The 121037-nt window shown below is 50.7% G+C and overlaps 6 protein-coding genes across 20 annotated transcripts; 3 read left to right on the top strand and 3 right to left on the bottom strand.

Annotated features, from left to right (window-relative positions):
- Positions 1-11254: 11254 nt before the first annotated feature.
- Positions 11255-14827, top strand: NPPB (natriuretic peptide B; the record flags this gene model as incomplete). Its single annotated transcript, XM_081058074.1, has 3 exons — positions 11255-11380; positions 11618-11846; positions 14736-14827. 3 exons carry the CDS (start codon positions 11255-11257, stop codon positions 14825-14827), a joined length of 447 nt encoding a protein of 148 aa, XP_080914200.1.
- A 6908-nt stretch (positions 14828-21735) lies between these two features.
- NPPA (natriuretic peptide A) lies at positions 21736-23279 on the top strand. The gene is made up of 3 exons (XM_081056082.1): positions 21736-22049; positions 22149-22475; positions 22993-23279. Exons 1-3 carry the CDS (start codon positions 21927-21929, stop codon positions 23002-23004), a joined length of 462 nt encoding a protein of 153 aa, XP_080912208.1. The 5' UTR covers positions 21736-21926; the 3' UTR covers positions 23005-23279.
- A 2378-nt stretch (positions 23280-25657) lies between these two features.
- On the bottom strand, positions 25658-57289 carry CLCN6 (chloride voltage-gated channel 6). Of its 2 annotated transcripts, none has more exons than XM_081057792.1 (23): positions 57079-57289; positions 56262-56321; positions 51726-51791; positions 51319-51384; positions 48924-48990; positions 45409-45515; positions 44720-44846; positions 43997-44064; positions 42725-42783; positions 41787-41919; positions 41116-41229; positions 40656-40822; positions 39974-40100; positions 37403-37529; positions 36972-37125; positions 36671-36830; positions 36475-36581; positions 35279-35465; positions 34230-34387; positions 33885-34041; positions 31836-31943; positions 31592-31717; positions 25658-29140 (listed from the first exon to the last, which is right to left on the bottom strand). In XM_081057792.1, exons 1-23 carry the CDS (start codon positions 57163-57165, stop codon positions 29060-29062), a joined length of 2613 nt encoding a protein of 870 aa, XP_080913918.1. In that variant the 5' UTR covers positions 57166-57289; the 3' UTR covers positions 25658-29059. The 2 variants fall into 2 exon arrangements, 1 of the variants encoding a protein (XP_080913918.1); XR_013993885.1 differs by having other exon boundaries at positions 25661-29140; positions 33885-34007.
- Positions 57290-57397: 108 nt separating this feature from the next.
- MTHFR (methylenetetrahydrofolate reductase) lies at positions 57398-70352 on the top strand. Of its 5 annotated transcripts, none has more exons than XM_081057794.1 (12): positions 57398-57565; positions 59961-60206; positions 61320-61558; positions 62394-62504; positions 64874-65067; positions 65794-66044; positions 66322-66456; positions 66580-66760; positions 67050-67232; positions 67958-68059; positions 68872-68991; positions 69353-70352. In XM_081057794.1, exons 2-12 carry the CDS (start codon positions 59974-59976, stop codon positions 69569-69571), a joined length of 1968 nt encoding a protein of 655 aa, XP_080913920.1. In that variant the 5' UTR covers positions 57398-57565; positions 59961-59973; the 3' UTR covers positions 69572-70352. The 5 variants fall into 5 exon arrangements, with proteins under 5 accessions (XP_080913920.1, XP_080913919.1, XP_080913921.1 ...); XM_081057793.1 differs by lacking the exon at positions 57398-57565 and adding an exon at positions 59500-59679; XM_081057797.1 differs by lacking the exon at positions 57398-57565 and adding an exon at positions 59552-59679 and having other exon boundaries at positions 61379-61558.
- A 522-nt stretch (positions 70353-70874) lies between these two features.
- On the bottom strand, positions 70875-86569 carry LOC308501559 (uncharacterized protein C1orf167; the record flags this gene model as incomplete). The annotated part of the gene is given in 20 exon segments (XM_081058075.1): positions 70875-71012; positions 71550-71623; positions 71707-71812; positions 71816-71850; positions 71853-71866; positions 72037-72172; positions 72544-72650; positions 72867-73280; positions 74199-74355; positions 75212-75420; positions 76183-76337; positions 76444-76600; positions 78391-78571; positions 79076-79251; positions 81392-81578; positions 82018-82172; positions 82550-82686; positions 83299-83763; positions 84523-85466; positions 86488-86569. Coding segments are annotated over 20 exon segments (4029 nt in total).
- A 9735-nt stretch (positions 86570-96304) lies between these two features.
- On the bottom strand, positions 96305-110200 carry AGTRAP (angiotensin II receptor associated protein). Of its 10 annotated transcripts, none has more exons than XM_081056658.1 (6): positions 110070-110173; positions 108989-109230; positions 101729-101898; positions 99435-99540; positions 98386-98581; positions 96305-96923 (listed from the first exon to the last, which is right to left on the bottom strand). In XM_081056658.1, the coding sequence occupies exons 3-6, from the start codon at positions 101761-101763 to the stop codon at positions 96808-96810; spliced, it is 453 nt and encodes a 150-aa protein (XP_080912784.1). In that variant the 5' UTR covers positions 101764-101898; positions 108989-109230; positions 110070-110173; the 3' UTR covers positions 96305-96807. The 10 variants fall into 10 exon arrangements, with proteins under 10 accessions (XP_080912784.1, XP_080912786.1, XP_080912783.1 ...); XM_081056656.1 differs by having other exon boundaries at positions 96307-96923; positions 101729-101763; positions 110070-110126; XM_081056663.1 differs by having other exon boundaries at positions 96307-96923; positions 101364-101763; positions 110070-110126.
- Between the last annotated feature and the right edge of the window lie 10837 nt (positions 110201-121037).

The raw sequence follows: 121037 nt of genomic DNA on the forward strand, positions 1-121037 counted from the left end.
CAGATAAGGTCACCTTTGGATGTGTTGAGGGTGAGGACTTTAATGTATAAATTTTGAGGGGACGAGATTCAATCCTCACTATCCACTGGGAGGTGGAATCCATTTCTCTGCCCCCTTATATCTGGGTGGGTCTATGACTGTCGTAACCAATAGAAAATTGGTTATGTAAAGATAATGAGGATGATGGACATTCTGTGCCAACTCTAGGCGGCCTAGCCTAGCAGAGGACTGGCAGCTTCCACTTTCAGACCACTTGCTGTGGGGAAAGTCACTGCCACTGAGGGAGCTCAAGCTGGCCACACGAGGAGAGAGATGTCATCAGCTAGCTTCCATTGTCCTTGCCATTCCAGCCCAGATAACAGAGAGTGAAAGAAGTCTTCAGCCAACTCCAATCTCAGCCATCACCTGACGACAACCATCTGAGGTGCCCCGAGTGACAGCGAGACAGCTGAGCCTCATCACCCCCTAGGACCATGAAACACAATAGAATGATTGTTATTTTAAGGCCCTACGTTCTGGGGTAGTTTATTATGCAGCAAAAGATAACGAAACAATAGGGAAGAAGGGATGCTCTTGGAGATGTGGCAGTGAATAGAAAGAAGGAATGAAGGGGGTGCTCAGGGTTGAATTGTGTCCCCCCAAATTCATATTTTGAAGTCCCACCTCCTCCCCTCCAGTGCCTCAGAATGTGACTGTATTTGAAGATAGGGTCTTTAAAGAGGTAATTAAATTAAAATGAGGTCACTAGGGTGGGACTTAATCCAAAATGAGCGGTGTCCTTATACGAAGAGGAAATTACACACATAGAGGGCAGAGGGACGACCATGTAAGCACACAGAGTGTAGACAGCCATCTACAGTCAAAGAGAGAGAGGCTTTAGAAAGAACCGACTCTGCTGCCACCTTGATCTCAGACTTCCAGCCTCCAGAACTGTGAGAAAATTAATTTCCGTTGTTGGAGCCACTCCGTCTGTGGTACTTTGCAATGGCAGCCCTAGCAAACTAGTACAGGGTGGGGGAAATGAAGAATCCTGAAGAAACTATAGAACAAAATACGCCCACCCCAGCCTTCCCCCTCCCCACCCCACTAACATCAGCCATTTTAAAACTCCACTACACTGACAGAAAAGGCTGTTCTTGAACCATATAATACCCAGGGATATGAAAAACCAAACCTGCTTTATACCATTTGTTTAAAAGCCTAGAAGCAGAAAATTTGAAACTAAGAAGAAAAATGGACACAAAACAGGAAGAAATGCAGTGAAAGTTGCTTGAATTCAGAAAAGAAATTTTATGACTATAAAGACAAAATTATATTAGAAATGAAGAATAAATTACGAGGTGCCCAGGAGCAAATAGATTCAAATGACTATTTTGAAAGCACATCGAAGAAAGGAGAGATAGAGACAGAGAGAATGAAACAAGGACATAAAAAGGAAAAAGGTTGTTGAAATAAAGACAGGCAAAGAAAGTCCAACATGGAGATAATTGTCATTCCTGAAGAATAAAAATGAAACAATGGAATATGATTAATATTTAAAACCATAACACAAGAAAAGCATTCTGAAAGAAGAGAAAAATAAATTCCCAGAAAACTGAGAAATTCAGCTGAAACTATCAACTCCAGGACATACACTGATAAAATTATCAGAAAAAAATTTACCAAGTCACCCTGGCTAAAAATAAAAAGTCAAGTCATTTATAAGGATAATAAATTAGGCTATGATTAAACATCTGGAGAGCAACATACAAAGGAAGGTGACAGCAGGCAGCAATGTTTTAAACAGAGTCAAGGAAATAAAGTGTGAGTGAAAAACTCTAGTTAAGCTGTCCTTCAAATACCAAGAGTATTAAAGAACAGGTTTGAACTCAAGGAATACTGTTCCCAGGTGCTTTTTGGGAGAAATCTACTGGAAGATGAGCTTGACCCAATGACGAGGTAATTGGGAACATGTAGGTTAAGGGACTGATGGTGAACATTTAATATATTTATATGCAGAGCAAAAACTAGAACAAAGCTGAGGGTATGGGTAGAATAATAGTACCTATGGATAGAGAGGAAGTTTAAAATGTCAAAAGATACTACTTTGTACATGTCTATGCTCATTAATGTGAAAATCTACAATAGATCATATAGGGAAATTATTAGCAAAATATGGTTCACCAACAAGAACTGCCACTGAGCCATTGTGAAACTTAAACAGACTAATTTCCATAGAAGAGGCAGAAAACGTTTTCCACAAACTACCCCTGCAAAAATAAAACAAAAACAAAAAAACACAAAAACCAATCCCAAATGATTTTATGGGGAAATCCTACCACAACTTGAGTGTCAAGAAAATTAAGGAGTGTTCTTCAGTTTTTTATTGGTATACTTCATATCCCATATTTTAACTATACTTGTAGTATAGTCACAAGATTGTGCAACTATCATGACTAAATCCAGAACAATTTCATCACCCCGAAAAGAAACTCTGTACCCATTAGCAACCATTCCCCATCCCTCCTTTCCTTTCAGCCCCTGGCAAACACTAATCTATTATCTGTCTCTATGGATCTGTTTATTCTGAACATTTCATATAAATAGAATCACATAATACATGGTCTTCTGTGTCTGCTTCTTTCACTTTGCATAATGTTTTCAGGGTTCAAGTGTCATCCATGAAGTAGCCTGTATCAGTACTTTATATCCTTTTTATGACTAAATAATATTCCCTTATATGAATGTGCCATATTTTGTTTATCTATTCATCAGTTGATGGACATGTGAATTGTTTCCACTTTATAGCTATGATAATGTTGCTATGAACATTTGTGTACAAGTTTTTATGTAGACATCCATTTTCATCTTTCTTGGGTATACACTAAGGAGTAGATTTACTGGGTCAGATGGTAACTCTATGTTAAATTTTCTGTTTTCCAAAGTAGCTGTGCCATTTTGTATCCCCACCAGTAATGAACGAAGGTGCCAATTTCTCCACATCCCATCAACACTGTTTTTTATTATAGCCATCTTAGTGTATAAATGGGTATCTCACTGTAGTTTTGATTTGCCTTTACCTAACAACTAACAATGTTGAACATCTTTTCATGTGTTTATCGGCCATTTGTGCCACGTCCAGTGCAGACAGGAGGGCGAGGCCTGAGGGGGAAGGGTGGGGGATTAAGAAAAACACACAGACAGGGAAGTTGGGATTAGGAGGTCCACTGTCCACGGGTGGCAGAGCAGTGGCACAGTTTTTATTTTTCACACGGCTTTTATACTGTCTAGAACAATTGTCTATTTAAGCAAGTATTAGTAGAATTTTCTGTTACGTGTATTTGCAAGCTTGTATGTCTGCGGCTATGATTGTGCTATCTTGTTCTTTCTGGGGGAGGATCCCTTGGAATGACCTCGCAGGCTGCAAGGTCATTAGCTTACAATCCTGCTCTCCACAATTTGTATATCTCCTTTAAAGAAATGTCTATTCAAATCCTTTGCCCATTTTAAAAATTGAATTGTGTTTTTATTGTTTGTTCTTTATATATTCTGGACTGTTATCAGATATATGATTTGCGAATATTTTCAAATATGGATTGCTTTTTCATTTTCTTTTCTTTTTTTTAACTTTTTAAATTTATTTTAAGTATTTTTCCAGGACCCATCAGCTCCAAGTCAAGTAGTTGTTTCAATCTAGTTATGGAAGGCGCAGCTCACAGTGGCCCATGTGGGAATCAAACCAGCAACCTTGTTGATAAGAGTACCGCACTCTAACCAACTGAGCTAAGCGGCCGCCCCACTTTTCATTTTCTGATAGTGAAACCGGAGGACTCCTGCTGCCTGCACACTCGCTTCCGTCGTACATATACTAAAATAGGATAAGCGTTTATTGTCAGAGCACTGCCGAGAAGGTGAACACCTTCAAAAATTGCCTGTAACTTTTTCAGACTGGCTTAGGGTATTTAAGGGAAAATCTAGGCATTCCTCCAGAGGCTACAAGACAGGGTCAACATGGAGCCTTCCCTCTGGCAACCTGGCTCTCAGGTGGCATCAGCAACCCCAGGAACAATGATGGAAGTAGCCTGGAAAGAATGCTAGACCGTAGAGATTGTGATCAATAAGCCTAAGGGTATTAATCTTAAATTTCAGGATAATTTTCTAAAACAGGGAACTAGATGGGACAGGAGACCTTCCGTGTTCAAGCTGCAGGGGGGATGACCTATTGTTAAGCTAAAGATCAAGCAGAAGGTGAGGCCTGGGATGATGCGAGGCTTCTACTATGGGGGTCCCAACCAGGCCCAGCTTCAACTGTTTCCTCTGAGGCACAAGCTTTCAATTTTCATGAAGTCTAACTTATCTATTTTTAATTCAGTTGTCTGCGCTTTAGGTGTCGTATTTTGACTAATCCAGCAGAAAACAAATGTGGCAAAATATTTTTAAATGGTTTTATCCAAGTAAGGGGTATGTGACTTATTCTTGCAACTTCTCCATAAATTGGGAAATAGTTCAAAATAAACGGCAGCTGACCCCTAGAAAGCTTTTGGTACGCTGGAAATGTGGGGGTGTTACCTTGTGTGATGAGTCCTTTGTATGCACTGGTGTTCAGCTCCTCCAGCCACCCTGCAAGGCAGACACTGACCTTTCGCTTATCTCACAATCAACTGAAATACTGCTTTCCTGTATGACCCTGGGTAGGGAACTTTATCTCTCCTGGCCTCTGTTTTCCCATCTGTAAAATAGGGAGAGGGACCAGAAGTCCTGTTTTCCAGGATGAAAGCTGAGATGCCCTGGGGTGAGGGAGAGACGGAAGAGAACTGAGGGGGGCGGGGGAGGGTCAGGCTAGTCTAACTAGAGTAGCTGGGACTTCTCTCTCTTACCTATAGAGCTTCTGTGTTGGATTTTGTTTATGTACAAGATTCTGCTGCTAAAACAAAGCAAAACAAGCATAGGGTGAAACTCTGTGCCTCTAAGTGATACAGGAGTTAGCATGTCTCTAGGTAGACAGGGAGGTCCCTGGTGGAATAAACAAAAGACAGCCATATCCTAAAACTTCAGGTTTTGAAATCACTCCTTTGCTCCAGGACATAATGTAACAAGGCCCTAAGATTAATCATAAAATTCCTTTTGGCCCAACAAATGGAACAGATCTGATAGATAAAGAGTAGGTTATTTTGCTAATTCCTTTAGGATGGGCAAGCAGAACAAACCTGGTAGACAAATTTCATTAGAAGGAGCCAGTTCCCTTTTTCAAACCAGTTCCCTTCTCCAAACAGCTCCCCTTCCCCCAAACAGGCAAGGGAAGGTATAAAAATAGGAGCTTTGACCTCAGTCACGGGCATCCCCATTCGGGACCCTGTCCGGCTCAGGAGCTGCAACCTCTTCTCCTGCCTTTAATAAACTATCCTCTTTTTAAAACTTTTTGCCTCTCCCTGGTCCATGTTTCCCTTCTTCGGCTTCATGAGACATGATCCCAGCCCGCTCTTGAAACTGCCGGCAGAACCAACATCACCTACATCATAAGGGCTCTTTCATCCTTCCTAAAATCCTGTTCTGTGGGGTTGACCTGATCTGGGATCAATTTTAAGGAAGGGAAGAGCTTAGACTTCATCCTGCTCTTTATTCAGCTCTTAATCCATGATGTTTCCTCTGCCCAGTGGGCCTGGAACCATGTCCCAGGCAAGAAGGAGACTGCAGAATGACGCTTTACCTTCCAAAAGTTGACAGTCTGTGGGAAAAGCAACCTGCAGCCTGACCTGATGTGGGAACAGAAAGGGTGCCAATTACCGAGTAGAAATTAAGCCGCTTGACTACAAAACTTTTAGAGGATGGCCACGTTCAGAAGGGGCTACCCAGGGACAAGGGCCAAAGATACGCTGCACGAGTTCGTTTAATACGTGTCTGATGGTGAAGAAGTCAGGTCCTAACGTGAAGGCTGTCCTGGGAAAGGGTCCATACACTTTCCCAAAAGGAGAAGTTGGAGGCTCCAAGTACCATCAGTCAAAAATCTGCTGCTGAATCACAGGGGGGGAGCTAAGAGGAAACGCCAAAAGAGCCTGCAAGATTTCTCTGAGAACTCGGTTCCTGCCAGGTCATGTCCCAACTGCTGTATGCAAGTTAATTCCTTTAATCCTCACGAAGACCACATTATTTTCATTTTACAAATAGAAAAAGAGCGGCACAGGCCGGCGGTTCAGTGACTTGCCCCAGAAAGCACAGCTGGGAGCTGGGAGCTCTTAGCACCCAGGGAGGGTTGGTGCTGGAAACCTCACCCTTTCCTTAGCCCCACCTAGGGATTGGCTGGGGAGACTGGGGGCGCAGGGGGTGCACTTGCACAGAGCTGGAAGCTCAGTGATGGAGGCCTGGCTGGGATGGGGAGTTCGGCAGAGCCTGTGCTCTTTTCCCTGATACTGAAACTGGAGGGCAACCTGCATGCTCAGCCAATAGACACAGAAGTTGGGCAATAGGATTACCGTTTATTGTCAGAGCACTGATGATGTGAGAAGGCAGCAGGTGAACACCATTGAACACCATTAAAAACTGCCCGTAACTGTTTCAGACCAGCTTAGGGTATTTAAGGGAAAATCTAGGCGCTCCTCCAGAGGCTACAAGACAGGGTCAACATGGAGCCTTCCCTCTGGCAACCTGGCTCTCAGGTGGCGTCAGCAACCCCAGGAACAATGATGGAAGTAGCCTGGAAAGAATGCTAGACCGTGGAGATTGGGATCAATGAGCCTAAAGATATTAATCAGAAGTTTCAGGGTAATTTTCTAAAACAGGGAACTGGGACTGGGGACATGCTGAGCTGAAGCCGCAGGGGAGATGACCTATTGTTAAACTCTAGATCAAGGAAAAGGTGAGGTGGGGAACGTTGGGAGGCCTCTACTATGGGGGGGCGGGGTCCCAAATGGGCCCCGCTTCGATAGGAAAGGAGGGACTGGGGTGGGGGGCAGACGTGGGTGGGGGGAGCCTGAGGAGCAATGAGTATGATGAGTGTGGGCACGCACCCAGCCAGCGTGGCTGCAGCGGTTGCGTTCCCATGATTAGCCACGCAGGGTGGGGGTCGTCGTTGCCAGGTTCGACCCTCTGTGCCAAGGGCTGCACTGCTCCTTCTTGGGTGGCCACTGCCGGGCTTCGGTGCCCTTGAAGGCAGGCGGCCCAGGAGTGGGGGTGGGGGTCAGGGACCTGCACAGCAAAGGCGCTGCTGTTATCAGTGGTCTTGTCATGGGGGGACGGGGCATGTGATTGCGTCTGGTTTCCTTCCTACACTGTATGTTCCTCAAAGGCGCGATTTGCCTCTCCCAGTGTGTATCCCAACAGAAAGCTTAGTTTTACTTGCACAGGCCCATTTCATCTTCACAGTAGCCCTGTTTGGTCGACAGGAAGAAACATCAGGTGAGACAAATCAACTGCCGGAGGTCACAGAAGTAGCAGAAGATTGAGGTGGCATTGGATCCAGAGTCTGAGCTCCAGATCATTGGGACCCCAGGCCTTCAATGAAGTCTTGTTGCATGAATTAAGGGTCTCCTCAATTTCTCAGTAGCCAGCACCTAGCACCCAGCACCCAGGGTTTGACGTTAGTGAGAACCACCATCCCACTAGAGCCACGTTTACTGTGGACTTACTAGTGCCAGGTACTGTACCAGCGTTTACATATACTGCGTGAGTTTTGTATTGCTGCTAAAACAAATGACCACAAACCTAGTGGCTTAACGATAACACACATTTAGGGGCTGCCGGATGGCTCAGTTGGTTAGGGTTCCTGCTCTTAACAACAAGGTTGCGGGTTGGATTCCCTCATGGGATGGTGGGCCGTGCCCCCTGCAACTAGATTGAAAACGGTGACTGGCCTTGTAGCTGAGCTGCGCCCTCTACAACTAGACTGAAGGACAACTTGGAGCTGATGGGCCCTGGAGAAACACACTGTTACCCAATAAAAAAAACCAAAAAACAAAAAATGATAACACACATTTGTTTTCTTATAGTCCTGGAGATCAGAAGTCTGAAATATGTCTCATTGGGCTGAAATCAAGGTGTCAGCAGGCAGGCCTGTGTTCCTTCTGGAGGCTCTAGGGAAGAATCCATTTCTTTGTCTTTTTCCAGCTTCTAGGGGCCAACTACATTCCTAGCGTGTGGCCCTTTCCTCCATCCTCAAAACCATCCTCAAAAATGCCAGCAGTGTAGTATCTTCTCTCCTTTCTGACCTGTTTCCATCCTTCCATTTTCTCTCTCTTACCCTGACCCTCCTGTTTCCCTCTTATAAGGACTCCTGTGATTACGTTAGGTCCTCCTGGATAATCTTCCCAATTAAGAGCAGACTCTTAATTTAATCACACATGCAAAGCCCCTTTTGCCATGTTAAGTAACACATTCACAGGTTCTGGGGATTAAGACACAGACATCTTCGGGGTGCTATTATGCAGCCTTCCACATATACCATCTCATTTAATCCTTAGGTGGCAATACCGTGACATACATGGTATAATTAACTCCATCTAATAGAAGTGGAAAGTGCATGGCATAAGTAGACACTCAATAAATGTTTGTGGGGCATGATCTGGTGTGAATGCTGATTGATAATATATCATCTTCCCCTATGCATTCAGTCTTGTTTCTTCTCTAAAGTCTCCCATATCCTATCCACTGGGGGCAGGTAGCAACTGTCAGAGTACCTAGCACTTAGTTGTTTCCTTTTGGGTGACTGTTTCCCCAGGGAGATCACAATACAAGGACAAACTCTCACACTCCTTCTGAATTCTTTTTCCACACTGCCTTGGGCTTTCGCAGACATCATTTTCTCCCTTTGAGTGCCTACAAGGAGGGAGCATATGTCCATTTTGCAGAAGAGCAAAGCAAGGCTCAGCTTAGATGCAGTCAGTTCTTGATAGGGGCTGGTTGAATGACTCTTGTCTTGCCCCAAACCCTTGACCTTATGCCACCCAGCATGAGGGACTCTACACCCTTGGCAGCCCCCAACCCTTTGACTCAGTTCTGCACTTGGCTGGATTTTGTTCTCTCTCACTGCCTCTAAGTCTTTGGATATTCTTTGTGTAGTATGTATGTGTATGTACACACACACACACACTGCCCCAGACCCCAGAATCTTCCCAGAATTGGCATCTTTACATGCCCTTCCCATATCTTCATCTGCAAAATGCTCAACTTTACCACATGCATGCACAGCCACCAGACTTACATATCCCTCACAGCACAGCTCCCTGTAACTTGAGAGATGACAACTCATTAATCTAATTTTCCTCCTAGTAGAAACATCTTGCAATCTCCCTGTTAGTGATTAAGAGCTTCAGGTCTGAAACCAGACTGCCTGGGTTGAAATCTAGGCTTCACCACTTGTCAATTGTGTGACCCCAAGAAAGTAAATTTATTCCTCTGAGCTCAGTTTCCTAATCTGAAAAATGAGGAAATATAACAGTATTTTTCTCACTCCATACCTGGCAGATGCTGATTTTTTTTTTTTAAAGATTTTTATTGGGGAAGCGGAACAGGACTTTATTGGGGAACAGTGTGTACTTGCAGGACTTTTTCCAAGTCAAGTTGTTGTCCTTTCGATCTTAGTTGTGGAGGGTGCCATTCAGCTTCAAGTTGTTGTCCTTTCAGTCTTAGTTGTGGAGGGCGCAGCTCAGCTCCAGGTCCAGTTGCTGTTGCTAGTTGCAGGGGGTGCAGCCCACCATCCCTTGCGGAAGTTGAACCGGGAACTTTGTGGTTGAGAGGACGCGCTCCAACCAACTGAGCCATTGGGGAGGCAACTCAGCTTGAGGTGCCCTGTTCAATCTTAGTTGCAGGGGGCGGAGCCCACCATCCCTTGCGGGACTCAAGGAGTTGAACCGGCAACCTTGTGGTTGAGAGCCCACTGGCCCATGTGGGAATCGAACCGGCAGCCTTCGGAGCTAGGAGCATGGAGCTCTAACCGTCTGAGCGACCAGGCCGACCCCTGATTTTTTTTTTTTAAGGCAAGATTTGCTTAGAGGTCCTAGCTTCTGCTCCTTATTGTCCCTTCCTCCACTTCTGTCATGGCCAATCTCTCTTCCTGAACAACACTGCTCCCTCATCCTGCTGCTTGTTATCTGGAAGGGGTGGTGACATCGGTCATGCATACTTTCAGGGGATTTAATCTGTGTCTCTTCCCAGGGCCATTGTTTTTTTTTTGGAGCCTCATTTGTAATCACAGATGGGAGGTCCAGACCATCTGCTAATGGGAATTAGATCATGGATGAGCAGATGAAGAAGGCCTGGGGGAGGGCACTCCTCACACCTCTAGGGCCCCACCAAATAGATAACCATCTTCCAGTCATCCTTGCTTTTCCCGTCATATGTTGGCTTGGTGATGGAGAGGAGGTGTTGGCACCTGGAGGAGATTTGATAGAAGGCATTCCTGGATGACTTCATCTCTGGGCCTTGCCTCTCAAAATTCCAGCCAAATCAGCTCTACCCTTTAAGGGATGAAAGCCGGCTCAGCATTCCAGAAAGTCCTTGTCATATCCAGGCTTTTAATCAGGTGACATTGGAGAATTAGCACCCTAGTGCAGGGGTTGTGGGAGGGTGGGGTGGGGTCTTGCTCCTGCCCCACACTTGTCTTTCTGGCTAGACCTGTGTTGAAGGGAGCAAGACCTTTTGCGTTGAGTTTACTCAGGGAGATCAGAACCACGGACAGCGGTCAGGGCACAGGGGAGACCCGCCGCCCGGCAGGGTGCAAAGAGCCAGGAGTACGGAGTTTACAGGCTGGTGAGAGAATTTGCGAAGGGAGGGAAGACGCGCTGCGGTGGTGGGAGCTGGCTGAGGCTGTTCTCCCTCTGAGTCACGCCACCCGCCCCGCACTTGCATTGAGCCTCCATAAGCTGGAATTTTCCTGTCCCTCTCTAAAAATGGTTCGGGGTGGGGAGGAAAAAGAAAGCGTTGCTCTAAGGCCCTTGGGATTTTTGCAGGAAAGGAGGAAGCAGGAGACGAGGGACTCGTTGGCGTTTCCCGCGCGCTCCCACCTCCTGCCAGCCCCATTTCTACACAAGGCCTGCTCTTCCCAGGCTCTATCCCAAGGAGTACAGGTCGCAGGCACTGAAGGGTGTATTCCCCCGGCCTGACCTTAGCCCGAGCAAATGTGGGAGATAAATCTAGATAACCCTGGAGGGCAGGGCCAGCCAGGATCCCCGGCCCAGGATAAAAGGCTGTGGGCACCCGAAGATCCAGAAAAGCACCCGTGGGCTGCGGGGAGGTGAGACGGGAACCCAGACTCAGCAGCAGCAACCTCCGCCCCTCCAGCCACATGGACCCCCAGATGGCGCTACCCCGGGCGCTCCTGCTTCTCCTGCTCTTGCACCTCTCACTGCTAGGAGGTTGTTCCCACCCTATGGGTGGTCCAGGCCCTGCCATGCAACTGTCCAAAGTACAGGTGAGACTGCTAGACTGCATAAACCCCTCGGGCCTGCAGGGCCAGGCAGCAGCAGTGAACGGGTCTCCGTCTACTGTCACAAGTGGTCTTCACCCTCCCTTGGGAATCAGAAAGTGGTGAGACTGGGAGCCAGGCGGTTGGTTCACTAGGGAGCCATCAAGAGTGGTTGGGCTCAGGTTTGGGTTCCCAAAGCTCAGGCATCCCCACCCACCGCAAAAACTATTGGACCTTCTGCAGGTCAAGGTTTCAGAGCAGCAGGAGGAGCAGATGGCCCCAAAGCCCCACCAGCAGGACAGTGGTTCTGTAAAAGACTGGGAGGCCAAACGGGCAGATTCCACTGGCAGCCCTGGGCCCAGTGACTTCCAGGCCCAGCAGGGACGACAGGTCACCACGATGAGGCCTCGCTCCAGCTGCTTTGGCCGGAAGATGGATCGCATCAACGCCGTCAGTCGCCTGGGCTGCAATGGTGAGCTCCCTCCCTGCCACCTTGGCCACAGCCACCCTCATTTCTGGGGGTTCCACCCTGAGAGTCCCTTCTGGGTTTGTTGTCTCTGGGACCACACTCTGAGAAAGGGACACCTGGACATTACTCCCTCTTGCTGACAGTTCTCAGGGCCAAGGAGTGCCTTTCTGGAAATATTCAATGTTACCTGTTACCAAGGCCATGAGACCCACCCACGTTCAATCCTCCTCCTGTACCTGTTATCAAAAGGTACAAATTGCTTTAGGGTGCCATCCAGCATGTCTGGCACGTCCTCCTGGAAGCAGAAAGAGCCCTAGACATTTTCCTTCTTCTTCTTCTTTTTTTTTTTTTAAGATTTTATTGGTGAAGGGGAACAGTGTGTACTTCCAGGACTTTTTTCCAAGTCAAGTTGTTGTTCTTTGTGGAGGGTGCCGTTCAGCTTCAAGGTGTTGTCCTTTCAGTCTTAGTTGTGGAGGGCGCAGCTCAGCTCCAGGTCGAGTTGCCGCTGTTAGTTGCAGGGGGTGCAGCCCACCATCCCTGGGATGGGAGTCGAAGCGGCAACCTTGTGGTTGAGAACCAACCAACTGAGCCATCCGGCCACCCGGGAGCTGAGCGGCCTCTCATTGACTTCATTCTAGTTGCGGAGAGCGCAGCTCACTGGCTCATGTAGGAATCAAACTGGCAGCCCCGTTGCCCAGAGCTCACGCTCTAACCAACTGAACCACCCATCTGCCCCCACATTTCCCTTCTGGTTTCCCATTAACTGTCTATGGCTGCAAAGGCAGAGGGCAGAATCATCAAGGTGGCCATAATCCTATTAACAGATGAGGAAACTGAGGCACTGAGAGATGAATTATTGCAAATTTTCAAATATCTAGATCAGCCGAGGTTGGGGGGCTGTGGCAGGGGTGGCACGCAATGAGGGGAAGCTCAGAGCCTGCCTCACTCCCCCACCCTGACACCATCAACACCCTCTCCGACCCCCACAGTGTTGGAGGATTAAGAGGAAATCCTGGCAGCAGACATTTGCCCTTGATTCGTCATCAACTCTGGTCTCCTTTGAAGCAACTACTATTTACTTTTTTTTTTTTAATATTTATTTGATTGTTTTATGTCATCCAGTTGTCACCTTTGAGCACAAATTTTCCATGGTGAGATGAAGTCAACATTAAAGCTTTTTCTTTTGAAACAATTTTGTCTTAGTGCATTCAAAATAATGCATCATTTCAAAAAAGAAACCCCAAACCCTGTGTTTTTTTGGAGGTCCCAAAAGGGTCTTAACGACGGGGGTAGGGACATGGTCTCAAGGGCTGGTCAAACAAGGGTGGAGTGGGGAGGGGCTTTCTTTTTTTTTTTTTTTTTAAGGGTTTTTCATGTTCCAGATGTCTAGAAATAGCTCAATGTCTAGAAATACCTGAAGCATTTAAGACACTTCCCAGAAACTGCTTTTCAAAGCCTGGCAGTTTCTCCCTGGGAGAGGGATGGTCCCTGATGTATCTGTTCAACGTGAGAGCGTGTGTCAGTGTTTGCCCGACTCCTCTTTCCTCTGCCTGCAATTCCATTAGAATTCTATACTCTCCCTGGTGTTTGTTGTTTCCAGAAGGTCTAACCCAAAATCTCAGAGACTGGGGGCAGTGTGTGTGTGCGCGCGTGAGTGTTCACACACACACAAACACACGTGCAAACACCACTAGTTCATTTGCATTCCTGAAGGGGGGCAGGGAGTGAGCCCCTTATCCTGCCCCAAACGTCAGCTTCAAGCCTTCGATCCCTGATGTCATCCTGAAAGGAGCTTTCGAAACCTGAGTTTGATAGTGTTTTCATTTCTCAAGCCCATAAGATGAGAAGTGTCTGACAAGAGGCCCAGCAGTTGAGGGTGCCCCTCCCCTGGGGCCCTGCGGCATCACTTTCTCCCTGCCCCGAGAGAAAAGGCCCTCATTCTAAGGCAGAAAAGGAGACAAGCACCAGAATCCTACTGTGTTGCTGGAATCAGCAGGGAGTCCTGGTAGGGATGCCTGCCCTGTCCTCTGTGGGCCACTCACCCTGAGCCTGGCCCTGCTTTTCAGGGGCCCAGGCCTCTGCTCCCTTTGTCATGCCTTTTATGGTCCAACTCAGTTAAAGGAGACAGGATTATTCTTGTCCCCGTTTTATGGATGTGAGAACCCAGAGACCCAGAAAAAAATGAAGCGTCCTACCTGAGACCATGCGGCCACTCAATGCCATCGCTGGGATTTGAGTGTAGATCCGAGAGACTCTGAAGCCTTTGCCGTCTCCCTGAGCTCCTGGCGTTCAACTGCACTGTCACAGCCTTTCTGCTCTTCTCAGCAATGTTTCTTGGAGGGAGGGAGGGGGATCCCGAAGCTGTGGGTTTTGTGCTGTTTCTCATTTGAACCCAGTGTGCATCAGAGGTTATGGATACCTAATGAGATCAACAAGGATTTAAAAATGAGGTTTTAGGAGCAACTTATTTTCCAACAAAATGGTGCGCCATCTTCGCCTAATGTTTCTGACTCAGGGAGGGCAATGAGCAATTAGAATAGTGAATGTTTGGAGAGGCTTCATTAAGTTCCAGGTACAGTTTATTAACTTACACAGTCCTCACAAGAACTCTACGAAGTAAGAATTCTTATTGGCTCCCATTTCACAGATGGGAAAAACTGAGGCACAGAGAGGCCATGTAACTTGCTCAGGATCAGGAAGTTGGGAAGTGGCAGAGACAAGATTCAAGCCCACCCAGGTTGGCCCCAGCACCCAGGCCCCTAACCACTGCACCACCTGCCTCTCCCAAGTCAGTGAATTAGGCTTGCTGGTGGGATGGAAGTTCCCCTCTGAATGGTATCACTCTGTTCAACATTTGGTGCCACTGCCTGGCAACCTTTCCTCTCTGCTCAGGTGACGAAGAAGACCCCTCCCAGAACATCCACTCCCCAAACCCAGCCAGCACTTCAGAATTCTTCCGGGAGAGCCTGCTCTTCCATAAATAGGGCTCAGACGTATATATGATACAGATACATCCTGTTATTGGGCTTTTCCTGGGAAAGAGGCCCCGAAAGCAAATGCAAAGGAGCCAAATGGGACTGCTGGAGGATGGGGGGGGGGTGGCCCGCTGTACCCAATGGAGTGACGTCTCATTGAGTTGTCCCTGTGTTTGGTGTTTGTGGGCAGCAGGGCAGCACATACACTGTCTTTGGATGCCCCTTAAAACCAGCCTCCATAACCTGTGACCCTGGCCCCTTCAAACGCCCCTCGTAACCCCCCCACATAGCTTATGGCCATGGCCTTCGCATCCCTGACCTCCCTCTTACCAGCCTCGTCCTGCAGAGAAGCTGCCAGATGATATATCTTCATAGATGTTTGTCACTTTAATCTTCCCAGAAAGATGTGCTGGTGAAAACAGACCCAAGGAGGTCTAGCCTGAGGCTTCAGAGCCGGAAGGAGTTTCAGTAGAGGGTAGACCAGCTTTGCTGGGAGCAGTGTTGAAGTTACGGGACAGTGTTGGGCCTGAATGCTTCATCTCATTGCTGACCTTGCACCTGTGACATTCTCAAAAAATGCTGAGCCCCTCTCCATCCCTCCTGTGACAGCTTGGACTCTTCTGAGAGTGATTGGAGGCAATGGGGGAAAAAAGCATTTCTCTTCCTGCAGAGCCAGGTCTAAAAAATGTCGTGAACTTGGCCGTTTGTCTTTGTTCTCAGCTTTCTATCTGTGTCATGCAGGGTCTCTGGTCCCGCTCCCCGCACAAAAACGCAGGATACGGTGAGGCCAAAAAGAAACACCCATGGAGCCATGGATGGGGGTTTCATACCACTATGGTCTCGCTGGCAGCTGGGTTGGAAATACGGGAAGCAGGCTCCACACAATGCGCAATCCGCCGTCTGCTTCTCTGCCAACCAACCCACCCCACTTGCCAGCTGCAATCCACGTTTGCTAGCATAGCCACAGCAGTTATATTAGTGGCCAATGGCTCACTGGTTACAGCTGACGGCCAACTAGCCACAGCTGACAGCCATCTACTACCTGAGCCAGCACCTTTCCACGTGAGGCCGAGAGCCTGGAAACTGCTCTCTGGGACTCTGTCCCCACACTCTGTCTCTAGGATTTTTCATGCACGGCCTTAGCTTTCATGATCAGTCCAATTCCACCAAGTGACCTCTTCTTCTCGTGGGGTTGGAATCCAGCCCCACAGAGCTGATGTCCTGGAGTATTTCTGAAACCAAGCTCCTTACCTGCCCTGGGACGCGGACCCCACTCTTGTGCCCGGAGCTCTCTTGTCTTGGCCGCACTCAGCAGCTGCCCTTGCCACTTCCGCTTCCGGGCACATCAGCCCTACTTCCACCCAGCAGCACTGCACCGTCCTGCCCGAGGACTTTCTCTGGCAGCCGGAGCCCACTTGGCTCCCTCTGGGACAGGAAGGAAGTGCTGGGAAGTTGTCAAAGAACCAGGAGCAGCAGTCAACCCACATTTGGCAGGAGTGGGCGTTCAAAAACGCCAGCACCCTAGAGTCACAAGTGACATCCATCTCACCCTGGTTCCCACAGTCCTTTGCAGGGAGGGGGGGATGAAACTGGAGCCTATGGTGGTCATTGATTCCTTCTTAACCTGGTCACGTCCCCTCTCTCCGATGTTTCCTGGGGTTGTCTCCAAAACAAACTCGTTTGCTTGTATCTTTGTCTCGGGTTCAGGAGAACCCAAACGAAGAAACTGCTCTCAAATGCTTAAACCTTCTCCCAGGGCCCCGCCCTCAATGATGAGAGCCCTGGGAATCCTCCTTGGCTCTGTTCTCCCTCTGAATCACCCAGGCACACACCCAGGTCCACTCCTCTTTCCTTCAGGCACCTCCTACGCACCATCCTCACTTCCGTTCCTGGTTTAGACCCTCGCCACTCATGCAGACACTGGTGCACCGGCTTCCTAACTGGCCTCTTCACACCAGACTCCCTGATCTGGCTCTTCCTGCACTGGGGAGAGAGCAGAACCTCCAGCTTCAGCATGAGGGTGACTCCCCCTCCCTTGAGGTCCCCAGGGAGGGCAAGGTGCAGCGTTGGATATTGAAGTGTGTCCTTTGTGTGTGTGTGGTAGGGAGAGGTAGAGGAGAGGCACTGAAGGCAAACTCATTGATTCAATCTTTCACATTCAATCATTGATTCAATCATTCTAAAGACTCAGTATGTGCCAGCCCCGTGTGAAGTGCTGGCGTACAGTGGGGTCCTGTAGCTGATTCATGACCTGCCTCCTACCTGCTCAGCCTCTGGCTTCCTGGCTAAGGCAGCCTTAGCAGTCGCTGACCTGGTTCTCGTGCTGCTATCTGACACCCCCTCCACTTCCAATATCACCAAACAGGATAAACTGGCAAGGAGAGATTGCCAAGCCAGTCCATCAGCGGGCTGGACCAGGGAGTCTCTCTTTTCCCTGGCCACTGCCTGAAGGAACTGGGTAACACAGAAGTGCAGGGGACTTAATGCCCTGGGGCAGGGGTGGGGTAAGAGTGGTGGTGGCTTTTTGGCCAGAGAGAGACAGGAGATGGAAAGGAGCCCACAGATAAAGTGCTTGTGAGGGGTTGAATTAGGTCCCCCTGAAAGGTTTGTTGAGGTCCTAAAGCCCCAGAACCTCAGAATGGGACCTTATTTGGAAATAAGGTCACCGTGGATGTAATTAGTTACGATGAGGTCATACTGGAGTAGGGTGGGCTCCTTCTCCAATATGGCTGGTGGCCTTATTAAGAAGAGACAGACAGACAGATGGGGAAGATGGCCACGTGATGATGCAGGCAGAGACTGGAGAGATGTATCTGCAAGCCCAGGAACTGAGGATGTCCACAGCTACCAGAAGCCGGAAGAGACAAGGAAGGATCCTCCCACACAGCTTGCAGAGGGAGCCCTCCTGACACCGGGATTTCAGACTGCTAGCCTCCAGAACTGTGAAGCATTTCGGGGGTTTTAAGCCACCCAGTTTGTGGTGCTTTGTGACAGCACCCTACGGATCTACTCTAGGGCCCTCACCCTTTTCTCTCCTCGCAGACTGGTCCACGGTGCCAGGCTCCAAGAAGCTCTCTGGAGATGTTCAGCATGACCAATCAGCCACTGAGGTGTGTTTGCAAAACTGTGGCCAGCGTGGTAGCTTATCATCTTATATTTGCTCTCTCTCTCTTTCCCTACCTGAGATGGCCCCCAGGAATGATCACCTCCCAGCATCCATGCCCTTTGTAATTTCCTCCCTTTTAGTGTGGCCTGGACCTAGTGACTCACTTCTAATGAACACAGTACTGCAAAAATGATGGGACACCACTTCCCAGATTAGGCTACAGAGAGACTGTAATTTACATAATTTCTCTCTCTCTCTCTCCCTAAAGAAAGTCAGTTGCATCTCTATGGAGAGGCCCTTGTGGCAAGGAACCGACACCTCAGCCAACAGTCAGTGAGGACCCGAGGCCTGCCAACAGATACAGAAGGGAGCTTAGAAGCATATTCCCCAGCCAAGCCTTGAGATGACCACAGCCCCGGCCAACATCTTAACTGCAGCCTGTGAGAGCTCTGAGCAAGGGGCACCCAGGAAGCAGCACACATTCCTGACCCATGGAGACTCTTCGATGATAGATGTGTGTTGTCTTAAGTTGCTAAGGTTTGGGGTATCCTGTTACACAGCAGTAGCTAACTAACACACGACCTCACTTTTCTTTTGTTCTGTGCTCTTGCTTTCTTTGAACTGGATTCCCCCATAAAGCTTAAACAAATGAATTTTCCTTTGGGCTTTGTTTTCTGGAGAACCTGCTCCCATTTCCAGTCCCAGTGACCTCCATATTGTACCAAAGAAACAGACCCTCGTTTTCAAAGTCAGAAGTAACCACCCCTCAATATGCAACAGGGTCCTACCCATTTTTCCCAACTGGGGCTTCTGCTTTGGATGATTTCTGTGATAGCCTTTAGTGGCTCATCACTTGCACGTCTCAGAAAAGGGCATGGAAGGCATTAAGTGATGGGTTTTTCATACCACTCCTGCACATATGTGACCTTGCTGGACCTTCTGGCTCCCTGAAGCAGCCCACAGCATCCCCATGGATGGTTGTGAAGCCAAACACAGGGCTAGAAACGGGAGATACCCCCATTCTGGATTCTCCCACCCATTTGCAACGTTCATTTCTTTTATGAGTAAAGATGACTTCTTTCCAGTGATAAGGAAATAAAGGCTTTTGACTTTTCAGCTAGTGAGAGAGGAGGGGGTAAGTGTATGGCTCTGGTTTTCTGTGCCTTTTGCTTTTCTTCTCTTTCACTCTTATAGGCTGGCTTCTTAACACTCCAGTAAATATCTACTCCTCCCCACACACACCCAACGTTGAGCAGGGGCATGGAAATGAAGAGAAACTACATCAAATCATTTTTTTGTTTCAGGCTCAAGTTAAAGGCTTTAATGGGATTTGGGGTAGTAAGTGTATTTGGGAATTGTCTGTTTTCACTGGGACCAGTTAGTGCAGGAGGTGGCATTGGTTGTATACAAAGTCTTCAGAGCGACGAAACTGACTATTCTTTTTCTTGTCAGCCCCATTCCACCAACAAACAACAGACAAACAACCCTGGCAAACAGAATAAACTCAACAAATGACACTCATACCCCACCCCAGTTTCACTCTGGAGGAAGAAAATTGACTTTAATAAAAGAAGGTGGGCAAATTCTGAAATTCTCCTTCTGGAACGTTGGATGGGACTTCCGCCTCTCTCGGGCCACCTACAGACTTCAGAAGTGGCTGAGGACAGAGGCCACCCGCCATGCCATGCTGCCCTTCTGGAAGTCTTCGTCCACATGAAAGACCTATCTTAAAGGGCATCACCGGGGACTCGCTATATGACGCATGCAATTCCCTCCTGCGTGGCTGCTCACTGCATCCTCTTTGCTAATAATAACCCTGCTAACCAGGCAATTAGGCTCTGAGCACATTCCAGGGACTCACCAGGATATGACGGTTCTTTGCCTCCAGAGCTCCTACTCAGAACTGCACCCATTTCGGATTTCAAGTTGAGTTTGGCTGGCCCAAATCGGTTACTACAGAAGGCTCCTTTCTCCTTCTGCCTTAGAATAAAATCACCCTGGATACCTCTCGTGCTCTCTGGCCATGCACTGCCCTGATTTCCTGCCCTCTTGAAGTAAAACAGCGTTTCTGCTTGATCAACCAAGAATAGCTGGGGAGGGGTCTGGTCAGGATGGAGCGGGTCGTCGACAGGCATTTCCTGGGCTTCCATGGAGTAGATCAAAACGTGTGAAGTATGTCAATGGGTTATGGAGGTTGGATGTAGTGCTTTCCTTGAGACAGTTCATACACACACACACACACACACTCACACACACACACACACACACACACGGTCACAGACTTGCCAAGCACACAAAGCTACAGCTCCCCAGGCAGGGGGCAGGTGACATGCTATTGTTCAGAGGCAGCCTGAGAGATTGGGAAGAGGGGTGTATTTCATCAGAGACTGTACCTGAAGGGCTTGTAAGAAGCAGCGGTATCCGTGAAATGGGTTAAGAACATGGGCCATGGTGTCAGACCTGGAGGTCCAGTCCTAGTTCTGCTGCTTATGAGCCGGGTGACATCGGGCCAGTGACATAAGCTCGGCCTCAGTTCTGTCCCTCTGTCAATGGGAACACTACTATCCACCTCATGGGCATGGTGATGCAAATTACATAATCCACATAAATAAAGCTCCCCGCACATTACAACTGACAATACAGGCAAGGATTATCAGCATTTTGCAATTATATAACACTTTCCACTTCAAAGTGAGTTCACACTTTATTAGCTGACTTGAGCCTCATGAGAACGCTGAGGGGTGAATGGGGCAAGTTTTTACCGATAAGGAACTGGTTTGTTTGGGGCGACAATGCAGGTCTCTCAACACGGCAAATGTAGTGCTTTCCTTCCAGTGTACGTTGCGTCGAATCACATGCTAACGCTGAATTCAGTGCTTAGTGAATGGAGGCCACTCAGTAAGTGTGGGCAGCCTCGCTGCCTGTTATTTCTCTTTGGGGGCCAGGAAAACTGTGGCTCCAGTGGCTCATCACTTGCCTGGCCATCGGAGGACATTCAGGAAAACTGCATGTGCCACATTCCCTTCCCACCTCACTCTATCAGCCAGCTCGTCATGGGAGCTCTCCTGGGAAGGATGGGGGCATTCCAAGCTTCACGCTCAAAGAATCTGAGCTTCTATGAGCAGGGAAATGAAAAGGTCGGCCTTCCTTTCAGCACCTATCTCCCTCAACACCTTGGAGGGGGCAGTGGGGATGAAGGAGGGGAAGATTTGCAGAGGGCTGATTGTGCTCCCAAAACTTTTCTTGGTGTTCCTATTTGGGAGCTGAATTCTTGGGACATTCATCACATTTGGTTCCCAGCTGACTTCGTACTCCCGGGAAAACTCTTCACCTGACCAGAGAGAGTGACCGGCAGGAGTAAGGGCAGCCCTGTTGGAGGGAGGGGTTCTGCCCTCATGGTTGATGAGTCAGGTGTGAGGCCAGCTGGAGCATCTGGACTAATTTGTCCCGAGCAGCCAGCTGTCTGCCATTTCCTCCTCTCCCACCCTTATTTGGAGGCCCTGACAACTGAGCTGCAAACCAAGCAGGCGAGCTGGGCACTGGCCAACTGTCACTCTCTGCTTCCCCGCATGGGTTCCATTGCCTTGCAGGAGAAAGAAGCCTGAGGCATCGCTGTGAGATAACCAAGGACTCTTTTTTGCTCTTCTCACACCTTTGAAGTGGGAACCTCTTGAGGCAAATCAACAAGAATGTGGCTCTTGCTGCTGAGGTCCCCGGGGGGTTGTTGGGGCTGCTCAAGGCGGAGGGGCTGTGACAAGCTCTGTTGGACAGATAACTTTAAAAGGGCATCTTCTGCTGGCTCCTCACTCAGCTGCTTTATCGCTGCAAGTGACAGAATGGGGAGGGTTCCATCCCTCTTGCTCTCTCAGAGAGCCGGGTGGCTATAAAAAGAGGAGGCGCAGGGCAGCTGGAAGACAGAGACGGACGAAGGCCAGTAGTGGAAAACCAGAGAGGAGAGAGGAGAGGCAGCAGGCAGCAGACCACTCCTTGACTGACGCCAGCATGGGCTCCTTCTCCACCATCGCCATCAGCTTCCTCCTCTTTCTGGCGTTCCAGTTCCCAGGGCAAACCAGAGCTAACCCCCTGTACAGCTCCATGTCCAATGCTGACCTGATGGATTTTAAGGTAGGATTAGGAAGGGGGCACGGTCTGGGGCCAGGGGGCTTTGTGACATCTGCCAGTCAGTAAGACCTCTTCCTTTCCCTGTGTTTTCCCTCTGTAAAGAATTTGCTGGACCATTTGGAGGACAAGATGCCTTCAGAAGACGAGGTCATGCCCCCACAAGCACTAAGTGAGCAGAATGAGGAAGCTGGGGCAGCTCTCAGCCCCCTCCCTGAGGTGCCTCCCTGGACCGGGGAGGTCAACCCAGCCCAGAGAGAAGGGGTTGCCCTTGGGCGGGGCCCCTGGGACTCCTTCGATAGATCTGCCCTCCTGAAAAACAAGCTGAGGGCACTGATTGCTGCCCCTCGGAGCCTGCGGAGGTCCAGCTGCTTCGGGGGCAGGATGGACAGAATTGGAGCCCAGAGTGGACTTGGCTGCAACAGCTTCCGGGTAAGAAAAACGGGATGGAAAAGGGATGGGGAGGAAGGAAACTGTGTTTTCATCGAGACTCACACCTTGTCAAAGAATACCACCAGGGGCCAGCTTCAGTAGGACAGGGACCAGCATAGAAGCTTACTCCCTTGGAAATTTCTGTCCCAACTTGGTGGGTGCCCCATGGATCTTGGGACAATGACATCACTCTTAGCTACAGCCTGCTTAGAAAATGCTGAGGGGAAAAAAGTTACTGCCATGAGAACAGGACACTTCCAACCTTCATGGTGCCAAGTCACCTTCATACTTCTGATTGGCAGTTCATGTTCCTCTGGTACTGTCAGACCCAAGGTAAATTGAAATAGACCAGGGTTGACCTTCTAAGCTTCTAATGAGCAACTTGTTTACCAGTTCATGAAATTCAGTGGGTCGGCAGGCTGAAGAGGGGGCTGGAGGGAAGTGAGCAGTCATATGAAGCTGACGTTTCCAGGAGAGCCAGGTCACTGAACCAAACATGTCTGTGTTCTCTTTGTAGTACCGAAGATAATGGCCAGACTCCGGCAGATTGCAAGAAACCCTCTTCTCCTGGGGACTCTCAATCAACTTGGTCCCATCTCAATGATACCAACTTGTGACAAGCACCCTATTCAAGCTGCAGCCTCCTATCAACATTTCTCACATTTTATGCTAAATGTAGATAAAGTGGCTTAACGGTGGCTTCCCCCTCTCTCTCACCCCATGCATTAAATTTTAGGGTAAACCCTCACCTGTTACTGAAAGAGATGTGAAAATGAATAAACTTCAGCACCACGGACAGAAGCCAAAAGCTTGTGTTGGCGTGATTTCTTTCTGTTTCCTGGGTAAAACAATTCAGCCTGATAATCCTTTTCAATTTTACCTTTTCTCGGAGAGAAGAAGCTCAGTGTCTTTCTTCCTCCCTTTAAAAAATAATTAACAAACTTTATTGTTTAGAGCAGTTTTAGGTTCACAGCAAAATTAAACAGAAAGTAGATTGCCTTATAGACACCCTGCCCCCACATGCTCAGACTCCCCATGTAACATCCCCCACCAGATGGTACGTTTGTTAGTTGATGAACCTGCATTGACACGTCATTATCTCCCAAAGTCCATAGTTTACAGAGTTCACATTCTGTGGGTATGGACAAATTCTTTCCTCTTTTCCTCCTCCCTCTCCTTGTTTTTTCTTTTTTCCTTTGAGGCGGGCGGGGGTGGGGGGGACTCAACTGCAGTTCTCAAGCTGCTCTTTCACTCCAGCCTCATCATAGATCTTGAAAAAGCCCTGGGAGACGGAAAGGGCATTTATTTTTCAGATTTCCTCACATTCAGAGCACATATTTATTAAAAGCAAAACAAAACTTACAAACATCTGAGCTTTTGTTCTGGTTACATCTAACATAGCTTGTACATAATAGGTGGTTTTTGCACACTGAGTACTTTTTGGTGACAGCTTTTTTTTAAAGACATTTATAAAATGAGGGCACTAAATTTTCTGGTACATTTGGAAAGTTAGCTGCTGCAGCTGAGTAAATTGCACTTTTAATTTTAAGAAGAGTAGGCAGAAAACTTGGGTTTAAAAGCCAAGTGAAAAACATTTTTAAAAAGCTAAGTGAAGAAATGTTTGCTATGCTCACAAATTGCAAGTTTATGTGCTTTGGGGGGTACTAACACGTGTTTGAAAAATAGCCACTATTTTTTCCCCAATTCAGGTCCAAGGTGCCTGGACTTGTAGATTTTACTGAGGTGGGAGCCATTGGAGAAGACGCTATTCCTTTGTATCTGCTTCTGAAAAGGTGTCCTAAGCAGAAACAACCAAGCTCTAAGTTCATCTACAACAGGCAGTAAGTAGTTCTCTATCTCCCCACCGTTACCCATACACCTCACTTTACATATCTGCTCCTATGACCTTCCTCCAAAACCCCTACACGTATACTGTCACTTCTCCACGACCTTATTTATGCTGTTCCTTCCACCTGGAATGTCCCTTATCCAGGGCTCCTGAGAACACCTACATCTTCTTCCTCAAGGCTCATTGTGAATGCCACTTCTTCCTTGAAGCCTTCCCTGACTATTCCGACAGTTTGTCTTGGTACACAGTTGTGTGTGTCCCTGCATTGCAAGCTCCTTGAGGGTAAATGCCTCATCAGCGCCCCCGGCACACACGGCACAGTCTATACTCTATACATGTCCATGAAATTGTCTTGATCTTGCACAGAAATTGGGAAAAGAGGTAATAAAGTGGCAATTCGCTCCTTGTAGAGGGAATGGGGGGGCAGAAGTGAATTGATGGTTAGGGAGTGGAGGTGGGTAAACAACTCTGACCTAACCACTTCGATAAAAATATTCCTTATGTGGACTTCAAACACAGAAGGGCAGAAAAACAAGATCAGAGAAGGACAAGGGTAGAGACTGGAAGAAGCGTCTGTCCACCCCTGGCTCCTGAGGTCTGGTACTGGGGGCATGGGAGTTGCTAGGAGGCGAGGGTGGTGAGATGGGCACTCCCAAGGCGTCACCGTGACACGGTGGGTTCTCACTGAATGGAATCCACTGAAAGTGCCAAACACACAGATAATGTCCCTGGAACTTGGGAAACTTGGGGATAGATAGAAGGGCCTGAACTGACTGAGACCATTTCTACTGCTGATGGAATGAAGCAGATCAACTAGAGACAAAGAAAGTCACAGAGCTGGCCAAACCAGAAGTGAACAAAAAGCAATGACAGATGGCACCGACAGAAGCTAGCCACGAGGCTGAAACACCTAGACAGCATCAATTTCATTCCTTCTGGTTGGCTATCAGGCATCTGTTGGTGGGACAAATTCCTAAACGCGCACTGGCACGAATACAAATGGATTCTCCACCGATTGCTTTGGGAAGCAGCAGCTGGAAGGAACAGGCAGGTTTTTATAGGAGAAAAGGATCAGCAAACAAGATCAGTGTTAATGGGAAGGGAAACAGAAGAGAGGTAACTTTCTGGTTTCTGCCAAGATCCAAAGGCCTCAATTGATTCTTATTAAGGTAGGAAGTGGACTCCTGTGATGAAGTCTTGCTGGGAAAACTGTATCAGGAGAGTTCTGAGACAAGAAAACTACATTCTAGCTTTGCAATTTTTACATATTAGAAAGAGAGTAAAATAAAAACCAAGTACCACTCTAAAGAAAGAACACCGTGGAGACAAAAGTCTAAAGGAGACAAATGAAGATGTTTTATTCTTTTCCCCCCCTTTTTCTACCTCTCCCACCCCCACTCCGGTTCAAGCCGTTGTTTCTCAGTCTAGTTGTGTAGGACACGGCAACCTGGCCCATGCTGGTGTTATGAGCCTTGGGCTCCCCCCGGGCTGAGGCAGTCAGTCACTGGTCGTCGGTCGGCCACTCACAGCAGCTCAGGGCAGCTCTCGCCGGCTGTTGGCCGCTCAAGCTGGCCACTGGCTGTCGGTAGTCCACCGCAGCACTCAGCAGCCCGCAGCAACTCATTGCAGCCCAGCTCCAGGGAGAGCTGTTGTTCACAATCTTAGCTATGGAGGGCGCAGCTCACTGCTCATGTGGGAATCGAACCAGCGACCTCAGTGTTGAGCACAGCGCTCCAACCAGCTGAGCCAGCCTCCGGCCCCAAGATGTTTTATTCTGACATGTTAAGGTTACAAGAATTCCAAGTTCCAAAAGTTCAAATAAAAATAGAATTTTACAAATTAAAAAAAATACAATTTATATACACAGTGGAATTAGTTAACATTATCACACAAACAAACAGTGCCAACAGAGAAAAGGAAGCTGCTCTCAAAGTGACCAAGGTCCACGGGAGCTGTGGGGCAATACTGTCTGCACATCCATACTGCGGGCCCAGGAGGGCACTTCCGGCCTGTCCTGAGGCTTTCTTGTCACCAAGGGCTCTGTCAGGGTGCAATTTTGCATCAGAAACATCACATGCTTGGTTGGGTCAAACAAGCATCCATTCCAGTCAGGAACCGTTCATTAAACAAGGTCAGAGCAAATCATCCCCTAAGGTGCAAGGGTCCCACAGCCAGGAGGGACTCCTGACCCCCACTCCCTCACCCCCTTGGCCAGGGAACCACAAAACACCAAGCTGGAGACCAAACACAATCACCATTTGCCAAACCCAGAGCCTGTGTGGATTTTATCTCCGAAGGAGCCAGATCACGGGGAGGTCATGGGGCAGGTAACAGTGAGATGCTGAAATGCAGGTTTCTAACAGAAATCAAAGGAGCGCGGCTTCCAGTTACTTTGTCACAAGTGGAGCAGTGGGTGTCTTTGGGCTTATCTGGAAAGGACAGACGTCAACAGAGGAGAGAAAACAACGTTCCTTTCCAAAGGGGCCTGGGTTTGGGTCCTTGTTGGCAGCCATCCAGTCAGCTCAGGGCGAGGAAGGCATTTGCATTCTGCCGTTTATCTCTGGACTACACCGATGGGAACAAAACATCTGGTGACTTAAGAGCCACACTATGTGCATGAGGGGTAAACTTCTACGACATTCACCCAGGCAGCCTCGAGGCCAGTAGCTGGTGACCCAGACCCCTGGAGGCCAGAGGTCCTCCTGCAGGACTTTAGCTCTGCCAATTTCAGTGAGGCCTGGGAAGAGGAGATTTCAGTTTCTGGGATGGGCAGTCCCAACGTTGTCCTGACTTGTAAAATTGGTTTCCTTCTTCATAAAAGGAAGAAGCAACATGGCCACGCTCTGAACGCTGCTCGAAAATAAAGTAGCAGCTAGTTGAACACATCACATTTAGAAGGGCTGGCCTTTTTGGTCCTTGTGAGTTCCCGAACAATTTACTGGGAGTTTCATCCACATTTCACACATCCAGGGCTGAAACACTTAGACGTCCAAGTCCTTTTGGTCTACGAGATAAGAAAATGGGAAGAACGGAAGGGGCCACAGTCCCTTGGAAAAGATCCTGAAGCAGATGCCTCCATTAAGTGGGATTATTATTCCCTCATGTGTGTTGAGCACAAGACCTGAGCCAGCAAAGTGGGACCGACACCCACCCCCAGATGAAAGGGGCTGGCATCTGAAGTCAACATGGAGGCTGAGGGCGAGGAAACGGTGCTGCCAGGGCCAGGTACCGATGCCCTCAGGCAACCTCCAGGATTTAAGCCAACAAAAAACGAAACCTAAATGCAAATGAATGCCATCTTAAACCCCAAAGCACATCTGCCACAGGGTTGCCTGACGGGCCTAGGCTGCTGACACACATGGAGAGAGCGAAGAGGAAGAGGAAAGTGCAAATGCCTGACACCCAAATGTTCACGCTGGTACCTGTGCAGAGGGAGGGCCAGTCAGCCTGGAGACAAACTAAGTCGCTGAAAGACAAAGGGCGGCTGCCTATGTTTGATGCTAAAAGCTTGGGGCACATGCTGGCAGGAAGCCTCTCCCCCCCTCCCTACCACAGCCAGCCGGCAGCAGGGCAGACCCTCCTGAAGTTTCCATTTCTGAGCCCCTCTGAAGGCTGGGGAGGCAGGCAGGGAAAGAAGACGGGTTTGTGAAGGGCAGACACCCTTCTCCTTGAATAAACCATCTGTTTTTATCATAACACTCAGGCGTTGCAAGCCACATCACGTACCTTGTAGTGGTCACTGGCTCAGAGCTCACTCTTTGCCATCTTAGAAATAGCTGTACCATTCCCCAGAGTCAGGCAGTTTTATCTAGGGGTGCTAGGCTTTTAGTTAACTTGGGGTGGGGGTGGGGGGTAACGCTAAAATCCTCTAGACTGTAGCTGCTTTACCAGGAAGACGCAGGTAAAAACTTAAGTGTAGTAATTCAGTGGAGGTGAAAAGGAGCAGGGACAAATCAGGGTAAAAACGTGTCATTAGGAGACCATGTAATTTGGGAAATGGAGAGAAAGTTATTAAATGTTAAAAGCCAGGGCAGACAGAAACCTGATTCTATTGTCAGACTTATCGTTCAGAGTATCAGTGGGATTTGAATGCTTTGTGGTTCTGGAAGGTGGTGGTTCTAAGGAGACTGAAACCCTGGGGGCCAGACCAGAGCACCAGACTCACAGCCCAGAAGCAGAACGTTTCCCATAAAATGAAATGTTGCAGATGTTAAGCTGAGTCTCAGCGAAGGAAGGCCTCCCTGAAACATGGATCCTTTTCTCAGTGCCCAATTCCTGAATTTAGTACCTCACTTAATTTTGCACCTGGCACTCCCCCAGTGTTTGTCCTGCCACAGTCTCCCCATCGTACTGTAAGGCAACAGCTGGGGTCCCCAGGAGAGCCGCACAGAGGGGGCTGGGACACGGCCGTGGGGACACTCCAGCGGGTGTGAGGCCTAACTTCCCTCTTGGGCTCTGGCACTAGCAGGCGGAGGGGCCTGCGCCTGCGCCAACACTGGATGGTAGGAACTCGGGGAGCAGGAAACAGGAAGATACTTGCTGAGAAAGTCAGACAAGTCCCAACTCTGATGGCTCAATACCATCCCGGCATCTCTGACCAGCAAAGCATTCGATGACTGTAGGCTTTCCGAGCGAGTGGGTGACTGGGAGCCTTCCGCACCCCGGGCCAGCCCCAGCTAGCCATGGTGGCAGAGCACGCGCGAGCCGCCTTCCCGAGCCGCTCCAGGACTGGCCCTCAGATGGTTTGGTAGTGCTGCCGCAGACGGGCCTGCAGAAACTCATACGTCAGGTTGTGCCGAGTAATGATCCCAACGATCTAGGAAAGGGAAAAACGACGCAAGTCACCTGCACAATAAAACTCACGAGGGCAACAACGTGAGTGAACAGAGATCGCCTGGCCTGCCACGAGGAACAGAGGAGACAGAAGCTGGTCCCGTGCGGTATGAACAGACATGACAACATGGTCGAGACACTCACTTCAAAGACTATCTAATTTCTAGATGGAACGAGATAAACAGATAACTAGAGTTCATAAACTGTAGGCCAATGGGACATATTTAGCTCCAAAACAGCTGTAGTTGGGCCAGCTAAAATCTGAATCTGTGTCTTTTTAAACAAAGCACACTTTCTAGCTTTCTCAGTTCCCACCACACCCAGCCAGCTTCATGTATGTGTGCACACAGCACTCAGCAGTCTTCTGAGGCCGGGAGCCCTGCTACAGCTCATTTTTAGAGCTACCTGAGTCACTGTGATATTGATTTCTAATACCGTGTTTCCTCGAAAATAAGACGTAGGCGGACGTCTTATTAATATAAGACCCTATATTAATTTTTGCTCCAAAAGGCTCATTAGAGCTGATAGTCCGGCTACGTCTTATTTTCGGGGAAACACGGTATATTTGGTCTGTGTCCTAATTCCGGGCAAAAAGCTCTCAAACCCTTAGACTTTCCTAAGGGATAAGAGTAATAGGGTGTCTTTTATTATTCATAACAAAGCCCTTTCAACCATACCTAAGTTTATGTTAACGATGAAACTTTTATAAAGCCCCTAAGGATGGGGAGGGGCTGCCAGGGGAACCAACCACACCTTTAGCGGACTAGAACTTTCGCCCCACCCCCTACCTGTGGGGGGGAGGGGCTAGAAGGTGACTAGTCACCAATGGCCAACAATATAATCAATCATTACTATGTACTGAAGCGTCCCTTAAAATCCCTGCCTACAGGATTTGAACAGCTTCTAGACTGGTGAACACGTTAGGTACCAGGAGGGTGGCGTGCTGAAGGGGGCAGTGAAGCTCCATGTCCCTTCCCACATACTTTGCCCTGTGCATCTCTCCCATCCAGTTGTTCCTGAGCTACATACATCCTTTCACAATAAAGCAGTAACCTAGTAGGGAAACTGTTTTCCTGCGTTCCGTGATTGGAACTGGAAATCAGGAAACTGATTTCTAGCCAGCTGGTCTGCAGCACAGGTGACAACCCGGACTTTGACATCTGAAGTGGGAGGAGGGGGACCGTCTTGTGGGACTGAGCCCTTCACGTGTGGGATCTGCTATCTCCAGGTAGACAGTGAGTTAAATTGTAGGTGTCCAGTGCAATGGGTGTCCAGAGAATCAGAGAATTGCCTGATGTGGGGAAATCCCCGCGCATCTGGTGACAGAAGTAGGGTATAAGAGTTTAGAGAAACAGTTTTTCCTAAACGGTCCTTTTCCACAGTTGCTGCACTGCCTGACATCTGTCCCTGGTGTGGGTACCCCACCCTATAAACTGTGTTGGGACTGTCAGTGCAGTTGTGTTCCAAGGAACACTATTTGATCCACTGCAATAAATCCGCGTCAGAAGCAGCTGTGTGTGCCAGCGTTCCGCTGTCCGACACTTGCTCTAGAGAGGCGTCACTTGCTGCAGGGCAACCTGACAACATGTATGGAAAGCCTCAAAAGGGTGACGACTGCCGTGAAATTGAAGTAGACATCCCACAATACAGAGCTACTCAATAAGTTACTGGATGGCCATATAACGGAGTGCTATCGAGCCACCGAAATATCTCAAGTGAAAGTTTTCTGCTGTTGAAAGTAATTGTTTTATAGATTAAGTGAAAAATTAGGGTATTAAACAGTATAAGTAGTGGTAACATTTTCCCTGCAACTTGATATATAAAATCTCTACTTCGAGATGCAGAGAAAAAAGACACAGGCTATACCTTGGAAAATTAACACGACTACCTCTGTAGGATCTGGTCTGGTATTTCGTTTGCTTATCTATGTTTTCTTTTTCTACAAACAATATTGTGTAAGAAAAAAATGGAGTTCTAAAAAGAAAAACTGGAAAAGTCTCCATCTTTTAAAACCCCCCAAGTATTTTGCTCGAAGTTCTCTCATTTAATGTTACAAATGCCCGTAATAGGTGGGGAACTGACCCTGACCAGCTAGCAGGTCAAGGGTGAAGAAGAAAGCCGGTCCTAAGTGGGCCTCTGGTGACATCTGCTGGCCATGCAGGACACAGCGTATAAGAGACACAAGAGGGACTGGTTTTGAAGCTCCAGGAGGTTCCACCTGCCCACTCTGTCCCCTCACCCTTACTGCTCCGGAGAGCTGCAAAGGTCTGAATCTGAGAAACCTCCCTGTGGGAATCTGCTGTGTGCTCTGGGCTGAGAAGCCTGACTCACGCAGCACTGTGGCTACAGGTCCTTTCTAGAAGGTGGGAGATGGCCAGCAGGCCGGCGCAGCTGCAGGCCCGCGGACTTGCCTTCCTCCACTGAACCGACTCACCTCTCCCACTGCATTCACCACCGGTAAGTGCCGGAGGCCCATCGTTCTGAACAGGTTGAAAACTTGGGAGACGTGGGTGTTAGGTGACACAGTGAAGGGAGAAGGGTTCATGTACGGGGTGACATCCTGCAGAGGAAAGACAACACAAGTTACCTGGGGCGGGTTTTGCCCTGAGCAGGAGACGCAGACAGACGAGCGGCGGGCCTTTCCCGTGGCCCCGTCCCACTGGGACAGCCCCTCTCACCACGATCATCCGTGGGTTCAGCAGTGTCAGGTCCAGGTCGTGGATGTCAGGGTACCGTGGGTAATCCTCGGCCATCTCGGCGTAGGAAAGACGCGGCTGGCTGGCGCTCTGCAATCCCAACCGAGACAGTGTGCTTGCACCGAGCACAGCAACGGGCAGGGTCACAACGACAGCCCCTCCCCCTTTCTGCCTGTGTCGGCTCAGCTGAGAGTGAGGCGGTGCAGACCAGGGCCAAAACGAGTGCTCTGAAGGGACACGTGGTGATCCAAAGCCAGTTCCTAGCTGTGTCCCCCGGGCAAATCTAACCTCTCTGAACCAGCCTTTTTTCATCTGTAAAGTGGGCCTGGGTTATTCTGAAGTTTAAACGAGCAAAGTGCTAACAAATAGAGAGCTGTGTGGGTTGACTGTGTTCTCCCCCAAAGAAATGTCCAATTCTTAACCCCTGGTACCTGTGACTGCGACCTATTGGAAATAGGGTCATAAGGTCTTAAGATGAGGTCATACAGGATCAGGGAGGGCCCTAAATCCAATGACTGGTATCCTTATAAAAAGAGGGGACACACAGGGACAAGGCCATGTGACAAGGAGGCAGAGGTCGTGTCTACAGTAGGAACGCCAAGGATACCTGGCAACCACTACAGACTAGAAAGGAAGGAAAAAAGGGGCCTCCCCTAGAGCCCCCAGAGAGAGCACAGCCCTGCGGACACTGGGTTTTGTACCCCGGTCTTGGGAACTATGAAAGAATACATTTCTATTGCCTGAAGCCAGCCGGTCTGTGGCAGCTACATACAGCAGTCATAGGAAACACACACTGTAGCTTGTTACTGTTCCTCCATTCTGAGTCTCCTGGATTTTCCGTCAGCTCTCACTGCTGCCGACTGTCACTGGGCTCCTGGGCCACCGCCACAGTGACCACAGTGGCCACAAGTGCTGGTCACTGCTCTGCCCCACTTCCCTCCCCTTAACTCTGCTCTGCATACGGCTTTTTCCATCACCACCCAACTCTCCGAGCTGTATCAGGCCAGCTCTGGCTGCTTTCTGCGTGCCGACAAGGCTCTATAACCTGGCCCATTTCACTCTCCTTGTCCCCTGCTCCACACGGCACCTCTGCTCCACTTCCATGCAGGCTGGTCCTCCCCACAGACCACACCCTTAAGACCCGGCCATTCCACAGTGGCCCTTTCTGTCCTGCCCAATGTTAGCTGTTCTTCCATAGGCCAGCTGAACCACGAGTGACCTCAGGGTGGCCTCCCAGGGGCCAGACCCAAACCAGGAGAGTCAGTTTGGAAAAGCTAGGTCTCAGAGCAACTTGTTTTCCAGTCCCCTTTTTCAGGCTCCATCTAGAGCAGGGGTGTCCAAACTGCGGCCCGCGGGCCAACTATGGCCCATGATCCATTGTTAATTGGCCCGTAGCAAATTCCAAACATTTAGTTTACTTACATAAACCAAGTGAGGCAATACGTACTTCACCTCGAGTGAGTGGTCTGGCTGTTTGTGTATTTTACCGCATATGGCCCTTGGTGAAAAACGCTGAAAAAAGTTTGGACACCCCTGCTCTAGAGGGATGAAGTGTGTGAGGGTGAGCAGGTCTCAGATCACTGTAGGACCACTTTGAACAACACACCCCGCCCACCCCTGCTTCTCTACAAAAATCAAGTGAAAGAGAAAGAAGAAACTGCAGGGGAATTCATGGGAAGAATGGAATTTCTTTTGATAACAAATATAAGAAAGTTCATTCGTACCAGAAACTGAAAAGCAGAAACCATATTAAAAGCCTGCAGGCTGGCAGAATGTCGCCTGACAACTGGTGCAGTGACCAAGTGGAGAATGATTGGGGGAAACTCCCCCCCGCCCCCCCCCCCCCCCCGCTTAATGTCACACAGAGATATGCTGACTGCAACGCAGGGAACCGGGGGCTACGCGTGCCCCTCAACAGCAGCCTGCTGGCCACGGACTCCCAGTGTGCACCTCTCCTCCCTGAAGTACAGGGCGGTGTGCCTACCACCCTCGTGCCTTCCAAACTCCTGGTTCGGACAAGAAGAGACGTACCGACTGACTTTCAGAATAACAAACTCCTCGGACGAGCAGGGTGACCAGTTGAGACCGAAGGATCAGGCCGTGGAAGGTCAGAGGGCGGAAGCGTTCCTCCAAGGTCCAGTCTTCACTTGGGGACTGGTCAGGGTATAGGTTGGGGTAGGGAGTGTATCTGTTACATAAAAACCAGACGCTGCCTAGTATACCCTCAACAGGATTGCTTCTCTTCCACATCCTCAACCCACTCCCCAAATTCCCCCCAAACTCAGGAGCTACCTGTCACTGCCCGAGCAAAGGGCTGACCCTTCCTGGATCCTGCAGGCTGGTGGTGCCTGCTGGTGGGGGGCGCTGTGCTCTCACCTCCGCTCCAGCATCTGCTGCAGGAGGTCCTCCTTCTCGGCTGGCTCCTCGGAGGTTACGTGCTCGTCACACATATTCCGCAGCTCACTCGATGGGTAGGACTTCATGGACTGGCTGCGTCTGCGCTGCTCGCCGGCTCGGGTGAGGATGCTGGATTTCTGTGGATGGGGACGTGACAAAGGCAGGTTTCTACTCGGGAGCCCGTGGCCTGCCGCACGTGGGCACACCAACACAGCATCTACGTGGCTTGAGGATTTGGGTGACAGTAAGGGTCAAAAGCACATGCTGACACAGGAACTGCGAGAAATCTTCGCAGTGGCTCAGGGGCTGTGAGTCACAGTACCTCTTGGAGCCACAGGGCTCGTCGCAGACCCCAAGGTGTCTGCCAGCCCATCGTCATCTCTGCTCCTTTGATTTGGGACCAGCGCCTCAATTCTCCAGTGGGGAGAAAGCCCTCTGCCATGTCACGTCTTGGTGGGACTGTCAATCTCTGTGCTCCCCAACCCCCAAAGTCAAGGGGTGGGCACACGACCCAAGTGAGGCAACGGGACTGTCTCGCTGCCTAGATTTTAAATTGAGAGCAACCTAAGGACGGAAGAGCTGACGATGAGGCCTCCTGGGGTCCTAATGGACCTAATGGGTGTCCTTTGCCCACGCACGCCCGAGCACACAGTTTCGGGTTCTTTCACTTTCCGGTCAGTCCTGTCAATTACTTTCTTTTTCCCCTTTAAGTAGGCCAGAGTGCCTTTCTGTTGTTGAAAACTCCAGAACCCTCCCTGTTACATGTTGCACAGTCAGTAATGAATCATGAAGACAACTGATTAAAAACAAACAATTCTGTCCATGTGCTGACTGGGAAAATGGACCCAGGTCCTGTTCCGAGGGCCTGACAAAGTCCACACTCGCTGTCACAGGGAATGAAGAGTGCGGCTTTTCCCGAAGAATAACCAGGGCCACCCAGCTGCGGGGTGTGCTTAGCACGAGCTCGGTGAGCATCAAGGAACCACCTGCCAGTGCTCACCCGTTTCCTCGCGGGCTGTTTCCTTTACCTTGAACTTGATGTTGTTACTGATGAGTTGGTTGCCCTTCATGAACTCCTTCTCATTGCCCCGGTTCTCGGTCACCACCGGGAAGGCATGGTGGACGGTGGTGCGCAGGATGCTGACCAGAGACTGGATGCGGGTGTGCGGGTACACGTAGGTCAGGTTGGGCTCCATGATGTCACTGGCTCTCAGCCTGGGAGGGAAGGAAGCCATGAGCTGCATAACAGAACCCACAGCACTTGATGGAGCTGCACTGGCTCTTCAGCACCACCTGCAGGTCGTCTTCGGAACTTCTCTAGCATTTCCTTCCACACAGGTGTTCCTTCGTACTTCCACCCCCTTTGCAGCTATCAAACCCGTGGGCCTCTATTCATCCCTCCCTAAACATGAAAACCCCTGCACCTTGAGCCCATCCACTTGCCCAGGGGACCGGTCATCCCCTTCCTAGCGCTCTAGGGTACATTACCCATGGAATTGCTAATTACGACTAGAATAAAAAATAAAAAATAAAAGGTTTGGGTGCCCTTTAGACCAGGGATGGCACTTGAGGTCCACAGGTCAAATCCCCTAGCTGGCTCATTTACTTATTGCCCATGGCTGCTTCTGCATTACAAAGGCAGAGCTGGAAGAGTTGTGACAGAGACCTCAGGTCTGTAAAGCTGAAAATATTTCCTCCCTGCCCCTTTACAGAAGTTTGCCGACTGCTACAGTAGACCATAAGGGCCATGTGCGACACCCAGACACAGGAAGCTCAAACTATTTGTGGGCTGATGGATAATTTGGTGATTATGCCCAGAAGAATCATTGCTGATCGTATGCCATTCCCTTAGGCACACATGATGCAATCTAGTTGTCACAGGGCTCTGTAGACCCTTAAACATTCAATCCTAACACAGATTTTATGCAGAGGCCTTACTTCTATTTAACCAGAATGCCACAGGAGCCAAACAAAACCATGGAGTGGCCGTGCCCACCTCAGACCCCACCCTGCTCCTTTGTCCCCAGCCCCACCCTCGCTCCCAGCCATACTGTAACTGTTCAAAGTTCCCAAACACATGTCTGCTGTCTTAAGGACCTTCCCGTTATTTACTGTTTCACTTAATTCCCACCCAAGAATTTAAATCACCATTTCCTACCCTAATACATTCTTTGGGCCCTAGAGTTTATAAATTCTGAGATATGCAGAGAAATCATGGCCTCACTTGTCCATCTCCACTTCTGTCTCCCATTCCAGAAGCGGCACTCCTCGCAGGCCCACATGGATGTCGTAAATCCCTTTATTGAAAAAGTCCCCTGTCCATTTGGCCACCTGAAACAGAAAGCCAAGACGTGGAAAGAGGCTGATGTGGGGTGAACTTGGCCCTGAACCTGAAAGACGCCTGGAAGGGGAGTGCTCACCATCAGAGTGACCATGATGGGGAGCCCATAAGTGATCTCATTGGTAGATTCAATCAGGATGACCGTGAGACTGATGGTCATTCGGACGACCCCACCCAAGAAAGCCGCGGCACCAATCAGGGCAAAGGTCCCTGAATAGATATGGCCCAATCCAATGTAGCTGGTGAAGAAAGAAACCGAAAACATGGCTTAGAATCATACTGAGGCTATAAACACTCGGGCATGTGTACACACGTGCATGCTTAGACACACACACACACTTACACACACACACACACACACACACACACACACACGGTACCTTTTGAGGACATTGGCAACTAAACGTCCAAAAGCAGCTCCACACAGCAGAGAAGGCACAAAAAGGCCGCTTGGAACAGAAATGCCGTAAGTCCAACATGCAAGCAAGAAATAGAGGATGGAGAACAAGGCCAAAGTGACAGGGCTAAAGGTACCTGCAAGGCAAGGACGGCCGTGAGTCCCATTACCAGATGCCTGCCTCGGCTCCTCCCAGATCCTTCTGTACCCCCACCAGTGCACCTCCAACACTGAGGTAGAAACTCTAGTCTTGTCTGGATTGGTATTACAGAGGGAAAGTCCTGCTCTTGCTCAGAACGAAGGGCAAGCCTGGCTGGGTTTGAGGGCTAATGGAGGGTCAGAGGAATAATAACCGTTTGTTCTCCGCAGACAAAAACCGAGCACCTGGGAGTGGGTAGGTGCACAGACACTCACCATCCTGGTGGAAGAGTTGAAGGATGGCAGACTCCTGGGGATTGAAGAAGAGCGTGGCCATGTCATTGTAGGTCTCATTGGGACAAAAAAAGGTCTTGATACTTGAATTCACGTCTTCTGATGTGACCTAAGAAACGCGAATCCAAGTCAGTACAAGGTCAGTCAGTACACCTGACCGTGGCACTTGAGCCCTCAAGGGGGAGGTCCCCAGCTAGGTCACCAGTCTGGCTTGCCAGCTTTTCCCAGGAAGTCAACAGGCAGCAAAAAATAGATCTATGCCCAAGAGTAAGTAGCCAACTGATATTGTAGTCCTTGCATTCTGAGAATGAATGAATCAGGCTGAGGGCCCTTATTCATTTACTTTCATAGTGAAAATGTCACTACAGTTATGATTCACCGCGGATTTGACCCTGCCTCCTCTCCTAGTGCTAATTTTGTAAGCGATGCTGCTGGAAGCCTGGCCCCAGAACCCCACGGACTGGGGGAAGATGAGACAGGGGACAGACAAGTGGCTGGGAGCTGACAGGTTTGTGGAGGAGCTTCCAAGGTACTGCTTGACTTAATGCCCCAACTTTGGTTCCAAATGGAAAACATCTCCACTCTGCAGAAGCCTGATGCAGACACCGTGCTCCTGGCTGCCTCTCCCCGAGCTCCACCTGGCTGAACAAAATCCCAACTGGAAAAAGAGAATTTCTCCACATTTCAGACGTCTCATTCTCTCCATCTTTTGTGTGGGAAGATGCGTTCCTGGTACTGCCTGACTCGTCAGAGGACAAGGGTATCTGGAGTATGACAGTTCCTGCTTTCTAGTTGATGGTGTACGACAGTATGGGGGTGTATTTCTCGCCTATCACTGGGCATACAAATACAGTGTGATTACAAAGCTCATTAAGAATATGGATTTTTCTTGGATTCAATTCTACTGATGCTGTAGAGGTGCGCTGATGTGGGACATTGTAACAATACCAGGTGGGTGATGGGTCTGTGCAATCCTTGTACCAGGCGAACCTGGCTGGGCAATACAGATGGATGAGGGCTGCCCCAGGAAACAGGACAGCGCCCCCTGCTGGTGGAACCTGACAGAGGAGAACCGTGTCTGCATACGTTTCACACAACAGTGTCCTGTGCACAAGCTGAGACCATAGGGCCATAAGCAACACATGCAGTGTTTCCCAAACTAGTCTGGAGGCACAGCAGGTCTGAAGGCTCCCTGGAAAGAATTCTGTGGTCAAACGCATTGAGAAGCATCAGAACGCTTGTTGGAAATCAGAGCAGCCTCTAAAAGCAGAGCAGAAGCTCCATAATCAGAGGGATTTGACACTCTCCAGTGACCTTGGGGAAGGTATTTCATTTTGTGACGCTGCAGCTTCCTAGTCAATAAAATGGGAATAATACCTACTTCATGCCAGAAATTATTTGGTCGAGATTTCACTTTGCCTGCATTTTCTTATCTGTAAAATGGGGATAATACTGTTACACAACACGGTAGTGGTAAGAATTACATGAGATGACGCATGTAAAGTGCTCAGTGGACCACCTGGCAGAAAATAAACATTTCAAACACTCATAGCTCTTATTGGAATTCTAAGGGTCCTAGGAAATCTTGCATTAAAGAAACATTTGATTCTGCTTAACCCATTTGACTACAGAATCCTTTTCCATTTGTTTTGGAATCCTATAAATCAACATTCCTTAGAACACATTTTGGGAAATCCTGGTCTGGTAAGGACATGGCCTTGGGAATAACTAGTAACAGGGTCAGTAATTTTTTTCCTGTAAAGGCCCAGATAGTGAATATTTCAGACTTTGCAGGCCACATATAGTCTCTATTGCATATTCTTTTCCAAATCTTTAAAAATGTAAAAACCATTCTTAGCTTGGGGGCTACCCAAAAACAAGCAGTTGCCAAGGGCCAGATTTGGCCTGTGGGCTGTAGTTTGCAGACCCTGATCTGATACATTCTAGCTGTTCACAGACTAGTCCTGGGGGCACGGAAGAAGCAACCATCTAACACAAAGGCCTCCAAGGGGTGTGGAGTGACTTGAGGAGCTACTTCTAAGCACCAAGAAGACAGGTGCTTAGAGAGCTCTCCCGAGGCTCCACCCTAGAGGCCAGAACCACATAGCTGCTGACCACAGTCCAGCTCTCAGACCCACTGGATTGGACCCAAAAAGCCCAGGGTAGAGTAAGCTGGTGGCACCTTTCAGGTGTGGAGATCTAGAAGGGTAAACCGAAGCTTGGAGAAGAAGCAATAGGTCCATTTCCCCAGCTTCTGTTCCCAAGGAGGGAGGGAGGGAGGGAGGGAGGGAGGGAGGGGGGGGAGAGAGGGAGAGAGGGAGAGAGAGAGAGAGAGAGAGAGAAAGAGAGAGAGAGAGAGAGAGAGAGAGAGAGAGAATCCCCCTCGATGATAACCAGGATTGTTCACAGAAGTGAAAAAGACAGAGGGTACACATCCTCTCTTAGGTCTAAAGGATAGTACACATCCATTAGTTTGAAACAGAGACACATCATACATTTCTGGATTCTTCTTCTTGTGGGTGTAGGACAAAGGTAGCAGGTACACTGGGTTACCTGGAGCAGGAACGAGTCATTACCGATTTGACTCGAAGATGACATCTGGCGACATTCTCCTAACACCATCGAGGCCACAAACACCACCACGGTGGTTACCAGAGATACCAACAGGCTCTCGAAGACTCTAGAAGGCAAAGCACAGCTGTTACTAGGTGATCAAAAGACACCCGTTCTTGGGAACGCAAACTCACACCCCACCTACCCCCAACCCTCATCTCCCCAAATAGCATGCACAGTAGCCACTCGTCAGTCAACACGTGCAGAATCTGCCAGCGATTTGCTGCGTTCCAGCAATTTCTGTGCCAAAAGTGGGTAGCCAGGGACGTGGGCTGCTGCCCTACATCAATTCTCTCTGAGGAACAAAATGGCCTTTCATTTTAGGTCCCGGGGGCGAGAGTCTCACTGACCCTTCTGACTTTGTCACGTGTCCTAGTGGCAAGTCAGGAGAGGTGAAGAGTCAACCAGCAACTCTGATAAAAATTAAGCTCAGGGTCAGCTTCTTGGCCTGGCTGACAAGTACAGGAGATTTATGAGCCTGGCTACATTCTCAGTCTTAGATGGGAAGTCAGAGCCGGTGTGGCAAGCAGGGTCTGTTCCCGTGGTCGCCTCCCGCGGGGGAGACGGCCCACACAAAGCGCAGGCAGCCACGGCAGGCTGAGGGAGGCGACTGCACAGGTACCTGACGAGCTTAGGTTTCGGGTGCACGTTTCGCATACGGTACTTTGCAAGCCTCTTGTTCAGACAGTTGAATGTGGCTCCCAGGAGGCCCCCAATGACCCCCATCACGACGAAGAAACCCAAATCCATAGCTGTCCAGAGATGACATTTTTTATCAGAGTCAGAGCACTGAGAGAAGGGGCAAAGGGAAAGAGAGAGAAAAACCAGAGTACCCATGAGAACGGGAAGGTACAGAAGTGGAGCAGACAGATGAAAGGGGCAAGGCTGTCTTCTCTCTACGAGAGCCACCGGCAGGGCTGGAATCCTGCCTGCACCGAGCGGGGGCACGCACAGGAGCTCAAAGGGGCAGACGCCCCACTGGAAGCTGTACCTACCCTTCCGATCACTTGTCTCTGGTACTTTACTTAAGAGCAATTGTCATGGGTCAACTAAGAAATTCTGGGGGGAAGGACAAAACGTACCTTAAACTCGCCGAAATTCAGCAATCCAGGGAGCTGGAAGGAGCCCCAACTTCCAAACTGAATCCCAGAACGAAAGAAGTTGAGGGTGAAGGTGGCAGACATGGAACAAAAGAGCTAGGGGACAGGTGACAAAATCAAGAACACTCAATAGTGACAAGTCCTACTTTCTCCCTGACACTTCCTCATAGAAGCTACTGCTCCCCAGGGAAAACTGCCAACTCCAGGACTGCTATGGGGTCCCGGCAACCACTGCACTGCATACAACCCCAGTGTGACGTGCCCCTTCCAGCAGCCTGTTTTGAGAGCCTATTCACTTACAGCCAGTTATGGACCAGTAAACACAGGAGAAGAACACGCTACTCTGAGGGAGGAGATAGGGGTTCAAGTCTGGGCTGCGCTGCCTGCCTGACGACCACAGCCCATTCCGTTTGCATGTCAGATGGTTCATCAATAGAGGATAAGCGCAGTCTAATGTGGGGATGCGGAGGGCAAGAATACGGAAAGTCCATAGTGCGGCAGTTAAAGGTGTCTAGAGCTAAGGAATTTCTAATATAATCAACCATCCTGGTCTCATCAAAACTACAGGCAAATGTATCAAGTAGGATATACCCAGTTCAAATCTGGGATGTGGTTAAGCTTAGGAGAAGGTTAGCACCAAAGGTCCTCCTCACCACTTTCCACGTGAGCCCTTGATTCCAGAAGGACGAGCCTTCCTCCAGACTGAACAAGGTCCCCCCAATGGGAGCCCCAAAAGCTGCAGCAACGCCGGCAGCCGCCCCTGCTGATACAAAGTCCCGCTTGTCTCTGAGGAGAGAAGACAGTTCATCTCAGACGGTTCACCCGAGGAAGAGCCCCTGGGCCACAGAAGGCAGGTTTTCACTTCCCTTACCCTCCAACGTTTTATCTCGGGACCCATGAAGTCGGGGCTTATGAGGGCAGGTCTCTGGTGAGGCCTACTCGGCAGCAAATACGGTTCACCTGAGAGGCAGACACCCTCGCCAGCCTGAGCCCCTCCAGGTGGAGGGCCCCCTGATGTCAGTCTACTCTGAACATGGAATCGCAGCCCCAGCTCAGTCACTGTGGAGTCATTCTCACCAGATCGTCCCTCCACAAAGCCACAGCATCAGGGAAAAAGTCAAACTGCAGGTTACGTCTTACAGTAGCAGGTAACAATGACTTGCAGGGACTACCAAGGTGAGAAGGCGGATAGCTCTGACAGTGAGCCAGGACAGTGTAACACGCACAGATACCACCGGGTGGGAGTACCGAGAAGAGCACCTTCTAACCCAGAAATGGGGCAGACCAAGTACATCGCTTTGGCATATGATATACATTTTTGATGAAATGCCTGTGTTTTTAATCTCCATGGCCTGAGATGCTTCCAGAACTTGTGGCATGACAGAATAGAAGCCATGATGCCAGCCTGGCCCTTGTGCTTCTTATTTTCAGAAGAATAACTCAAAGTCCACCTTCTTTCTGACACCGGGTCACGAGCAGCCTGCCCAGGAGGGCAGAGACCCTGAGCCAGCTAGAGCGAGTACTGGGTCGGAGGGGCAGTACACAAACAGGTGGTTTTTCAAAAATAACCCAATGCCTAACCTTTCCGTACCTGTCACTTCGGAAGTAGGGGAAGTTAATCTGGATTTTCCGTAAGGAGATGCTCTGAAACTAAAACAAGAGAAAACGATGTCAGAAGGGGGCCCACAGGGACCAAAGCTGCAGGAACCCAGAGCAGTGGGCAGCCCCCTTTGCCTGAGTATACCTAGACAGATGTGCTACGAGAAAGAAACGTCCAGAACAGCCTCCCGGGAAAAAAGAAGTTACCTTGGGGAGGAACTTCCTTTCCTGCCCCCAAATCTAGAACCTTCGAAAATTGCATTTTGTTCATAGTCAACAAGTCAGAAAGAAAAAGGGGGAGGAAACAGCTGAGCAAATTGTTGGGAGCCACGAAAAGCGGCTACAGAAGATAAAGTCGCTCCTGCTCCGGGGATGGCGGTAAGGAAGCGGCCCCACGGGCCATCTTTCAGTCTGTCCAACAAATGCTCACGTTACCGCCCAGCCCCAGCTTGGGCTCCTTCCACCTCTCAGCTCACTGCTAGGAGGCCAGGTGCTTGACACGAAGGAAAAGAGGCAGCAGCAAGAGAGAGATCAAAACATGGGCTCCTGAGCAGAGCCGTCTCTCCTTTGCTTCGACCACTATGACAGTCACTGTGTCCCCTCAGAATGGGCGTGGTACACGTCCACAAGTGATAGATCACGAGGAACTGAGACTTCTCAAGCCTGCAGCCGGAACCTGAACTACTCCAGAAGGATGGGCGCTTCGGAGTCCTGAGCTAGCTCCTCAGCCTCTCTAAGGCTCAGTTTCCTATTCTAAGAAGGACGAGGACAACTAAACCCTTGAGGTAGCGTTAGAGAAAAAGGAGTCGGCACACGGAGAGTCTGGCCCGGACAGCACCGAGCTGTTATTATTCCCGTGCTACTTCAGACCTGTGCCCAGAACCACCTCAGTTGTGCTTCCAGCCCCTTGGGATTAGGCAGCACAGAGCTGACCCACTCGGCCCCCTTAGGTAATGAAGCTGGGCAATGGCCATGGGAGCACCAGGTGACTTTCATTTGGACAGACCTTTTCCATGTCCCATTTCTGCTCCTAGGACTCACCCGGGCTTTGTTAAAAACCTCACAGTACCAGTTACTGGCTCCCCCGGGAGACGAGCCACGTAGTTTACACATCAACTCAACTGACATCAGATTCCAAAGCCACGTTAGGGTGCTCCCAATGGACTTTTCCCAACTCAATCGCAGACATGACCCTAGGACATGCCTCTGCCCGGGAAACCAGAGGGGACGCACCTTCCCAACCCATCAACCCATCAACCCTTACCTGAGGGAGGCCAGCTCCCACCACTGCTCCACTGTGGATCATGGGCCCTTCCTTCCCCACAAAGAGCCCTGGGAACAGGTGAAGAAGGAGAGGCCATCAGTCAGCACAGAACAATCTCTAGGTCAGGAGACCTCTGCTACGTAAACAGTTAATTCTCTTGACAACTAAAAATCGGAGATGATCATGTGCTTTATAAGAGAGTGAGTCAAATTCCCATCAAATAAGAGGAAATACTTTTTAAACTCTAAATTGGGCACCAACAAACTACAGCTCATGGGCCAACACAGGCTCGCTGCCTCTTTGGACAGTCAGATAGCTGAGAATGGTTTCTATATTCTTACATGGATACATTTTAGATGGTTATGTAAGTTTAAGTACCTATAAAATATCTTCCATTTTGCCTCTTGACCCACAAAGCCTAAAATACTGACTGTCTGGCTATTGACACAAAAATCTCGCCAACTTTGCTAAAAGCTAACACCAGAAACCAACTAGCTGGTCGTTCTATTTCAAAACTGAATGGTGAGTTTGTCAGAGGTCTCTGAATGGTAACTTACTCTAACGGTGTCTGCATTTAAAAGGAAAACAAAACCTATCAACAAAAAGTGCACCTGTTTGAGGGTGGGCCCTCCAAGCCTACCCAACTTCATTTACACACTTCTTGCTTCTCCTCGTCTTGTCCCTTGAACACCTGAAAGTCAGAGTCTGAAAGGCGCTCCTTACCTCCGGCCACACTGAACAGCACTCCGAACACTTTGCAGAGCAGGGTCCGAAGACGGACGATTCCGGGCACCTTCACGCCATTCAGATAGCATTTGATCTCAGGTATTCCAGAACCTGCGGCCACTGGCTGGCAGGGAAAATGGGCACACTGTATGCTCAGATCTGGTGGCTCTATGGCCTACCCTCAACAAGCTCCCTACAGAGGGCGAAGTGACTTCCTCATTAGCACCAGCACCCCCTGGCCACACCCAGGGTTTCTGACTCAGTGGGTCTGAGCGGGGAATGGGGGAGCACGTGCATTTCTTACGAGTCCCCAGTGATTCAGTATCACCTGGGGAGCCATTCCACAATCGATGCAGGCACCCCACTTCCGCAGATTGATCTCATTCATTCCAGCTGGGGCCCAGGTATTCAAGTTCATTTCGAAAGGTCCCCAGGGGATTTCAATGTGCTCCCAAGGTGGAGAACCACCCTCCTAACCTAGATTTTTCCTCTTGAATCTCACCAGAGGCCTGAAACCTTTACTTTCAGAAACGTCTCTAAGTGGATGGGAGGCCACTTTCTGCAGGAATCTATACGCGTATTCCAAGTCTAATTCAGTTCTCTGACATTCCAGAAACGGAGTTGAGGAGAAAGAAAGCAGGATCCCAAACCTTGTAAGCTAAAAGGCAGCACCCACACCACCTCACCTCAATTAGGACAAGAAGGCTCCCCAAGAAGACAAAGGTCAAGTTGAAACCCAAGAGTTCAAGGAGGGACAGGGCCAGGCAACCTTTCAGGCTGCATTCCTCCACCGCTACAGAAACTGGGTTAAGGAAGAACTGCTCGCCAGGTAGCCGGGGGAGTTCCTGCAACCACTTGAGCCAGTGTGGCTTCTCCTCTTCTAAAACATGCCGGCTGCTTACTGCACACCTTCCTGTTCTCCACATACAAACTTAGTAAAAACTGCCTGAGATGGTGTTTTACATTAGGAACCATTTTTAACTATGAAATGCTTCAAACATTACAAAAGGTAACCAAAACCCATACCTCACAGCCCTAGCTTTTAACAAATCTCAACGTGATGTCATATTGAGGCAGGTTAGTTAGCATGTTGTTAGGTAGACAGGGAGGTCCCTGGTGGAATAAACCAGACAGATATATTCTGCAACTTCAGGTTGTGAAATCACTCCTTTGCTCCAGAACAAAATGTAACAGCGCCTTGAGGTTAATCATAAAATTCCTTTTGGACCCCAAAATGGAGTAGATCTGATAGGTAAGAGTGGGTTATTTTGCTAATTCCTTCAGGATGAGCTAACAGAACAAATCTGGTAGACAAATTCCATTAAAAAGCGCCAGCCCCCTTCCCCAAACAGGCAAGAGAAGGTATAAAAGAACTTTTGACTCAATCACTGGGCACCCCCATTCGGGACCCCCTCCTGCTTGGGAGCCTGACCCTTTGCTTTCAATAAACTATCCTCTTTTTAAAAAGTTCTCGCCTCTCCTTCGTCCGTGTTTCCATTCTTCGGTCTCACGAGACACAATCCCATCACTCACTCACACAAAAATCCCCTACATCATTTGGGGACTCACAGAGACATGTTCCTAAGTCAATATTTGCTCCAGGTATTTTTAAAAAACTAAAACATGAAGTACCATTAAAAAAAAACACAAAAACCTTTATGTTTCTGTCCCTGTCTCCCCTGGGAGAAACCACTAACCTGAAATTATTGTGCATCTTTCCCCCTGAAAAATATGTGGACGGAAAAGGGGCCACAGATCCAGGAGACTGAAAATAACCATGTAAGACAGTCTGAACAGAAACATTCCTAACTGAAAGTGAGTCGTGGCCGGTAGTCTCATCGTTGGCCTGTAGCTTCCTTTACAAAGGTCAACCTTTACCTCAAGTGAGCCTGTCTGTTGTCTTTTTGCACCTAAGACAACATACCCTTGGAATGTCACAGAGTAATTGCTTTTTCCGGACCCTCCAGGGGGCACAACCCACCACACCAGAGCAGGAAACTACAAAATCCCTCAGTTATCTTGTACTATCTCTCTGTGCTGTAAAATGCTATTACCTATCCTGTACCCACCAATGTAAAAGAAGTGTGTGTCTCTCCATTTTACTTTTTATCCAATCCCAGAGATTTCCCCGTTTTGCTTTCTCCCGTTGCCTTAATCTACAACCATGAATTTCATGTCACCCTCCTCCTTTGATTCTAATGTATAAAATAAGTTGCAAAATGGCCATTTTCTGGAGCATTTTTCTCAATCCGTTGAGACTTTGCTTCTCGGATATTATCATCAGTTTGGCTCAAATAAACTCCTATCAGCTCTATCTCAGGCTTGATGATTTTCCTTCACAAATAATACAAATGAAGCCACTTTAAAATGGAGTCAGAGCAGCTACTTAGAGGACTGTCTCCCGTCTTACTCCTTAAACATCTGGAATGTTAAAACTGGGCAAATTAACCTTTCAACGGGGCCTAAAAGCACTGCATTCCAGACAATTGTTTGCAAAAATAACAAGAAAGCTGACATGACTACCAGACTTTAACTGTTCTGTAGAATTAGCATTACTATGTCGGCTTATCTGCACCTTATGGATATTCCTTCCTTAGCGTACTAACACCCAAAGAAATTTCTTCCTTCTAGTCATGTAATTGTTCACCTTCCCTTTATCATAAATACCTCTTGCCTTTGCCTCCTAATCCGAACACTGTTGGGTTTCTGCCTGAATCAGTGTTTCCCAAATAGCTCTTCTTTTGTTGCCCCTCACTTTGGCTTTTTATTTTTAGGATAACACTTGTATATTTTCCTATGTATCCATACTGTTCTATGTTTCTAAAATTAAAATAATAGTATTGTATTTTAGGCACATATGACAACTTCCCTTTTTCTCTCCGTCAACATTAAGTTTTTGAGAATTAGCCATGTCGATCGATACACACAGTTCTGGTGCATTCATTTGAACTGCTGCATAAAATTAGACCACAATTTTCCCATGTTCCTACTTGGTGTGAATCCAACTTTCTGCAACCACAAAGCTGCAATGGACATCTTTGTAGATGTCTAAGGTCCACAGCTGGGAGAGGAATTCCTAAGCCATAGGTAGGTACACCTTCCTAGTTATTCAATTTTCATTTCCCTGATCAGTGGTGAGGTGAGCACTTCCCCACAGGTTTACTTATGGGCCACTCAATTTTCCTCTTCTGAGAACAGCCTGTTCTCATCCTTTGCTAAATTTCCTAGTGGGCTGTTTGGGCTTTTTTTCTTAGAGCTGCCATTCTTTCTAGTATATTCTGGATATGAATTATCTGTCTCTTAAATGCATAGCGAATAACCTCACCGAGGCTGGGGATTTGTTTTCCACCTTTGTTTACGGTGTTTTATTTCTGTTGTTTGGGGGGTTTTGTTTGTATGGACAGAACACTTACTTTGATGTGGTCAACTTTACTGATCGTGCACTTTGCGCCTTCTGGAGTTTTAAGAAATGATTCCCTACTCTTGACATCATACAGCCTCCTCAAGTGTTGTTTTGCCTACTTACAGCTTCAATCCATCTGGAATTAATTTATAGCACAAAGTAGGAATCTAATTTTATATTTTTCCAGCTGGATGACCAATGCCCCAGCGTCTTTCATTAAGCAATGCATTTATTCCTCACTGATTTATAACACTAACTCTGTTATAAATTTACTGTTTACATTTACTGCACTTCTGTTATAAATTTACTCTGTTTACATTTACTGCACTCTGTACAGGTACAGGCCAGTTCCTGCCTCCCTATTCTTATCCATTGTCTAATTGGGTGTTCCTGCACTAATGTGATACCATTTCAATTACTGTATCTTAAATTATATATATAGTCAAGTTCCCCTGCTTGTTGTACAAGACTATCTCAACTACTTTTGGCCCTTTACTCTTCCAAACAAATGTAGGAAGAGAATGTTTTGAGTTCCACAAATATTCTATTAGAATTTTCACTGAAACTACATTGAATTTACAGACTGATTGGGAAAAGTAGGCATCTTGGCTGTTTGTGTCTTACCAACCATGAATGTAAGTCTCTCTGTTTATTAAAGTGTCCCTTTTGTGTCCTTCAGTGATAACTGAAAATCTTAAAGCCAAATGGCTAATAAATACTACTGTTTCGTTTCCAGACAAGAAAGCCAAGTCAGGGACTGCTGACATCCGGGAATACCAAGAACGGTGAAAAGGATACATGTCTGTACCACTCCAAACTTGAGCTGGGTGAAGAGGCGCACAAAAAAGTCCACGAAGAGACCCACCTGTGAAAAGCAAGCGAGCCGTCACACAGCTTTCCCCCGCTGGGTTACAGGCACTCCCCCTAAGAGCACTGATTGCCCACTGCATTTACGGCGGCTGGTCACACGCACCTGCGTTGCTAACCAGCACTGGGTGAAGGGGCTTTCGTTAGTCACCCTGGTTCTCCAGGAGACCCCGCTCCAGCCTGGCCCCACCACCCGCCGAAGAACAAAAGCTAGGTTGAGAGGAGGAGAGTAAGATAAAGAGGGAAGGGATGCAGAAAAAGATGTGACCAAGGGAGACCATCCATGATTAGAGAGTAATAATTCAGAGCTGTGTGAGAAACTACTCAGCTGTTTTCAAAGGCAGTTTCAAAAGAAAAATTCCAAAATGTCTTTAGTGATGCTTCGTTGGCTAAGCACACAGCTTAGGGTATTACTTTGCATAACGAGATTCACTTAGGTGTATATGGGTTTTGCATGTTTGTTGTTACTATTTTATGTAGTAAGTCACTATTTTGACTTATGTCTTATATAGTCAATGGTTCCCCTGGTAAATAAGAGAAAATCACTTATGTTCCACTACTCCACTCTCGAAAGTCCCTACTCTGGGCTTAAAGGAGAACTGGAAAGACCTCTGATTTTGTAGATTCAGGATCAAAGGTTTCATGCCTTTAACTCTGGATTTCCCTCAGGCCAATGCCCAGAGGCTTTTAAGTATTGAAGCAATGAAGTGGTGACAGATCAAAGGGTAGAAGAGCCAAGAGCAGGAGAAACAGGTTGCTCCATTAAAAAGGCGGATATTTATATAGACTACACAGTGTTCATCACTGTGAGTCGTTACTGTCCAAAATAATTAAATCACCCAGGTTCCCCCTCCACAATGGTATCCATCAGAACGTTACCAAAGATGCAGCTACATGCCATTAGTCTTAACTAGCAAGATATTCCTTGACCTCTGAATTTACTACAGTAAAAATTTGACAGGTGCCATGAAAATAAAAAGGGCGGTAGATCCTTGTGGCTATATTATATTAAATGTGTTTAAATTTCACAGGTATATCATGCAGAGTTAAGTATGAGACTTGTGGTCACTCCTAGAGAAAGGAGATAAATAAAGCTGCTGTTTAGGAATACATATAACCCCCGTCATGACTGAATATTTGTGTCCCTCCCCCTAAAATTCATACGTTGGAATTCTAACCCTCCCACATGATGGTATCTGGAGGTGGGCCCTCTGGGAGGTCATTAGGTCATGAGGGTGGAGTCCTCATGAATGGGATTAGTGCCCTTATGAAAGAGACCCCAAAAGGGAAGGAGACTGGGGGAGGGCAAAACAGGTGAAGGGGATCAATTGTACGGTGATGGACAGTAACTAGACTTATAGTGATGAAACTATGTAGTATGTACAAATATTGAATGATAATGTTGTATACCTTAAATATATATAACCTTGTATACCAATCTTACTATGATAAAAACAAAACAGAGAGATTCCAGAGACCTTTCTTGTCCCCTTCTACAATGTGAGAACGCAGCAAAAAGATGGCCATCTATGAACCAGGAAGGAGGCCCTCACCAGACACAAATCTGTTGGCACCTGGATCTTGGACTTCCCAGTCTCCAGAACTAGGAGAAATAAATGTCTGTTGTTAAAGCCACCCAGTCTACGGCATTTTTGCTATAGCAGCCCAAATGAACAACCCCCTATTCTAATCTAACACTGTAGTGACAGAAAATCAGATTTGACATGTATTAATATCATTCTGATTGTCTGCTAACTTTCCCAGCTTGCCTTCGGTAAATCAGCAGTTATGGTTCCAGACTTTGTGCTTCTCTAACTGCAGGCAATGTTTCATCATCTTTTCTTGTCGGTGACTCAACTGTAATGGTGGACCCCATGCCTCTGCCCCCCAGCAACGTGCAGGAAGAAGCCCAGGGCAGCACCATCAATTCACGGAGATCTACGTGTCCCATTTACTGGCACTTCGTGCTAAAGAAAGGGCGTAATGTTCAGTTCTGCTCCCACCACTTTGCTTTTTTCCTACAGAGTGACCTCAAGGTCCACTAAGTACTCTCCCTCCTATGGTATCTACCTGATAGGACCACACCTAGAGACAGGACTGGACCACACCTTTGAGTGCTTTATAGGCTCACTTTCACTTCATAAAGTGAAAGCAAAAGAGAAGTATGAAAAACAGTGCAGGCTATTAATTTTAAAAAAAAAAAGAAGGGAAAAAGATAAGGCAGTCTCTGTTATAACGACCAACAACTTATTCACCAGGCTGGAGCTTACACTCTGATCCCTTCCACCCTTCTAGCCCACCATCTTCCCGTGTTCCGCCTGCTCACCAGCCCAGTGCAGACTCCGATGGCAAACACCACCATCCACTTCACCGCCTCGTACCTGCGACCTTTCTGTTTATAGGAAAAAAATGACTCGGTTACAGGGTTATGTTGGCAGCATGGAAGGAACACATTCTTGGTCAACCATTTTGAGTCAATTTCATATGGGCATCAAAAATGGCAAAAGTGATGTCTGATACGGAGAGTGTTTCACAATGAAAAAATAATGAACTCGAAGGGGCTTGGCCAGTGGGTACTCTGGTTGGCAGGACAAAGGTCCAAGGAATAAATGCCAGTATCTCACGAAAGGGGTTAAAAGGCCAAGAGACAAGGGTATTTACAGGAGCATTTATAACTGAAAAAGAAACTGTTATAAGACCTACTCAGTCCCAGGAGAGCAATAAGGGACTCACCTTATTATCCATGGTCTCCAAAACTTCCAGGTAAGGGTCATTGATACAGCGATCATAATCCAAACTCTGAAAGAGGGACATGTGGGTAACAAAGTCATAATCCCATTTTGAGGAAACAAAATTAAGATGATTTGTGTGTCAGCATACATAAAGCAAAAACGTCTGGGAAAACGGTTAACAGTGGTTACCTCTGAGGTGGTATTTTAGGAGGTGTTCCCATCTGGGTATTGTTTGAAATTTTCATAGGAAACATGGTGTACTTTTTACATTTGACAAAAAAATGTTTTTTCCTGATTACAAAACAAAAAACCACAATCAGTAAAAAATAATTCTGCTGGGAAACTAGACTCACCCATGAGTGATTAGTTATATATATATATATATATATTTTTTTTTTTTAATAAAGTGAGTGACATCACATCCTAGGAACAAACAGGGAAAGAAATCAAAATGTTGAAAAATATGAATAGCCTTTATACCAAATATTTATAGAAATTACTGGCCAATTATTTGCTTGATGGTTTTGTCTAATAATGCTATAACTTCACAAATACTTAAAAGGTTTTTGGATGTCCAGAACAGGCAATTCTATAGAGACACTAAGTAGATTCATAGTTTCCTAGGATCAGGGGCAAGAGGAATGGGCAGGGACGCTAACGGGTGCAGGGTTTCTTTCTGAGGTAATGAAAATGTTCTAAAATTGATTTGGCAATAGTTGTACAACTCTGTGACTACAATGAAAAATGCCATTCGATTGTACACTTTAAATGGATAGATTGTACAGCTCAATAAAATTTTTTAAAGGAACATTTAGAAACAACTGCAATGCCAGAACATCAATCTTTTTTTAAAAAAAATAAATCAGTTGAGAGCCTGACACTTTGTAAACATGTACCAAAGGGTATATAATGCTATTAAAATCAGACATTCTGACTTCTCCTTTGCCACAACTAACTTCCTTCCTTTTATTTCTGCTGTGTATGTTGCTCTTTGCTTTGGGAGACTAGCAAATTAAAAAAAAAAAAAAATTTTACAGATGCCCTGTTGGGCTGCCTGTGGTTATGAGCAAAATGGCGCCTGGCAAAGGAAGCAGGTGGGGACTGAAATGTAGCCCAAATTCAACCAGGAGGGACTCCTAGTACGCATACGGAAAACACCTTCGGGCAGCCCAGAGGAGGAGCCTTTTTTATCTAAGTCCTCTGCTCTGAGGGGTGCCTTTTCCTATCTCAAAAAAGCAATACAGGCTCTGTGACCTGCATGAAAACATTACTGTTTGTTAATGTTTCACAGATAGGGAGTTATTATACTTCAATGAGAATGGATGGATTATACATCTATGAGAATGGATGTCAGAAAGGGGAGTCTAGCATCTTGAAAGATCCCCAACTAATCAAAGAAAGAGCACACTTTAGAAAGATTTTCAACAGAAAGGGTTTTCTAGCTGAATAAATACAATCTGAGCAGTCTTTTCTGATTAAGTGCCTAGCTAAATTTGGTCTTACACAAAGCAAATGTTCTCAAGAAGCTCCAACTCAGAAGATGGCTAATTAAGAAATATTAATTACTAGTCAATGGAATTGTAACAGCTACATACGATGTCTGAGGGGTAAAAGATTGGGGGTGGTTCAATGAGGTGACAGCACAATATGGAGTGTCTTACACTAATTCTTGCAAATGTTTCAACTACGTACAGGAAACATATTTTAAAAATATGAGGAAATACATCAGTGGATACCATGCTTTCTAATTCATTAAAAGAAGTCCCATCAGAGTAGAGTAGCACATTAAACTACACCATGGTGGTACAAGTGGCAAATTCCAGAGTCCTAAAATTATTTTGTCAAGTAAATTTCAAAAAATAAATAAATAAAAATGATAAAGGAAACACCTACAGATAGAAGAAAAGAAATTTAAAAGATATAACAAGAAATGCAATGTGAGGACCTTATTTGGAACCTAACTTAAACAAACTAATAAAAAATACATATGACATTTATAAGACAACTGGAAATTTGAACACTGGATATTTGATATCAAGGAATTATTGTTAATTTCTCAGGTGTGAAAATGGTATGGTGGTACATTAAAAAAAAGTTCTTATCCTCTAGAGCAGCATGTTGAATTATTTATGGATAAAATGATGTGATGTTTAGAATTTCCTTCAAAATAATATGGAAGGGAGATGAAGAAAGAGTGAAGAAACAAAATGGACTCATCATAGCCAAGCTAATAAAATTACTTAAATCAGAATGGGCTGAGATTTTATTTTACTTAAATGAGTCCGAGGACTTAAACTTTTGAATTTTTCAGTTGTAGTTCAATGACTATAGACATATATATACACACATATCCATATATGAAAAAGGAGCCACGTTAAACCTGAAAAGCTCAAGAGACTAAAAACAACTACATACGATAGCGTGAACATAAAATTTCCTAACTGAAAGTGAGTCGTGGTCGGTAATCACATCCTTGGCCTATAGCTTCCTTGACAAAGGTCAATCTTTACCTTAAGTGAGCCTATCCGTTGTCTTTTTACATCTAAGATAACATAACATGCCCTTGTAATGTCAGTAATCCCTTTTTCCGGATACCCCAGGGAACACACATCAGAGCAGGAAACTACAAAATCCCTCACTGTTATCTTGTTCCCCAAATACCATCTCTATGTGCTGTAAAATGCTATTAACTATCCTGTACCCACCAATGTGAAAGTGTGTATCTCTTCATTTTACTTTTTATCCAATCCCAGAGATTCCCCCCTTTGCTTTCTCCCATCCCCTTAACCTACAACCAATGGATTTCATGTCACCCTCCTCTTTTGATTCTAGGGTATAAAATAAGGTGCAAACCTGCCATTTTCCGGAGCATTTTCTCAATCTGTTGAGACTTTGCTTCCTGGCAATTGTTGTCAGTTTGCTCAAATAAACTCATAAGCTTTCTCTTAGGCTGGACGAGTTTTCGTAGATATATATATATATATATCCTCTAGATAATCCTCTGAAGAACGTAGGAAAGAATGTTCAAGTATCCAGACTGCCTGACATCTGGAAGATTACCATCTCAGAACAATCCAGAAGCTAAGAATGAAGGACCAATTTTTTTCTCAAGAATGTACTTTTTGCTTGTAAGAACTCTCAACTTTTCTCTTTTCTTTGGAACACTCTATGTTACCTAGTAGTGTTTCCGATTTGCAAATCTTAAGACTCTTGAATAAAACTTTGTCATTTAATTCAGTGAAGCCTCCTGATTCATTTACTCTTGGTGTACAGGGACGAGGACGGGAGCATAGATGAAACAAGGTCCAGCATGAGCTGAATGTTGAAGCTTTGTGATGAGTATGGGGGTTTCAATATATTATCATGTCCATTTTTATGTATGCTTTAAATTCTCTGTAATAAAAGTTTTTTAACAAGAAAATTCAGGCTCCATGACAACCATAACAGTTAAGTTAAATTCTGCAGCTAAAGATGAAATATTAAGAAAATTAGTCTGAGTATGTTATTGCCCTAGGTTACTGAATTTTTTAAGTCTACATGATATTTTTAAAAAAGCGTCAATCATATACATGATTATTCCACTTTTTGGAATTAATCCTAAGGACATAATTAAGGATGAACAAGAAAGGATGGTCACAACCATGCAGTTCATCAAATAGAAAAGTCAGATTAAAGAAATGGTGGCACAAATACTACTCCTCATTTAAAGATATTGTAGAAAAGTATCTAGTAACATAAAAAATTATTATCAAGTGGGGAGAAAAACAGATTAAAATATTTAGTAGCATCTCGCTTTCCTTACTTAAAAAAAAGCACATACGTAAGCATAAGAAAGGGTATTTAATAAGGTGGTAATAGTCATCTTTTAATGAGTGGTGTTATGGGTTTCTCTCTAGCTTCTTGTTGTAAATAATTTAAGAATTCTCTATCACAATCATGGCTTATTTCTGTCATTTCAAAAGTCATAGCAAAGTTATCGTGAAATGATTACATGATTAAAAAGTCATGTGTGTTAAGTTTCACTCCTGCAGTGTTGGCCTTACTAAACACACACACACACACACACACACACACACACACCGGCTAAGAGTCCCTTGAAATAGGGAACTGAAATCAAGAACATTCCAGAGAGAAGCTGCGTGAGCAGGAAACAATCTTCTGAAAACTAAGTTTTCTCAGAAGAGAAGCAAGGTCTACTGGCCCAAGACCTGTTATGAGCATACACTGTCACTGGCTTTGTCTCTGGGTCTCTACGCGTTGCAAATCAAAGAGTTTAATGGCACACACATACTTTATCCAGGTTAAGCTGCCATAAATCTATGAAAGCACAGAGACAGCCAGACCTTGTTTTGCAGTTGAGGTGAAAAGAGGGCTTGTTAAACAGCCCCTTTCCCAGAGGGAAGTCACCTCTCAACCGACTCACTCCCTAGGAGAGAAGGTCAAAGAGCACCTCTTGTTAGAATTCTAATGCTTTGGTCTGAAGTGACCAGGTCATTCGCTACTTTTTTTTACCCAAGGCATCATCCAAGAATCTCACCTCGTAGTCTTTCCTTGGAAGAATCTCATCCTCCTCTTCCTGAGTTTCTCCAAGGATGGTCTAGGGAAACAGATTCACAGTAGGAACACGCTTTTAATGGTTAAAAGTGGAACAATGCAGAAGTTTTTACTGAAATCAGTTGCTAGTTTCTAACTCACCTGGAGCCATTATCATCAATGGGAACAAGACCTCAAATGAAAACCTTTTGGGATGGGGGTGAATGTGGGCGGGGGTTCCAGCTCTTCATTTCTACTGATAACATTCTCCAAATAACCACTCTTGTCTTCAGGACACCTCAAAGATGTACACTGCTAGCTTAAGGGGGGGGGAAAGTTCAGATTCCGTCTGACAATGTGCGAATCTGAAATCAATCAGAAGGGGCCTGTCAACTGGGGACCTAGCAACTCAAGTTTTCCCAGGGTGCTTTGCAGAGGGAAGCTCAATTGTCAGTGACCCAGAAAGGGTGAGGGACAGAGTGAGAAAGAGCTGGAGAAACTAAGCCAGGGGCATGATAAGCACGAAATCCAGGGAAGAGCCTCACTCAAAACTCCTTTCAGATAGAAATAAAAGAAAATATATATGGGATTAACTGGAGCTGGCCTGGATTGCTCCTCAGATTCCAGGGAGGAGTTAGGAAAAAAGACTCCAGACTTGGGCACGAGAAGCTGGAGAGATGCTTCGAGAGACCCAGCTACGGTCCCCAGGCCCTACTCGCTACCACCTGCGGGCCAGGCTCGGCCCAGCCCCACCTCCGGCAACGCCTCTCGCCGTCCCTTAGCATCCTCCCCTCCTCAGCCCCGCTCCGCCGGAGCCTTACCAGCTCCTCCGGGGTGCGCGTTTCACGCTCACCGCAGCAGCAGCACCACCTGCAGCAGCAGCACAGGGACCCCCTGCACCCCGCCATCGTCCTCTTTTACTGCCACTCCGGACCCCAGTGCCAACCCCCTCCCACTCGGGGTCCACGCCTCACGTGACTGGCCCTGGGAGGGTCACGTGGCCCTCTCGAGCTCGGAGACCGAGACTCCGAGTGGCTGCAGACGGGTGGGGCGAGGACCCTCATCACATGACGATGGTAGGACGGCTTCCAACAAGGCCGCTGGGCGCGGCCATGTTGGGGGCGGAGCTTCCGGTCACCTGCTTAGGTGGTTTCGGCTCTCCCGTCCCGCCTCCCTTAGCAACAGACTCCGGCGCCGCTGCCCTCCCCCGCGTGCCCCGCCCCCTTCGCACCCCCCCCCCACCCCGCCCTCAATAGCAGCCAAGCACCTGCAGCGGACGAGCGCACTGTGAGTCACCGGCGAAAGCAGGTGAGTGACGTTGTGGCCTGGAATCGCCGGGCGCAGAGGCTCGGCATCCGGAGACCACCACCCGGGGCGGGGACTTGCGCCCGGGCCGGGAGCGATGGGGGCCGGCCTTTCCGCTCTAGGTGGGGGGCTCCTGCGCCCTCTGCGAGCTCCATCCGCGGGACTAGTGTAACCCGCAATGACTGCGACCCCCAGCCGTGAAGCGAAGACTCACTTTCGGCCCCCAGCTTGGATGGAGGTCTGGGGAGGAGGCGGCCCGGAGACGGTGGTGGTGAGCCAGCCTTCCGGGACGGGGCCTCGGCGTGCATTCCCGTCCCCCAGTGACCCGGTGACTCGATGCGCATCCCTCCAGCCTCCTGGGCGTCGGAGGCGTTTTTTTTCCGGCTCCAACCGTTTAAACCTGTCTCTCCGCCTTGCACCTGGGGAAGAGCCGTGGGCCGCTGACACTGCTGTCCCCGGTCCCCACTGCGTCGGGCTGCGCACAGGGAGTGGTGAGCTCCGAATAATCTCTTTGCTCAGTGCTTGGCACCGATTAAATAAGTGCTCAGTAAATGGCAGAGAGTTATTTTGAGAACGGAGTGACAGCGCCTGGCCCGTTGGACCTCACTGCTGGCTTTAGTGCCTTGTACCAGTCACTGGTATCACCAGCATTCCAGTCACAGGCAGGATACCACCCTGGTCTCATGGAACTGGGGCGAGGAGGTGAGACTAACCTGTGAACCCACAACATTACAACCCAGGGTGCTATGGGAGCCCAGCCTAAAATGGATAAGTAGTGGCACAAGAAAGAAGGGTGAGAAGGGGGGCGTGCCTAGCACACACTGGGAATGCAGTAAGTCTTTATTGAACAAACAAAGGAGCAGATATTTGTAGGTGGTTTCCATCTCCTCCCTCTTGGTTTTGTTCCAGCGGACAATTCATACTCGTGTGAATTCCTGAGACAGGCCCGCTAGGCTGATCTTGACACTCACCCTTTTTTCAATTCCAGTGGCCATCCTCACCTAGAAGCTGGAGTTTTAGGTCAGAAGCGAAATGGGCATCTCGGGGGAGAAAGCGTTGGCAGAAATGTTCTTCGTGTGGTCTCGACTCCTTGACTTTGGACATGTCCGTGTGTATTATGTGCATTTGTGTGTTTTGGGGGAGAGGAACAGCGCATTTCATCAGTTTCTCAAGACTCTAGGATCCCAAACTGGTTAAGAACACCGGCTTAGCAGTGGACTTTCCCTGAAAGGAATGAACTTGGTCTGTTTGTTCCCCCAATTTTCATGTCACCACACACCAGGTTTTTAGTACTGTGTGTTTGCACATTGCTGGGCAAGAGTAGTGTTTTGTTTTCTTTTTAAGCATTTGTCTTATTTTTCCCACCAAACTGTCCAGTGGCACCGTGCCCTCTGTTGGCCTGCCCGTGGTTGTTATGATTCAGGGTTTCGGATGTGGTGGCTGTGGTGGCTGTGCGGTCACTATAATTACTTTAAGTGACTTCGTGATGTGCCTGGAAGGCAGCCTTTGTTCCGAGTTGGACATCAATTCATGCCCTTACTGAACTTGGGTCTGGCTACTTTTGAAACCCAGCCAGTGTCCAAGTTCTATCCCAGGACACGGTCTTTTTGGGGTAGCATGAACTCAGGAGAAATCTGGTTGCTTGTCAAGCCCTCACCCCTTCCATCCTGCACACCAACTGTTCCAAGTAACAGGAGATGTTACAGGCAGGGCCAGACCGAGCTATTCCTTTGGAAAGTGATCCAGTGACCCTGAACGTCTGCTGGCCTCATCTCCACCAACCTCTGCAGTCTCCGGCCGGCGGCCCCTCCTTCCATCTCCCTTCTGCCGCTACCGCCTCAGCCCTCCCTCTGGTCTGGAGGCTTTGCCCCCGCCCACCTCTCCCTTGCGTAAGCCCCAGCTCCAGCTTTAAGCTTTTACTTTGTCACAGCTCCGCCCACTCAAGACACCCGCTGGGGAAGTTTCCTCTGTTTCTTCTCAGCCGGTTCTGCGTCAGAGCCGGCAGAGATGGACTAGCCAAAACCCAAGGTCCTCCCAGCCGGGCACCACTGCCCCTCCCTGGGAATGTGGGCATTGGAGGCGGGCAGCGTGAGGTTCTCTGTGCCACCCTCCATCAGGTAGCTGTTACTGAAGATTCCCTGGACTGAAGGAGCATTTCTCTTCTGTGCCGGGTGGGGGCTGTTATACACGGAGCCAGGCAGCAGAGGAGGGAAAAGCTTTGACTGAGGCAGTGCAGACAGTGGTAGCTGTGGTGTGTTGAGCCAGGGAGTGGGAGCCTTGTCTTCCTTACCTTCTGCGGCCTTCTTCCTACATGGATATGCAGCAACTCTCACTTGACCCTGCCACTCTGGGGCTTGGCTTCTGGCCGTCTGACACCTCCTGCCTCCACCCTGTGCAGCAGGAACTCAGCCATGGTGAACGAACCTGGAGGGCATGGCGGCCCCAACCCCTGCCTGGAGGGCAGCAGCATTGGTCGTGAGAGCTCCAAGGTTAGTTCGAGATGTTCCACACGGGGTCTGAAGCCTGAGCGGCATGAAAAACTGAAGGAGAAGATGAGGAGGAGGATGGAATCTGGTGACAAGTGGTTCTCCCTAGAATTCTTCCCTCCTCGGCTTGCGGAGGGAGCTGCCGATCTCATCTCAGGGTGAGTTGCTGTGAGGTTGAGTAGGGCCAGATTAGGGGGTGGGGGCGGGAGAAGGTGAACTGTCAGCGCTTTGGCAGTGTCACTTTGACCCAGCGGAAAGAGTAAAGGCACGGTTGGTCTTTTGAGCTGCTGCTTCTCAGCTGTCTGTAAAAGGCCCCCCAAGCATGTGGTTTTTAGACACACTCTAATGGGTTAAAAATGTTGGTTCTCTCAGACTGCATTCTTTGGCCAAAATTGGAGCTGGATCCTAAGTACGGTTTAGGAAGTCACAAAGCAGCGGTTTGGAGAACATTTTTAGCAAGTTAGGAATTTGGATCATGCCTCTTGAAATACAGAAATGCTAACTGAATTATGTTAGCACTTTTGGAATCACAGTTCCTTTTTTAAAGTTTATGCTTTTTACCATTTGCACTTGTCATGTTTCGCTCCCAAGGTTTGAAATTTAAGGCACAGGAATATTTCAGTACTCCATGTTATAGCTTGTAACACAATGTGCGTGTGCACACCCGGGCGTCTTGAGTCTAATTCTTGGACTGTGGCTTTGCTCTACAGGACTGTTGGTTGCGGCATTAGGACTGGGGGGAGGGGACAGCATGAAAGACACTTGTGTCATCTTTTTTCCTATTCCTAGAATGAGGTCCTGCTTGCCACTCTGAGGGTTCCCCAAACTTTGACCACTGACGTGTCTTAAATCCCCAAAGACAATAAACATGCAAGCACTGTGAAAAGTCTAAAGTGCTTTTGTCACACAAAATGATTGCATTGTTGTTATATAGTATCTCCTCAGAAAGAGTAACCACAACAATAGCAGCTCACTGTGTACCAGGCACTGTCGTAAGAGCTGTGGGACCATCTGGCATAATATTCTCATGGTATTATTATGAAGTAGTTGCTGTTCTCTGCCACATTGTAGCAATGAAGAAACTGAGGCTCAGAGAGGTTAAGTGATTTTCCCAAGCTCACACATCTAGTAAGTAGTAAAGCCAGGATATGAATACAGGTCAATCTGAGTCTAACCTGCTGTGATGCTTCTCTAACTCCCCGACCCCATGGGAATGTGGCGAAGGGTGGTGTGCCCCCAAGAGCCTCTCTTCAGAAAGAAATTCCCTACAGATTTGACCAGATGGGGGCAGGCGGCCCGCTCTTCATAGATGTGACCTGGCACCCCGCAGGAGACCCTGGCTCAGATAAGGAGACCTCCTCCATGACAATTGCCAGCATTGCTGTGAACTACTGTGGCCTGGAGACCGTCCTGCACATGACCTGCTGCTGTCAGAGTCAGGAAAAGATTACATGCCATCTGCGCAAGGCGAAGCGTCTGGGCCTGAAGAACATCTTGGCATTGAGGGGAGGTGTGGAGCCAACACTCTACTCTCTGGGCTCTTGCTTTCCCGAAAGCTTTTTCTGTCCCTGAAATGGTCCTGTGCTTTTCTCCAGATCCCACACTGGGCACGCTCAGGGGCCCATCCCTGCCGGTAGCATCCATAGGTATTGTGGGTAGTGAGAAACATGGGCAGTACACAGACGGCGCCACCTCTTAACTCCGAGTTCAGTCAGGACTTCAGTCAGGAGTGCAGCCGGTGTCTGATAACCTTCTGCCCTGGCTACACACAGCTTCATCGATCGCTGGTGGCACCCATCTCTTGGCCCGAAGAGTGCATTTCTGGCATTTGTCCCCGGAGTGACAAAATAGCTGCGTATACCTTTGGCACCTGCTGTCCTCAGGCCACAAGTGTGGGAAGAGGGAGCAGGATGGGTGGGATCTTGTGGCCTTGTGCTCCCTACCACAAGAATACTTCTCATTTGAGATGAGAAAATTCTCCCGGAGGCAGAGCGCTCCAAGAGAGGGGGACAGTGAGCAGTGGGGTTGGGTGAGGGTGCCTGAACACACCCAGGTGTGAGTGGAGGGTGGTCTCAGATACTCCAAGCTAAAGAAGAGTAGCAACTGTCCCCTATTGTTCCCTGTTCACTGCCGCCAGCACGGTGCCCCCAGAATCGCCGCTCAGTAAATATCTGACAGGCTGGGTGCTGGCTTCCCTCCCACTACTTACCAAGAAGAGACACCAACTTGAATAATAGAAGGCTCTGCCTTTGAAGGGCTCATGGTCCTGGGTGGAAGAGGAGGGAGAAGGAACAGAAAGGAGATTAGGCGAGCCCCAGTGACTGTGACCTCCACCTACCACGCAGACCCCGTAGGTGACCAGTGGAAAGAGGAGGAAGGAGGCTTCTGCCACGCTCTAGACTTGGTGAAGCATATCCGAAGCGAGTTTGGTGACTACTTTGACATCGGTGTGGCAGGTGAGTGACTGGAGTGTCCCAGTGGGTGGGGACTGAGAGGGAAAAGGAGGAGACACCCAGAGAGGCACAGAGAATGCACCCGTGTTCCGTTCAGGATCTGGTAACCAAGCGTTCCCCAGGCCTAAGCCAGTGCTGGACGAGGGTGGTACACAGATGAGTGAATGTCGTGACTCACACTGTCATCCGCTGCTTGCCCAGTCTGCGACCACCCCTTCAGTTTTTTTCCCTCTCCCATTTCATGCTCGTGGCCTGCTTCCCAGCCTGTTCTTCTTTAAAGCAAGAAGAATATTTATTAAGATTCCAGAGGACAGGGAGTATCAGAATCCAAGATCAGGAAATGGCACCAGACCTCACCAGGTGCTGGAACCAGGATGCAGTCAGAAACCAACGTCCTCCCTTATTCTCTCTGGGGCCCCAGACTCCCCCCATCTCTGCCTCCTGCTCTTGAGTGCACACGGTCAGTGCCCAGACTGATTGACAGGCTTCACTGTCAATTCCAAATTCTCAGGAGAATCAGATCAGCTCCACTCTTAATTCCATTGGCTACAGCCAGGAGGCAAGGTTTACCTGCTAGAAATGAATGGGGTGGCCTGCCTTCCTCCCCTCACTCATAGGGATTGGGCCTTCAGCTTCTCAAACTGGGGGCTTGGGTATGGTGAGCTGTGTGTCTGGGGGCACAAGAAGTTCGGGGATTCATTGGCACATTTTCTTGGCGTGACAATTTTCCTCAAATATTTTGGGGGAAATCATATCTTTTTATACTAAAATAAACATGGCTACATTATGGAGTAGTGTATCAAAGTGATTTGAATTTTAAAAAAATAAGCCATATGGCTTCAAGGAGATGACTTGTGGGTGATTTTGGGCTTAGTCCCAGGACCCGGCTACATTTCCACTTCTCTCAGTCAACGGGTTGTGTAGGTGGAGTCAGGGTCACAAGTGAGAACCAGCAGAGCTGTGAGCATACAGTTGCTGTGTGGTTTGGTGCTTTGCTCATTATAAAATAGGAAAGAGACAACTAGATTGAAGGACAATGACTTGACTTGGAGATGATGGGCCCTGGAAAACACACTATTCCCCAATATTTCCCCAATAAAAAAATTAAAGAAAAAAAATGGGAAAGAGGATAAGTGGATTGGCAAGTACCAAGCTGGTCGAGACAGAAAAAGAATATAGTGAACCCAGCAAAATCCAAACAGCAGCAAAGGCTAGATTTGCTTGGTGACACTGAGCTTTTATAGCCACAGAGTTTCAGCTATTAAAACCTCTTTGTTTCTGGAATTCTGCTGGAAAGATAACCTTGTTATTGAAGATGTAAAATTCTGGTGCTTAATCCTCCCACCCCTCCACCCCTTCAAACAATAGGTTTTATATCCATTTTTTGAGGACTTGGGGTTTCTTAAGAACAACGCTGCCTTATCACAGCAAAACAGCTTGGCTTCCCAACGGCCTGGGTCTCAGGTCTGCCCCCTTCCCGGGGTCCCGCCCTGCACTCCGGCTGAGGAAGCCAGCGTGCTGCCTGCAGTTTCACTCAGGCTTGCAGTCTTCCTGTGCGGGCCTGGCCGCTAGTGAATTCAGCTGTTTAGGGAAGCGGGCCTAATTCCTGGAGCTAGTGAGGAGCCCAGGGACAGCCGTGTCCACCTCCCAGGCAGTCGCAGAATCCATCTTGGTGTTCCTGGGACGTGGGCATCCCGGCTGCCCCAAAGTTTTCACGTCCCAGGAGCTCGTTATTTGGTGGAAACTGATCCTGGTCCTGCCATCAGAAGCATCACAGCACTTGCCTAATAAGGAACTCGACTAAAGTGAATCCTTTTTCCTTGTGATGGACCTTTGGCCATTTAGGAATAGTTACTATATTCTCTTTGTACTTTTCTTCAAGCAAAACATCTCCACTTTCTAGTATAATATGGTGTCTAACTTTTCACTATCTTGGACCTCCGAGTTCTTTTAATGATAAAAGCGCTGCTGTAATCTAGTGCCTAGAGTCAAGCCCAATACCCCAAATGCTGCCTGACCAGTGCTTAACGTAACATTGTTTCTTTTTTGTGGCCACAAAGCGTAGGCCTTGTTTGTCTGGCTGGTTGCAAGGGACACCGGGTAGGACAGTGTGGGGAGTTTGGAGCAATCCACCCCCACTCCTGAAAGGGTGGCTCTAAGCCATCTCTCACTGAAGGTCATCTCCAAGGTGAGGGAGCACATCCATTGTGAGCCCAGCCACTCACCGTTTCACTGTCTGTGCTATGGTGTTGAAAGGTATGAGTCCGGAACCCCAGAGGCAGAGAACTCTCAGTTCCCAGCTCTCTGGTTTCTTCTTTACTCACCTTGAGCAGGTGGAGCCAGCCTCTCCCTACTGTCATCCCTATTGGCAGGTTACCCCAAAGGCCACCCTGACGCAGGGAGCTTTGAGTCTGACCTGAAGTTCTTGAAGGAGAAGGTATCTGCAGGAGCCGACTTCATCATCACGCAGCTTTTCTTTGAGGCTGACACATTCTGCCACTTTGTTAAGGCTTGCTCCGAGATAGGCATTACCTGCCCCATCCTCCCCGGAATCTTTCTTATTCAGGTGAGGACCCCAGGAAGGCTAGTGGACTCCTCCCAGCCCCCCTCCTCGCACAGGCCAGAGCCCTGGGGTGAGGTGATGAGTTCATGGTCGAGTTCTTTGACGCTCATTGGATTTCCCGTTAGATACTCCTTGCAAAATGATGTCTCGCCACCCCATTTTGATTACCTCTAATTTCCCCCCAAAAGACAGCAATAGTACCTGTTGGAGGGGTTTGTTGTACTTTAGCTTACCGACAAGTGCCTCTAAAAGGGATTATAACTCTCATTATAAACTGTGGTTAAATCAGTGTTTCCCAAGCTTGGCTGTCAGAATCCTTTGATGAGCTTTTCAAAAGATGGATTTCCAGATCCCATGCCTAGAAGTTCTGATGTCGTAGGCCTGAGGTGGGCCTGAGAATTTGTACTTCCTAAGTTTTGCAGGTGATTCTGCTGGTCTCTGAGGCTTGGAAATCACTGAGTTAGATGGTCACCATGTTATCAGTAAATGCATCTAGGGGCTAAAGGGCTGGATCAGACCAATGGCAGGAATGTTCTGGGCAGCTGCTGTCCTCTGCAGAGAGGAAAAGGCAGGACCAGGCCCGGGTCCTCATACAGTATGGTCTGACTTGCTGGGTCACTCTGTGTCACCCTAGAGTTGGCCAGGAGACCTGGTGGAGGGCAAAAGAAGGATAAGTAGGGTGAGAAACAGGCTGGGCGATGGCCCCAGAGCCCTCTCGTGTCTTGGCAGAACTACCACTCCCTCCAGCAGCTTGTGAAGCTGTCCAAGCTGGAGGTGCCACAGCAGATCAAGGACAAGATCGAGCCCATCAAGGATAACGACGCTGCCATCTGCAACTATGGCATCGACCAGGCTGTGAGCCTGTGCCAGACGCTGCTGGCAAGTGGCTTGGTGCCAGGCCTCCACTTCTACACCCTCAACCGCACCGTGGCCACCATGCAAGTGCTGAAGCGCCTGGGCATGTGGACCGAAGACCCCAGGTGAGGCCGGTGACCCCGAATTCAGGCCCAGGAGCCCCAGGCAGGGAAGTCAGAAGTCACAGAAAGAATGCCCCTAGCGATGCGGGGCTCCACTCGGGTGCAGGGGGATGTGTGCGTGGCTAGTGGCACAGCGGGGGTCCCCATCTCAGTGAGAAGTCCGTGTGCACCTGCACGTTTATGAGTCAGCTTGAAGACCCCAGGCTCAGCGGTGCCCCTTCCCCCCATCCCTGCTCCCTCTAGCCGGTCCCTTACCCTTTCTGTCCCCATTCTCATCCAGGCGTTTCCTGCCCTGGGCTGTCAGTGCCCACCCCAAACGCTGGGAGGAGGATGTGCGCCCCATCTTCTGGGCCTCCAGACCCAAGAGTTACATCTACCGCACCCAGGAGTGGGATGAGTTCCCCAAGGGCCGCTGGTGAGGCCTGTAGACAGTCATTTGCAAATGAGTCCTGGCCCCCTGGACAGGGGGACAAGTGTCCTTCTGTCAGGAGCCCAAGGTCAGGAGTATGCCTTGACTTCTGGGCACCTCCTCCCCCAGGGGCAATTCTTCCTCTCTACCCTTTGGGGAGCTGAAGGACTACTACCTCTTCTACCTGAAGAGCACGTCCCCAAAGGAGGAGCTGCTGAAGATGTGGGGGGAGGAGCTGAACAGCGAAGAAAGTGTCTTTGAAGTCTTTATGTACTACCTCTCGGGAGAGCCAAACCGGAATGGCTGTCAAGTGAGTGGTGCCGGGGTGGGAGTCCTGGTTACATGCCCCCGCCTCATCTCCCTGGGGCCAGACCACGGGGCTGGGACTTCCCACCTTGAGCCTCATCGCTCTGTCTGGACGTGATACTTCAGCAAAGGGAGAAGGGTGAGTTAGGCCTCACCCTTCTGGGGGGCCTCACCCCTGGGGGGCCCTCAAGGGGCTATGGAGGCAGAGACAGTCTGCGTCTCTGATGAGGCCCAAGAAAGGGAGGGACCCAGGCTGCTAGATCCCATCGTTGGCCCCGCCCGCTCACCCTCAGGTCACTTGCCTGCCCTGGAATGACAAACCCTTGGCAACCGACACCAGCCTGATGAAGGACAAGCTGCTGCGCATGAACCGGCGGGGCGTTCTCACCATCAACTCCCAGCCCAACATCAACGGGCAGCCATCCTCCCACCCGGTCTTGGGCTGGGGCCCCAGCGGGGGCTATGTCTTCCAGAAGGTGTGGCAGAGATGCACAGGGCTACCCCACCTTGACTGGCACCCAGGAGGCCCAGAGATGGGGACAGAGGAGCCTTCCTCTCCGGGGGCTCTTCATTCCAAGTGGCAATGGATCAGGGTGGATGGGAGCTGTCGCTTTGAGGCAGATAATCCTGGGTAGCAGGCCCCTTGACTACTCTGAGCCTCAGCTTTCTCTTCTGTAAAGCGGGGCTATATCACGTCACCTTCTGGGGAGGAAACGTGACAAAGCACAGAAAGCTTAGCACTGGGAAGAACACAGGGAGCATTCTCTAACTGGGCGAAGCCCTCAATGCAATTGTTACCATCGAGTGAGTGGGGAGCATGAAACGTGGCAGGCCCCGACGAGCCTTAGCTTGCCCAACTGCACCTCCTATGAGCTTCTGAAGTGGCTTCTCCACGGAGCTTTCCCTGACTGATGGGTAGAGGGGGTGGCAAAGGTCCCTCAGACCTATCCAGGCAGAACCTCACGTACCTACTCTCCTCCCCTGTCCTCGTGTATTTGCCAGTTCCACAGTTCATGACTCGTGGCCCCTCCTAGTCCCGATGCCTTAAGTGTCCTGTCACACGTGTGTGCGTGGGTCCCTCCTGGGGATGGTCAGGGGGCAGGCATCTGATGTCCCTGAGTGTAGACAGCATGCTCCTCGGCACACACAAGGCATCCGGCAGGGACCTGGGCCGTGTGACCGGAGCCTGTCTTCCCTGCAGGCCTACTTGGAGTTCTTCACTTCCCCCCAGATAGTGAAAGCGCTTCTGCAGGTTCTGAAGAAGTACGAGTCCCGGGTTAACTACCATATCGTGAATGTGAAGGTAGGCCCACTCGGGGGGCAGATGGCGCTCAGCGGGGCTGGCTTGCCAGTGCTGAGGGCACCCATGTTTACTCCCCGGCTGAGCGCTCACCAAGCATCTGGTCTCAGCCAGGCCCCAACTCAGAGCTCCCAGCCTAGTGAGGGAGGCCCGTCAGTGGATAATGAGGACAGTGCAGTTCAGTACAGAATACTGGGGACCCAGGGGAGGGATCGCTAACCTGGGAGGTCACAGAGGCTTCTTGGAGGCTCCTGTGTGGCCTGAATCTTTAAGCACAAGGAGGAAAAGGGCATTCCCGGGAAAGGGAAGATGGTGTGCAAAGGTATCGGCTGCAGGCCTGTGGGGACACTGTCTGGGCTCAGAGTGAGGCCGTAGTACTAAGCAGGGGCCAGGTCCTCAGGGGTCTCCGTGGTCCTGTGGAATTTGGGTTTTCCCCTGAAGGCAGGAGGTAGCTTTTCTCAGCTGTGGAATGCCTTGGCTCCGTGTTTTGTTTTAGGCAGGTCACAGTGAACAGCTGATGGCTAATGGGCCCAGGGAAGACTAGTCAGAGCCCCTCCAGTAGCAAAGAGAGGCCTGGCTGAGCTAGACATGAGGGGACAGATTGGAAAGGAAGCAAGTGGAACAACTGGGTGTGGAGCTAACAAGTGTGGAGAGGAGGAGGAAATGGCCAGGATCTAGGTGTCGGGCTCACAGAGCTGCAGAGCTGGAGGCAGGGGCAGGTGGAGGGTGTGGAGCAGAGCACTCCCTGGGAAATCAGAACACTGCAGTTGTCTGGCCTGCCTGCTCTGATGTGGCCTCTTCCCTCCACCCCCCAGGGTGAAAACATCACCAATGCCCCTGAGCTGCAGCCCAACGCTGTCACTTGGGGCATCTTCCCTGGGCGGGAGATCCTCCAGCCCACAGTGGTCGATCCTGTCAGCTTCATGTTCTGGAAGGTAAGGGAGCCAGCAGCAGGCCAACCCTGCCCACCTCCAGGCAGTACTGCTGGGCCCCAGTGTGTGGCTGGAGGCCACATCCCCCAGGACTGGCGGACTAGGCTGTACCCTGACTCTGAGTCACAGTGTTTATTTCTGGGCCGGGGGTGGAGGGTGGCACTGGCAGTGGGCCTTCTTCTATTCCTGGAAATGACCTGTTAGGCAGTGGCTGAGGCTCTCATGCATGACACCTGACCCAAGGACAGCCCTGTTAACCTTGCCTGTGTGTGTGTCTGTGTGTGCTTGTCTGTGCACGTCTATCTGTGCCTCTGTGTGCTGGTGCCTGTGTGTGCGTCTGTGCCGTGTGTGCGTGCACATGTAGGACGAAGCCTTTGCCCTGTGGATCAAGCAGTGGGGCAAGCTGTACGACGAGGAGTCCCCATCCCAGGAAATCATCCAGCATATCCACGACAACTACTTCCTGGTCAACCTGGTGGACAATGATTTTCCCCTGGACAACTGTCTGTGGCAGGTGATAGAAGACACATTTGAGCTTCTCGACCGCCCACCTCAGACTGACAGAGAGATGGAGGCTACGTGACCCCGCATCCTGCCATCCTTAGAGGCCAGGTGCGTCCTGCCTTCCTCCTCTCCAGTCCTGGTTCTCCTGGAGGCCCCTGTCCTCCTTCGTTTCTCCCGAGCCCTGGCCTCTGCTGCCCTGCATGATGATGCCAGCTAGACTGGTGTGAGGCTTCCAGGCTCTGGCTGGACCTGAGTCAGCCCCACACCGGGGCCTGGTGTTTCCTGCTCAGCCGGGAGGTTTTACTCTCTTGCGAGGAGCGCCTCCATCCTGCAGAGGACCTGAGAAGGGGAGGAGACTGGTTAGTGCTGACTGAGGCAGCCACTAGCAGCCGGCCTGGAGCCGCCGGTGACCTCACACTTGGGACCTACGGAGGACGGGCAAAGCAAACATGGGCAGCAGGCACTTGTGGCACTGCAGAAGAGCTGTGGCAAAGCGAGGTGCTGCCCCTTTCCGCCTCCAAGATGTTGGCAGCTGGGCATTTCCTACGTGTGACTACAATGGCAGACACTGTCCTGCCCTGGCACCAGGCCCCTGGATGGGTCTAGGGCTGGAACTTAATACAAACATTTCTTACCTCCTTCCGCTTCAGAGCTCAGCTGGATTTTCATCTTTTCTACAATGGTGCTTTTTCAAACAGCTGTCTCTGTATTCTCCTGGCTTAACAAAGTATCTCTTAGGAGTTCAAGGTGTCTAAACCCTTGTGATTGGTGAAGCCCTCGGCCTTCCCTTGCTCCCCCTGGCCACGGAGGGACACCCTGCGCGTTACCATCGAGGGCAAAGATGAGGCTGCTAAAGCAGGACTTATTTCTTCCTGGCTTACTTTTTGGGTGGGACCTCCTCCTGCCAACTGCTCCGCCCTCTGTGCACCCTACCCCAGAATTTAGCTGCTTGGCACTGCTCCCCAGGAATCAGTCCTCATGCCCCGCTGCCTGGGGTGGACTGGCAGATGCACACAGGCGGGCTCAGCGGAAGGAGGGTCGGGGTGGGCATCCAAAGACAGTCTGATGGCAGCCGAGCTGGGTGCAGTCATCCGTACATGCTTGTCACTTCCTTCCAGGCTGGCTGGCTGGGGCAGAGGGACAGCCTTTAGGAGCGATGGAGCGAGCGGCTAGGACTAAGGAAGCCATTTTATTGTCCTTCAGACCTCCCAGAGCTGTTCCCTCTGTCACTAGGCTGCAGGGGAGAGCCCTGGGGCCTGACAGCGTGCACTCCCTGGGCAGTGGGTCACACTTCCTTCCCAAGGAAGGCTGGGCTTGGTTCCATTTTTCTTTCCATGGGAAAACGTCACAGCTGAAGCTGTGCCCCCTGCTCCTCGAGTCCATCACATGCAGGGGCTCAGGCAACTTCCAGCCTGCCCCCAGGGCTCCTGGTGCCCTCCTTGCTCAGGCGGTCTTGGGCTGCTGGTGGCTCCCCTTCTCTGGTCCCTGGCTGCCAGGCTCTGGTGCCACTTCTCAAAGGCCTGGAATCAGGAAGTGGAAAGGAAAGGTTATTCGGCTCCCTCCTGAGTCTGCGCTGTATGGGCTAGACTTAAGGCAGGTACCCAGCTCCTTCTGTCCCTTGAAGGAACAGGCGGTGCCTCCCTCCACCCCAGGCAGCCAGACAGCCAGCTCCACCCCCGGCCAAACGCATGGGCTCAGAATAGATCTAACTTGTGATCTGGGAAGCTGTGCTCGGAGCAGAGGAGGGATACTCAGGGCCCCGTCGCCTACAGGAGCCCGTGTGAGCAGCTCAGTCTGAGTGACGGGTACGACTGCACTGGCCTGGGCTGAGCACATGGCTACCAGCTAAGTCAAGGGCTCCAGAATCCAAGCGGTTTTCTCTGACCAAGCTGACCCCTCCCCTGAAAATGAAGGGGTCCTGGGGATGGCAAGCAGGGAGGGTCCACAGCTCAGAAATGTCCAGGTGCGGCACTAGGGTTGGAAGGGCCTGCTGGGGGGTGGGTGGGGGCTGCCCTACCAGTACCTGAGAAAGGACCCAGCCACCTTGTTGCTGTAACCGCCGAGCAACCCTCAGCCTCACAACCCGCTGCCGCCACGTTCGCCAGGCCCGTCTCAGGTGCCACTGCCTGAGCTGTGTGGACAGGTGGTGAGAAGGCCCCAAACTGGGCCCACTGCCGCCTCGGGCAGCTGCGCTCCCCAGCAGTCCCCACTCACCAGTGTGCGCCCCAGCTCCTCTGTCCCCACAGCGTCTACCCAGCGCTGCCATGTCACTGCCAGGCGCCTGGCCTGCTGGGAGCCCTGCAGCCGGCAAAGCAGTGCCTCAAGGGGCCAGCGCCGCAGGTGTTTCCTCCTGGTGGCAAGAGCATCATGACCCCTTCACGGCCAGGAAAAGGCAGAGCCGTAGGCCTGGGCCTGCGCCTCCAGGGTCCTGCAGTGCGGAGCACTGGCCAGAGAGGCCCAGCTCCGGCCATGCCTCAGGCAAGCCCCTCGGCCCTGGCCCCCCAAACCCCACCCTCTCCACGCAGCTGCTCTTCCCCCGGCCACCTTGTCTCCACCTGCCCTTTGCCCTTGACGGCGCTGGTCTCAGATCTGCCGTCCGCCCCTGGTCCTGTACGGGGCCAGCCCTGGGCCCAGTGGGTGCATGCAGGCCACTGCAGGCCGAGGGGAGGCACCCTGTTACCTGGAAACGGGAATAGAAGCAAAAGGTTAACACATTCGTTCAGGAGGGCAAATTCTCCTTTAGTCCACTCCTAGAAGTTGAGACAACGAAGCGGGGTGAACAACAAATGGGGTTCAGCACTGTGCCTCCCACCTCCACCACACCTGCCCAAGCCTCCAGCGGTCCTGGGCTGCTGCCCACAGAGAAAAAATGGGTAGGGCAGGAGAAAATGTAATTATTCTCTCAAAATGGTTGACATAGTCCAGAAGAGGAAATGGGTGGGGAAATACAGATAGATACATATGATGGGAGGTGGATTCCAGGCCCCTGAGGGCTGGTGACTGTCTCCATCTACACTGCAGATGTTTATCCCCACGGATAGGTCTCCTTACTCTGAGCCCAGGACGTTTCTTTCCACTTCCTCTGTCGACCGAGGCTGCGGTGCTGTGTTGGGCTGGGCAGCATGGACCCCCGTGGCCTGTGGCCTGCAGCTGCGGGTCTAAAGGAACAGCCAGAAAGGAAAACCTGAACCCAACGGGCCTGGCCTTCCCGGGGCCCAGGTGGCCCGGTGGGATTCCTTTCCCGCCCTGCCCCTGACAGGTAGCAGGGCCTCCTACTTGTGTGTGCACACGTGGGGCAGTTCATATGGCCTCATGTGAGCCCATGAGCTGAAAAGCACAGTGTGGGGGGCTGCCCTGGGGCCATGGGTACCCACCTGGTGCTCAGCTTCCGGGCAGCGTAGGCTCGGCTGAGCCGGTGTAGGCGGAACTCACGCACCCACAATGTCCAGCACAGGGCTACCTGGGCCCGGGCCTGAACTCTTTTTTCTGCCTGCTGGTGGGCCTCCCAGCGCTGGCCCAGGGCCACTCGCCACACTACGAAGGCCTGCTGGACCAGGGTCCTCCTTCGCTGCCTGTCAGCCCAGCACCCCTGCATAAGGCTTCGCCAGTGGGCAATGGAGACCCGGTCCAGGCGCTGCTCCCAAGCCCAGGCTGTGGCCACTCGGCCTTCCTGCCACATGTCGAATGCAGCCCCTAGTGCCCCTCGCCTCAGGCCATCCTGGGAGGGTGGAGGCTGGGCCCAGAGCATCTCTGCGTCTCTCACAGCTTCACACTGGGCCTGGAAGTGGCTGCAAAACACAAGCAGAGGAGGAGCCCAGCCGCTGTCACCGTCAAAAGTCACATTTATTCAAAATTACACTGCACCCCTCCTCCCCCTCAAAGTCTTCTAGGTCCTGCAGTTCTGCATACACAACCCTGTGCCTTAGAAACGTAGGGACTGATGTACAATGGGGAACGCGTTGGCTTTCATTTGCGGCCTTGGCCCACACACATTCCAGCTGGAGAAGGTGGGGTGGCAGGAATGTGCTGCCAAGGAACATGTGGGAACCTGGCAGCTGTGGGTGCAAGCCCCTGCTCCACTGGGGTGATAGCCACCCCAGCCTCCCCTCACAAGCCTGCTCTGGGGCAGGACGCCAGTTAGGGGAACATCGTCCCCATTCCCTGAGGGACCAAAAACATGTCTACGCTCTTCATCTGTGAAATCACAGAAATCAGTCACTCTGCGGTTCATTGGCCTTGGGGGACACTCTGAACCTTTGCCAATTTGTAATTGCACAGTGGGAGGAAGCATCATCTGTGCCCTCTGCTTTTAAATGTGCATTAATGAACTACATGCGTGTTTTACGAGAGCGTCTCTGTTTAAGAAGATCTCAATTCTCCTCTCTGAGCTCCTGTGTACCGTAGAATTCCCCACGCCGACTCCTCAAACGGCACACCGTGTTGGAACACATGTTATGGTGGACGTCTGAGGAGTTGATTTCCCCATCTGAATTGTATCCTCTGAAACCAAAGGACTGACCTGGCCAAAAGCAGGGAGGCCTGGAGCTTGTCAGGGCATCAGGTGGGATGAGGGGCTTGCCATCCCCCACCTCCCTCACAAAGCAGATAATGGACGTTGGTGGTCATGGCTCTACAGCTCATGGCCCCCTGGGCTCTCTCCCTGCTTTTCCCAGGGTGCAGATGACCCTCCCCCTTGCTCCCACTACCTGCCCACCCGCCTCTGCAGTAGAAGCTGCTCTGACCTGGCCATCAGGTGTCTCTGACGAGCTGCCGCCTGCTGCCAGCCCCAGAACGCGGCCCTTCGCAGGCCCTGGAGATGCGCCTGCACCCACCTCTGGTACTGTCCATGCAGGAACTGCTGCCCTGTGGGCAGAGAGACGCTAAAGTGCCACTCGGTGCTAGTCCCAGCCTCAGCGCTGGGCCCCACGTGACCATGGGCTCCTGCTCTGCCAGCCCTTTGCCCTCTACCCAAGTCTGAACAGAGGAAGCCACCCTAACTGCTTGGGTTAAAATCTTTTGGTTATAGGTGGCATACTGGTGACCAAGCCAACCCAACTGACCGAGTTTTAGTGTTTTGTTTTTAAATTTTCATGATAATGTTTAGGAATCCTGAGAATTTCGTAAAAATCTAGATCTCCAGCTTTTCTCTAAAAACTAGAGGGTCTGGCAATACCGGGCCAGCATTCCTGGGCAACTGGACAGCAACTGGGCTGGAGAAACACCTGTCTACTGTGGCTAGGACCTGAGCTTTCTAGAACAACCAAGCCCATCAATACGAGGTATCGGTGTAGTGGGAAGTCTCTAAAATCCCCCTGTGATCCCTGCCTCCTGTGCCTGAGTGACTCCTGAGAGCCAGGCCAGGCTGACGAGGATGCGGATGAAGAGGAGCCCTAGTGGGAGCTGGGGTCTGAGCCAAGCACATTGGTGGTGCCTCATAGGATGCTGACAGTACCCCCACGAGGTGGTACTACTGGTGTCCTTGTTTTATAGGTAAGCTGAGACTCAGGTTGAGTAACTTGTTCAATATCCACACAGCCAGAGAATGGAAGAGCGGGGACGTGAACCTGAGGACCAGCGTCCGTGCCCCCGGGTCCTGCTCTGCCACCCCAGTCCTGGGCATGCCCTGTGGGAAGTCCCATCATTGATGCAGAATCCTGGGTATCCCTGATAGACCCAGGTCCTCTCTCAACCCTGGGGCCCTGACCAGTCCCCGACTCACTCTGCCAACAGGAGTGCCAGTGGCGCAGGGCATCACGCACCAGTCTCCGGCCTCGCTCCCTGGCCCACTGCTCCGCCTCCTGCCACTGCTCCAGCCGCTGCCGCCAGAGGCCTAGGGTGGCCCTGCAGCTGTGGTCCCAGGCCCAGCGGGCAGCCAGTTCTCTCAGGGACCCTTGGGCTGTTGCCCAGTGGCTCCAGCCGAGGAGGATGCTGGGAAAGGGAGTGTCCACTCGGAGGATGGTCACTGCCATTGGGGGCCAGACCAGCTCTCCCCTCCCTCAGCGGCAGGGATGGGTTTGGGATAATTCTTCTCCCTGTTTCCATCATGGGGGAGTGTGGGTGGTTGGGGGCTGGAGGGCTGAAATGCTACTCCGAGGTCACAAGGACAGGTGGTGAAGATGAGACCCCAGAGCTCCAACGCTAGGTTCTGTACTCAGCATCTAGTAATAAACATTGCTGTGAACTGAGTGCTTGCTATGTGCCAGGCACTGGGCTAGGGGGAGTATGCGCCCCTATCTCATTGATTTCCATCCGAGTGAGTACTATTATTACTCCCATACAAATGGAGCGCTGGAGGCACAGAGAGGTTAAGCAACTTGCCCAAATCACACAGCCAGTGAGGGGCAAAACTGGGATTAGAACCCAGGCAAACTGACTCTTAAGCACTGTGCTATGAATGAGCCACAGCTGTGAAGTCTCTGAGAGAAATGTTCACCCTAAGTGCCTATCCTCCTTCCACATACACACGCACACCTCTCAGCAGGTCAGGGTTGTGGGGCAGGAGGAGGTGAGAGGATCTGAGTCTGGGAGCCAACTGACTAGGGTGTGAGAGGGGAGCCCTCTGGGATACAGACCCCAAGGGAATGCTGTTGTGAAGGTCAAGGATTGGTGGGAAAGGGACCTCAGGGAAACAGTAAATGCACAGAGTAGTGGCTGGCATGGCTCACTCGTCCTGGAGAGAGGGGTCCCTACCGCCTCTGAAGAGTGCGCTGGTGCCACTTTGCTGCACCCCGGGATTGCTGGGCCCGCGCCTGCCAGAGCAGAAGGCACTGCCCTTGCTGCTGCCGCCCAGCTGCCCACAGAAAGTTCAGCCGAAGAGTCTCCAGGAGGGCGGGAGCCCCGGGTGCCTGGAGAAGGCATGTAGAGTCCTGAGTACCCAGCCCTGCTCCGTCTCCTCCCCCTCGTCCCACCTGGTCCCTGTCTACCCTGGCCCATCCCACCCCTGCCCCTCACCTTCCCCAGTGAGCTGTGGGGTGCGCTGCAGCCCAGGGAGGCCTCCTCTCCCAGGATCCCGGTGTTGCCTGACAGGTGGCCAGTACCCCACACCTTTAGGTGCCACGCCCTCAGGATGCACCTTAGCACTTGCCGCTGTGTGCCCTGAAAATAGGAGCTACAGGGAGGGGCGAATGAGTCGCGGGGCCCCAGTCTCACCCCATCTGGGTGGCTGCCAAGCAGGGGCCACCCCCAGCTGAGCGGGAAGGGTGCCGCCAAACACTTGGCTACAGCTCTGCACCGCCACCTCCGAAACCAGCCGTCCGCTGCACCACCGGGTCCCACCCCCAGGGACTCTGACTCAATGGCCAGGCTGTGGCCTGGGCTTCCTGACTTTCCCACAGCTCGTGAGCAGTGACAGCTTGACCACCACTCCACCTGTGCTGATCACCTGGCTGATCCTCTCCGTGCTCCCAGGGTGGGTGGGGGCTGTGATGATGAGGGGAGGAGCCGGCCCGAGGCCCAGGGACCCGACTCAACAGGCCACGTGCATAACCACACCCGTGCTTCTGCCTCAGCTCTGTTATGATGATAGGGAAACTGAGGCCTGGGTGAAGGCATCGCCCTAGTCTCCAAGCAGCAGCAAACCTGGGATCCAAACACTCATCCCAGATCACCAGTCAGCCCAGTTATGCCACAGGGAGATGTCGACTGTGCCCTGATGCCCAAAGGCCTGAGTGAGGATGGACTGGGCCAGGAGGGTTACATTACAAAGGATCATGGTTAACTGGGTTTTCCCTGGAGTTCCAGCGGTGCATTGAAAGAGACTGAGAGTCCAAGTGGACCAAGTGGGTGTGAGGCCGATGGATGCCAGGCTTTCTTTCTTCTGTTGTTTTTTAAAAATAATTTCCCCCCCTTTTTTCTGCCTCCCCCCCCACACACACACTCAGGTTCAAGCAGTTGTTTCTCAGTCTAGTTGTGTAGGACACAGCTCCCTGACGCATGCTGGTATGATGAACCTTGCGTGAGCCGCCCCACCCCCCCCACCCCCACCCTGGCTGAGCATAGGCTGTTCACAGCAGCTCATGGCAGCTCTCGTGGGCTGCCGGCCACTCACGCTGACCTCAGGCTGCTCATGGCAGCCCAGCTCCAGGGAGAGCCATTGTTAACAACCTTAGCTGTAGAGGGCACAGCTCACTGGCCCATGTGGGAATCGAACCTGGTGTTAGGAGCACAGCGCTCCAACCACCTGTACCATGGGCCAGCCCTGTGCACGGCTTTCAAGGACAGACTTATTAACCCTGTAATTGCTTGCTTAAGTTCCTCCCGACAGCCTGTCGGGAAGCTGACCCCTCCTGACCCCACCACCCTCCTCACACAAAACCTTCAGCTTGGGCTCTGAATCCCACCTTCTTGTTCCTGAAACACAGTGTGATTTAGAGCAAGCTCCCTGACCCCTCTGCGCCTCAGTTTCTCTAGCTGTATAATGGGGGCAGGGGGATAAAGTGGATCCTTCACTTATTTATTTACAGTATCTACTCCATGCCTGTGACAGGCCAGGCACCTACAAGGTGCTGGGAGACAGTGGCGAGGAGACAGACATGATTCCTGCCACCAGCTGGGAGATGGGTGAGAGATGGTTCCAGATTCCGGGGAGGGAGACAGAATTAAACCAACCTCCCCATCACGTTCCCCCCAACTTGGTAGCACTCCATTTCTGTGCGCCCAGGTGCCCCATGGTCCCCACAGCTCTCTGTTCAATCACTGTCTCAGTGTCCCTGCCACCTCCCCTGGCTCCACATCCACTGGGACACATAGTGTGCCAGACCCCACGCTCAAGCCATGGTGAGGAGCAGGATGTGGCCTATTCCCTATGGGACACTCCTCCCAGGGCTGACTGAGCACTGCTCCCCTGACCACCCTGTGACCCCAGGCCCCACCCCAGGTCACAAGCTCGTGGACACCTACTCTGCCTGCTGGTGCTGGGAGAGCGGCTTCCTCCCGAGCAGCAGCACCTGGTGGAGGGCCAATCTCCGGCAGGCCTTTTGCAGGGAGCCCCGGCCTTGCTCCGGGGGCAGCCCCTGGGGGCAATGGCCTAGGCCATGGGCTGTGGCCCCTCCAGAGGCTGAGCTGTGGAGGACCATGTTCCCTGAAAAGCAGACAAGAGACAAATTAGCCGTGTCTCCAGTGACCTCCCTCTGTCCAAAGCCATTGGTGGCTGCTGCCTCAGGTCCTCCTTAGGACCTCTCCCCTCATGGGCACTTCCCCCTCCCACCGCCTCCACACCCTCCCCTCCAGGACCCTCAAAGATCCCATCTTCTCCTGTCAGGTTTTGGTGGGGTGAAGAAGCTGTGTCCCACTCAGACCAGGAGCTTTCCAAGAGCAAGGACCTTCCTGGTGGAAGATGGAACAAATTCTCTTGCTTAAAGAAGCTCGTGATGTGCACGAGGAGGGGCCAGCCAAGGCCAGCCTGTTCCAGGGACCCCTCCTGGACCCTCCCAAGCCCACCAGGCTGCACCCCCAAGAAAGGTCCCAATTCCATCACCTCTTATTATAAGAATACATAATTCAACTGGGCCCACTGCAAAAGGAACTTAAGTGACACTGTTTGCTGGGGAGGGAGGGAAGTGAAACTCCTTGGCCCAACACTCACCCGCCTTCTGCTGGCAGAGGGTCAGCTGGGTCACCTTCACCCCATCCGAGGCCTGGAGTTGCTTCATCCACACCCACTGTTGCAGGCACATGCTCAGTGTCCCCACCTGGCAGTTGGCCAGGTGGTGCCGGTATCGGGTCTCTCTTTTCACCAACTGCTGCCAGGCCCCAAAGCATCTGGGAGAGTCAAGAGAAAGTGCAGGTGCTGATAATAAAGACTGCAGCTACAGCCACCTGCCACATGCCAGACATATGACTTGGGCAAGCCACTTCACCTCTCTGGGCCTCAGTTGTCTCATCCGTAAAATGGGGCTGCTATAAGGACTTGACACCATCACCTCTGGGTGCTTGGATGGCCTCAGCAGCCTGCTACCTGGCCACCTGCATCCACTCAAGTCAGTGTTTCTACTCAATAACCAGAGTGATTTTTTTCAAATCTCAAATCAAATTATTGTACTCCCCTGCTAAAATCCTCCAGTGGCAGCTTGTATGATAAAATTTCGAAGCCTGCAAAGCCACCAGCACACCTTTCCAACGTCATCTCAAATCATCCCAAGCCCTCCGCCCCATACTAACAGGGCTCCAACTTGACTACAGTTGCTGTCACAGGCCTTTGCACATACTGTTCCCTCTGACTGGCACTCTCTCGTCTGTTCCCCCTCCATTCATCCTTCACATTCCTGCTGAACCCTGGTTGAACTCAGCTCCCTTTGTTAAAACTTCTCATAGGGCCGGCCTGGTGGCTCAGGCTGTTAGAGCTCCGTGCTCCTAATTCCGAAGGCTGCCGGTTCGATTCCCATATGAGCCAGTGGGCTCTCAACCACAAGGTTGCCTGTTCAACTCCTCGAGTACCGCAAGGGATGGTGGGCTCCGCCCCATGCAACTGAGATTGAACACGGCACCTTGAGCTGAGCTGCCTCCCGGATGGCTCAGTTGGTTGGAGCGCGGCCTCTCAGCCACAAGGTTGCCGGTTCACTCCCGCAAGGGATGGTGGGTTGCGCCCCCTGCAACTAGCAACGGAACTGGGACCTGGAGCTGAGCTGCGCCCTCCACAACTAAGACTGAAAGGACAACAACTTGACTTGGAAAAAAGTCCTGGAAGTACACACTGTTCCCCAATAAAGTCCTGTTCCCCTTTCCCAATAAAAATCTTTAAAAACAAACAAACAAAAAAAACTTCTCATAGAAAACTATGTCAGGGGGATGCAATCTACTGGACAAGCAACCTGGTTTCTTCAACAGATAAATTGCAAGGGAAAAAGAAAAAGAAATGCAGGGGAGCCCATAACTTAGAAAGACTCTAACAACTTCTCAACCAATTACATGTGGACCTTATTTAGATCCTGGTTCAAACAAACTATATGCTTGTAAAATATATGCTTGTAAAACAGTAGGAAATTTGAAGGCTGACCAGATATTTGCTGGTATTAATGTTCATTTTTTAGGTGTAAGCATGGCATTGTGGTTGGGTTGTTTAAAAGTGCCCTTATTCTTTTAGAGATGCCAAGGAAATGTTTATGGATGAAATGGGATGATGGCTGGGATTTGCCTTGACATCATGTAGAGGGGGAAGTAATAGGGGTACAGATGAAACAAGTTTTCTCAGGAGGTGCTTTTCTTGAGGCTGGGCAATGGGCACATGGGTTTATTATCCCATTTTCTCTACTTCTGTGTAAGATAAAAATGTCTCATAATAAAAAAGTTGACAAGGGGCGTGGGGCAGCCGGATGGCTCAGTTGGTTAGAGCACAAGCTCTCAACAAGGTTGCAGGTTCAATTCCCACATGGGATGGTGGGCTGCGCCCCCTGCAACTAAAGATTGAAAACGGCGACTGGACTTGGAGCTGAGCTGCGCCCTCCACAACTGCATTGAAGGACAATGACTTGGAGCTGGAAAAACACACTATTCCCCAATAAAATTTTTTAAAAAAATTGGCCACCTTTAATAAACAAACACGTGAACAAGGAAAAAAAATCAAACTCTTACAGGTCCGTGTTCCTTCCCTTCACAACAACATTCAGGTGGTATTCACACACATGCTTTGTGACTGTCCCCCCACTTGGCCATGGGTTCCATCACCGCAGGTGGCGGCCAGCACTAAACTTTGCTTGTAACTAAAGCCCAGCTCCTGGGTGGTGTCTCGCAGTGTCTAGCAGGTCTTAGGCTCTCAGGAAATGGCTGCTGTTTTCAGTTCTTATTCTCACCTGCGTCTCTCAATACTAGGAGTCGAGAAATGACTTGACCGGCATCTCCCAGATGTGTCTCACCCCCCCTCTGCCTCAGGAAGGGGCTCCCCACTCCACACCCTTTCACCCACCTGCAAAGCCAATCTCTCTGGTGTTGGGGATCCAGTGGGGCTATGAAGGTTGTGTGTGCAGCAGGAGAGCACTGGGCTTGGGGGGGCCTCTCCATCTTCTGAGTCCTCAACGTGGCCCGGGAGGCTTTTCCCTGGACCACCCTCTCCTGCCTGGCCCATTCCTTCTGATGGTACCACAGGAGGAAGACTGTACAGGGAGGGAAGAGGCAGAGAGAAGACAGTGAGTAGAGGGAGAATGAGGGCCGGGGGGGGCACGACACCAGGCTGTACCCGCATCGCGGGGGCTTCCGTTTTCCCACGAGTGAGTGATGTCTACGGGACTTCCAGGTCTAACACTCAAGCTTCTGCTGGACTTCTACCAGTGTCTACGACTTCCAAACGCAGGCTGTGCACCTCTCACTGTATGTCCTCCAGCTGGAAACTTTCTTTCCTGTGCCTCAGTTCCCCATCAGACACAATGTCTCGCCGAGGTCACCGTGAAGCTCGAATGAGATCATGTCTGGAAAGTTGCTACAGTAGATGCTCAATAAACACTCATTCACTCAGGACGCCCTGCCCTGGCCCGTGTTGGGGATCAGCTCTGCCCAGCTCCACCTCCCCTGCTTTCCTGGGGCCCCACATCTCACCAGCCAGTTGTTGCAGGGCCTGTAGGCTCTGGACTCTCCCATCTCCTCCATCTGGTCTTGGCGCAGTACTTGATGGGATCGGCTGGGCTCTTGCCTCCTCCCTCAGACTCCCTAGACTGAAAGTAAAGTTGCCCAGAGAGAAAGCGATGCCCAGGCTGTGGGAAGTCACACGGCCCAACCTGTCCGCCCCAGCCGGACGCAGTGGAGGGGAGGGGAGGCAGAAGATGGCGCGGGGTGGGGGGGTGGGAGGGGGAGAAAAGAAAAACAAGGGGGAAAAAGAGTGGGGAGAAATTTTTTAAGTCTTCATGAATATCATGTTGAATGGTTGCCAAATAGTCATCACATGGTTAAACCACAATTTTCTCACTCACTGGGCATTTAAGCTGTTTCAAAGTGTTTACAAAGATAAGTAACGCTGTGATGGACATCTTTGTCAACATCTGCTAGTTTTGTCCTCATTCTCTTGTAGGGGAGGGGAAAGGAGGGAAAGCTAGCCGCATTGCCCCGGCCACACTCGGGGGTCCCAGACTACCTGCTTCTCTGGGCAGGGTCCACCACTGGCTTCCTTCCTGAGGAGCCTTGGCCCTGGCCTCCCCCAGAAGGTGGAGGTCCGGGCCCAGCCTGGATGTGGGGCTTTCCTTGTTTCTGCTGCTGAGTCAGTTTTTTCCACTGAATCAAGAGAGAAGAGGAAGAGGGACGTTGGCTGCAGCCTCAAATGTGCCCTGAGAGGGAGCACCAGGAAGGGGCAGGGACAGGAGTCAAACATTTTGGTCAGACGCCAAAGCCTACGGTCTTAACCATTAGACTACCCCACCTCTTTGGGAATGCATGACTGACCAGAGAGATGGAGCCCAAGAGGCAGGGCTTTCCTTGGGAGACCAAACTCGGAACTGCGTCCTCCCAGAGCACCCTTTCCTGAGGAAGGAAGTGCCCTCCCAGTCCTGTCCCACAAACCACTGGTGAAAGACAGCACCCATTTATACGGCAGAGTGCTTGCTTTGTGCCAGGCATGGCTCTGAGTCCCTTATATTTATTGAACTTCATAACAACCCCGAGACGTATGTGCTATTCTTATTATCCCATTTTAGAGATATAAGACTAAGGCACAGAGGTTAAGTAACTTGCCTGAGGCCACACAGCCAGAAAATAGGAAAGCAAGGACTCGGGCCGAATGGTTCAGGTGGGCTGACAACCACTTGCTCTACTGCTCTACTGCTCTACTGCTGCTCACTCCTCCCCAGTCGTGTCCCCTCCCCGTGGCCCGCCATGAAGGCCCCTGACCTTGTGGAAGCTCCGGCCCAGCAGGGCCCGAGTGTGTCGCCCCCACGCCACCTCCAGCTGGGCCTCCCGCAGCCACAGCGCCCACCGTAGTGCCTGCAGGCCCCTGCGTAACAGCTGCCGACGGCTCAGGGCCACTGCCACCGCCTGCTGCCTCCACACCAGCTGCCACCAGGCTCTGAAACATCTGGACAGCAGCTGCCGGCTGGGGATCGACCAGGGCTGCTCAGGGTGTGGGCCTGGCCCCTCAGCCCCAGGGAGCAGCTGAAGGCTCAGCGCCACCCCCTGACCTCCCCAGCCCTGCCCGGGTGACAGGGCGATGCCCACGCTGCAGTAGGAAGGACTTCCCTCTAGGTATCGATGGCTAGCCTTGGACATCTCAGACAAGAACTCCCCTGGAGACAGGAGAATGCCTCGGCAGTTTACAATGCCCAGGTGCAGCGCACGGTTGGTCCCACGTTCTTGTCCCTGGGGCCCAGAGGCCCCTGTCACCCCAGCAGGGACAGTGTGAAGGAAGTCCCCTCCCCCTTAAGTCCTGCGCGGATCAGCCATCAGGGCCTAATCTCCATCAGGCCCGAGTGTCCGTTCGCTCAGGCAAATGGGAGAGGAGCAGCCCTGACCCACCCCACAGCCATGGCCTCACCAGGTCATCTCAGATTCCAGGCTCACAATGTTTCTGGCTTTGTTCTTGGAAAACAAAATGACAAGACACCTCTCAGGTCAAGAAACAAGCAAGACAAGGCACTCCTGCCAAGCCTGCCTGCCCAAGGCCTCTAAGGGAAGGGGGTGTGACAGGGTAGTGACAGCCAGCTGGGAGCGAGAATTCCTGGGAGAGGCAGTGGGGACCCCCAGAGCCCCCCAACTCCCACTCCCAGACTCCTCTGTCCTCTACCTGCAGGGCACCTCTGTGTCTGGCTGACGGGAAGCCGTTCTCCCTTCCTCTCTGCTGCCCTTCTCCCATAGGGCCTTCCCCCCCCCCCTCCCCGCCCAGGAAGGCCTTCCCCCAGGCTGCTCTGGAGAAGGCAAAGAAGCAGAGTCTGGCATCCCTGCTACACGCCCCTAGAAGGAGCAAGGGGTCCCTCCCTGCCCCCTGCTGTATGTAGGCTCCAGGAATCTGTTCTCTCCTCCCCTTGCAGGGTGGGCAGAAAGGACCCCCTGCTCAGGGTCAAGGAAATCTCCAGTCAGTATCTCCAAAGTGGCCTCCAGTGGCGTGGGCTTGCTGCTTGCCTGAGAATCCAAGAGATCAGCCCGGACCCCTGGTGTGTCTGGGAAATCCTCAGTTCCTCTGAGACTTCGGGGATGTCGCTTCCTCTCATCCCAGGCAGCAAAAACAGGCTGGCTGGGTGGGGGGTGAGCAGAGAGGGCCTGGCCTTCACTGGTCCAGGGCTCCTGCTGAGGAGGGCCAGGGGTTTCCTGGGATGCCCAGCACCTGAGGCGGGCTGCCTGATGTTCCAGGCGTCGCACAGAGGCCAGCAACTGGGAGATGGCAGCCGGGGATGGGGCCCGACCTTGGGTCTGGGTAGGGACAGCCAGGTCTTCCAGGGTGAGGGGTTCCCCCATGAGCCTGGAGGTCCAGCTCCCCAGGCCACACCAGGATCTGGGGCCTGGCCGTGTGTGCCCATCAAAAGGGGCATAGCCCGTAACAGGACTGAAGTCCCGGCAGGGGGTGTCTGTGGCCAGCAGGCGGGACTGCCTCAGGCTGGAGGGTGGGCGAGCCAGTGGCCCTCGGGTTAGGGGGCTTCCCTGGGGCATCATGTGGGGCCAGAAGCTTTCCTGAGGATCTGACCAGAAGTGGGGGCTGGTGTGACTTCCACACTCAGCTGAGCTGGTCTCTCTCATGCTCAGGTTGCTCTGCTGAATGGCACACTCTCGGGCTCTCCCCTGGGGGAGGACTCCCAAGGGCCGCAGGTTGCTCTGCTGCCAGAAGCTTGAGTTCATCCGCTGGCCATTCTTGTCCTTCAGGGTGCGGCCCAGGCGGGGGCTAGGGCTGGCCAGGTTGGTCTGGACTCGGCAGGGCTCCTGGTGAAGCACTGCCCCTGGGGCGGGGGTGGTGGCAGGCCCTCCCCTCTCAGCCTGGCCCATGGGCACCCACCGGACCTGTCCACTGCCCAGGCTGACATCCATGCTCTTCAGGAGTCTCTGTTGCTCTAAATGGTAGAGACAATCATGCCCTGCGGGAGGACCCAATAGGTGGTCAGGGCTCAGATGGGACAGGTGGGGCTAGGGAGGGACAGGGTCCCAGGCAGGAGCGAGGCCAAAATGCAGGGATCTGTGTCAGCTCTGGAGACTGAGGGGCAGTGCTTTGGGATCTTGAGCAAGAGCAGTGACTTGGAAGAGGGCAGAGGGAGGCAGGGAGACAGGAGGCTGTGGAAGGGTTTCAGGCAAGACGATAGGGCTGGAATCGGGGGTGGCAGGAAGGGTGGAGAGAGGAGACAGGTTAGATCTGCTACGGAGGTGGAGACTTAGAATATGGGCAAAGGAAAGAGAACAGTCAAGAAATGAGTCCCTGATTTCCAACTTGAGCAAAGAGGTAATTGGGAGGAGGCAGCAGCTCGGCATGAAAGCAACACCCAGCATATAAGACAGCTGAAAATGAGCTGCTGTGGGGACGATGGGGTGAGGCTTAGAGTCTCTGCCTCCCACCTCCCTCTCTGCTTCCCCCCACCCCACCCCCAAGGCCATTCCACAGGAAACAAGGCCTCCTGCGGGCTGGTAAGATGCCTGGGAGGGCCTGGCAGGTAGAGTGGGCCATAAAAGTTTGTAGATAGGAACTAAAGCTCAGAGAGGTTAAGCAACTTGCCCACGGTCACACAACTGGAGAAACTGGCATGTGAATCGGAATCTGAATTTGTTCTTGGGCTGTTTTCACCTGTGACCTTCTTGAAGCCCCAGGCCCATGAGCACATATGTTCCCCAGCCCACCACCCCTGGCACAGACCAAACTTTGGGGGCCCCTTCTCAGCCAGGGGGCCCCAGTCTGGTGCACTCCTTGTCCCCCTCTTCCTGACCTCACTTCCTGACTTCCTGACCCTCCCTTGGGCCCTAGGCTGGGAAGACTTTGTCCTGGCCCAGATGGCCCTGTACAGGTAACCTCTGGAATTAGCTAGGCCCTGGGCTAGCCTGTTTGGGGAAGGGGTTCCGGGCCAATACCTAGAGGGGACGCTGTTCCTGCCATCTCCGACCCAGACCCACTAAGCCTCTTGCCTGGCCTCATGGGGGTCGCGGGCCTGGGGGGCACATTCTCCTTGTGGCTGGTGCCAGGTCTCAGCTCCATGGGCTGCAGGGCAAAGCCAGGGCGGCAGCGTCCTACCACAGCCAGCAAGCCTGTTTGAATAGACAGAATCTGAGGGTCACGGACAAGGAGCCCCGGCTCCCACCTGGGCAAGCCCTGGTCTCCACCCCACCCTTCACCCCTGGCTGCCCTCAGGGCTCAGACCCAGCTGTCCTGGTCAGATCCCCCTTGTCCTCTCCCCACCCCCTTTCCATTGTCATTTTCTTGTGTTTTCCAGCACCCCTGCCTGGCCGGAAGTGAGATGAGGCTCTCTCTGCTTCCTGTCACCACTTCTGGACTATTCTCCCTCCCTCCTCTCTAAAACACTCAGGTTCTAAGCTCCAGGCTGGCAATGAAGGAAATCCTGGTCATGCCCCCCTCATTCCTTGAAGATTTCAACTCCGGCTCACAGGTACTTTCTCCAACACACACCTGTCTAAACTCTTAGTGATTTCACCATCCACATGGATAATCCCTCCAACTCTTGGCCTGTGGGGTCCTTGACCTTCTCCCTTCCCACCATCTTGCTGTTCACCCGACCTCAGCCAGTTGCTCCCGGTCCCCCAGACTTTGTCATACTAAGTAACCCCTCCAGAATTTCCATATCAGAGCCCAACCCCATCTTTCCAGCCTACTCCCTTGAGAGCCCCAGCCCCAACAATCTTTCCCTTCACGTGACTCTCCCACGCCCCCACCCTTGGTTCCTCGCCCACTGGTGTCTCTCTCCCCTCCTTCTGAGGTTTAACCGTCCAGGATTATAATCACCCCCTTTGCACACCTGCTGCTCCCTCTCTGCCACACTCACTCAGCAAAATCACAACACTAGTTAAAACGGCCAAAGAACTCTACAACTGCACTGATGGCCTCCTTCCAAAATTAGGACCTTTAGTCTTAAGGCAGCCCTCCAGGCTGCTGGAGAATCAGACTAGTCCTGTCTCCTCCTCCCCACCTTCTTTGATACTAATTCACACTTTCTCCTGTGTCCTCAAACCTCTGCCCTGTTCCTCCCACAACCCCTACAGCAGACCTGTTTCCTGTTGTACACATGAAACAGAGCCATCAGAAGAGATACGCCACCAGCTCCCCCACCAGCTTCATGCCCATAGCCTCTCCTGCCCCTCCCCCACCCCGTGGTCCGCCCCCAGCCTGACCCTCCCCTAAGCTCTGGGTGCCATCCTGTCTCCCCCATCCAAGGGCAGCACCCAGGACCACCACGACCTCCCAGATGCCATTCTATCAATCAGGAAAAAGACCCACAAGCCCAAGCCCCACAGTTGACTCCGCCACACACCAGGGCACAGAGCTTGGGGGCGGGACACAGGCTACGTGTCAGGGCCCTGTCCCTGCTCCTGAAGTCCCCACCACTCCCATCATCCACACGTCCCCCTTCTGTACTGAGTCATTCCTACCAGCACTTAAACAGGTGGTTATTTTTTTCCATCTTTAAAAAGCAAAAGCAAAAATACCAACACCCCCCACCCTTGAACCTCCAGATCCCAGACCATTTCTCCCCTTCTCATCACACCCAAATCCCAATTCCTCTCCCACCACCAGACCTCACTGCAGTTGGGCTCCCCTCCACCCCAAAACTGCTTTCCTCCAGGTGACTCCGAGATACCAGGTCCCTGGCCAGTCCTCAGCACTTGGCTTTCCAGTGGTGGCAACACGACGATGGTCACTTGTCCTCCTTGGAGTCCTTGCTTCCCTGACTCCAGGACGCCACCTCTTGGCTTCCCTCTCTCCTGCGGGCTGTCTCCTTCCCAGTCTTTGCTGGTTCTTCCTCTTCTCGGCCCCTTAGTGATGGAGGAGGCACCAGGGTTCAGCCCTCTGCTTCCTCCCTTCCCTGGTGCACCCACACCCCAGGTGATCTCAGCTTCAAACAGTTCTAAGGCAGACTCCTGTCCTCCCCACCCTTTTCTGAGAATGGTGGCTCCAGCCTCCGACTGTCTCAGGGAACAATCCTGGAGCCATTCTGGCTCCTTGCTTCCTTACATAGCTAATCCCATCAACTCTACCTTTTAAAAATACGCAGACTATGACCCTGCTCACCACCTACATCCCCATCTCCCTAGGTCAAGAGACCACATCTCTTGCCTCCTACCTGGTCTCCCACTCTACCCCCATCCTCACACCTGGCAGTCAACTCCCCACAATGGCCAGCGTGATCCTGGGAACATTTAGATCCTGACTCAACTCAAAAGCCCCCATGGCTCTGTCTTCGGTGAAGGCCTGCAAGACCCTACATCAGGGAGCCTGTTACGTACGTAAAGTGATACTGGAATGCAGCCTCATCTGTTTATGGCTTGTCCCTGGCTGCTTTCTCACTACATGGCAGCGTAGTTTAAACCTTATGGTCCCACAAAGCCTAAAACATTTACTCTCTGACTTTCAGGAAAGTTTGCTGACCCCTGCCCCAGTTACCTGGTTCCCAGTTACCTCTCCAACCTCATCCCTACTCCTGTCCCCGTGCTCTCTCTGCTCCAAACACACCAGCCTCCTTGCTGTTCTTCTAAGATGCCCTGCATGTTCTGACCTCAGGGCCTTTGCACTTGCTTTCTCTCTGCCTAGAACTCTCTCTCTCTCTCTCTCTCTCTCTCCTTCAATTCCTGTCTCACACAGCACAGTCCTTCCCTGACCACCCTCTGACCACAGCACCCTCCCCACTCCCTCCTGTTTTTACCCTGTGTGATTTTTCTCCGTGACTTACCACCACCTAACTGGCTGAAAGGGATGCTTTTTAATGGTTGCTTTTCTCCCTCCAGTGGATTATGAGCCACTCTCTTTTATCCGGCTGCATTCACAGCACATAGAATAGTACTTGGCACATAACAGGGTTCATACACTGTTAAATCAATGAACAATGCCAAGCACCACGCAGCCTTTAGGATTTATCCTGTCACTCAATCTGCACCGCAGCCCTAAGAATGAGGCTCTTTGTTTTAGAGAAGAGGAAATTGGAGCTTAAGGGGCCACCTGCTCAGCCCAAGGCCCTACAGCTGGTCAGCAGCTGCAGAGGGCCCTCCTGGGGCTGACTCTACAGCCATGCTTCCTAACCAGGACCACGCAGCCCCCACTTCTTTCCAAAGGAGACTTGAGACCGTTTAATCCACTTATCCCTTTCTACCCTCAATTCCGTCCTCTCCCCACCGCATGCCTGGGCTCTCTATCTGCACCTCCTCCCCCACACTATCTGCTCACTCCCATGCCACTCCACCCGCATCCCTGTATGATTAAGGACATCAGAGCCTTCCTCCTCTTCCCACCCAAAAAACTCGCAGTCAGTTATCCTGCTCTTCTGAACCTGCCCTCCCGTGCGTCTGTTTTCCTCGGGTCCTGTATCACCCCCTTGGGTTTGAACCTGGAAGGGACCTCAGGCAGGACGGCCAACGACCCAGGTAGGTGGGGTTGGGGGCAACGTCAGAGAGCGCCGCCCAGTGTCCGGCAGCTGCCTCGAGGGTGCACGGGGCTCGAACGTGGCGGCCTCTGCGCGCGCGTGGGCCCGTGGGCGCCGGAGGAGGACGTCAGCGGGAGTGCGCGGTCCTCCGCAAGAGGCTTCGGCCCCCTGCGCCGAGCATCGGATGGCAAAGGAGCGTGCAAACTTTCTGCACATGCAAGACAGGTAAGACTGCCGGCCTTCGGGTTCCTTGGAAACTGGCTGAAATGAATCCACTCTTACCCACTCCTCTGCGCTGTGTGCTTGGCCTAATCACACTTCCCGCTGGGCATTTTCCGCCTGTTGTTCCAGGCTATTCCCCAAAGCGTTCTGCCCTGCCCTTTCCTCTGTTCAGATTGTTTTCCTTCTCCTTTTTAAAAGAGGAAATAGCTCTGGGCCAGGAGTCAGGAGACACGTGATCAAGATCGTTCTGCTGCTGTGTGACTTTAGACAAGTCCTTAACTTCTCTGAACCTCAGGCTCCTTATGTGTAAAAGAGGAGTGGTAACACCTACTCTACTACCTCTCTGGTTTGATATGAGAGTCAGATGTTTGACAAATAAATGCCAAAGAGCCTTTTAAATTCCAAAGCAATTCTTGAAGGACGGGGTGATCATTACTTCCTTCTTAAGTCTATGCACCTAATATCTCCTCTTAAACCTGGTGGATTGAACCTGTGGGTATTTAGGTCTTGTCCCTCTTATAGCTCTAGTAATACTTTTGCCTTAAAGTCAAGTTGGTCTGATACTAATTCAGCTCCATCGGCTATAATTTGGTTATTTGCCTGGTTTAATTTTTTATCCTTTTACCTTTCAGCCTTGCTGTGTCCACAGGTTTCAGGTGTGTCTCTTATAAACACAATTTGACTAGAATTTCTTTTTATAATAAAAAAATCATTTACAACTGTGTGATTGGGACATAATTATACAAACTATCTTATTTTTGCGCTTACTAATAGTCAAACTTCATGGGTTTTTTATTTTCTTCTCCTTTCTTGCCTTTTTAAGAATTGATCAAGGTTTTCTTTTTCATATCCCTCCCCCCCACACACACACACGCACAACTGGCTTGAAAATTACATTCTATTTCTATTCATTCAGTGGTTATCCAAGGCATTTTAATATGTACATTTAATTTGACAAAGTCTAAAGGCAATGCATTATTTATCCCTCTGCCAGATAAAAAAAGACTTTATAATACGTTTGTTTGGGCAGCTCCTCCTGAAATATATTATTATTGTCACGTTTACTATTTCCTTTGTGTATGTCAGATCTTTATGGAAACATTTCCTTCTTCCACACAAAGATTTTTAGACATTTCTGTATTTAGAAGGTCTGTTGATGATAAACTCTATTGTCATTTCTCTGAATACATCTTCATTTCACCCTCATCCTTGAAAGATAACTCGCTAGTGCGCAGTTTTAGGTTGCCGGTTATTTTTCTCACCACTTTGAAGATATCATTCCTATCTTCCGGTTTCTGTTGTCACTGTTAAGCTATTAGCTGCTGGTGTAATTGTCATTCCTTTTAGGATGATAGATATCTTTTCTACACGCTGCTTTGGGGATATTAATGTTTGTGTGTGGTGTTCCACAGGTTTTGTTCATCCATTCATTCCCCACCTTTTATAAAACACTTACTGGGTGTCGGCACTGTTCCAGGTGCCGGCACCTTTCCAGGTGCTGAAAGCAGCATATGAACAAAGTTCCGCCATGATGACGATAAACATGGATTTTTTTTTTTCTTATTCTGTTTAGTGATTACTTGGCTTCCAGAATCTGAGGTTTGGTGTCTTTTTATTTTGAAAAATTATCTGCCATTGTCCTTCGAATGTTGTCTCTCGCCCTTTGTCCCCTGCAGGAACTCTGAGTGTAGTTATGTGAGACCTTCTCATTTCTCATAGTCTCTTTCTTTTGGCTGCATTCCAAATAAGTCCTTCAAATCTATCTTCAAAGCTACTGATTCTCTCTCTTTTCCCCCCTTTCTTCTGCCTCCCCTCCAACTCCAGTTCAAAGCGTTGTTTCTCGGTCTAGTTGTGTAGGACACAGCTCCCTGGCCCATGTTGGCATTATGAGCCTTGCGCTCCTCCCGACTGCTGGTCGCCGGTCTCCAGTCTGTGGATAACACCTCCAGGGAGAGCTGTTGTTCACAATCTTAGCTGTAGAGGGCGCAGCTCACTGGCCTATGTGGGAATAGAACTGGTGACCTCAGTCATTAGGAGCACGGGGCTCCAACTGCCTGAGCCACCGGGCGGGCCCCATTCTCTCTTCCAGTGTATCTAGTCTAGGAATTAACCTATCTATTGAGTTTCTAATTCATTTTTTTTTCATTTGTAGAAGTTCTGTTTATTTCCTTTAACTCTACTTGGCATCCCAGTCTCCACACTGCCACATTCTGGCTCTAAAATCAAGAAATCTCCATGTGCCCTTGTCTGAGTCTCCTCTTTCTGGGTCTATGTTCTCAGCTGTGGAATAAGGAGGCCCTAGGGGATCAGTTTTCATCAGTTTGTGCTTTGGGGGTCACACATTAGGGTGGTGGTGATGATGGTGGCGCTGAGCTCTGTCAGACTAGCTCTGTTTAATATACTGGGTAAGATTAATTTTGAACAAAGCGTTTGAAAGAAAATAGAATTTTCAAATCACTGGATTAGGGAGGCTCTCAGCTCCCTTCAAATTCAAATCTGTGATTCTGTGTTTAGCTCTCCGAGATGATAATATTTTAGAGCAACCCATTGACTCTGCTGATGGTCTCTGGGCTGACCATTAGGTGTGCACACAAGCCCCCAGCCACTTGGAGAGCTGGCTCCGCAGAGTTCTACGGTTGCCAGATGAAGATCTCTGTTTTACTTCCTGACGATTTTTTCAGTCTTTTGAAAATTTGTAGAAAGCTCTCAGTGAATGTTTATAGAATTAATAACAAATGAATGGATGGTCAGATAGACTGGTGATGGGGTTCTGGTGATTTGGGACATGCTACCCCAAAATATGGCACTGTGGCATATTAAATATCTTAAACTGAAGTTGTTTGAGAAAATGGCAGAAGCAGGAAGGTTACTCTGACCTACCCCCTACCTCGCCCTCTTCTCAGGTCATACATCTCCTCTGTGAAAGGTTCCCTTCTCCTAGCAGGAGGAAAGACATTCTTCTCACGAGAGATAGGGAATTTATGGCTGAGACATTGTACAAAGAAGCCGTGTTAAACTCACCCTTATCCTCCTAGTTACTTTTCACCATTTACTATTTCTAGCTCAAACCGCTTTGTCTTGTCAATTCTTTACAAATTTGTGTAAAAGGTGTAAAAGCTTCCTGCTCTGGTCATCTCTTTGGGTCTTCATTCTCATGTGAAGGTTTCCATGTATATATAAAAATTCAATAAAACTTGTAGGCTTTTCTCCTGTTAATCTTTTCTCCTGATTAATCTCTGCAAACAATGCAATCTTTGCGATCATGGACTCTTCTCTTTTCAGACCCAGCCAGGAACCCTAAGAAGGTCGAAGAAAATTTTCTCCTCCCCTACACAGGCCACACCCTCCCTCTCTCTGAATACAGGTAATGAGATCTAACATTTACAAAACATGTTACTGATTTTCAATCCTCACTAATCCCTAAGTCAGGCACTATTATTATCCCCATTTTTCAGATAAGGAAACTGAGGCACAGTGAGGTTAAGAGACAGTCTAGTCTCTTACATAGTCAATCACAAAGGGCAGTTTGGATTTAAACCAAGACCTTGTCTAGAGCTGGTTTGGAGGAAGGCTGAGAGACTTGGAATTTACAGACTATTTCGGAGACTCTGAGGACGGGCCTGAGGTGGGGCCTCTGTAGGAACCACTGGTTCTGGTCTGGTTTTCGCCAAAAGGAGAAGACAGAGACCACCCTGGGCAATTCCTCTGACTTTCTCATCCAGAAGGCTCAGCTTTGTGAAAACAAGAAACACAAGATTTGTAAACTAGGGGCAGCCAGATGGCTTAGTTGGTTAGAGCACGAGCTCTGAACAATAGGGTTGCTGGTTCGATTCCCACATGGGCCAGTGAGCTGTGCCCTCCACAACTAGATTGAAGACAATGAGCTGCCGCTGAGCTGCTGGAGGGGCAGACGGATGGCTCGGTTGGTTAGAGAGCAAGCTCTCAACAAGGTTGCCAGTTCAATTCTTGAAGCTGATGGGCCCTGGAGAAACACAGTTCCCCAATAAATAAATTAAAAAAAAAAAAAGGTTTGTAAACTAGACAAATGACTTCAGCCCTCTCCAGTAGGAGTCCAGAGACAAGAAGAATTTACTTTCTGTGGTTGACAGTTTCTAGAATGTCAGACTCTTATAGACTAAAATGTAGACTATTTCCAAGTCCTTTTAGAAGCTGGTGTTTTTAAAAGAACATGGTGGTGAGGTCTGGTTGGAAGCCCCATTACCTCAAGTGTTGCCCATCCAAGACTGACTGACCAGCCTTGCCCTGAACCTGGCCTTCCTGCTGTCCTCCCTCCTGGCCAGTGGCAGCTCTGGCCTCCAGCTGCTCAGGCCCAAAACCTTGCAATCATGGACTTCTCTCCTCCTCCTCCATCCAGTCCATCAGTGACTCCTATTGCTCTGCCTTCAAAAAGTACCTAGGAGCTGCCCTGTTGGGAAAGGCCGCTCCTCATCTCCTGCACGCTGTCTTCCAACCCCCTTTAGCTGCCTAACAACGGGCCGTGGGCCTGGAACACATCCTTACCAAGAGATAGAGCCCACACAGCCTGTGCCCAGCTTGTCACCTTGTGTGGGCATGTCTTTCCATTTCAGGCTCAATGTACGCTCTTTTGTCCCACTTAAGCGTCTGTGTCATATGGCACTCGGCCAACCCCACTGCTGTATCTGTCTTCCTCGGGGAGGGGACAGGGTCCTCCCACCTTGGCATGAGAGGGTGAGTAGCAGCTGGCAGGGGAGACCCACTGGCCTTGGGGGATGGACCCCCACTACTGAAGCTGATCTCGCTGTCTCTTCTCCGTGTGAGTAAAGCATCCACCCAGTGCCTGACTGCCATGTTTTCTCCGTGGCGCCTCCACTACTGAGATTCAATAGGTAGCAGGATCTGAGTCGTCCCCTGGGACTGACAATTGGTGCAGTGTTCTGTTCCACATGACCACTTGTCACCACCCCACCTCTACCTCCCAGTCCAAGCCACCAACATTGTCCTGTTAGAATGTAAATCAGACCGTGTCCAACCCTGCCCCAAGCCCTGCAGGGGCTCCCCTCTCACTCAATATGAGCCAAAGTCTTCAAAATGACCCACTCACCCTGCACCGTCTGGGCCCTGCTGCCTTCCTGCCCTCATTCCCTCCCTCTCCCCTCGGCTCCAGCCACACTGGCCTCCTGGTGGTGCCCCCAAGTAGACCAGGCAGGTATGCGCCCACTCAAACCCTCTCATGCGAGATGGAGTCTCCCAAGTACCACTGGTATCCCCAATATCTAGAACGCTGCCTAGTTCCCATAGGTCTTTTGAATGTTGAATAAATGTTACAAGGTCTCTCTTATGAGGCCTGTTGTGTGGAAAGGAGGCAGCTATACTGGTGGTCCTCAGCCTCTCCTTGCAGGCTGGTGCTCAGGCTCTTTGGGCCACTGTGCTTGAATGGGCAGGGACACTGAGTAGCGTGGGTGGTTGTCACCCTCCCCGACCCCTGGCGCAGCCCGTGGCCAATGACCAAGAAAGCTCAGCTCCCTTGCTTTGCACTCTTCATCTCAGAGTCGGCTTCTGGGGAATGCACTTAAGACAAGAGCCTTCCTCTGCCCCCACCCAAAGATCCAGTCAGACTTGGGGCTCTGGGACTATGAGGAATTGGGGTCTCTGATTATACTATCGCCTCTGCTTGGCACAGGCAACAGCCAGGAAGAGGTGGCCTGTTGCTTCCTGACCCAACCTCATCACAGGCTCAAGGAGCAACCCCACTAACAACGTTGCTGTCATTTCGGGAGCCCTTCTGTGGCCCAGGCACGTAACATTTCTTCTGCCTCATCACCCTTTGTCCAGAAGACACTGAGGTCAGAGAGGCTAAGTTGCCCAAGGACACATAGCTCATCAGTGGCAGAGCAAGATTCAAGTCAGTACCTAAGTCATCTGATTCAGAGGAACGGACGTCTTGGAAGATGCCCTTGTCTGTTGGGGCCTCAGCTAGGCCAGAGCTCGGCGCAGGGCAGGCCCCACTGGTCATGAGCCCCTGCCTCCTCCGGGCAGCTGAGCCCTGGCAGCCTGTGGAGTCGCAGGGGAACCTTTCCGGGAATGGCAGGTCCAGGACCCAGCCCAGCTGGGAAAGTAATCATGGCTCAACACACAGCCAGCTGCAGAATTCCCCAAACTTTAATACCATGGCTCCGAGAGGGCAGCTCGGAGCTGTGGGGAGTCTCGGGTGCTACAGATACCTCTGCCTCCAGTCCTGGGGTCCCGAGGCACCAAGTGACCAGATAGTGAGAAGCCAAAGGACCTTAACCCAATACTCCCGGGGCTGAGCACAACCGGAAGGCCACAGTGCTTGACCTGGGGCCTGCATGGAGGAGCTAGGGGTGGAGGCAAGGAAAGAGACCACAGTTCCCAGCCTGGGACCGTGGGATACCTGGAAGAGAGGGGGGCCTCGGGGACCTTGGGACAGGTGTGGTCACAGGACATTCAGACAACACCTGAAATGGGGAATGGGAGGGCACATTCCACGTTAGGTCCAAGAAAGGCCGGTGAGGAGCAGCCCTAGGATGGCATCCAGCGCATAAGGAAGGTCATGCAGCCTGGACCTCCCCCACAGTTTGTCAAACTGGCCCCAGGGTTGGGGCCAGGCCCAGTGCAGCTGGTTTCAGTACCCTTGGGGGGTGTGACCCTTGCTCTCCGGGCCTGCAAAAGGGTCTGAGGGCACCTCTGGCGAGTCAATTGTCTGGTAAGCGCTGTGCTCCTGTGAAGGTCCACAGAAACCTAGGCAGTGGGGAGATGGAGGGAAAGAGAAAATGATGGGTAAGAGTGCAGGACACCCCACTAAGTGCAAACCAAGATCCACTCCATCCCCACCAGGCAGGCCAGCGCTGGGTATCCCGGCACCAGGACAGTGATGGTGGCCGTAGCCCCAGTCAGCAAGCCGTAAGCATGTGTCGTTCATGCAATCCTCCCATAACCCTGCAGAGATACTATTAGCCCCACTTTGTAGATGAGGAAACTGAGCGTCAGAGACGAACTGACTTGCCTGAGATTACACCGCTTGAAGCTGAGAGCTAGGATTCAGATGTAGGCAGCATGACCCCAAAGCCAGGGCTGTTAGCCACTATACCTGGTACTTCCCCAAGCAGCGTGCGCTCAGGAATCTGGGCTGAGGAATGCCCAGCCCTGGGCCCACGTCCCCCCACCCTCCAGCTCCTCTCCCAGGCAGAATGGACACCGTAGTATTATATGCAGAAGGCCCCAGGGCCTGGCACAGTTGCACAGGCTGGAGAGTTGGAGCCAGGGGTGCAAGGCAGAGGGGAGGTCTCAGTACCTCCATTCCTCACTCCCATCCCTCCTCTGCTCATCTGTCCTGTCATCCTGAACAAGTCCCAAGCGCTCTGGGTCTCAGTTTCCTCATCTGTCCAATGGCAGGAATGTTACTAGTCCCCCCTCACTCCGGGGCAGGCCCGGGCAGTGCTGAGGTTGGCCCCAGGCCACTGCTGCCCTTGGCTGCTTTGCTCCCTCAGGTGGGTCATGGGCCTCTCTTCTCAGCAGTGATGTTGATAGAAGGCCATTTCTCAGAGAGAGAAAGGAAATGAGAAAGTGTGTGGGAGAGAGCAGGAAAATGGCTCGGCCCCCATGAGAAGGTATCGCTCAGAGAGGGCGTGCGGCGGGGCTAAGGCAAGAGGACTGGTCCGCCGGGGAAGCACCTGCTGTTCAGTGCTGTCTTTGGCTGAGGCCCCCTGGCCCATGCCCACACCCTGTCTCCCCTGGCCACCCAGACGCCACAGGCAGGAGTGGTTCTTGGGGCCCGGGTCTGTGGGAGCTGGGAGAAGGTGGCCCAGCGTGGGAAGCAGCGTGGGAACGGAGCCCTCAACCCTCAGGATGCAGATTGCCCACGGCTGCCCACACCCCCAGCTGCCTCTGTGCCCGAGCTCAGAAAGGGGGGGCCTAGCCACTGCCCCCAACTCTGCTCATAGCCTGAGGCCAGGGAAAGGTCACAGCAGGCTGGGACAGCCCAGGGACCGCGGGGCGCCTGCACGGAGCCCAGGAGCCAGCACACGTTCTAGCCTGGCACTTAGCACTCTGCCAAGCCCCTCCCTCGTCACCTGGTGCCTGATCAGCTCACTGGGGCGGGGGCCGTGGGTCAGGGGGGAGACAGAGGAGACGTGGGTAGATGGCAGTGCCGTCCCCTGGCCGGTGAGAGAGGAGTCGGGGACTGGCAGTAGGGCCTCCTCACCCGCGCGGAGCTGAAGTTCACCCCCACGTTCCCGGTACATGTGGTAGACGAGGCAGCAGGACAAGGGCTTGAGGAGCAGGTTGAGGATGGCCATGCCGGCGCCGAAGTGCGCTGTGTTTGTGAGGATGTGCCGTGGGTAGAAGACGCTAATGTGGATGATGTCCAGGAAGATGGTGGCCACCAAGCCACCCAGAAACTGCAAGACAGGCCGGCGCAGGGCCCAGGCATGGCCACGTCATTGGAGTTTATGAGCCCCCAGCACACATACCAGTCTGGAAGCTCCATCTGTGCCCTACTGTGCCCTTAGGGTTTGATGGAAAACAGATCAAGCAAGCAAGCAGGGCCCTGTGGAGGACATGCCTGACGTCGGCAGGGCCGGAGCAGGGACTCGGGGGCTAGGTGGAGCCCCCACCCATCTCCTATCACCCTTGAGACCATGACAAAGCACACAACTTGGTTCCAGGACCCCGGAGACGGAAGGTCCCCCCGAGTTCACCCAACCTGTCTCCACCACCAAGGAAATCCCTTCTCTGTCATCCTGGAGGCCTTCAGCCTCAGTCACACTGAGAGGCTGGTGCTGGAGCGCTCACCGCCCCTTGGGGCTAAATGGGTGTCGGGAAGCTCCCCCAAGGCAGAGCTCAGCTGGGCTGTGTCCACTTTGACCTCACAAAGTAGTGGAGTTCCTCTTTGCGGGTCTTCCAGCCACATCCCTCCCTCCAAAAAGAGGGCCCTAGAGGGAGGTTACTGGGTACATGCCCCACTCCCCTCAGGGAGTGACCAGTCTGGGGCACTGGTGGGACCCCACCCCACACCTTTCTTGGGGAAGACAATGAGCAGACTCTGGGCTCTGAGCCAGGCAAGCAGAGAGGCAGGCCAGGCCAGTGAAAACACACGTGGGCTGGCAGCCGGGGCGGGCTTATCTGCAAGGCTGTAGGAAATGGAAAATGAGGACACAAGGAAAAGAGAGAAGACTGGGACGGCTGAGGGGAAGACAGAACAGGGGCCATGGAGCACCCTGAAGCCCGTTCCCACGCTGCTTCGCAGCTCACCATGCTTATGGCGTCGATGGAGTCCCGCTGAGCAACGGCCCACACCCCCAAGGCCAGGATGGTGAAGTTGGCCCAGGCGTAGGGGCCCAAGAACACGAGGCAGCCCCTGTGGGAAGATGCGCCTGAGTCAGGTCAGGTGGTGTCCGCCCCACAGCTGCCCACCCCCTCCCACAGGTCACCTCCCTTGCACAGCAGGCTCTCAGGGTCCCCGCTGGGAAGAGGCAAAGTCTTCCAGGCCACGGGTTACTTGTTCTCCTGCCCCGCTGTGCCCCAGAAGTGTCAGGAAATCCCATTGGCTCTGCTTTCCCAATCGGATCCCTCCAGGTCCAAACTGTCTTCGGCTGGATTTACCACCGCAGCTTCCCCCACTGGTTTCCTGACTTCCACTCCTGCCCCCTCCAGGCCATTCTCTAAATAGCAACCAGTAATGTCCAGGGATGTCACTCCCGAAAATCCTACAAGTTTTCTCTCCCACTTGGAAGAAAACAGACTCTTCCCCGTGGCCTAAGGGGCCCTGTGGGAGGAGGCGCCATGACACAACCCTCCTTTCCCTCTACTCTGAACACCTGGCCCTTTTTCGTCAGTTTAGTCTCAGCTCAAATGTTAACTCCAAGACTCCTTCCCTGACCACCCAATTTGAAGTACCACCTCGTCCCTTTCTAACACAATGCCCACACCATTTCATTTTTTAGGGTACTGATATGTTTGCTTGTCAAGCCAATGAAAATAATCGTTAACACAGAGGCCTTCCTAGAATCCGGCACAGTTCTAAATGCTTTAAATTGACAAATTTCTGTGTGTTTGTGTTCATAACTCCAGGAGGGGGGCACTATTGTGCTCCTCATTTTACAGGTGAGGCAGAGAGGTCAAGGAACTTGCCCAAGATCCCACAGCTGCTAAGTGGGAGAGCTAGAATTTGAACCCTGGTATTCTGGCTCAAGAGCCATGTTCGCTCTTACTATTTTCACTGGGCCTAGACTGCCCCAGCAGGCCGTGACGCACTTCATAAACTTAAAGGACATGCTCTGATGTATACCATACGGAAAATACGTGCAAAGCTCTTAAGGATAGAGTGTAACTATCATGGTCTTTAAGTAATCTCATTTTGGGGTTTTAAGAAATCAAGTGCTGGGGCCCCAGCCCAGACTCACCAACCGAGAAGCTGGGGAGTGTGACTGGGAAATCTGTATTTGACTTTGCTTCTCAAGGCCATTAACCATGATTATCACTGTTCACATTATTCACAACTGTTTACATGTGCACTGCTCTTCAAAGTCTGCAAAGTGCACACGTGAACTCCATGGTTTCTACTCGTGGTTTGGCAAAGAAATCTCCCCAGAAGGCTCAACAGATAAAACAGACAGCAATGATGAGTCAGTCTTGCAATCCTCCAGCCAGCAGCCCTTTGTGGCAGGCCCTGGGCAGTGTCGGTGAGCAGGCCACGCTTCTCCCTCACGGCTCCTGAGGAGTGTGCTGGCCTTATACCCATTTTACAGATGGAAACCAAGGCCCCAAGAGGTGGAGTCGTTTGCTCAAGATGGCCTGGCTGGAACATGCCAGAGCCAGGCCATGACCAGGGTCCACTGAATCCCGACTCTGCTATCTGTGGGCAGGGGGTGTGATGTAAGAGTGAGGGTCCACCCCTAAGCAAGTGGCCTCACCCCTGTGTCAGGTTCATCGTGTGTCTACTTGCTGAGCTGCTGAGCTAACGCACAGAGGGCAAGGAGCTCAGCCCCGGGGGCTGGCACCTGGAAATCCTCCACACATGTAAGCAGTTATTTCTATAATCGTACTTTCACCTTTCAATGACCTTACGAGATAAATGGGAGAGGCAGTGACGCTCTTATTTTAAAGAGGAGAAACTCAGGGAGTTTAAGTGACTCGACTAGGATCACAGACACACAGAGCTCTACCTGATGTCCACCCTACCTGCCTCGGGGAACGCAGCGTGGCATGTGAGACCGACCCCCTGGCTGCAGCACCTCAGGCCTTTCGGATGCAGAGGCCTCGGGGAGGAAGCAGAGTCACGCCAAGCCCCAGAAGCCTTGCACAGTATCCAGAGGATGAGCTGAGCTGTCAGCACTACCCTGGGCTGGCCACCTCCCCTAGGATGAGGGCTCAAAGCGCCTGGGAGGCAGTGATGGCAGACACCTCTGGGAAAGGCCCGGGGCTTGGGATGGGGGAGCTTGCTAATGATGCTCTTTGATGAAGGTGCTACTCAGTCATGGGAGACAGGTGGACCCAGATCCCAGGGGACCGGTGGACACAGAACCAGACACCGTGGAGTCACTCACCAGGTCGTCAGCAGCCAGTGAACCAGGAGGATCATCTATGGCACAAAATGGGGGAGAGGATGGAAGAAGACATCTGTGAATGAGACCATGGGGGCGGCAGGTAGGGAAGGTCTGGAAGCCGGAAAACACAGGAGGCCCCTGCTTAGCACCTAAGAGGGCTTCACCAATGTCTGATGAAAAGAAACATCAGCAACGGCAAGTGAATTAGGGGTAGAGGAGATCACAGGCCAGGGGACCACAGGCCAGGGGACCACGGGCTAGGGGACGCTGCCACGTCACTATTCCCCATAACCTTGGGGGCAGGTGACACCCACACCCCTTCCTGCTTCCAAAGGCTGGAGGCTCCTTTGGGGAACCTGGCAATCTGCTCTGGAATCAGAGGAGGCCTCAGGGGAAGTGGCCGGGGTGGTGGCGTGGTGGCGGTGGGCTTGGTCAGGGGTCAAGGGTCAGGGGCGTGGATCTCATCCTAAGTGCACTGAGGGAAGCCGCTGGAGGCTCTTCTGCAAGGAAATCACTTGGCCTAATTTATGTTAAGAAAAAAAATCCCTCTCGCTTTTTTCTAGGCTTCTATGATACTCCACCCTTTCAACTGCCCCAGGAGTCCTTACAATAACAGCCCCCTTGACTGGAACTGGTCTCTACTCCTGGCAATCAAAGAGTCCTAACTGGAAAGCAAATAAAGAAGGAAGGAGCAGATGCTATGGGGAGGGCAGGGCAGCTATCAGCCAGAGCTTCCCAAGGAGGGTGCTCATGGATGAGTGGGGATCAGCCAGGCAGAGGGGAGGGAGAGTGAGGTATTCCAGAGGGGGGGCATGGAAGTGCAGGCAGGAGGCAGGACCCAGAGCCTTGAGGAGGAGGAGGGTGTGGCAATGGCTGAGGGGGTGGGGGGACACTGAGACGATGGGAGGCCAGGAGCCCCAAGTCAGGAGTATCTCAAAGGACTGAGGAGTTAAGCTGGGAGGGGGGCATGCCAAGAGCCTAGGGCAGGGGCAGTATGCCAGGCCCAGAGAGAGAGGGCAGACACAGCACGGGTTTGCTGCAAAAGGCCCCGGTTTCTGGTCTCGTGAAAGGGCAGGAGAAGTTGCCCCCTGCAATAAAGAACTCTGGCTTAGGAGAGAAAAGCAGTTACTGTTTAAGGCACAGCTGCTATGTGACAGGCCCTGCACCAAACGCCTCAGCGACCTTCTCTGGGCCTCCCAATAGCCTCTGGGACAGACACCATTACCATTCCCACCTTAGAGATGAGTTGGGCTCAGAAGTAAATAAAGTTGATCAAGACGCCACTGATGGCAAGTTGGAAAAGCTAGAATTGAAGTCGACTCCAGAACCTGTGCGCCTAACCTTCACACTGGAGGCCGCGCGAAAGATGTGGGCATTTTCCACACGTAGGGGGCAAAGCAGTCTGCAGCAGAAGCCTGGGACACCCCGCCTTCACCCTGGTGCCGAATGCGAGTGAGCCGAAAAGGATCTGGCTCCCCAGCCCCCCAAAACTCAGAAGACTAGGAAAGTATTGTGTAAGGACTGATGTGAGGACTTCCCAACTTTAGGGAGGTCCCAAGACTCTGAAAAAGGCAGGCTGTACATCACAGAAAGCATCTTCTAGCTCTAGAAGGAATCTTCATGATCGTCTCTACCTTTGTGTGTGCCTGAGCTCTTCCTACGTGTCGGGCACCATTCTAAGGACGTCCTGCACATGAACTCATTTAATTCTTAAATCCTCTGAGGTACCATTTTATAGTTGAGGAAACGTCACACACTGGATCAGGAGCACAGCCAGGATTCAGCCGTGACCATTAGGCTCTCTGGGCCTGGGTGGATGTGTTCTCCCCAATACAAAGATGGGGAAACGGAAACAGCGGAGGCTTAGTCTTCCATGGGTTTCTTTTCCCAGAGGCTTAAGAGAAGCGATCAGATGGTCCTAAGTTTCTTAAACATTTGCAGTGTAACCCACCATTCCTGATACCAGCTTGGCAGCCACTCTGGGGATTCAATGGTGAGTAGAGCAGATGTGGCACTGCCCTGTTCTCACCAGCAGGAGACACTGGCTCATCCGGTAAGCACTTTAGGAATGAGGGAGCCAATGAGACACCATTTTGAAGGAAAGTTACAGCAGAGGGAAAGGAACCTCATTCTACATCAGGGGCAGTGGGGGAGTGAGCTGCTTAGAAGGCTTCTCTGAGAGAATGATATTTAAGCGAAGATGAAAGTGGTGAGCAGAAGGTTAAATAGGGGCAGAGAGAAAAGAAGAGCATTTCAAACCGAAGGGATGTTGCCTTCTGTGTGTCAGAAGGGAGCATGGAACATTCTGGAAACTGAAAAGAAGCCAATGTGACTGGAGTAGAAGATAAGAGAGTGGAGGGGGGACAGGAAGCTGGGGGAGGGCAGGGCTGGGCCTGGGGAGAATTCTGATTCTCCCCAGAATCTGATGGGGAAGAATTCTGATTTTTATCTTAAGAGCCAACCACCATCCCCTCTAACAGGAAATCCTACCCTCAGAGGGGAAGGTATCTGACAAGGACCAAACTGAGTGGGCAGCCACAGTCATCCTGGTGTCCAGCTTTCAGACTAAGAGAAGACATGGAGGAAGCAGGCACAGGAGAGGCAGCTCACATCACCATCTTTCTCCTGAAAAGAACACCTGATCCTTCCCGCCGTTGTCTTCTCTCTTAGAACGGGTCTTTATTTCCCAGTGCTTTGGTTACGACATCTAGACTGTGCACACAATAGGTCTTGAACAAATGGCCCTGCAGAGCACGGCTTTATTAGGGTGACATGGAAGGCTGAGCCACAGGGGCCGCTGATCTGCAGGGAAGCCTGTGGGGAAATCACTCTACATAACCTGGGAGATAAAGACTTTTCCTAGAGCCAGAAAGTTCTGTGACACGAATGAGCACCTGGACAAAGTTTAAAAACATGCCGTCTCTTAGGAAGAAAAGAGCATAACTTGGAAATATTGCAGGTCCTCAAAAGACATGCAGTCTCTGCCATGTGACATCACTTTTGTTTTATAAATACGAGGTCAGACAATTAAGTTCTCGAACTTATCCTAGAAAAAGTGCTACATACCTCAGTGCTGAGTATCACTACAGTCACCTTCGAAGTACTCCCCTTGGGACGCTATGCCAGCCCCTAGTCCACCCTTCAAAGCCATTTTGGAACTCTTTTTCTGGAATGGCCATCAGAGCTGTTATCGAATTACCCTTGATGTCCTGAATGTCATCAAAGTGTCTTCCTTTCAATATTTCCTTTATCTTGGGTAAAGAAAGAAGTCATTGGGGGCCAGATCAGGTGAGTAGGGAGGGTGTTCCAATACAGTTATTTGTTCACTGGCTAAAAACTCCCTCACAGACAGCGCCGTGTGAGCTGGTGCATTGTTGTGATGCAAGAGTCATGAAATATTGGCAAAATTTCAGGTGGTCTAACTTTTTCACGCAAACTTTCCAGCACTTCCAAACAATAAATTTGGTTAACTATTTGTCTAGTTGGTACAAATTCATAATGAGGGTGGCCGTTAGCTCCGTTGGTTAGAGCACAGTGCTCTTAACAACAAGGTTGCTGGTTCGATCCCCACATGGGCCACTGTGAACTGCGCCCTCCACAACTAGATTGAAACAACTACTTGACTTGGAGCTGATGGGTCCTGGAAAAACACATTGAAATAAATAAAAGGTTTTTTGGGTTTTTTTTAAAGCCTTTAAAAAAAAATTCAGGCTGGCCCGGTGGCTCAGGTGGTTGGAGTACCATGCTCCTAATGCTGAGGTCGCTGGTTCGAATCCCACATGGGCAGTGAGCTGCGCCCTGTACAGCTAAGATTGTGAGCAACAGCTCTCCCTGGAGATGGGCTGCCGGGAGCAGCCGGAGGTCAGCATGAGTAGCCATGAACTGCCACGGGCTACCGAGTGCCGCCATGAGTGGCTGGTGGCCAGCGTGAGGGGCTGGCAGTCAGCACGAGGGGCCGTGGGCTGCTGAGAGCGGCTGGCAGCCGGCCAGAGCTGCCGTGAGCTGGTGTGAGCGGCCGACCGGCGACCAGCGACCGACTGCCTCAGCCGGGGGAGCACAAGGCTCATAATACCAGCATGGGCCAGGGAGCTGTGTCCTACACAGCTAGACTGAGAAACAATGGCTTGAACCGAAGTGGGAGAGGGGGAGGCGGGAGAAGGGGGAAAATAATAATAATTTAACCAGGCACTGTAAAAAAAGAAATTCACAATGAATAATCCCTCTGACAGCAAAAAAGGTTAGTAACGTCATTGCAACAAGTTCACAAATTTGTCAGTCCTCATATTTAAGAAACTTAGCACTATCTGATCACTTCTGTTAAGCCACTGGGAAAAGAAACCCACTGAAGACTAAGCTTCCTCTGCCTCAGGTTCCCCATCTTTGTAACGGGAGGACACACCCACCCAGGCCTAAAAATGTGTAATGTCCAGGAAAGCTCCAACAAGAAACTGGGCCACAGGACCTGCCCTTCCCCAGAGTCCTGGAGGAGGGAACAGTGACTCATCTCGGCACAAAGGGACTGTCTGCTGGCTCTAGGGGAGACTTCCAGTAACCAATGGGAGACCTGGGCTTCTCAGGTACCGCCACAGAGAAGTGTGGAAGGAGGGGGGCGGGATCTGAGAATGTGCCTGGCGGCCCAAGCACTTTCCTGGCCGGGCAAGAGGAAAGAAAGACCTGAACTAGACTCTTCATATAATGCACGGTCCAGGCGGGCTGCTGGGCTCTTTTCCAGATGGTGACCCATGTGTCAGAAGACCGAGGGAGGAGAGGGCTAGTGAGCCAAGGCAACACGGGGTAGCAGGATGCTGGGTTAGACATAGGAGACCTGGTTCTGGTCTAGGAGCCATATCCCTCTGTGTCTGAGCCCTGTGTTCCTTCTCTGTGAAATGGAGGCCATACCTATTACCTGTATGTCCCCTAGGGGTGCCTCAACTGCAGAGACACAGGCAGCTGGACAGTCAATGTATGTGTCTGCTTCATAACCATGAGTACCTACGTAGGACAGGTATCCTATAACCGTGAACAGCAAAAGCAACGCCTGCTACTGAGGTCCTGCCTGCCAGTGACTACGCTGCCTTGAACACTTGACCCCTGTCATCCTTGCAACTACCGGTATAGAGGGGAGAGTCTTAATCTCGCTTTACTTATGAAGAAACAGAGGCTGTGAGAGGGCAAATTGGCCCACACTGTAACACCTACAAATAAGAGAGCCCAGGTGCAGATCTCAGATGGTCTATCTGGTCTGAGTTTTTATGCCAGTAAAAATGTAAAGCGACACCGCCTCCTGGACCACTAGCTCCTCCTCTTATCGCCCTAGAAGATAGGGTTTATTTTTGTCCTCTTTTACTGTGAGGACACTGATACTGACAGGTTAAGAAACCTGCTCAAGGTCACAGTAAGTAGCAAAGCCCAGCCTTGAATGTCTGGCCCCAAGGCCTGGGCTCTATCCATATGCTGTACTGTCAGGGTTTGGAAAAGCAGATGGAAATGAGGTTTAACCTGGAGAAGGGAAAGCTAAGGGGAAACCAAGGGGTCCTGTGGACTTAGACTACTTTGCCACCAGAAGCCCATGAGGGATGCGGGGGGCGGCGCGATTTCCCCACAGGTGGTGCACTGACCTCTCAGATCAACATACAAATCGACATATGAAATATAGTCCTACCAGTCCCGTGCAAACACTCCATGACTTGTTATCTGAGGTAGTGAGATCCCAGAGGGTGGCTAGGGCTAAGGGACACAACTCAGGGCTGCCCTAGAGGGGAGGCAAAGTCAGGCAGTGGTTAACTGCATGAGCGCTGCAGCCAGGTATCTGATCCTGGCTCCATGCTGCAGAAGCTGTGTGACCTTGTGCAAGTGACTTGACTTCTCAGAACCGCAGCTTGCTCTTCCGTAAAGTAGGGACAATATGCCTGTTTCATAGGGTTGTGCGGACCTAGTGGTACAGGGAAGTGGAGAGGTATGTGAGGCAACACAGTGCCTACGAGGTAATCAGCCCTTGATGCGAAGCTGTCCTCCTTACCATAGGAAGTCGGCTTCCTGAGTTCTCAACCCAAATGCTCCACTACCCACCCCACCCCCACCCTCTTCCCACAAGGGCCTCTTTCCATAAGATGTCATGAACCCAAGCCTAGTCCTTTCTAAGCTTGTCACAATGTCATCCCTCCGGCTCAAGACTTGCCTCAGGGATGGGGCTCAGTTAGGAACTACCTTTTGTGCAAAGGGCCTAGGGCAGCTATTTCTTTTAATCTGGCACCACTGCCCCTCTGGCTGGGCACAAGCAGGCATTCGGCCAATTCCCAAAGAATGTATGAAATAAGGGAGTGGGGAGGGAGTGCAGGCCCACGGGCTGCATTTCCCCAGCTCCCTCAGGGCCCTGATCTTGGAACAACCCACGGAAGTGCCCGTGAACCCGGAGTCAATAGCTACCCTCCATAGGAAGGCCAGATTTAACAATACAGCACACTTCATTTCAAATTTCAGATAATGAATAATTTGTTAGGATGTCCCAAATCTTGCCTGGAATATATGTATGATAAAAAATTATTCATTGCTGATCTGAAATTCAAATTCAACTGGATATCCTATATGTTACCTGGCAACCCTGGTCCCTCAGGGCCTCCTGACACTAACTTGTCTCTGACTAGTAACAGCGGAAGACCTATATAGAGACAGAGGGTCTTTTTTTCCAAACCAAGGGAAGGACCAGAGTTTCATTCTGGGAAGCGAAAGCCAGCACAGCTCATACCCGTGGTAGTGTTTGGTCTGTCAGGCCAATAAGTTGCTCCAAAAAAGCCCCAAACAGACTTAAGTCCCCCTGATGGACATAAACTGTCAAGGCAGAAGTCAGCCCTTCCTGGTGACCAGGCAAGGTCTCAGGCTGGGTTTGAAGTCTGACCCTGGTGGGTTCAAATCCTGACTCTGCCCCTTAATCCCTGTGGGACTTTGGCAAATTATTTATCTGATCTGAGCCAAGGTTTGCTCATCCGTAAAAGATGACAATATCAGCTTTCCCGGAAGGCTGTTGTGATTAAATAAATAACCGGGCACACCACAGATGCCCCAGGAATGAGAGCTTTCTCCCTTCTCAACTCCTGCAGCTTTGTCCTTCATCTGATTTTCTCTTAGCATTGTTTTAGGCAAATCGCTAGAGAAAAGGCAGTTGGCATTAATCCCACACTGCCTGGAACAGAGTGAGTATGGATGTTTCCCTCATGGCAATTTCTTCCCAGATAAACCTTCAACCCAAGCCCATTCTCTTACTCCAGCCATCTCTCCACGCAGCTGTTGACTAGAAGCTTCAGGGAAGTTGGTCCCAGCGAGGGGTTACTGGAAGTCTGCCTGTATGAAGTCATAGCACAGAGCACGTCTCATAGCCCAAATATGAATGATGTGCTGTTTTGTAGTCATCTCTCTCTTGGGTTCCTTTAGTACAGGACACCATGGCTGCTGAATGCTTTGTCACCAGTGAGTAAAAGGGCATTCCTGGATACAGTCTCCGAGACCTAAAATGGCAGGTTTGGTGGAAGGTTCACACCCTCCTGACCAAAGCTAAAGGCCACAGCCCCTCTGTCGCAAACCCAGCCAAGAAGCACAGCGGGCTGGGGGTTGGCAGGAGACCATGAACCTCCACCAATGGCATCCTGCGGAGCTGAGGAGAGCCGTTCAGGAAATGAAGACATCCCAGGAAGCCCTGCAGTGTTTTACTAAGGGCACCAAGTTGTGGTTTTCTGCTGTTAAGCAACTGCTACTGCGGTTTGTGTTTCTTAGGCAAGAAGGACGCAGGGCTTATTACATTTTGGAAACCACCAGTCCGGGCACATCTACTTTTCTTAACCGGATTTAGCAAACAAAGGAGGCCAGGTGAGAGGTCCCTCGCCTCCCGCCCTCTCCCTCCTCGGCCCTCCCGCTCTCCCTCTAGGTGGAGGGGGGGTGTCCCGCCTCCAAGCCCCCCCCTCGGGGTCGTAGTCCCTCCCCCGCGCCTTCCTCTTCCTCCAGGGGCATTCTGGTGGCGTAGGCCAAAGCAATCCTCCCGGGCCGGCTGCTCCCAGCTGGCGGGATGTGCCTGCGGGAGGGGCGGCCCTCTCCCTCCCTTACGCCTCCAGTGCCCTCGGTTTCCCTCCTGGCCTTTTCCTGGACCTCTCTCCCGGCCTTGGTTTGCCCGCCTCCTTCTCAACTGGCGTCTGTATCTTTTCCTTCTCCTGACCCCTCTTCTTTCCCAAACTCCCGGCCTTGTCACCTCTAACATCCTACTTTAAAAGCGCAGACGGCGCCCACCCTCCGGGAGAGCCGCCCCGCGCCCGCCCGCCCGCGGCGTGGCCACCCCCGCCCCGCCCGTCGCCACCTTCAGGTTCACGGCTGGCAGCTCCATCCCGACCTGGGCGGAAGGCACCTGTGCGACAGCCGCGGGGTCTTGGAAGTCGGGAAGCAAACTTGCCGGCTCCACCCAGCTCTGCTCCTGGGCTCCAACCCCAACGCAGCTCCGGGCCACGTGAGCCGGGTCACCTGACCACTGCCCGTTCGCTGGGAGACGGCGTCGGCCAGCACCCTGTTCCCCCTGGCTCCCAGCTCCGTCCACTCATTGCTCAGGGAGTTCCCGGGGGCGGCTGGAGAACATCAGGACTTTTGCCGCGAAGGGAACAATATGTTGCCTGGTTAATATCCCAACAGGTGGACTGATGGGACCACCTGCAGCCAGGAGAACTTGGGGGTATGTCCAGGTGCAAAGGGAGACTGTGGCAACAGCTGCCATCTTATCCTTTAGACCATCCTCTCTCCTCTCTACCTTCCAGTGTCACATGGACGGTACCTACCTCAGAGGAGCCTTGTGAGGATAAATGAACGAATTCATTTTGTTAAAGAAAAATTTATTCTGGCATTTGTTAAAATGGTAGGGAAGACTTCATCCAAGACTATTGCAATAGGGATGTTGCAGGAGGGGAGAAAAATCAAGCTTAACTCTGAACACAGCAAGGACAAGTGGGGTTTTATAGCCAAGCAGCAGAGAGAGGGGTCAGTGGATGGAAAATGACTAAGAGGAGACACTAAAGGTTGGGGGGTTTCTTGCTAAACTGACCTAACAAGATTCTTGCTAAAGGCTGGCCAACGATTTAGACATCAAAAGGTGAGGGGGGGCAGGTGAGGAACTTGATCAGATACGGAGGATGATCAATTATCAAGGGGGATTCTTGCTAAAACTGGGCTATGCAGGCCCAGCAAGAACAGGTTGCACACCGAGGCCAGGCTGAGGCCTAGTTTGAGGAGAAGGCTCATGAGCCTAACTAAAGTTTGGTCAAGGGTAGAGTTTTTGTCAAAGTAAAGTGCCTAAAACAGAGCCTGGCACTTACTAGATGAACAGTACATAGAAAATATTGTTGTTATCAATACACAAGAGGCCACTTGAATGAACATACTAAAAGCTGTAGAAAAATCCATCTGGAAGACCAGCAGAAAACCTATAGGACACACGTGTTTCCAGAAAAAAGCAGACTAGTGAAGAAAGATTCTGTCCAGACACCTGTTTGCCCCTTAACCAAGAATGGAAGAAATTGAGGAAAGAAAGAGCTGTCTTCAGACAATAATTTAGTGGTTACCAGAGGGTAAGGGGGTGGGGGGTGGGTGATGAGGGTAAAGGGGATCAAATATATGGTGATGGAAGGAGAACTGACTCTGGGTGGTGAACACACAATGGGATTTATAGACAATGTAATACAGAATTGTACACCTGAAATCTATGTAAATTTACTAACAATTGTCACCCCAATAAAATTAATTAAAAAAAAAAAAAAAAAAAAAGAAAGAGCTGTCTCACCTGCCATCTCAAAGGCTGTTGACCACCTCCCAACAGGAATGTAAATTCCCACTACCTCCATCCTCCCCTCCACCCCATCCTTCACCCATGACCAGAGAAAACTTTATTTAGAGAACACCAGCTTTCATTTAGAGTCACCTGGGGATGAGGGTCCCCTGGGGTCTGTCTGACAACTTGTTCTTGTCTCCAGGACGGGAGAGACCATGTGGGAACCTGCGAAACTGCCTGGGTGGGTCCTGAGATCATATCAAGACATATACTCTCTCCAGCACAAAGGAAAGACTGCAGGACCTGCAGGACCCACTGACCTAATTTAATGCCCCATTCAGAGACAAAGCCCTCCAACCCAGGGGTAGAGCAGCATAGATCTGCCATTGTAACTGAGAGCTGGTGATCTTTAGAGATCAGCCCCATGGGTACAGCTCATTTAGCTTGATTTTTGGGGATTTAGAGCACGGGAACTGCGCTAGAACAGGGCAACAGAGTTTGAGTCCTGGCTTTGTCCACTTACTGGTTGAACTTAGGTAAGTCACTTTGCCTCTCGGTGCTTCCGTTTTCTCATCTGTAAAATGAGGATAATAACAGTGTCTTCCTCCAAAACATTGTTAGGATTTGTTAATACATGAAAAACATTTAGGACAGTGTCTGGCGGACAGTAAGCACTTAGTCAGGATTGGCTGTACTTTTATTAATAATTATTAGTGTATTACTGTTAATTATTGTTGTCAGTAGAGTACATAGAAAAGAGTAATTCCTCAATAAGTGGTCGGTATTTTTTTTTAAAAGATTTTATTGGAAAAGGGGAACAGGACTTTATTGGAGAACAGTGTGTATTTCCAGGTCTTTTTCCAAGTCAAGTTGTTGTCCTTTCAGTCTTAGTTGTGGAGGGAGCAGCTCAGCTCCAGGTCCAGTTGCCATTGTTAGTTGCAGGGGGCACAATCCACCATCCCTTGGGGAGTCGAGGAGTCGAACTGGCAACGTTGTGGTTGAGAGGATGCACTCCAATCAACTGAGCCATCCGGGAGCTCAGCAGCAGCTCAGCACAAGGTGCCCTGTTCAATCTTAGTTGCAGGGGACAGAGCCCACCATCCCTTGTGCAGGAGTCGAGGAGTCGAACCTGCAACCTTGTGGTTGAAAGCCCACTGGCTCATGTGGGAATCAAACCGGCAGCCTTTGGAGTTAGGAGCACCGAGCTCCAACCACCTGAGCGACCAGGCCAGCCTCAAGTGGTGGATATTATAATATTATTATTAGATTACTATTTATCAGTTTCCCTCTAAGAAATATCCTCCATCCAACCCAGATCCTGGAGGTGTTGAATCCAAGCCTGTTAGTGTGTAATAAGACCTTGATTACCTTGTAAGGAGAAAATGCAAAATGAACAATTCCCAGGATAAAGCTGACATTTATTAAGTACTTATTTTGTGGCAGTCAGTGTGAAAAGTGCTCATAGTAAGTGCTCACAGCAACCCAGTGCCATAGCTACTGTTCTTATCCAGAGTAAGGTGATTGATCTTAAGTGAAGTTAAGAGGTTTGCCCAAAGGCACATCACTAGTTGGTACAAAATTGGGCTGGGGACCAAGGAGGTCTGGGTCCTCTGACATTCAGCCACTCAGCTCCGTTTTTCACCTCACAGGGAAACACTGTCCACGCTAAAATTGCAAAGGATGGAGGCAAGGAGGGGAAGACAGATTGGAGCCAGGTGAAGCACAAGGCTGGGTCTGTGGAATGTCCCTGCAGCTCACCCAGTAACACTGTATTCATCCTGACCAGCTGGGGAAGTGGGGACAGACCCAGTTGGCTGGGGTAGGGAGGGAGCTTACAGGAACAAAAGAAAGTGAAACCATTTTCAAAAGAGCCAGAGTTCCTGCCATGACCCAGTTGTAACTTTGGAAGTTCAAATGGACCCCCACAAAGCATATTCCACAAGGCTTTGGGGTCATACTTTTGTAAGTCAAGTTTAAATTTTTCTCTTATAAATTTTATTGGGGAATATTGGGGAACAGTGTGTTTCTCCAGGGCCCATCAGTTCCAAGTCGTCCTTTAGTTGTGGAGGACGCAGCTCAGCAACAAGTCCTGTTGCCATTTTCAATCTTTAGTTGCAGGGGGTGCAGCCCACCATCCCATGTGAGGAATTGAACCGGCAACCTTGTTGTTGAGAGCTTGCGCTCTAACGAACTGAGCCATCTGGACACTCCAAGTTTAAAGTTTTCATGTCCTGGACCAATCCTGTCTGTCTCGGCCAAGTTTTATCTTTGTACCTTCAACAAGGAATCTGACATGCAGAATAGATTCGTTCATTCATTCACTCATTCATTCATTCAGAGAATAGTTATTGAACACCTACTTGGGTAAATATCTAGGAGTGGAATGGCTGGACCGTATATGATGGGTGTATATTTGGCTTTTTAAGAATTGCCAAACTGTTTTCCAAGTTGGTTGTACTGTCCTATTATAATTTCTTCTTAGCACTTACCAATATCTGAAGGTATTGACCTATCAATTTACTTGTTTACTTGTTTATTGTCTGCCCTACCCCCAACTAGACTGCAAATCCTAGGAGGGTCTTGGAACCTCAACACTGGCCTGGGGCATGCTGGGTGCTCAGGGAATGAACCGAAGTACATCCACTGAACAAATTTGTGTGCACCACTTCCTTCCATCACCTGGAAGACCTGCCACCCAATTCCCTGCTTGTCCTCAGGATGCCACGGATAGCCCAGGCTCTGCTGAGGACGTCACTTGGTCAGTGCCACTGGTTATGGAAATGGCTGAAGAAGCAGCCACAGCCGTGTCTTTCCTATGATTGCCTGTGTCCTTTATGTAAAGGTATGTTTTGGATCCCTGTCTTGCCTCCTCCTTGCAAAGTCATCTTGGGCAAGTTATTTAGCCTCAGGTGTGGGGGTCACGTGGGATCATTTACATAGCATCCCTGGCACAGCTCCTGGTACTTTGTAAACATTTGGGAAGCGAACAGCTGCCCTGCTGCTATGAAAAACGCAGCATCTTTCAGCGCTCTCAGCATCTCCTGGCGCACAATAAATACCAGGAGTGAAGCAGCTGGAAAAGGCCCCTTTGATGGAGAGAAGACTCCACCAATCCCCCTTTCCTATGTGCAAAGCCTGGGAACAAGGCCTTAGCATTTGAGCAACACTGACCCCCAGCACTGACCTTTGACATCTGTGTGACTTTGGGTTAGTCACCACTTAAGTCTCTGAAATTTTTTCTGCATCTAGAAAATGAGGACAGGAATAGTCAACCCCGGGGCTGTGTGAAGCACAAAGGAAGCATCCCATATGAAAGGCTTTGAAATGGTTTCCAATTGTCCTTTGGTCTTCAGAGTCCTGGAGACCCAAACATTCTTAGGTGACCCGGCCCCTTCCTTTCCCAAGTGGGTAAATCAAACTGGAACCGACAGAGAAAAGAACCAAAACACTGTCTGAAAGGCACGTGTGCCTATGAGAAGGCAGGGCCATCCACAAAAGCACATCAGAGAAGGTTCTGGAGGGTAGGGTGTGGCCCTTGGTGGCACAGGGAATGTCACTGAGATTTGATCTGGTGTCCTGTCCTCCAGCATTTCTGCTCAGCTTGTCACAAACACACCGTCTGTGTTTCTGGCCTAAGTTCTGGCAAGGTTGGGGAAGGCCTGGTGTTTTGTTGGTCGGAGCTGTTCTTTGTATCTGTGGACGGGATCTTCTCCCTCTGATGCCAGCTGCTGGGAGCACAGACAGCAGAAATGGGCAGAAGTGAAGGAACAGAATAGAACCCTGTGAACTGGAGTCGGGGTGGCTCTCCGGGGCTCCCAGACTTCATCCCCTGTCCTTCAGCACAGGCTCTGGTTGATGCCAAGATTCTGAAGGTATCGAGGCCATTATGACTTGTCGGTAAAATCACCGTGTCCTTACTATTGTTCAGGGTGGACGGGCTGCTACTTCCCAGTTCCTGAGTTTTCTGGAGGTACCTGGACATCACAGTGAGGTGTGGGAGGCCCCCTTCTCCAGAGGGGACACCTGTCTTTGTGACTAGCCCAAACAAAGGCGGGGAGCGGTGCTGATTTGGAACTGTTTGTCCCAATAGCATAGAATTCAAACTTACAGCAGCCTCCATCGCTGACTTTTTAAGGCCCAACCAAGCTTCTTGACTATTTCTCCCTGAGCCTTAGAATGCGGCCAATGATCTCTGATGTTCCTTTTGTTTTGCCATCTCATCAGGGTCCTATGCAAATTATTGCCCCATCCTGGCAAGCCCTCACCAAACACTTAGTGATACTTCCCTGTCCCTCCAGAGACCCTTGCACTCAAATCAGGCATCAGAGAACCCATCAGAACACCCTATGGACCCCTTGGTGAGTGTGGGAGAAGCAGACAAGGAGACTGCCTGGCCCCTGTTGGATTCTAGGACACTGGTTGTGTTAGACACCAGCCAGAAAGAGCGGATTTAAGAGGCTGTTGCCCAAGACAGCAGCTCTCTAACTCTGTCGTATGGCATTTTTTCCTTCCCCTTATCCTACTGCAGCAATCCTCTTTATGTCATATGTGCGCAAACACGTGTACGCGCACACACGCTGGTCTTCATTAAATGTGTGCTGACTGCCTCCCGCCTCTCACTGCCTGTCCTGGTTCTGTCCTTCTGTCCAAGTTCAAGCTGCCACCTCCTTCTCTCTGTCCAGCCTGACCTTGTCTCCGTGGGGATGGGGTTGGAATTCCAAGGGAGGCATCTGAGGGCTCTGGCCGCGCCTTGGAGATGCTCAGACAGACAAACAAGACCGGGTATGGCGGCTGAGCCCCAGAGCCTCCAAGATGCCTATCTGTCATGGGTTGGGTCCTGGTGTTTGCTTTCACGCTCTGCTGCTGGCCTGGCTCACTGCAGATGGCTCCCCGCCGGGCTCTGCACAGGCTCCATGAGGTCGCACCTCCCTTTGGGTGGGGGGCAGGCAGTCAGGGAGCCTGTGCTCAGGCAGAGGGAGAGATAAGAGAAGAATGAGGAAGCAGATGGTGGGGTCGGGCGGGGTGCCTCCACGGGCCCCACCAGTTGGGAAGTCCCTGGGAGGAAACCTGATCGCAGTCCTCCCTGAGAGGCTCCTCCAGGAGGCAGCCTGAGGTGAGTGCATGACCTTTGGTTCTGGAAGCCCAGGGCTGGGGCCTGCCCAGCAGAGGTCCTATCCCCTACCGGCCCTGACAGCAGCCTTGGTGATGGCTGGATGAGCCGCACAGCTTCTGTGAGCTGGGCAGTGGGTGGGTGGGGGTGCGAGGATAGGTGACCGGTTCCTAGTAGGTGCTCAATAAACTTAAGGCATTTGGGAGACAAGATGGGATCAGTGGACATAATCAGGTTTTGGAGTCAGAGACCTGGGTAAGGCCCCTGGCACTGCCACTACTGCCCAACTTTGATGAGTGGCCTTTATTTCTCGGTGCCTTAGTTTTCCTCCTCTGCAAAATGGGGCCAACAATTTCCACTATACAAGAGGATGGGTGCCTCAATAAATAGCTCAATAAACAGAGGCCAGGGTTGTGTTCGAATGAATGCATTTCCTCTCTAAACATGTACAATAGTCCCCACCTTATCCACCCATCCTTCCCTCCCTTAGACATTCCAAGACCCCCAGTGGATGCCCAAAACCACGGATAGTACCAAACCCTGTATACTATGTTTTTTCCTATACATACATACTGGCAAAGTTTAATTTTTAAATTAAGCACAAAAGATTAATAATAACTAATAAACTAGAACAATTACAAAAATATACTGTAATAAAACTTGTGTGAATATGGTCTCTGTCTCAAAATATCTTACTGTACTGGACTCCTTCTTGTGATAATGTGAGATAATAGTCTAGTGATGAGATGAAGTGAGGTGAATGAAACATTATTAAGTAAACTAAGGGTGACTTGAACACAACACTGAGATACCACAACAGTAGATTTGATAACTGAGATGGCTACTAAGTAACTAACGGGGGAGGTGTCATGTACAGCACGGAGACACTGGACAAAGGGATGATTCACATCCTGGGTGGGACAGAGTGGGGCAGCTTGAGATTTCATCATGCTTCTCAGAAGGGCTTGCAATTTGAAACGTATGACTTGTTTATTTCTGGAATTTTCCATTTAATGTTTTTAGGCTATGGTTGACTGCAGTTAACTGAAACCATGGAAAGCAAAACCGTGGATAAGGGGGGACGACTGTATTCCCCTCTGTGCCAGGCGCTGACATAAGGCCAAGGCTGAGGACAGCGAGAGACAAAAGCTCAGGACGACAATGTGCAGAGCTGACCAACTGGCCCCACTGCACTGACCAATCACCAGGGCGGATGGAGCCCAGGTTTCCTGCCACGGTCTCCCAGGCACAAGCGTCGGGTTCACGATACACCTGGGCCTCATGGTGGGGGGGTACAACGAAGGGACACAGGCACCTCTGTTTAATCACTTGCCTACCCGGTCATATATCCATTCACACGGACACTCCACTCCGAGATTTCATGTTCCGACATTGAGTAGACACTCGTTTGAGCACACCAGGGCACGCATGCACATGTACGTGACCGATGGCAGCTACTGCTGCCACCTGACGCTCAAGCTGGCAAAGGAGTGAGGAAACCCAGAGCTCACAATATGCCAACGACAACTCTGCCACATGCCCAGGTGCTGTGGTCTAGGGCTGAAGGCCGGGAGCCATGCCCGCCCCCCCAGTTCCCCATGATGGTCAGTTTTCTGTGTCAACTTGGCCAGGCCATGGTACATAAGGCTTTAATGACACACTAATCTAGATATTGTGTGAAGGCATTTTGTGGATTTGTCAACATCTACAAACAGTCGACTTCAAGTAAAGGAGATTACCTTCCCTCGTGTGGGAGGGCCTCGTCCAATCAGTGGAAGGCCATAAGAGCAAAAGCTGAGATTTTGAAGAAGAAATGCAGCCTCAAGACCGCAACATCAACTCCTGCCCGAGTTTCTCACCTGCTGGACTGCCCTTCAGATTTCACACTTGCTGGCCCTTACAATAGTGTGAGCCAATTCCTTAAAATAAATCTATATAAATACATATGTAGAAGAGATATACGTATAAAGAAGAGATATAGAACTACATAGACATTTAAAGATATATAAAAATAACTATCCTGTTGGTTCTGTTTCTCTGGAGAACCCTGGCTGATACACCCCAAATCCAGCCACCCGGGCCCCTGAGGGCAGCACCCAGGCTGCCAGCAGAAAGACGAAATCCCTGTGGTCTTCTTTTCGACTGGTCTTGACCCCCACTTCAGCACTGCTCTGACCCCTGTTAGTAGAAATGGTTTGAGTTGACATCTCAGGACAGAAGGGGTGTTCAGAAGCCCCAGCATGCCTTTCTGTAACCATTGACCTATGGGTCCGCAGTGTAGATTAGAGACTGGTAAACTACAGCCCGTGGACAGATCCAGCCCACTGCCCTTGTATGTAAATAAAGTTTCACTGGAACTTAGCCTTGCTCATCCGTTGGCACTCATCCATTTCCGTGTTATCTATGGCTACTTTTACACTACAATGCAGAGCTGAGCAGCTGGGACAGAGATGGGATGACTTTCAAAGGCTATACGGAAGGGGACCATCTGGGCTTGAAGGTTCATCAGCTACCTGGGGCCCCAGCAGGGAGGAAGTGAGTTCCCAGGAAGGTTTGGTGTGGTACTTCTCAATACCTGTGGTGGGGAGCTCATCAAACATACAGATTTCCAAGCCCACCCCTAGAGACAGGCTCAGGTGGGGCTCAAACAGCTGGGTTTGTTCCTCATACAATCCTGATGCTGGGAGCCTCAGGCCCACAAAACCCTGTGTGGGGACAGAGCCAGGAGAGCACTTTCCAGGCTCTCGGCCTCACGTGGAAAGGTGCTGGCTCAGGTAGTAAATGGCCATCAACTGTGATTGGATGGCCATCAGCTGTGGCTAGTAACCATGAGCCATTGGCCACTAATATAACTGCTGTGGCTACGCTAGCAGAAAACGGGGGCCAGCAGGAAGATGGTGGCTGAGCTAGTAAACATGGATTGCGGTTAGCTTGGCGGATTGCAGCTAGCAAGCGGGGTTGGTTTGTTGGCAGAGAAGTGGACAGCAGGTTGCAGATCGTGTGGCTCCTGCTTCCTGTGTCTCCAACCCAGCCGCCAGCGAGAATATAGTGGTATGACTCCCGTATCTATGGCTCCGTGGGTGTTCCTTTTTGGCCTCACCATGTCTTGCGTTCTTATGTGGGGAGCAGGAGCTGAGACCCCGCCTGACACCCTGCATGACACCCTGGGTTAGGGTTTTTCCCCCATTCAGGCTGCAGGAGACAGCCCCTCAGTGGTGTCTGGGCAGGGAGCTCTCTACAGAGACACCAGGCCCATAAGGGCAGCCCGTATCTGTGGTGACCCTGGCCACCAGGAAAGTCTGGACCCTGCCTTGGCTTTAATACATAGAGCCACTGAGAGCCATGCGTGGTCTTGCTCTGATCAGCCGGCCTGGTAGGGCCTGGTCAGCAGAGCTGGGTGCTGCTGGCTGGCGCCGCCACTGAGACAAGATGTCTTTCCTGGTGCTAAGCCAGGCCACCCTCTTGTCAGTTCATGTCCTTTCACAAGACGGCATCTGCGCCTGCCCATGCCTAGCTTCAGCAGCGATGCTTTTGTTCTTCCCCGACTTGCCCAAGTCGGTGTCTGCTTTTCTCTGCACTCGGCCACCCAGGCCTGGAATGAAACTGCTGGAGGCCAGTCTGCTGTGACCAGCCTGTTAATTTCTCTGGGATCTTAGCTGCCTCAACCCTAAAATAGGGAGGGAGATACAATGATGAAACTTCCTCCCAAGAGGTCTGGTTAAACGGACCGTGAGGACATCCCAGTGGGGGCAGAGGCTCAGTCTGCCTTGTTTTACTGCTTAGCTCAGAGCGAATGCTCAAAGGTGTGAGTGAATGAATGAGATGTGGCAGGGGAAATACTAGGCTTCGAGTCCTCTCCAAATGCCCTGACACTGCTCACTGCCTGCACGGACAGCCCCATCTCCTGGAGGGGCAGAGAGAGACCACAAGTCAGCTTATCAACCATTATCTCTTTATTTACAGCTCGAGAGCACATGCAATTCGCCATCACAGGACTACAAGGGCATAGCACCGCCCCCCTCCCCCTGTGGCCCCACACTTTAAAGAGGAACCACAGCCCCCCAGGGACATTCCTAAGAGGAAGAACACCCAACGACTGAGGGCCCCAGGCCCAGGTGATCCACTTGATTTCCTCTCAAAATAAAGACCAGTTCCAGTCCCGGAAGCCAGGCCTCAGAGCCTGGGAATTCGTCATTGCTGGTTATTAACTGGGCAAATCTCAGATTCACCAACTCACACCTGAATGCAAATGCCCCTGAATCATCCCAATGCCCCTGACGCAACCGTTCTGTGTCCTAGACCTGTCTCTCACTATCTCCTGCAGGAAAAAGTGGCCTGGAGAACTTGTTAAAACCCACATGGCTAGGCCCCACCCCCAGAGATTCTGATTTAGCAGGTGGGGT

This window comes from Rhinolophus hipposideros (assembly GCF_964194185.1).
Source record: "Rhinolophus hipposideros genome assembly, chromosome: 8".
Taxonomy (NCBI): Eukaryota; Metazoa; Chordata; class Mammalia; order Chiroptera; family Rhinolophidae; genus Rhinolophus; species Rhinolophus hipposideros.

Excerpts from the sequence above, each read along its gene's own strand:
- NPPA (XM_081056082.1), top strand. The coding sequence starts at position 21,927 with ATGGGCTCCTTCTCCACCATCGCCATCAGCTTCCTCCTCTTTCTGGCG. Across the intron at positions 22,050-22,148 it reads CTGACCTGATGGATTTTAAG|AATTTGCTGGACCATTTGGA; the intron begins GTAGGATTAGGA and ends CCCTCTGTAAAG.
- CLCN6 (XM_081057792.1), bottom strand. The coding sequence starts at position 57,165 with ATGGCGGGGTGCAGGGGGTCCCTGTGCTGCTGCTGCAGGTGGTGCTGC. Across the intron at positions 44,065-44,719 it reads GCTGTTCAGTGTGGCCGGAG|GGCTCTTTGTGGGGAAGGAA; the intron begins GTAAGGAGCGCC and ends ACCTGTTCCCAG. Across the intron at positions 37,530-39,973 it reads ATGACTCGTTCCTGCTCCAG|GTCACATCAGAAGACGTGAA; the intron begins GTAACCCAGTGT and ends CGCGTTTCTTAG.
- MTHFR (XM_081057793.1), top strand. The coding sequence starts at position 59,627 with ATGTGGGCATTGGAGGCGGGCAGCGTGAGGTTCTCTGTGCCACCCTCC. Across the intron at positions 66,761-67,049 it reads CAAACCGGAATGGCTGTCAA|GTCACTTGCCTGCCCTGGAA; the intron begins GTGAGTGGTGCC and ends GCTCACCCTCAG. Across the intron at positions 68,060-68,871 it reads ACCATATCGTGAATGTGAAG|GGTGAAAACATCACCAATGC; the intron begins GTAGGCCCACTC and ends TCCACCCCCCAG.
- AGTRAP (XM_081056654.1), bottom strand. The coding sequence starts at position 110,096 with ATGGAGCTGCCAGCCGTGAACCTGAAG. Across the intron at positions 99,541-101,728 it reads CACTGGCTGCTGACGACCTG|GGGCTGCCTCGTGTTCTTGG; the intron begins GTGAGTGACTCC and ends ATCTTCCCACAG. Across the intron at positions 98,582-99,434 it reads CCATCGACGCCATAAGCATG|TTTCTGGGTGGCTTGGTGGC; the intron begins GTGAGCTGCGAA and ends CCTGTCTTGCAG.